Source organism: Procambarus clarkii, chromosome 27 (assembly GCF_040958095.1).
Source record: "Procambarus clarkii isolate CNS0578487 chromosome 27, FALCON_Pclarkii_2.0, whole genome shotgun sequence".
Lineage (NCBI taxonomy): Eukaryota > Metazoa > Arthropoda > Malacostraca > Decapoda > Cambaridae > Procambarus > Procambarus clarkii.
In genome coordinates, this window is record NC_091176.1 from 4723539 (window position 1) to 4849090 (window position 125552).

At 44.9% G+C, this 125552-nt stretch overlaps 2 protein-coding genes across 7 annotated transcripts in view; both read left to right on the top strand.

The window, feature by feature from the left end:
* LOC123762743 (REST corepressor 1) overlaps nucleotides 1-26059 on the top strand; it is a 177230-nt gene extending 151171 nt beyond the window's left edge. For all 6 annotated transcript variants that reach the window (XM_045749492.2, XM_045749496.2, XM_045749493.2 and 3 more), the window contains 2 exons: nucleotides 7952-8090; nucleotides 24163-26059. In XM_045749492.2, coding sequence (XP_045605448.1) covers nucleotides 7952-8090; nucleotides 24163-24335 — 312 coding nt within the window. In that variant the 3' untranslated portion in view covers nucleotides 24336-26059. The remainder of the gene's footprint in view (nucleotides 1-7951; nucleotides 8091-24162) is intronic.
* Nucleotides 26060-45174: 19115 nt separating this feature from the next.
* On the top strand, nucleotides 45175-121669 carry LOC123762744 ((Lyso)-N-acylphosphatidylethanolamine lipase). The gene is made up of 8 exons (XM_045749498.2): nucleotides 45175-45355; nucleotides 70758-70834; nucleotides 71019-71228; nucleotides 71496-71670; nucleotides 83176-83330; nucleotides 96306-96423; nucleotides 107630-107816; nucleotides 120523-121669. Exons 1-8 carry the CDS (start codon nucleotides 45312-45314, stop codon nucleotides 120778-120780), a joined length of 1224 nt encoding a protein of 407 aa, XP_045605454.1. The 5' UTR covers nucleotides 45175-45311; the 3' UTR covers nucleotides 120781-121669.
* The last annotated feature ends 3883 nt before the right edge of the window (nucleotides 121670-125552 follow it).

The following is a 125552-nucleotide window of genomic DNA, read 5'->3' on the forward strand; positions in this document are numbered from 1 at the left end:
CATTAAGCCGCGGTGTGCAAATTGGTGCTCATTCAAGGGTAACTTTAGGCTTTGCTGTGGGGAGTCACGCCGGGCTTTTGGACATACTATGCATGTACAGGGGTGCCTCGGTTTAAGAGTTTAATCCGTTCCTGGAGACAGCTCATATTCCGAAAATTCGTAAACCAAAGCTAGTTTCCCCATAAGAAATAATGGGAAATGAATTAATCCGTTCCTGAGTACCCAAAAACCTCACTTCAAACTAAATTTTATACCTATTTCATCTGAATAAACCTACTAAACTATGTTCAAGTTATTACTTACCCTTGCTGATGACTGCTGAAGGCATATGGAAGATGGTGAAGAGGGGAGAGGAGGAGAGGTATTACTGTTTGGAAGGGGAGTCCCCTTCCATTATAACATCAGGCAGTGAGGACCTCTCTGGGGTGCATTCTCTGGCACGTTTTACCTGCATACCACTAGGTCCTGGTTGTGGCTCACTGCTTGATTTTCTCACAACAAATCTGTCCACGGAAGATTGGTTTTTCCCTTCTTCGCAAGATGTCTCTGTAGTGAGGCATCACATTGTCATTGAAAAGATTAATGCAATGCCCTACTACAGCTTTCTCTGGGCGAGTCTTTTCAATAAAAGTTTGCATTTCTTCCCACATCTGACACCACTTCTTAATGGTTGCAGAAGGGACATTCTGTACCGCCTCATCCTCCTCCACTGCCTCATCCTCCTCCACTGGAGAAACATCCTCAGCTGGGTCTTCTTGCTGTTCCTTTTGAAGGGCTTGGAGTTCTTTGGTGGTCAGTTCTTCTTTGTGCTCCTCCACCAGCTCACAACACACAACACTCAGAACACTATGAATGCCACTTCTTTTTCTAATTTTCTCAAACCATCTCCTGCTCGCCTTAAACTCTTTTGCATTTGCATTCACTCGTTTCAGTTTTTTTTTTTAAAGATCTTCATGCAATTTCCTTGCTTTTACACAAATGATGGCCTCTGAAATGCAATCACTCGCTAACTCCTTGCTGTGTATCCAAATTTTAATAATAACTTCAACATCCTCAAGTGTGTGTGTTCTATGTTTCGTGATTATTGATACGCCTTTTGCCACTTTAGCACTCATAACGTCCTTTTTCTTAGCAAGTATGGTGGATATCGTTAACTGAGATTTGTTGTACTGCCTAACTGGATCAGCAACCCACACACCATCTTCATATTTTCGAATGATCTCTTGATTTTGCTCTATGGTCATCCTCACATGTGTTTTCATATGTTGAACCTTACCACTGACTTTCTTGGGACCCATGTGATATACAGTATAATAATCAGTTTTATGTTCAAAAAGCAAAAAATCACCAAAAAAAATAGAATTTCTTATAAGCGTGATCGTCACTAAGCGGGCGGCTCTGGTAAACTGAGGCAGGTCGGCTCGTGCAACCGGGAACCATGCGCTCGGTCGTCCCGAACGTGTACCAACAAGTATCATTAGTCAACGACACTATCCTAAGTCGAGTCGCATTTTCCGATTGATTTATATCGTAACTCGAAATTATCGTAAGTCGGGGCAATCTTAAGTCGAGGTGCCACTGTACTGAAATAAAGTGCTACATAACTACAGTATATGGAAAACACACCACTGACTTCAGATTTTACTTCATGTAAATCAAATGTGGTTTACTACAGATTTTGATATTTCTTGAAGTACTGTACAGTATAGGACATGGGTGACCTACGACCCATAACCCCCTCATGTATTGTCTTGAAAAGTTGGATAAGACTAGCTACAAACATCTGACTTCCAACCTCAGACATTCTTTTTCATAAAGTTAGATGATATAATGTTTATTTTTGGTGGGAGCTCTGTCTGCTCCCTGAAGCTAATTTACTGATTAAAGTCCCATGCTACTTGAATGTCATCAGTTGTGTTGTTCGTGTCGCCTACCAGGGACCACGAGCCAGAACCTGGCCCCCCTCTGGAGAGACGCAGAGAACGATGGCACATGATTACATTTAAAGTCTATCATTTCTGCCATTACCAGGGAAGGCACCCAGAAAGATAGGCATATGAAATCAAACCACTCCATGGTTTAAGACAAGACACAAACCCACAAAATATCAAAAGAACTGCTAAAAGTTAACAACCAAAACTTGATTGTTAACTCCCCTTCCCCACTAGTTACCTCCACCGTTCCCCTCATTGAGGGAAGGAGGGAGCTGGGCTGCCACCAGTCAGTTCTTGATTGATGTATGCAGTGTCGGTGTCGCTCTGGCTGTGTTGGTGTTGGTGTTTTCTGGCCTTTGAGGTAGTCTTCCTAAACAGAGGTGTACATGAGCCAGGAGTTTTTATACTACAGCTGTATGTGCTCGGGGTTTCCTCGCTTGTGGTCCTCATCCTTTGGGTAAACTAGGGGTCTTGCTCTGGGTTTAGGAATTTTTTTATCAGTGGGGGGCACGGCGGATGGCACTGCCTGCTGTTTAGCTTGCATTAGGCATGCTGCTGTTTCTCCCAGGCGTGCTTGTTTGTTACTGTTGAGCCTAGGGGATTTTTTGCTTCACTTCTTGTTTTGTTAGTATTTTATTCGCTTGCTTCTTGCATAGAAGTTCTGCCTTTTGTCTTATTAGGCGTACCTAGGGTGTGTGTGGTGTAACTCCCTTGCTGCCCCCTGGGTTTTCCTAGTGGGTTCTGGTGGGCTGGTTGCCTGCCTTGACAGGGTTTACTGGCATAGCTGGCTCCAGTGCCTGGGCTTCCTGTAGGACTCATTCACCCTGCAGGCCCTGGAAAATCCCTGCTGGCTCGGTTGTACAGTGTACCTCTTCCGACCCTACTCTCGCCTTGTGCGAATTTGAGGATTGTTCATTTTCTGTGCCACCAGGCATTGATCATACATTCTGCCTCCGTCTTGCTGCTTGTTGGGTTGGTGACACATACTACCCTAAGTCATGTGGTACAGTGGTATTGTTCTGAACCATAGTGGAAACTGACCCAACTATGGGATGGGTTAATCCATGTATCGCGGTTTCAAAATGGTCACCCATGTTGGAATAAACGAATGCGGAAAGAATATTGTTAAAAACATCTTGATAACTTGTTAAACCAAGATTATTTATTAGTCAAAGGAAAGACAGAAATGGGATCCACATGTAAAACCTCTACCAGACAAATATTTTAAGTAAAACCGAAGATATTTATAGTTTTATAGAAGTGGCAGTTTTCATCAGTCGTCGAGCTCGAAGCCCGCAGCATTCATCTCAGAACAATGCCTATTTCACGCAGATTCCTTAACCACCGTGCTGTGCCGAGTTTATTGTGAAATTCCCCCGGTGCGCATGAAATAAAGTTTTCCCAAACAATTTTTTTTCTTCATAAAATGATAAATTCCCTTCCCTGAACATGTCTATGTAAAAATAAATACCAAATTCCACTTACTTTGGCTGTGGGGACGTGGACAAGGTGCGCTGTGACGTCATCAGGGCCTAGTCGCCCATGCGTGAATCGCCCAGACACGGTCGCGCGGGCCATTCAAGCACCGGGTGTTGAACAAATATATTATCAATTACAGTATTTGTTTTATGTATTTCCAGTTCGGTTTTATTTTTTTTTTTTTTATCGTATATGATACATATTTGTGTCCTTTACAATATGTATACAGTAGAACGTTCATAATGTTCCATGGAACTGTGAAACATGTGTTAGTAATGTGTCCACAATAAATGTTTATTGTCGCAATATTACCTGTTAAAAATTCACTAAAATTATAATATGTACAGTTTCACACACTATTTACACAGTAACACTGTATTACACTCAGTACTTCGGAAGTGAGTAATAATCAACGAAGTAGTCCATGGTACACAGCGCGACTTCGCTCTCAGTACACCAGGTACAGATAAATTTTCGCTTCCTGTTTCTTCATTCTGTGTGCTTGCAAATAACGCACTCACGTACACCCTTGGCTTTAGTACTTGTAGGTTGTATGTAGCCAAGCTTGTAAAGTATAAGGTAGTATTGAAAAGATTATAGGAAAAGATCAATTTGTAAGGTAGTCTTGAAAAGATCAATTTGTAAGGTAGTCTTGAAAAGATCGCTTTGTATGGTCCCACACAGGAAGAGATTCAGCTTACCTCAAAGAGTGTTCGTCAGTCAGAAAGAGATTCAGATATTCTTGAAAATATCTATGGAAAACACCACCATGGAAGCCACTAACACTGTTCATCTATGCTACTTGTATCAGATGCATCATCACTGAATGCAGAAAACGATCCATCTATGTATCATCTAAATAAATTGGAGATAGCATAGGATTGCAAGGGTGACACTCAGAGCTACAACTGGATACGCTTGCTGTATCGTCCTCATAGGTTCTATATCACTTACATCCGACCTTTGTACTCACCTATTTGTGCTTGCAGGATCAAGCATTGGCTCTTGGATCCCGCCTTTCCAGCCATCGGTTGTTTACAGCAATGACTCCTGTCCCATTTCCCTATCATTTTGTGTTAGGTCCTTATTGTGCCTAGCTTCACCAATATTATGATCCTTATGATCTTCAAGCAATAAGGTTTGAATTTCACAGACAGAGCATTATCTTTCAACACCGCGTCGGACAGGTGTTTGGGAGCCAGAGGCGCATGCGTCACCCATGGTAGCTCATTCAGTACTAACCCAGCCAGCAGCCCTAGGGCATTCTGGGAATTTTTTCCATAATGGCTGCCTCTCACTGGAGATCCTAAAAGTCCTTTTCGTACACAACCAACCTCGTACACATTTAGAATTGGTACAGAAAAATAATAAATAGTTTTCTCGGTTGGCGCAGTTAAGTGGTTAATAAACGTAAGGGTTTTATATGTCGCAAGAAAGATAGAAATATAAGCTTCATTCTAAATATCTTATCATGGGCATATTTAAATTTAAAGTGAAGATACGTGTATTTTTATAATCGCCGATCTCCGACTCCTGACAGATCGATCGACCGAGCAACTCTCTCTCGGAACAATATTTATTTCACGTGAATTCGTTAATATACATACATGTTTTATATGTCTCGAGAAAGGTCATCTCTGGTTGGGTGGCTTCAGGTGTGGTCGGAATGGCTACGTCTCTTAAGTGGATTTTCGCCTTTCTTCTGATTCTGGAACAGGTTTCTCTGACTCTCTGGTTTATTCTGGACTTTTTGTGGTTGAACTAGTTAATTCCTTGTCCCTCTTTCCAGATGACTAAACTGTCCTAGGTCCATCTTACTCTCGAGCTGAACGCTGGGGACCTGGACCTCCGAGACGCTTGCTGGCACGTCCCTATTCATCGGAGGTTCAGAGATTGTTAGGGTTTGTTGTGGGGCATCAGGTTTACCGCTTCCAGGTCCTCCCGTTTGTACCTGGAAGCGGTAAGATGGATCCACTCATTTTTATGAACTTGGCTCTGGTTGTGGTGACCCAACGTCACCTCTTAGGTGTTTGGGTTTTAGCCTGCTCAATGGTGACTGATGTGTGCTTCCAGCCAGTTCATGTATCTGATAGCCAGGGGTCTGGTTCTTTCCCAGCTCGCCTGGTTTGAGTTCTGGTGGGTTGGTGGAGGTCACAGTTGGTTCCAACCCAGGTTCAATCTTGGTTGGGCCACATTTGGGACTCTTGGTCTGTGTCATGGTCCCTACCTCTGGCGGCCTTGTCTCGGTTGCAGTGCCGCTGTTTGTTGGTGTTGAGTCCACCCTGGGTGACTTGCCAGATACTTGAGTAGCTGTGTGGGAGCCTCAACTTTGCCTTTGGGATGGGCTTCACTTTGGTCCCCTGCCTATTTGGAGCTGGACATTGCATATAGTTCTTATTCTTGGTTCTCAGTGGGGTTTGGCTCTCTATGCTGTTCATGTTCTGGGAGTGTCCAACGTCCTTTTCGACAGTCTGTCCGAGTTTTGTCCCGGGGTGATGACAAAGTGTAAATGTCAAAAAAATAATGTTTTGTCTGAGTGATGACAGTCCACTCAGTTCACTGAGTGGACTGTCATCACTGCTTCCTTCCTCTTGTTTTGCAAGACTTTCAGGTCCTGGACATGGACTTTTTTATGTTGGCTTTGTCTTAGCATCTCCTCCTTTACACGGTGCCATTCCCTGACTGTAAGGTCCTCACAATGAATGCCTTTCAGTTGGACTGGTTGAGGTAGGGGTTTCTGTGCCTCTTCCACCCGGTCCAGTTGTTGCTCCAGGGGCTGGTGTGGTTGGAGTCCTACAACGGGATGGTGTTCCTTCTGACAACTTGGTAGCCAGTCAAGTCTTGGTTTCAGGCACTACTTGTTCAGCGTCCAATCCCAGGCCTTTATCCACAGCTCTGCCTCTTTCCAAGGCCTGGGCGAGTGACGTACCTCGCTGGTTCGACCTACTCCTCCATTCTTGCCATCTGATGTTTTTGACGTGTGTTTATCACCATCTTATGGTGATCAGGTGGCTAGTTAATGGTGTCCCACTGGAGACAGTTTGTCAGTGTTTAAAACCCGAACATCCTGATGACAGTTTGTCATGGCTTGTTGAGCCTTCCTCCACTTTGTTGTTTCATTGTTGCTTTTCAGTTTTTGATTGGTGGTTCCATCCTCTTTTTGGCTTTTCCTTGCTCTGTGTCTTCTTCCGTATACTGTCGCCTACTCTCTTCTTGCGGTGTTGCCAGGCTGGTCTAGCTTGCATTCTGGGTCATTTCCTCTGGCCCTGTTTCACATGCTTTCTTGTACTGTACATCGTTTCACCTGCACCAGCCTGCACCTGTGCTACCTGAGCCTGCCTGGTCCCTTGACTAAGTTCTTTCTGTTTCTTTCATCTATTCTGTTTCCAGTGGCCCCTTTGGACCTGGCCTGTTTCAGTAAGCATTCTTTTGCTTTCTCTGGCTTCTGGTTGCCAGGTGAGGGGTGCTTCTTGAGGACCTTCAGCACCGAGGCTTTTGTTTTGGCAATTGTGGGTGCTTTGTTGGGTTGCCGGTGGATCCTCTGGTGGTGAATGCTTGGTTGTTTCTGCTGGAGTTGTATCATTTATGGTGCCGGCTTTATGCTGCTGCCATTGTACCACCTGTTCTATTTTGGTGGTATCTTTGTGGTTCACTCTTGTTTCCCTAGTTCCCTGTTCCAGGGCTCATGTTTCTCAGGTCATCCGCAGTGTCTTATGCCCTCATGCCCTTGATGTGCTTCTGTTGGCCAATCTTTCTGCATTCTTTTCTCATATGTCTCTTGCCATTCTTTGGTCAGCGGTTGCAGCTAGTTGTCTCGACTTCAAGTTGAGGAGCGAGAGCCGATCGCCTCCTGGTCCCTCTTGTTTTTGTCTTTGGGCAAGTAGCTCCAGGGAGCCAAAGGGGCTCCCTCCCCCAGAAAACCAGTGTTGAATGTAATGAAACACGTGAGACCTTTAGACTTCCTGCCAACCCTCCCTTACTCCAGACGGCAGTTTTTCGCATGTTTTTGACATCCAGCCTCAGAATTGGGGTGTGGATAGCTGGTGAGAGAGGGTTTGGTGCTCACCCTTTCCACTCCTGGGAGGGGGAAGCTGCTCAGATAGCGGTATGGTGACATGGTGACATCATGCTTGTTTTCATTTAGGGAGTTCTGTCCACTAGTTCGGCTTTCAGTAGCAATTTCTTAACCAGAATAGGGGTTTGTTTTGGGGCGCATACCTTTCTGCGTGCCTGACTTGGTCGATGGCAGACATAGAATGGTTCCAACCACACGGGGGTTTCTATAAGCCATTGCTCCTCGTGCCTCTCTGTGGGGGCCAGGTTCTGGCTCGTGGTCCCCGGTAGGCCTAAGAACTCCATTCGCTTTAACTGATGCCAGGATCTAATATATTCATATCAGTCCAGATAGCTCTAGGGAGTCTCTGTGTCCCACCCAGAAAATGGCATTTCATTACATTCAACACTAGTTTTTTTTTATGAAATCAAGTTATGTATTTTATTCTTTTGAGGTATTCAATAATTGTATTGTGGCATTTTAGGTGCAGAGCAACAAGGCACAGATCAGTGGTCTACGAAGTAAAATAGCAGACGATGGTATAACTCCATATCGGCCGCCAGCACAGACTGGACCTCCCAAGGCTAAGTGGTCACAAGAGGAACTTCTTTTGGCTGTCCAAGGTAAACAGAATAGATAACATATTGTGGATCAACAGTGGAAAACACTGAAAGCTTCCCATATAGTTCAATTCATACTGTGATGGTTACTCCTGGGCCAATGAATGGGATAACTTTTAGCATACTAGAAAGGGGATTCCAGTTAGAGAACTAGACAAAGCACACCATTTGGTGAATACTATTGACAAATTAGCCAGGCTCCTGCTGAAAATTGTCAAACCAAAAAAATCATTACAATGTAGTGTATTCACCAAGCAGAATTCAGATACAGTGTAATCTAATTACGTATTGGGTAATTTGCACAAAATCGATGTACATACAGGTATACACTCTGCATACAATTCAGGCTACCCAGTATGATTATAGATCAGCATGTGCACATAGGAAGCTGCCAACTTGACTTTGGTTTTTGTCTTTTGATGAGAATTTCTGGGGGGAGCCCCTTTGGCTTCCCAGAGCTTACTAGGCTGATATGCTAATGTCAGACTTTGGCATCAGTCATGTGTATGGAGTTCTGTGGGCCTACCGAGGACCATGAGCCAGAACCTGGCCCCCTCAGAGAGGCCTGGGGAGCAATGGCCTATAGAAACCCCCGTGTGGTTGGAAGCATTCTGTCTGCTATCGACCAAGTCAGGCATCCAGAAAGGTAAGCGTCCCAAAACAAACTCATATTCTGGGGAAAATTGCTATCACAAGCCGAACAAGTGGATAGAACTCCCCCTGTGTTCCCTGGTAAGTGTGCCCCTTGTGTTTATTGGTCTGTCTTTATCTACCCTCTCATTTCTTCTGAGGGGTCTTGCTTGTGGTGGTGTTGTCCCCTCTGGTTCTTCTGTCTCCCAGTGACGTGCGGTTTAATTCCTGTTGTCTCTCATCTTAGCTCGTACCCCTCGGTTCGAGTGCTGGTCTGGGACCAGAGATCTTCCCGCGGCTCCGCCTCTTCCTCAGCTCATTTGGTCCATGGCAGGGCTGGTTCGGCTCTGCTTCAAGTCTTTCACGTTCTGTTGGTGATCAGGTGACTTCGTTGATGGTGTCCCACCTGTGTGCTTCTTTGCGGCAGTGTGGGTTTTTTTGGCGGTCCTTTCTTTTTCCTTCTGTCCCGTCTTAGGTGGCGTGTTTTGGTGGCGTGGTCTTGTCCTTCTCTTGTGGGGGTTCGGGGGCCGTCATTTTGCCACATACTGTTGCCTCGTATCGTGCGGCACTGGCGGAGCCACTTCTGCTTGCATTTGGTATTGATGTTACTTCTGTACCATTCCGCAAGCTGTCTCATGCATTTTTCACCTCAGGCTTGCTCATGTACCGCCTGAGCCGTCCTGGTCATTGGACAGAGTGCTCTTTTTTCTTTCTTCTCCTCTGTTTATTGTGGCCTCTTAGGTTCCGGTTTGTTTCTCAGGAGCTCTTTTCCTGCATTAGCCTCTGGGGTTTGGGTCGGGGAGCTGCATGCTCTCCTCTGGCGCGGGGGTTTCTGCTCCCTAAGTTGGGGCGATCGTTTTGTTCATCTGCAGCCATCCCCATCTTTTCTATCGACGAATGAGGCTGCTGCTTTCCGGAGTGGTCCTTGGGTTGGTGATGTTTAGTTGGTCGGGCCGGGGGTGCATCATGCTTTGTGTTCAGTTGCGGCCATCCGCCATTATGTGTGCGCCACGGCTTCTGTGTCCGGGGATGCACTTTGGGTTGATCCGGTTTCCCTTCTTCCCTGTACGTGGGTTCGGGTCTCCCAGGTCGTCTGCAGAGTTATTGCGTCCAGCCTGCCTGCAGTCTATCCTTGTGCCCGTGATGTCCATAAGTTCTCTGCCCTTGCTGTCGCTTTTGGTGACATGTCCTGGTCTGATGTTCGGGCTCGGGGCAGTTGGCGGTCGAACAGGGTCCTGGCTGCTCATTATCTCGTTGACGTTCCTGGGCCTATTCGCTCCTGTGTCGCTTTGGGTCGGCGATTGCAGCCAGTTGTCTCGACTTCGAGTTGTGGAGTGAGCAGCGACCGCTTCCCGGGTATGTCCCTCTATATTTTCCTCTGTAAGTAGTTAGCTCCGGGGAGCCAATGGGGCTCCCCCCCCAGAAAACCAGCGTTAAATGTAATGAAACGCCATTTTCTGGATGAGATCTGGAGGCTCCCCGGCCTCCCTCCCTCCGGTCGGCGTTTTTTTATGTTTTTTTTTTACATCCAGCCTCAGAACTGGTGGTGGATAGCCGGCGCGGTGGGTCTGGGGCTCCCCCTCCTCCCTCCCGGGAAGGGGGGAGCTGCGCAGACAGCGGCGGGGTGATGTGTGACGTCATGATCGTTTGCTCGTTTCTTTTAGGGTAGTTCTATCCACTTGTTCGGCTTGTGATAGCAATTTTCACTAGAATAGGTGTTTGTTTTGGGACGCTTACCTTTCTGGGTGCCTGACCTGGTCCATGGCAGACATAGAATGCTTCCAACCTCACTGGGGTTTCTATAACCCATTGCTCCTCAGGCCTCTCTGAGGGGGCCAGGTTCTGGCTCGTGGTACCCGGTAGGCCCACAGAACTCCATATACATGACTGATGCCAAAGTCTGACACTAGCATATCAGCCTAGTAAGCTCTGGGGAGCCGAAGGGGCTCTCCCCAGAAATACTCATCAAAAGACAAAAACCAAAGTCTAGTTGGCAGCTTCCTATGTGCACATGCTGATCTATAATCATACTGGGTAGCCTGAATTGCATGCAAAGTATATATCTGTATGTACATCGATTTTGTGCAAATTACCCAGTAATTAGATTATCTGAGTTCTATTTGGCGAGAATACACTTCATTGTAATGATTTTTTTGGTTTGACAATTTTGAGCAGGAGCCTGGCTAATTTGTCAGTAATAATGACAAATATTATTGTCATACACATGACTGATGCCAAAGTCTTACATTAGCATATCAGCCTAGTAAGCTCCGGTGACGACGGTGACGTCATACTAGTTTGCTCGTTTTTGTTTGGGGAGTTCTATCCACTCATTCGGCGCCTACCTATCTGGGTGCCTAACCCAGTCGAAGGCAGACATAGAATGCTTCCAATTCAGGGACGTCAAGCTTACCGCTTTCGTTGCCTTTGAATCTGGCGCCTCGCGTTTTCACACTCCTTATTCAGGTCATGGTGGCCCTCCTGCTTCTGTTAGGTGTTTCGGGTTCTGCCTACCTTGACGACTGGCTGGTTTGGGCTCCCAACCAGTCCGCGTGTCTGCTCATCAGGGATTTGGTTCTTTCTTAGCTCGCCAAGTTCGGGTGCCTGGTGAACTGGCAGAAGTCCCATCTGGTTCCCTATTAGGATCGGTCTTGGTTGGATCTTGTGTATGACGCTCGGACCACTTCTTTGTCTCTTCCTCTGGGGGCTTTGCTTCACCTGTGTTCTCGCCTTCGTCTGTACCTGAGGAGCTCTTGGGTCACGCGGCAGTTGCTCAAGGGTTTGTGCGGGAGCCTGAATTTTGCCATTATTGTCTACTCTGGGTTGGGTGTCTTTTCATCGGCTGTCAGGTTCCTTCGCTGATGTCCCTTCCGCCTCTCTCACGACCGCTGGGTTTAGCTTCCATGGGCTTTGCGTCGGTTGCTATGTCACTGGCTTCCTCTCTGGGTTCTTCAGGGTTCAATGCCTTGGCGCCTACCCGAGGCCTCGCTCGATGTGTTCACGGACGCGTCGTCTCTTAGCTGGGGCTTTGTGACCAGTACTCACCAGGGCGGCCAGGGATGGTTGGGTCCGTCCTTCAGTCGGGCTCACAGCACGGTGCGGGAGTTTGCGGCTGTGTTCATGTCACTCCGGAGGGTTCAGGTCTCTCACAGATCAACGATCCAGCTCCATTCGGACTGTTCTCCAGTGGTTCATTGCCTGAACCGAGGGCGGAGTTCCATGCTGTTCTTTGCTCTTTGGGGCTGGTCACTTCAGGTGATTCGTCTGCTGAGTTCTCTGGGTTTGGCTCTCCTGGCAGTTCACGTTCGGGGGGGGTTCCAATGTCATGTTGGACTGCCGTATGTTTACAGAGGTACCTCATGCTTACAGAAGTTCCGCCTCTGTGTGTCCATTTTACTGCTTGGTTTCTCGGCTGCCCTTTGGGTATTTGGTGTTTTGTCTCCCTAGTTTACCGTAGGGTAAGAGACAGTTTTAGCACTGGTAAGGGGCGCATGGTGCTGCACAGCTTGTTGTCATCTATCACAGCGGCCGGCTCTGTTCCTTGGGGTACATTGTTCTCTTACGGGGTTTTGTTTTTCTTTTTGTTTTTGTCTTGGTCGGGGGTTCTGCCCTATTTACCACTGGTGTTTGGTAGGTGTTCAGATGTTGGTCTACCTTGACGACTGGCTGGTTTAGGCTCCCAGCCAGTCCGCTTGTCTGCTAGCCAGGGATCTGATTTTTTCTCAGCTCGCCGGGTTCGGGTTCTTGGTGAACTGGAGGAAGTCCCATCTGGTTCCCTCCCAGGTTCGGACCTGGCTGGGCCTTGTGTGGGGCTCTCGGACCGCTTCCTTGTCTCTTCCTCCGGAGGCTTTTTCTGTGGCTGCAATCCCGCTTGTGCCTGTTTCTGGAGCTCCCGGGTCACCCGGCGGTTGCTCGAGGGTCTATGCGGGAGCCTGAGCTTCGCGATGCTGGTCTACCCGCCGGGTTGGGTTTGGCTTTGTCGGCTGTTCTGGTTCCTTTGGGGACTTCCCTTCCACTTCTCTTGCGATCACTGGGTTCGAACCCCGGGGGGCTTTGTGTCTGTTGCAGCGTCACCGGCTTCCTCTAAGGGTTTTTTGGGGTTCAGTGCCTTGGCCCCTACCCGAGCTTCGGGGGGTGTTCGATGCGGTCCTTGGCTCTTTGGCGCTGGTTGCTTCGGGTGACTCGTCTGCTGAGTTCTCGGGGTCTGGCTCTCCTGGCAGTTCACGTGCGGGGAGTGGGGCATTCACGGAAACTCATACGAAAGATTACATGGATAGTGAATTCTGGATTCTAAATTATAATTTATATAGATGTGATAGAGAAAATAGGTCAAATGGAGGAGTAGGTCTGTATATTAAAGAGAACCTGGTATGCACAGAGCTACTAAACTCAACTAATGAGGTGGTAAAGGTACTTGGAATTAAGGTAGAAAAAAAACTTAATTGTTATTCTAATATATTAACTGCCAGATACAACGGTTGAGGAATTCACAAAGCAGATGCACAAAATAGGGAACATCCCTGATAATCTAGCGAACCCAGCACCTATTATCTTCCTTGGAGATTTCAATTTACCAAGTCTAAGATGGACAAACATCCAGATGGATCATAGGATGGATTACGAGAACTTTCAAATCCAGAGATCCCATCACGATGGTTGTACTCTTTAAGTCACTGGTGTTGTCCCATCTCGAGTACTGCTAAGTACTCATTTCCCCCTTCAGAGCAGTAGAGATTGCTGAAATAGAGGGAATACAGAGAACATATTGTCACGTGGGGGTGGGCGGTCCGGGGCTCTGCTAACACTTAACTGCTAGGGGCTCAAAGGCCCAAATACTCAGCCCCTCCGACTCCCTGGATTCACCGGAGTCTCCTTGGTCACACAAGATAGGACCAACAATGCCCACCTCCGCAGGTCTTTGCTTCCACCACAAAGGGGTGCCACTGATTCACCCTGGAAGCCCTTCAGTCAAACACGGGGAAACTGCTGTTAACAGTTCCGGCCTAGACCCGTGGGGGAGTGAAGGAAGACTCAGGCTTACCTATAACCATAACCTCCCTGAGTCTTGCCTGCCAGACAAAAAAAAAGGTTGCAGGAACTCCTTTCCCGCCTGTCTTCTCTATCTTCCTCTTAGCAAGGTCGCCAGCTGGGTTATTATATCTGCACCCCAGCAATGCAGTTCAGTGGGTGTATCATATATCGTTTGTAGCCAGAAATGTATGCTCATAGAGAAATATCACAAATGGAGGCACACTCAAACACAGTAATAAAATGTGTGGATTTACTGACGCAAATTACATGAACACACACACACAATCACAAGTAATACATGAATATGAAATATGGATAATGAGTCTGGCGATCGTCAGCCTCTTCTTCCACGACCTCCAACACTCCTTCAACTGGGCAGAAGGACAGGAGTTTCACACTCTCACAGGAGGGCCTCTTCACCACGTCGGCACCTCTCCTTCACTGTCCTGTCATCCGTACACACTGTCCTCTCTGACAGTCCTGGACACAAGCTGCCTTGCAGCCTATTCTACTATTAAAGTAATAAAGTCTTGCTGCCACATACACAAGTAAATATTGTGGCCTAACTAGCCTACTCATACAAGGGGTAATGGGAGGGAAAAATGATCTACCTTACACTCCTGGCTCACGACGCCTGTCCCTCGATGGTGTGAGGTTCCCACGCTTCCTTGGGTCGATCCTCGACGATCCAGGGCGTTCCACAGGTCCTCAGGTGTCGTGAAGCCTTCGCGTCGTCGCCGTTCCAATCCCTGAGATTCAGCTGCCCCAATCCTGGTTCATCGACGGGCGCTGAGCTAATCACTATTTTTCCCCACACTCGCCTCTCCCACAGGGCGTCGCTCCTTGTCCTAGGCACGGTGTCGTCCTTCCAAGATTCTCAGTGGATGTGACCCCAGTCACAGCTAGCTTGCTCGCCCACCTTCCAGACCTCAACGTCCAGCCAGCGGCGCCGCCCAGCGTCGTCGCCGACTATTTTCCAAGTTTGGGCACTTCTCTGCTCACTGAACTTGGTTCCTCTTTTGCTTCCCAGAAGCGCAAGGTCTCCAATAACTGGGATGACTGCGACAGCCAGCTCAATCCACTGAACAAGGCTTGCAGAGCCTCCAATCCCTGAGAGCCGACCGAGGCGCGTCCTGTCGCTTCCACGGTCAGTACAACTCTGACGTTGGCGCCGCCCGGGGCACTCGGTGACGTCATGGCGGGCCCTGATTTGTCGCCCGCGACCACGTCGGCCAATCCGCGATCGGCTTGTCTCCCTTCCAAAAGGTCATATCTGCCGCAGGGGATACTGTTTCATTTTATAACAGGGCGCCAATTTTCCTTTATTTACAACTTATAATATAACCTCCTTCCATTAAATGGCAGCCGGTCTGGTCGCCACATATATCACTAGACTCCCTGAACCTCAGAGAATCAGTAGGGAGAGCTGATATGACTCTTTAAGCCGGCAAACGAAAGAAATAGGAGAGGGCACCGTAACATACCCCTCCCCTTAAAATAAGAGTCATATCGGAAGAGCAGCACTCAAGAGGGCAACCTATACTCTTGCTCCCTCCGTTCCTGAAGTGTCACTCCTCCAGTTGGTGACGTGGCTCATACCACTTTGCCAGTCACTTGCCTCATTGTATCTCCACCTCGCATAGTACCGGGTGTGACGGGTGTTCCCTGAACACCTACAAGAAATCCTCTCTCCGTGGCTACGAGTGTACTCCCACGGCTCGTTACCACTGTAAGATTCAGTGCATGCAGCGCCTCCACCGCGTCGTGCACTCCGAGATAGTCTTGCATTTCCACTGCGTCCTACAGGTACTCCATGTTTCCTCTCATGATCTCCTCTTCGCCAACCTTCTCTCTTCTCGGTTCCTCTTCTCCCGTAGGTGCGTTGTCTCCTCACGGTGGCACTTGTAACCTGTACTCCATCCAGCAGCTTCCTCTCTTCCACACTAGGCCTTTGCGATGGCCCAATGCCCCTCTGGTTAGGCTGGCGCCTACCCTGGGTGTACCTATTCCCTGCTTTCTTCGTATTGCCTTTCCTATACCACTCGCTCCTTCGTTCCCGACGAACATCTTCACTCCTCCAGGAGATTCTCTTCCCTGCAGACGTCTTCTTCGGTTCGTGGTTGGGCTCATCCACCTCCCTGTCGCTCACCTCACCACGGTGGTTCATCTTGCACCTACCACTATTCATCTGGCCGGCATAGGGTGCACTGCGTCGTGGTTCCTCCACTCTGCCCCTCACCGCCGTTCGCTCATCCACTGAGCTTACTCTATTCACGTTTCTGTATGGAGGGAGTGCGGTCTGCAGCCTCCTCACCGCCCCAGGCGTTTGTACAGCTGCTCCTCGCCACTCCTCCACACGCATCATCAGGCTTAGTCGGAGGTCCCCGTCGGGGTTTTCCACAACCTCCGACGACCTCTCTGCACTCTCGCCCTCGTTGTCGTCGTCTCTGGCGACGTTTTCCCTGTCGAAGTCGGCTTCCTCACTATTATTTGGAGCGACTGATACCTCACCTGGCAGGGTTGTACCGCTGCTTGAAACATAGGCACTCCTGGCCCAATCGGGTTGTATCCTGCCTCCTCCGAGGTCATTACCCAGCACCATCTGTACATGCTCTAGGGGTAACTTAGGGGCTACAGCTACTATAGCTCTCTCGACTCCGTAGTCGGCAATCAGCTGTACTTCGTGAAGTGGCAACCTGTATTCCTCCCCCACACTGCGTATCCTCACCACTCCCACAGGTGAATCATTAAATTCCTTGGGGAGAATACTCCTGGTCACCATACTTATGTCAGCACCCGTATCTCGAAGCACGGCAACCTCCACTGGGTCTGACTTTCCAAACTTCACGTTGGCCTCGAAAACGAAGGGATGTTCACCCAACTTCATTTCCCAACCATTCACGTTGGGTCCACTATAATATGGGGTGTGAACAAACACTCTCTCCTCTTCCAACATTAATCCTACATTCCTTTGGTGCTCCTCACACTTGCGGGCATAATGTCCTCTCACACCACAGTTGTAGCATCGGCCACCTCCCCTGGGCGGCCACTCGCCAGTCACTCTGGCGGTACCACTTGCAGACGTCCCCTGGGTCCTCCTTGGACTCCCCGTCGTCGTGTCCGGGACTGCAGCACTTGCTCCCGAGTTAGGTCCACTGCTCACAGCTTGGGGCTTCCTCCCCGCGTCTCTTGAGCTCTTGAACCACGTTACTTCATCGGGCACACTACTCTTGGGAGAGTCCCCACTCGTCCTCGCTCCTCCTGAACTCCTAAAGTTCCCTCCCGACCTTGGGTAAGGCGAGTGTCTGGGTGGCCCTTCCCCCCTGATATGTAGTGCCTCCTCCAGCATGTCGGCTCGATCCGCTGCAGCCTTCAGGTCCTTAATACCTGCTTCTCTCACCCTTACTCGCAACTCTGGATGGAGCACCGACATGAACTTCTCCATCACTATCAGTTGTTTGATATCATCCACCGACTCCGCTTCCTCCGCCTTCAACCATCGTAGGAATTTCCGTTCCATATCCCTGGCGGTCTCGGCGTAAGTCTTTCCCGACGCTCTTGTACACTCTCTGAACCGCTTCCGGTACATCTCCGGAGTCAGCCGGAATGAGTGGAGAACCGCATTCTTAATCGCGTCATAACTAGTACACTCCTCTAGGTCCAGCATGTTATAGGCTTCCCGGGCCTCACCAGTCAACCTGCCCTGGACCAGAGCAGCCCAATCATCTTCCGGCCACTCCTTCAGAGTCGCTATCCGTTCAAAGTGTTCGAAGAACGCCTCAGCTTCTTGTGGTTCGAACGTAGGTAAGTCACGTTCCCTTACCTTGAGGTCATCCCGCCGTGCAGGTAGTGAGGGCAGACCACGTTCAACGCGACGCAATTCGACTTCTTTCTTTGCCTTTATCTCCTCCAGTCGCAGTTGTCTCTCTCCTTCTTCTCGCTGCAGCTGCAGCCGTGCTTCTCGCTCACCTCGCTGCAGCTCAGCTGCACGTTCCTCTCGCTGCAGTTCAGCTGCACGTTCCTCTCGCTGCAGCTCAGCTGCACGTTCCTCTCGCTGCATTTGCGCTTCTCTTTCCTCTCGTCGCAGCTGGGCTTCCAGTTGCATCTTCATTATTTCCAGTTGCAGGCTCCTCTTACTACAGCTGGACCTTCCACTGCTCCCATGTTCACTGTGAATTCTCTCCACACTGGTAGGCGCTTGGGGTGGCCCTAGTCGGGACGGTTCACCTTGCGACGGCTCTCCTCGGGACGGCTCCTCTTGAGATGGCTCCTCTCCCGTCGCTTCCTCTCGAGCTGTGAGCTGTGCCATGATCTCTATCCTTCGCTCCGCTACCTTAGTCGTCCTCAACCTGATCCCAAAGTGGTTTGCCACTTGTTGGAGCTGGGCCTTGGTGCACTCTTCCAAAATTCCCTCGTCCCTTGTGTCAATAAATTTCTTTACTTTGTCTTCCTCCATCTCTATATCATTGAGCATACACGACAGCACAGACAAGTTAGTAGGCACTAATTTCACCGTTTCAGTCCCTTAGCTGGTTGAGTAACAGTACCACCGAATTCACTGGCCACACTGTATTAGTACCCTGGCAACACTTGTCTTGCAATTTGGTCCACACTGTAGCTTGATCCACGCTTCCTGGCGAAGTTCCCAGTTCTTGGCTACTGGGGTTCGAATCCTGGCAAGGTCGCCAGTTCTCTTGTCACGTGGGGGTGGGCGGTCCGGGGCTCTGCTAACACTTAACTGCTAGGGGCTCAAAGGCCCAAATACTCAGCCCCTCCGACTCCCTGGATTCACCGGAGTCTCCTTGGTCACACAAGATAGGACCAACAATGCCCACCTCCGCAGGTCTTTGCTTCCACCACAAAGGGGTACCACTGATTCACCCTGGAAGCCCTTCAGTCAAACACGGGGAAACTGCTGTTAACAGTTCCGGCCTAGACCCGTGGGGGAGTGAAGGAAGACTCAGGCTTACCTATAACCATAACCTCCCTGAGTCTTGCCTGCCAGACAAAAAAAAAGGTTGCAGGAACTCCTTTCCCGCCTGTCTTCTCTATCTTCCTCTTAGCAAGGTCGCCAGCTGGGTTATTATATCTGCACCCCAGCAATGCAGTTCAGTGGGTGTATCATATATCGTTTGTAGCCAGAAATGTATGCTCATAGAGAAATATCACAAATGGAGGCACACTCAAACACAGTAATAAAATGTGTGGATTTACTGACGCAAATTACATGAACACACACACACAATCACAAGTAATACATGAATATGAAATATGGATAATGAGTCTGGCGATCGTCAGCCTCTTCTTCCACGACCTCCAACACTCCTTCAACTGGGCAGAAGGACAGGAGTTTCACACTCTCACAGGAGGGCCTCTTCACCACGTCGGCACCTCTCCTTCACTGTCCTGTCATCCGTACACACTGTCCTCTCTGACAGTCCTGGACACAAGCTGCCTTGCAGCCTATTCTACTATTAAAGTAATAAAGTCTTGCTGCCACATACACAAGTAAATATTGTGGCCTAACTAGCCTACTCATACAAGGGGTAATGGGAGGGAAAAATGATCTACCTTACACTCCTGGCTCACGACGCCTGTCCCTCGATGGTGTGAGGTTCCCACGCTTCCTTGGGTCGATCCTCGACGATCCAGGGCGTTCCACAGGTCCTCAGGTGTCGTGAAGCCTTCGCGTCGTCGCCGTTCCAATCCCTGAGATTCAGCTGCCCCAATCCTGGTTCATCGACGGGCGCTGAGCTAATCACTATTTTTCCCCACACTCGCCTCTCCCACAGGGCGTCGCTCCTTGTCCTAGGCACGGTGTCGTCCTTCCAAGATTCTCAGTGGATGTGACCCCAGTCACAGCTAGCTTGCTCGCCCACCTTCCAGACCTCAACGTCCAGCCAGCGGCGCCGCCCAGCGTCGTCGCCGACTATTTTCCAAGTTTGGGCACTTCTCTGCTCACTGAACTTGGTTCCTCTTTTGCTTCCCAGAAGCGCAAGGTCTCCAATAACTGGGATGACTGCGACAGCCAGCTCAATCCACTGAACAAGGCTTGCAGAGCCTCCAATCCCTGAGAGCCGACCGAGGCGCGTCCTGTCGCTTCCACGGTCAGTACAACTCTGACGTTGGCGCCGCCCGGGGCACTCGGTGACGTCATGGCGGGCCCTGATTTGTCGCCCGCGACCACGTCGGCCAATCCGCGATCGGCTTGTCTCCCTTCCAAAAGGTCATATCTGCCGCAGGGGATACTGTTTCATTTTATAACAGGGCGCCAATTTTCCTTTATTTACAACTTATAATATAACCTCCTTCCATTAAATGGCAGCCGGTCTGGTCGCCACATATATCACTAGACTCCCTGAACCTCAGAGAATCAGTAGGGAGAGCTGATATGACTCTTTAAGCCGGCAAACGAAAGAAATAGGAGAGGGCACCGTAACAATATACAGCACGCATAGACGCGATAAAGCACCTAAATTATTGGGATCGTCTCAAAGCTCTCCAAATGTACTCACTAGAAAGGAGACGAGAGAGATAACAAATAATATACCCATGGAAAATACTGGAGGGCCAGGTCCCTAATCTACACAGTAAAATAACAACGCACTGGAGTGAACGATATGGAAGAAAATGCAGAATAGAACCAGTGAAGAGCAGGGATGCCATAGGCACAATCAGAGAACACTGTACAAACAGCAGAGGTTCGCAGCTGTTCAACATCCTCCCAGCGACTATGAGAAATATTACCGGAACAACCGTGGACATCTTCAAGAGAAAACTTGACTGTTTTCTAAAAGACGTTCCGGACCAACCAGGCTTTAGTGGGTATGTGGGCCTGCGGGCCGCTCCAAGCAACAGCCTGGTGGACCAAACTCTCACAAGTCAAGCCTGGCCTTGGGCCGGGCTTGGGGAGTAGAAGAACTCCCAGAATCCCATCAAGCAGGTAAGTGTCCAACGTCTTGGCCGATGGTCTGTCTCATTTTTCGTTCCCCTCTCCACGGAATGGATGGTCGACGCCGACTCCTTCCGTTGGCTTTGCCAGACGTTTGGACGCTCTGAGGTGGACCTCTTCGCATCGGCGTGGTCGCGGCGCCTTCCCCTGTATGTGGCGCCCTTTCCCAACTGCAAGGTCGTCGGGGTTGACGCCTTTCGGCAGGACTGGTCGAGGTGGGGGTTCCCGTACCTCTTTCCCCCGGTTCAGCTATTGCTCCAGGTCCTGACTCGCTTGGAGACTCACCAGGGGAGAATTATCCTCTTGGCCCCTTGGTGAGCAGCCCAGCTGTGGTTTGAGGCGCTGCTTGCTCGGTGTCCGAACCCGGAGGTTTTTCCTCGTTCCGCCTCTTCAGTAGATCGGACTGGTACGTCACGTGGATGGTTTGATCTTCTCCTCGAGTCTTTGCGTATGGTATTTTTGACTCGAGTTTATCATCATCTCTATGGTAATCAGGTGGCTTCCTTATTAGTATCCCACCTGCGGGCTTCGTCTCTGCAGCAGTATGAAGTTTCCTGGCGGTCCTCCGGTTCTTCTTACGTCTTCGTCGTTGTACTTCGCTTTCTGTTAGGGTGTTGTCCTTTCTCTCTTAGTTGTTCCAGGACCGTCTCCGTATGCCTAACACTGTCGCCTCGTATCGTGCGGAGCTGGTGGAGCCGCTTCAGCTTGCTTTCGGTATTGATGTCACGTCTGCACAGTTTCGCAAGCTGTCTCGGGCGTTACCTTATCTTACCTTGAGGTTACCTTGTGGTGCTTCCGGGGCTTAGCGTCCCCGCGGCCCTGTCGTCGACCAGGCCTCCTGGTTGCTGGACTGATCAACCAGGTGGTTGGACGCTGCTGCTCGCAGCCTGACGTATAAGTCACAGCCTGGTTGATCAGGTATTCTTTGGAGGTGCTTATCCAGTTCTCTCTTGAACACTGTGAGGGGTTTGCCAGTTATGCCCCTTATGTGTAGCGGAAGCGTGTTGAACAGTCTCGGGGCTCTGATGTTGATAGAGTTCTCTCTCAGAGTACCTGTTGCACCTCTGCTTTTCAACGGGGGTATTCTGCACATCCTGCCATGTCTTCTGGTCTCATGTGATGTTATTTCTGTGTGCAGGTTTGGGACCAGCCCTCTAATATTTTCCACGTGTAAATTATTATGTACCTCTCCCGCCTGCGCTCAAGGGAGTACAGATTTAGGCTCTTTAGTCCGTCCCAATAGTTTAGATTTTTACTGAGTGGATTCTAGCAGTAAGGGATCTCTGCACGCTCTCCAGGTCAGCAATTTCTCCAGCTTTGAAAGGGGCTGTCATTGTGCAGCAGTACTCCACTCTAGAGAGCACAAGCGTTTTTGAAAAGTATCATCATCGGTATAGCATCTCTAGTGTGAAAAGTTCTTGTTATCCAACCTGTCATTTTTCTTGCAGTTGTGACGGCTACTTTATTGTGTTCTTTAAAGGTAAGGTCTTCCGACATGAGTACACCCAGATCCTTTACATTGCATTGCGTTGTTTCACCTCCGGCCTGATCATGCGCCGCCTGAGCCGTCCTGGTCATTGAACAGAGTGCTCTCTTTTCATTCTTCTCCTCGTTTTGTTGTGGCCCTTTCGGTTCTGGATTGTTTTTCGAAGGCTCTTTTCCTGTTGGCATTGGCCTCTGGGGGTCGGATGGGTGAGCTTCATGCTCTCCTCCGGCGCAAAGGTTTCTGCTCCTTCGGTCGAGGTGATCGGTTTGTTCGTCTGCAGCCTTCTCCTTCTTTTCTGGTGAAGAATGAGACTGCTGCTTTCCGGAGGGGTCCCTGGGTAGTTGATGCTTGGTTGGTTCGGCTGGGGGTGCATCATGTTTTGTGTCCGGTTGCAGCTCTCTGCCGTTATTTGCGTGCCACGGCTTCTGTGTCCATGGACGCGCTTTGGGTTGACCCAGTTTTCCCCTTTCCTGTTCCCAGGCTCGGGTCTCTCAGATCGTCCACAGGATTATTAAGTCTAGCCAGCCTGCTGACTATCCCCGTGCCCAAGACGTTCGTAAGTTTTGTGCTTTGGCTGCCATCTTTGGCAACATGAATTGGGTTGACAGTCGGGCACAGGGTTTTTGGAGGTCGAGCAGGGTCCTGGCCGCTCGCTACCTTGTCAATGTCCCTGGACCTAGTAGGGCCTGCATTGCATTGGGTGGGTCAGCGGTTACAAGAAGTTGTCACGACTTCGCATTAAGGAGTGAGGACTGACCATCTCTCGGGTAAGTCCCTGTATTTTTCCTTGTCTTTGGGTAGTTAGCTCTGTGGCACTGATGGGGCTCCTTCCAGAAAACCAGCATTAAATGTAATGAAATGCCATTTTTCTGGTTGAGACCTGGAGGCTCCCCGGCATCCCTCCCTCCCTCCGGTCGGCAGTGTTTTTGCGTGTTTTTGACATCCAGCCTAAGAACTGCCAGTTGGATCAGTGCAAGGGTCTTTGGCTCCCCCTTCCCCCTCCTGGAGAGGAGGGGGGGGGGGGGGTGCACAGACAGCGGCGGCGTGGCAACATGATGACGTAATGCTCGTTTGCTAATTTTTGTTTGGGGAGTTCTGTCCACTTGTTCAGCTTTCGGTAGCAATATTTTCACCAGAATAGGGGTTTGTTTTGGGGTGCCTATCATTCTGGGAGCCATACCCGGTAAATGGAAGACATAGAATGCTTCCAATCACATGGGTTTTTTTATAGGCCATTGATTCTTGTGCCACTCCGAAGGGGGGGGGGGGGGCAGGTTCTGGCTCGTGGTCCCGGTAGGCAAGAACTCCATGCACATTGATGCCAGAAAGTTATACATATCCATATCAGCCTGGATAGCTCCGGGGAGCCTCCAGGTCTCACCCAGAAAATGGCTTCTCATTACATTCAGCGCTGGGTTTTTTAATGGGCTGTATAACCAGACACACACACATTTATTTTTAAACAGAGTTAGAATATAAGAGATTGATTGGCAGTAATAAACACTCAAACATCCATATCCCATCCACCATATTCCCTTACCAATCCCACACCTCTACCAACCATATCCCCACCCCACCCGACCCATCATGTGGCTACACTGCTCAATACAGTATGTCTTTGTATTTTAAAATATCAGATATAGCAGCACAAAAGCCTTCTTTAGTCATCTGCTATTGAAAAATATCTAGTTCTGCATAACATCCATTAACAAAATACTTCATGGATCACTTAAACCCAAGATATTTGAGACTGTAACCTACATAGAACAATGGGTGGAGTGTTTAAGAATGGTATTTACAAATCTTTTTCTGAAATTAACCTCTAGTAGTTGGAAAAGATAATCTGCTTAAATCTAGGTACTGAACTTTGTACTTAAGTATGTTTAGACTTGTAACATTGTTCCTACGTGTGCACAAGAAATTAGCTCAAAAAAAAAAGTTATAAAATGCATTTTAAATCATGTTTGTATTTTCAGCTGTTCGATATTTTGGGAAAGATTTCAAGGCAATTGCAGAAATAGTTGGCAACAAAACCGAGAATCATGTTCGCAGCTTCTTTGTAACATATCGAAAGCGCTACAACCTAGATGGTGTCCTGAGAGAGTGGGAAGAAGAGCATGGTCCAGTTCGTGCAAATACTGACGAGTAGCTGGTCTGTGAAAGTATATGTATATATTCACTAAACTATGTGTTTGGTTATTTAATGAAAAAAAAAAAGGAAAAAATAATGTTGTTTTGCACCTTGAACTTTGCATCATAATTTATGATTAGTCGAGGAAAAAATACCCTCATCCATACTCTTGACAGGTTTGATCAGTGGAAAGTATTGCCCAGAACAAGTGTATCTTGTAGGGGTACCTTTGACATTGAAGTAGCAGATTATAATTAAAAGTCAGGTGAAGAATTAGTGAAGACATTTGTATTGTTATCCTTATCTTCATTCAAATTCATCCTGTATTTCATTCTTAAAGATAGAAGCTTTTGAATACAGCTACTTCTTTCCTTCTCCCTTTCGCTCTCATGCCGCCTCATCCCCATCTTCATTAAAATTCTCATTCTCATTATTATTGTTACTGAATGAAAAATTTGTTTTAAGTTCTGTTTAAAAAGTCAGTTTTTGACAAAACCAATAAAATGTACCATTTAAAGGCAGCATATATAAAAATCACTCATACCTTCAACTGTGTATGCTTGTATATCTGTTAATGCTGTGTAATTTAAAGTTATGGATGCCTTTTCTACTTGGGGGAAAAACTCTTTCAGTGTTGTCATTCACGAGTATTTAAGAAATTCATGTACATTAAAATACTGTAGTTGTAAATAACCCAAAGAAAGAAGACAGAAAGCATGGTATTTGAAAATGTGAAACATAAATGTGTGATATTAATACTGTAGCATGTTACAAAAATAATTGTCACACAAGGGACCTACAGTTACGTAGGACAACACACATTTATGATGCTTGTCATAGATATGTTTTGTATTCATAAAAAAAAAAAGAGATTTTTAAATTATTTGCAAACTTCAGCATTTGTTGTGAGATAATGATGAATGACAATAGTTGCATAACCTGTACCGGTAATTGAGTGCTATTGTTGGGTTACAGCAGCAGCCCCAGGAGAACAGTCTCTAGCACCTAGAAGTATTATGATAAGTAATGATATTCAGCCCTTTATCATGGTATAATTATTACAAGTAGCTTATTTAAATTTTGCAGGTTTGTAAATAACTTGTAAAAAGAATTATTGGAATTGGAACTAAATTGTCCATTTGTAAACTGTACACAAGTGTAGAAAATTTTATATTTCCATGTATAGTAGGAAAAGAATAGCAACTTATATTTTTTAATGTTCAGACCATTTCTTACTGTCCATAACCATACACAAACATCATATTACTTTCTGTCTTACCATCTAAGGCATCCTCTGCTCCTTAGACAATGTCATAATATGTTTAGCCTTTATTGGTCAAGTAAGAGAGTGTACAGAGTACACTTGAATGGTTAATACCATGTTGTTTGTCATATTCTCACAAGTTAACACCATGTTATATATGACATTCAGAAATTAACATGATATTATCTGCCATGTATCCAGAAGTAATATTGTTTGTTACCTGTAAATTTGGATAGACTGCTCTGCCAAAGCATTTGGTGTCTCCTTCCAATTTCCCATTTATGTAGCTAATTTAGTTACCTTAATGTCGTTTGTACATCAAGAGTGAATAGAAGGAACGTTTTTAATTTATTTAATTTTTATTTGATTAATTTGTGTGTAAAGTGATGTTTAACCCCTTAAGTAGTATGTATACAAGAATCTCACTTTGTTCACTTTGTATCTAAGCTCATTAAACTGCCAGATCACCAACAAGAGAGATGTGGTGACCTTCTTACAGACAAAATAGCTCAAGTTGCATATTAGGGGATAATTCCATTTTGACAATTATGGGGCCCAGTGGTTCTTATATATACAACTGAGTCTTGATTATCTAAGTTACAGTACAGTAAATAGCTCCAGAGGCATCTCGGTACATTTTAATCTTGATTGTTCAAATGGTGCTTGTATTAAGAGGATAAATGTAAAGATATATATTTAATAGTATGCAAGAATAATCACACACACAAAAACCAAGTGTTTCACATGCATAAGTATCCATGAGGAAAATGAAACAAAAATTCCAAACGTTTTCGTGTTACAACACATTATCAAGGAAATATAGCAGAATTTCCTTTGTGTTGAAACATGAAAACTTTCAGAATTTTTTGTTTCATATTTGTAGTGGATACTTAAATTTAATAGTATGTGTGGGAAATTAGATTGCTTGGAAGCTTGTGCACTGTAGTGCATAGTCAACCAACATATTAATTTGTACCAGAACGAGTAATTTCTTTGTTCATATGCACTGTGAAGCAACACACACAGTACAGTAGCTGATCTATTATCCATCAGCCAAATATCCAGATAGATGACAATAAAATGGCCAAAAAAAAAAAAAATATTTGTATGGATTCTCCATGACGAAGACCAAGACGTGAAAAATGTGCTGGATAAACTATTAAAATACTGTACAGTAGTTGGAAAAAATAAATCTATTTTACATATGTATTTCACCAGTAAAAAATTAACTAATTTGTTTATTTACTTGAGACCCCAAAAATATCTATGCTTAGTCAAATGCTCAGAACCCAATGGGTCTGTGTGGTTCGAATTAGAGTTGTTGTATTTATTGTACACTTATTTGTGCACATCATGTATACTATATTACTATTACTGTACTGTACGCTCATACTGTGGCGAGGAACATAGCTTGTGTAAATATAAAACTAATCAAGATTCATTTCCTTTGCTTTATTTTCTCTGTAGATGGTATTATCGAGTTAATCGACGAGTACTCGAGTGGACATCACTATTTAAGCCTCTAGTTACTTGCAGCTAACTCTGTTAACTAATTCTTAGTTAATCACTGTCAGAGATAATCAAGACTTGAATGTATTGTTTTTTCTTGGAATGCCTGAACTTATTATTTCAGATGTGTGAACTGTGCCATTGCAGGCAACATCATCTTCGAGAAGTATGATGCTGCTTTTGAAAATTTCAAGAAACAACTTGTTTGCTAGAGTTTTACAGTATTAAGTTTTATTATGCAATTTGGTGCCTGAGGAGTGTGCATAACGGAAAATATTTTATTTTTTATTTCTTTGTTCTTAAAAGACATTTCTCCTATTCAAAGAACATAATGTTTCAGTTGATTATATCACTTTGCAGTTATATAAAAATCTTTATAATAGAATGAATTTCTCAGGCCTCATTTATCACCTGTATATAAAACATATTTCATGGCCACACTGATAAGCATTTGTATATATTTGCATCAAGCCTTTAGAATAACAGATAAGTTAATTATAGTCATAGTAGTTCCTTAATGAAGCCACTTTTCTTTGTTTTGCACTTTATGAAATACTTACCTATCAGTGACTGGGGGAGTGTAAGTTAGCTCTTTATGCCCCACCTTCTAATCGCTTATACATGATGCACTAATTGCCTCTCTCAGCATTAATATGTTCATTATATTTTTCCTGAAGATGTGGATCAAATTGGCTTTAGCAATTTTCCCATTCAATCCATTCCATTTGCCAGCTATTGTACATGTACAGGGAATGAGAATTTCTTAACATTTCTTTGACTCGATTGCATGTCCACCTTCCACTGATATCCTGTTGTCCTACCTCTTTTTATTTTAAATAGCCTTAATTTATCCAGTTTGTTTCTTCTCCTCCCTAAGGATGGGAGTGTGAGTTATCTCAACCTGTCTTCATAGTCGAGGTCTCTCAATTCTGATATTAATCTAGTTACAAACCTCTGAACTTTCTCAAATTTCTGCTTATGCTTCACAGTGTGTGGGTTCCATGCTGGTGCTGCATTCACAAGTAATGGCTTCACATAGGCAGTGTAGTTACAGGATGAGAGCTACGCTCGTGGTGTCTCGTCTTCCCAGTACAGTACTCTTTGTTATATAACGCTTTGAAACTACTGATGGTTTTGGCCTCCACCACCACCACCATTCTCACTTAGCTTGTTTTAACTGTGTACCACACTCACTGTTTGCAAAAGAAAACTTTCTGATGTTTTTTTGGCACCTTTGTTTCCTTCGCTTGAATCTGTGTTTTCTTTGTGATGTTGCTGGTTTCAGGAATTCCTCTTTGTCAATTTGGTCGATTCCTGTTAGTATTTTGTACGTAATGATCATATCGCCTCTTTTTCTTCTATCTTCTAGTTTTGGCATGTTTAACGTTTCTACTCTCTCCTCGTAACTCTTGTTTTACAGTTCCGGGAACCACTTTGTAGCATGCCTTTGCACCTTTTCCAGTTTCTTTGCGTTTATTGAGATTTGGGCACCATACAAATGCTGCATATTCCAATTTTGGTCTCACAAAAGTCATGAACAGTCAGTCTCTTTAGTATTTCACCATCTATATAATTAAAGGCAAGTCTGAAAGTTTAAAAGCGACGCATATGCTCCTCTCACAATATTCTTTGTGAGAGGAGCTCACAAAGAAAAGCTCAAAAGAGCTTTCTTACTATCCAAAACCACCCCCTAGGTCTCGTTCTTCATTGGAGTTCTGTAATTCCATTCCACATAATTTGTAAGATGCGTGTGGTCTATTTTCTCCGACTCCACATTCCATAACATGGCATTTATTCACACTGGATTTTATTTGCCACTTTATGCTCCAGTACTTATTTTATCTAGATTGATTTGAAGGGCATTACAATCGTCTCCTATCCTTCTAAGTGCCTCCCATCTTCCCTAGTATCTTAGCATGATCTGCAGACATGTTGAAATAATTCTTTATTCCTTCTGGTAGATCATTTATATAGACGACAAACATTACTGGTGCAAGAACTGAACACTGTGGTACTCCGCTAGTAAAACTCCTCCAGTCAGATACATTGTCTTTGATTACCAGCCTCATCTGTCTGTCAAAAATTTTCAACAAAGAAGTCTCCCTGTCAATCCTCCAGCATGTTCCAGTTTCCAGAACAGCCTCTTGTGTGGGACTCTGTCAAAAGTCTTTTTTATAGGTCCAGATAGACAGTGTCAACCCAACCATTTCTTTCATGTATTATCTCTGTGGCTTATCATAAAAACTTAGTAGTTCGATGACCGCTCGTAGTAGTTCGATGACCGAAATGTTCCGCTCGATGACGTTCTCTCTTTCCTCAGACAGAAGGTGTCAGAGGGTCTCCTTCCTCTCCCACTTCCCACTGACGTTTTCCTCGATCTCATTAGACTCTGTGTTGAATCTAACTCCTTCTCTTTCAACGGTAAATATTACACTCAAACTTTCGGTGTCGCTATGGGTTCCCCTCTCTTCCCTGTTCTTGCTAATTTCTACATGGAATACTTCGAAACTGTTCTTCTTCCTTCTATTGATACTCGTCCCTCTCTCTGGCTTCGCTATGTTGATGACATTTTTGCTTTATGGCCTAATGACCTTAATCTTTTCCAGCCTTTCCTCGCCTCTCTTAACAATCTGGCTCCTTCTATCCATTTCAAAGTTGAGTGGGAATCTAATTCCCTCCTTCCTTTTCTTGATGTTCATGTTCACAGCTCTGTGTCTGGGTTCTCTTTCTCTGTCTACCGTAAACCCATGCATAGTGGCATGTACATTCACTTCTTTTCCTACCATCCTCCTTCTGTTAAGAAAAGTGTCCTCGTCTCTCTCTTCCTCCGCGCTCTACGCATCAGCGACCCTCAGTTTCTTGATTCTGAAATTGCCTTTATCTACAAATCATTCTCTCGCCTTGGTTATCCTTTGCATTTCATCAACTGTGCCTACTCTCAAGCTAAATGAAATTTCTTTCATCCTAAACCTGCTTCCAACACTAATAGCACTGTACTATGCCTTCCCTTCATATCTGAACTCAAAACTTTTACCAATACCTTTCGTCCTCTTGACATTAAACTCGCCTTTCGACAAACTAACACACTTCGTAGCAATCTAGTTCACACTGCTCCTCCTGCTTCTAATGCTGCTGGTGTCTACTCTATTTCCTGTTCATCTTGTCCTCTCCAATACTTTGGCGAAACTGGCCGTACACTGAATGACAGACTTAAAGAACACAAGAGAAGTGTTATGTCTGCAGACACTAACAATGCTCTCTTCTGCCATGTGAGGGATTCTAATCATCCCATTGATTGGTCTTCCTCCAAAATAATCTTTCCTGCCTCTACTCTACACAGACGCCGTCTTGTAGAATCGGCTCTTATTAACAATGTACCCAACATGAACTTGAGTCCTGGCTTTGTTGCTGTGGACTCTTCCCTTTCACAGTATATACTCAAATGCTCTAATCTTTCTAACAAACGTGACTTAACATAAGCTTTCCCCCTTCCATTTCTTTCTTTCTCTTTCCCTTTCTTTCTCTCTTCTCCCTTTTTCTGTTCATTGTCTTCTACGCTCCCTTGCTATCCTCTTCTTATTCCTATTACTATCTTCTTCGGTGGTTATAATAGGAGCTGCCTCGTATGGGCCAATAGGCCTGCTGCAGTTCTCATTACTACTATCCCCTACACCTGACTTTCCTCCTCAGCTCTCTCTTGCCTATTTAATGCCTGTCCCTACCTGTCCTCATCACAATCGACTTGAGAATGGTCCAGGACGGACCGAAACGTCGTCGTCCCTTCAATTTCTAGTGTGTGGTCTGGTCAACATACTTCAGCCACGTTATTGTGACTCATCGCCTGCAAACTTAGTAGATTTGTTGCACAGTATCTTCTTGTTCGAAAACCATACTGTCTGTCCGTTATTATGTCATTAGTCTAGGAGTTCAACACATTTGTGTTTAACTATTGTTTTTAGTGTTGTGACTAACACACTTGCTAATGATACGGGTCTACAGTTTTAATGGATTTACAGAAAAGGCCTGGATCTGTTTTACATTTATCTGTTATACCTTTCTCAAAGTTTGCTTCTGCCTCTCTCCTCACTGTTATGTAATTGTAGTACTGGTATATTTGTGGGTTAGGCCTCTTCCTATATTGAACCCATTTTCTTGTCATTTCCGCTCTGGCCCTCTCACAATTTCTGTTGAACCAATCCTACTTTCTGGTCCTGCATCTCTGTTTTGGCATGAATGTTTGTGTGCCTTCATCATATATTTCGCAAAATTTGGCATACATCTCGTTTACTTCCTTGCCTAGCAACAAGTCTGTCCAATTAAACTCATTAAAAAAATTCTAAGTTCCCCATAGTGTCCTCTCTTAAAATCGAGTTTATCAACTGTTTCACTGTCCTCATTTTCTTCTAGATTATATCGCAAAGCATATTTCATTTCCAACAGGACATGATCACTCTTTCCTAAGGGAGGAAGGTACTGGATGTCAAATACCTCTTCTTCTTTCCTGGTGAATATTAGATCCAGTACTGACAGAACATTCCCCTTCCCTCATTCTTGTGACCTGCTTGATGTGTTGATACAAGAATCTCCAGAATGAGGTTTACAAATCTGCCTGTCCAAATGTCCTCCGTTCTTGCTTCGTAGGCCTCCTAGTATATTGCTTTAAAGAAGTCCCCCAGTACCAACAATAGTTATCTTTATCTGCTTTTACTAAAATCTCTCTCATGACCATTATGAGGCCCTCTCGTTTGTCATCCAGTTCTTCCTTTGTTCATGTGTTGCTTACGGGCTGTAGGCATTTATAATTTATCAGTTTATCATCCTGATTCCAAACCTGCATTGACATTTTGTCAACTTAACGAGGGTTTTGACTATTAACTCTTTCCTTTAGGTGTTCTTTCACCAGCACAGCCACTTTTTCCATCTTCCTAGTTTTCCTGTCACATCTCCAAACTGAGATTCCCTTGGAATACGATTCCCTTGGAATACGTATTCCCTTGGGTATACGACCTCATTTTAATATTTTCTATTATATATTTTCTATATTTTCTATTATTTTCTATTCTTTTCTCCTCAATATTTTCTTAATGTTTTGTCTGTTAGTGCGATAATATCTGGGACCTTAAGCTGAATTATATCTTTTAGTATTTTATTCCAATATTTTTTATCCACTCCATCTGTGTTGGTACTGTATATACAATTTTCAGGAACATGTTCCTTTTCCCTTTGTCCTTTATTTCCCCTTCTACTAATGATTTTGTTACTTTATTTTTATGTACTATTTCACTAGCTTTCCAGTCCCTAACACTGTATAGAAATTTTTTTCTTCATTTCTATTCCCATATAGACATTTCACTTCATCAATGTTTCTTCAGCTTTTCTCTGTCTTCCTTTGAGAGGTCTTGTCTTATTGACCAAAGTTTCCCATCCTCATCACACTGCAATTTCCTGGCATGTCTAAGCACTTCCACCATTTGTGTCACTGCATTAACCACTGACCTGCTCTGCTTCCAAATATGGCAACCCCCTGGTGTTTTGGAAATAAATTTTTTCCAAACAATTATTTTCTCTTCTTATGTTGTTAAAAGGCTATCTCTGATCACGGGAAACTAAAAAAAAAAAAAAAAATGTATGTGACATACATTAGCTGTGATGGAGCTGGGAAGTTCAGTAAATCATGGGTGCTGAGCAATGGAGCGCTCGGGGTCAGTCAGCCCCACCACCCCGTGGAGCTGCAGTTACCGCGAATATAATGTTTCACAATTATTTTGATGTTTCTCATTCGTTTCTAATCTGGTTTTTTGCTGTAATATTATTCAAAAGTGTGGAATTTATATAGTTCAAAGTGTGAAACATTGCTAGCTCAAAATTATGGAGCTCATATATGTGACATGCTACTATCAATCAAATAGTGTTTTTGCTGTTATTACACTATATATACACACATTGTATATACTCATCTACATATGTGTTCACTATAAAGAACCACTAAGTTGGTATGGTGAGCCCAAAAACTTGAGTGAGCTGCCACACCCAGCCAGCCCTCCCTCACTCCTCCAACACCTTACTTGCCAACATTCCTCCTCCCATCATACTATTATTGTTTTTATTACAATACACACGTTATGTATAAGTATCTTCCTTGTTTATTCACCATAACTATACAACTATGCTGGTATTGCGTCCAAACAGCACAGTGGCCATCATACACTGCATGACAAGTCACACAAGTAATTTTTCATTGTACCTCACCCTCTCTTCACTTCACCTCTTTCTCTCTCCTGCCTATATATATATCCAATACTTGACTTGTAACCACGTGTCTACAGACACACAACACCGCTCCTCTGCCAGGTAAGTCCTCTACGGGCTCACCATAGCCTGTGCCAGGTAAGTTACGAGCTCACCATAGCCCGTGCTACTTGGAACTTGTTCCGAGTAGCTGAATCTATAACAACAACAACATGACTTGTAAATCATTCATAAGAACAAGGTAACTGCAGAAGGCCTATTAGCCTATACAAGGCAGCTCCTATTTACACCCACTCATATACATGTTCAACCCATGTTTTGAAACACTCGAGGGACCCCACCTCCACAACGTTACGCTGTAATTGGTTCCACAAATCAGCAACCCTGTTACCGAGCCAGTATTTACCCACGTCTTTCCTAAATCTAAACTTATCCAATTTATACCCATTGTTTCTTGTTCTGTCTTGTGTTGATACTTTTAATACCCTATTAATATCCCCCCTTGTTATGTCCATTCATCCACTTGTAAACCTCTATCATGTTACCCCTAACTCTTCACCTTTCCATTGAATGCAATTTAAGCTTTGTTAATCTTTCATCATATGAAAGATTTCTAATTTGGGGAATTAACTTTGTCATCCTACGCTGGACACGTTCAAGTGAATTTATATCCATTCTATAGTACAGCGACCAAAACTGAACTACATAATCTAAATAGCCTAACCAGAGCAAGATACAGCTGAAGAACAACACCAGGTGTCTTGTTACTAACGCTTCGATTAATAAATCCTAGTGTCCTATTTGCCTTATTACGAACATTCATGCATTGATCCTTTGGTTTTAAATTCTTACTAATCATAACTCCCAGATCCCTTTTGCAATCTCAACACCATCTAGCTTGTATATTGTAACTCTAATCATCATTACCTAGCCTCAGAACTTTACATTTATCAGCATTAAACTGCATCTGCCAATCTTTTGACTATTTCAAAACCCTATTTTATATTGTTATTTTTATTACAAGTCTTCTTCCGTGTTAATTTCTTGACCGATTTTTGTATCGTCGGCAAATTAGTAAATGTTGCTACTCAAACCTGAATCTAAATCATTTATATATATTATAACCAACAGAGGTCCGAAGACAGAGCCTTGAGGCATTCCACTTACAACATTTTCCCACATTTAACCCCATTTATACTAACTCTGTTTCCTTTGGTATAGCCATGCCCTAATCCAACTTAATATAGCACCCCCAATACCATGAGCCTCTATCTTTTTAATCAGTCTTTCATGCGGCACTGTATCAAAACCTTTGCTAAAGTTAAGGTACACAACATGGCAAACCTTACCACTATCAACTGCCTGAACTATGCTGGAATAAAAAGATAGCAAATTTGTTAAACATGAACAGTCATTTGTAAAACCATGTTTTGACTTGTTTATTAATTTATGTTTTTCAAGATGAAGACGAATGGTATTTGCAATTATTGATTCAAGTAACTTTCCCACAAAAGACGTTAGGCTAATTGGCCGATAGTTTGATGCAAGTGATCTATCTCCTTTCTTAAAAACTGGTACCACATTCGCAACCTTCCACGACTCTGGCACTCTGCCTGACTCTAATGATTTATTAAATATGGTATACAATGGATCGCAAAGCTCCTCTTTGTATTCTTTAAGCACCCTGGCAAACACTTCATCCGGCCCTGGGGATTTGTTTGGTTTTAGTTTTACTATTTGTTTAAATTAATAATATCATCCTTGGCAACTGTTAGACTAGTCAACCTGTCCTCGTCCCCACCCACAGACTTGTTCGGCTGAAGGCATAGAGTTAAGTTCTTCTTTAGTAAATACAGACAAAATATTTATTAAAAATACTACTCATCTCTTCATCATTGTCCGTTATCTGACCTGTCTCGGTTTTTAATGGACCTATCCTTTCCCTAACCTTTGTTTGATATAACTGAGAAAAAACTTTAGGATTTGCCATTGCTTGGCCTGCTATACAAACTTCATAGTTTCTTTTTGCTCTTCTTAAATTTTTTTAACATTTGTAACCAGTAGTGCGAATTCTTGTTCTAAATTGACTTCCCATTCTTAATCCTTTTGTGCCAAGCTCTCTTTCTACCTATAAGGTTTTTCAGATCCTTTATTTTCCATTTCGGGTCATTTGTATTTGATCTATTCAATTTGTAAGATATACTACTTTCCTGTGCTTTGCTTAGAATATTTATAAATAAGTTATATTTTGAATCCAAATCGAAATCCTCTTTTACATCACACATCGCTGGGTTCACATCCTGCTCCAAGACCGGCCCACCCATTATGTCCAAGACTTTCCAATCTATTTGACCCCAACAATTTCTTAGGATATTAAAATTAGCTTTATGAAAATCTGGCACTTTAACAGAATTTTCTCCTACAGGTCTATTCCATTCTATGCTAAATCTGATTTCTTTGTGATCACTGTTCCCTAGCTCACTCCCTATTTCGATGTCATTAATCTGTGTTTCCCTGTTAGTTAACACTAAATCTAAAATATTATTTTCCCACGTTGGTTCCGCGTGTGTTGCGTAAGAAAGCAATCGTCAATTCATTTTATAAAATCTTCTGCTTCGTTATTTCCTGTTCTGTTAATCCAGTTTATTCCACTAAAATTAAAGTCATCTATGACACAAATACTTTTAGATCTAGATGCACTAGATATTTCATCCCATAGATGCTATGCTTCTATTCTGTCTAAATTTGGTGGCCTATACTGTATATAACTCCTATTATAAGATTATTTGCTTTTTCGTTTAATTCTATCCAAATAGTTTGTGTGTGTGGCTCAGTTTTGAATCCCTCTGAAACTACATTTCAAATTTTCCCTAGCATATATGGTTACTCCCCCTCCTTGTCTAATATATCTATCTGTGTGAAATAGTTTAAGTCAATTTATCTGATATTCAGCTAATAGTTCTTTATTTTCTACATTCATCCACGTTTCGGTAAGTGCAATAATATCATTTTTTTCTGTAGAGACAAGAGCATCTAATTTGTTTATTTTGTTTCTTAGATTTCTATTGTTAGTGTAATAAACCCTAAGTGCATTGTTATTTTGAGGCCCTTCTCTCTCCCTGACCATTTTGCCAATTTTTTTCTCCCACAAACACATACTTTTAATACCTCCTTCCTCCATATCAATTCCCATACCACTATCTTCACCAGTCTCCGTGGTGTAGTGGTAAGACACTCGCCTGGCGTTCCGCGAGCGCTTTGTCATGGGTTCGTATCCTGGCCGGGGAGGATTTACTGGGCGCAAATCCTTAACTGTAGCCTCTGTTTAACGCAACAGTAAAATGTGTACTTGGTTGTAACAACGATTCTTCGCGGCGGGGGTCGTATTCCAGGGACCTGCCCGAAACGCTACGCGTACTAGTGGCTGTACAAGAATGTAACAACTCGTGTATATATTTAAAAAAAAAAAAAATCTACTAACAGTGTAAACCCAAACAACGCCTCCAACCGCTGGTTCAAGTTCAAGTATGTTTATTGAGATAAGAAAGGGACATCTCAAAGGGATAGAGTAGCTTAGGCTATTTCTACCCCCCTCTACTTCAAGTCCCTCAAGGGGCGCACAAATTCAGTGAGTACAAATAGACATATAACAGTACAAGAATCCTATTTAACATTGTAGGTTAATATAGTAAGCACAGCATATAATTGTTACACTCTTGGGGCAAAATTCTTCTAGCTCCTAAGTATACTGTCTATCATACCATTATCACACATCCAAACAATTTGATGTGGTACACTACATATTTCCTTATTTCTATTGTTATCAATAAGTTGACACTCTAATACATAATGTTCTAAGGTGTGGGCGTACAGCATACTACATAATTTACACTCCTTATCTTTTTCACTGACATCAACACCGTATTGCCAGATAAATTTGTATCCTAATCTTAATCTCATGTAAATTGAATCCTTCCAAGTAGACTGGTCTTTATCGTAGATGAAGGACGAGTTTGTATTTATTGCTGAATAATTCTTAAGTGTTACTAATGTCCACCATTGCCATTCTCTTTATCATTTCTTCACCCTCTTGGATCATCTTAAATTTTTTAAATTTTGCCCCGAGGGGCGAGTTTATTGGGCAGCGCCACTCATCCTGTGAGTGGACACACCGCCATAGCAGCATGTACAACACTCCCCAATAGGAAGAAAACCCGCTGGGTTGTTCATCCTGTCACTTGTACCCAGACACAGCTGGGACTTGCTTAACTGTCTCAAGTGAACAGCTCCTCAAACAAGAAGATTAACATCTATCAACCCTTAAAAGCTTACGTTATCTTGCGGGTGCAAAATGGGGAAATCTTTTAAGAACAGTATCAATATTTGACAAATAGTGTTTTCCTAACTCAAACAATGTGGGGTTTATTATTCTACACATATTTCTAATGTCTCTCAGGTGTTCACATTCACGTAGATAGTGGTCAAGGCGGTGTCCATCACTCTCATCACAGATTCTGCAACTTCGCTGATCAACTGTTGTTTCCATTCCATATCTCCAAGGATATTTGTATCCAAGACGGATTCTCGCTATTACTGATTCTCTCCCTCGTCCTCCTCTTCGGCCATAACGATTGGGATTGCCAGTACAACCATGTTGTACCATCGTATAGATTCACTGGTTTGTGCTTCTATCCTCCTTTCCTCAGTTACCTTGTCACGGTGATGTTGCCTGACAATACCTCTAATTTGTAGTAGAGTCTTGGGTATGAAGTATTCAATATGGTCTCCTTCAGCGCCTTCAGCAGCCAGCACATCTGCTCGTTCATTCCCACATATTCCAACATGGGAGGGGATCCACAGAAACTTGATGACTCTTCCCTGATTGGTAAATACTCTCACAGCTCTCTTAATTTCAGCGACTATTGCAAGATTTTTTGCCCGATTTTTACTTAGGCTTTGCAGTGCTGCTTTTGAATCTGTGCAAATCACTGCACCATTAGTGTTCCGTTCAAGAAACCTTAACGCCATAACAATAGCAGTTAGCTCTGCTTGCGTTGAAGAGGCATAGTTCTCAATACGTGCTTTTTCTTCATTTCTGCGTTGGAAAGTATTATCCTTGATTACCGTGTATGCTGCACCAGCCCTGCCATTGACAGGATTAGATGACCCGTCAGTGTAGATTTGATCTAGTTCATCTCCGGCTTCTTTATAAATTTCCTCGAGATACTTGTGCCTCATTTCTTGTGGTATCATGTTGGATTTTTTCGTTGCCATTTCATTGATGATGATCTTGCATGAGTCATCCTCCCAGAGAGGTAACCTCTCTACAGGCAGGAGCTCACGGGCTTGCTCAAGCAGGTGAAGCTCTTCGAGGTAGCAGACTGATCTGTGATGCCATTTTTTGCTTCTCCTGTTTCCCCCTGAAAGTAGCACAGAGCTCAGTTTTTTCTTAGCAATATCATTGTAATGGGGATCTCTGGCTATCCTAATTGCAAGCTTAGCATTCAGCTCCTGAATTCTGCTTTTAACACTGGGAAGGGACAACTCTCGTAGATTAGACGTTTTGGCAGTCCTTGGGACTCCAAGAATGATTGTCATGGCTTCATTTTGAATGCTTGCAAGCCTTTTTATATCGCTTTGGGAGTAGGTGCACAGAACTGGTGCGGCATAGTCTATGACGGAGCGCACATAGGCTGTGTACATCATTTTAAGCACGGCAATAGAGGCTCCATGTCTATTCCAGGTCATAGCTTTCAGTGCCCTGAGTCGACTTTTGCATGTTCCTATGAGTTGATTGAGCTCCTCTTTCTTTCCCTTGTTAGAGCCGACAGTGACGCCAAGGTACCGATCGTGGTCATCCCATTCAAGTGTTACACCATTAATTTGCAGTTCTTCATTTGCTCTCCGCTTGCGATGGGAGTATGCCTTCGTCTTGTTTGTGGAGAGAGTGAAACCGAGCTCAATACATTTCCTTCCAAGGAGTTCAATGGACTGTTCAATTTTTCCCAAGGTGGGAGCTTGTATTAGGACATCATCTGCATATCCCACTTGTTGTGTTCCTTCCGGAAAATCAATATTTGCAATGGCGTTCATAAGTACATTGAATAGTGTAGGGCTTAAGACTCCGCCTTGGGGGGGTCCCGAGTTCCATATTCATTGTTCTGGAGACTGCTCCATTGAAGCAAACCTTGGCTTTCCTTCCTGTGAGGTAGTCTTCAACCCATTTCATGAGTCTCCCCTTGACACCCATGCATGCAAGCTCGTCCAGGATCGCAATCCCCTGTGCTTTGTCAAAGGCTCCTTTGATGTCAACAAATACAGAGTACCTAGCCGTGTCATTAGCCAAGTAATTAACTATACAATTTGCTGTGCTCCGTCCTTTAACAAATCCATTGACCCCCTCCCCTAACCTGCCTATTTTGTGCAACAGTCGGTTTAGGATGATCCTTTCAAGCATCTTGCAAGTGCATGACACGAGACTGATAGGTCCGTAATTACCAGGGTCATTAGGCTTCGGTATGGGAACAATTATTGCGTGTTTCCATTGTGTGGGCAACACTCCACTTAGGAATGACTTGTTAAACAGGTGGAGTAGTGGATTCCCAGACACTTCACACAGTGCATTGAGTATGTCGTAGGTGACGCCATCTTCACCAGGTCCTGTACTTTTACCCTTTTTCATAGCGCCCCTTACTTCTTGGGCTGTGATTGGTTCCCCATATTCGTCATCACTAGAGTGCTCTTGTTATCCTAATTCTTCTGTCATCATGTCGCAGGTGCTGTTCCCTGCTGATTTCTGCAGGGAGGGAGGAGGAGGATGCTGCATCACTCCACTTGTGAATTAGTTCCTCAGCCTTACCCTGGGGGTCTTTGTGAGCCGCAGGCCGGGCTCTGCCACCCTTAGCTATCTGAATTTTTTCCCACACGTGTCTTGCAGATGTTTCCCGTCCAATAGAACTAGTGAACTCAAGCCATTGTCTTTCCGCTCTTTAATCTTCTCTTCCCTGGCTACTTGACACACAGTTTTAAACAACTCTTGGTTACTTTCAGTGGGATGTCTCCGGTACTCTCTACTCATGTCTCGCACATTTGCGTTAAGCATCTTTATGTAATCATTCTCATACCATTTTATTTTCTTCCTCTGAGGGTTACTTCGCCCAGGTGTACGGCGCGGAACTCTTAGACAGCTCTCAATTTGGTGATTAAGGTCATCAACAAATGTGTCAATGTCTTCTGGGATTTAGTATTCCGTGAACCAGTCACTCATCCTGTTTATGAAGAGCGGCCTCATATCTGGTCCGTGTGATAACCTTTTTCTTTTATTTGTCTCTTTCTTTCTCTTGCTCATGTCGACGGTGGTAATTAGTGCCCAGTGGTCACTACATAAACTGTGCACAATGTGTGTACTGGCATCCGTGTCCTGTGCATTCAGCAGGAGAGCATAGTCTAGTCTTCCTCCTCTGAGGTGAGTTGGCTGTTCATCACCCAGGACTCTAAGGTTTTCACTTCCCCTGACAAAGAGTGACAGTTTCCGTCCATTGACATTGGGCTGATGACAGTTGGCACCAAAGTGTGGGTGTCTGGCATTCAGGTCACCGACCAGCAGGGTAGGTTCTTCATTAACAAATTCAGGCAGTGTGTCAAGGTCAAGTTTACTCTGTGGCACATATAGGCTGATTATATGTAAGGCATTATTGTTTAAGTAAAGGGTTACTCCCAGTGATTCAAACTCATCCCCCATGTGCAGGTCATCAATAATCTGTGCGGGAATGTTGTTATTTACAAAAGTGATGAGACCCCGTTTTCTTTTCCCATGGGGCAGGGAGAACTTAACACTTTCGCACTCTCGGCGTTCAAAAAAAAACAATACCCTAGATGCTTTTGGCGCTCCGCGCGCCTATGCGGTAAGACCGAAAAAGTGTACACTCTTTTTACTGTCCTGGCAATAATTGAAGGCGCACGTATTTAAATTTGGTATCACTGTGTTCGCAATGAAATTGTCTATAAGAGCATACCTATAAAATGCCGCCCAAGCATAAGGACTGTCAACACTAAATAAAAAACTATTCAGATCACTCGCCAAGAGCGCCAAACAGCAACAAAATGTTTGCACTCTCTTAACGGTTGCGAAGCCTACAGTTGTCCTACATCGCTAATTGTGGTATCATTGGAATCGCAATAAAATTCTCTACACGGACATATGCATATAAATATAGATTCAATGTTGTAGCCCACCCAAAACAATGTGGGAAGTGGCCGAAGTGTTACCCGCGGCAGCATATCGGCGAAACTCGCTTTGAAAAGTGTATATTCAATTCACTGTCCTGACATTATTTGTCGATGTATGTATTTCATTTTTGTACCAATGTGCTCGCAATAGAATGTTCTATAAGAACATAAGTATTAAAGGTCACATAAGGATGCGTTCGACCGGCAACATATATAAAAACTACGTCGATTACACTCGTCGTGTCAATAATACAATTGTTTTACCACGATGATTCACTGCCACACCGTTTTCTTTTATAAGCTGTTCGGCTATTAGAGAAAACGTAAATTTCATGGCAAACATTTGTATACTATTCCCAAGTTGATCGGATAATAAATGGATTTTATACAAATATTTTTTCGATGGACTACAGGCGTCGTCTGTTATGCGGTGACGTATAAAAAACGGTGACGACTCATGGATAATCCTAAGCGCGAAAGTGTTAACATTCTCTCTACACTCTTATCACAATATTCTGGTATACTGGGCGTCTGCTATTTAAAGACTCTAACGCTCCTCTGCTGTCAATAAAGTAAGTTATTATCAAAAAGAAGGCACCAAACCGGGAAGGTTATGTAGCACCATCAAATGTGCGGTGGAGGGCGCTATCAAATCTATTATATAAGTTATGTAGCACCATCAAATCAGAGGGCGCTAAATATCATCAAGGACGCCAATACGAGAACAGAAACGCATACGGCGAACGATATCAAAAGTATCCGAGTCACCGAGAATACTATCAAGAGACAAGTGACTGCGAGGGACGGTCGGAAAACAAGACACACGCTCGTCCCGAAAGTCAGGACACTCACCAAGGATATGCACGACCGTAAGAGGGACAATGCAATTAGGACAATAAGGAGCAGGGCGGCGCTCCATCAAGTGACCATGAGTTAAGCGAGTATAGGCAATACACAACCTCGCCAGAGCCGTTTCCCATCGCCGGTTACGGTGAAAGGAGGACGGCCATGAGGACACACACAACCTTTAAGAGAACGTAGTTTGTTACCAGTAACAGACGACCAACAAGCCTGCCAACGGGTAAGGATGGAGGAATGGATAACCGGGTAAAAGTCGGAATAAGGAATGCCTTTACGAGAGATGGGACAAGAGCGGACAGCTTCCCTAGCGGCAGCATCCGCACGCTCATTTAAAGAGACACCAATATGGCTGGGAACCCATGTTGTCAATAAAGAAGCAGGCATTCTTTATTGAGAGTGGTAATAAACTCTCATCTTATTTTTTCTTGCAATGTATTTGTTATCATTTTATTAATTCTGATAGAATTTACCTACTTAAAATTATCTGTTAGATTCAGGGCCTGCCCGAAACGCTGCGCGTACTAGTGGCTTTACAAGATTGTAAGCATCATGCTATGTATTCTCACAAACCCAATGCACCTTCTTGTATATAAATAAATAAATAAATAAATATTGAACAATTTGGAGTATGTTGATCCGGACATATCCTTCAAGATGTAACGTAGACAAGGAGTAACGGTTTCAAGCTCAACAAGCCAAGATGTAGGACTGAAAACATTATATGCTTTTACCTTCAGACTCTTCAAACAGAATTGGTTGCCATAATTGCCATAATTGCCATAATTGCCTTGCACTCGAGCGCGTATATGAATCCAAAGTTGACATGCTAATTGCAGTGACTCCTTGTCATCCTTGACTGCCCTCAGCTCCCCAAGGCATAACTGGGACGTGCTTATCTCTGAAGCTAGACTCAGATATAATGAAATAATCAATGATGAAGTCAGAGTCTGTCTCCTGTGGATTCCTTCCCATATTGGTCTCCGAATACATGATAGAACTAATGAGTTGGCCAAGACTTTTGCTCGTAAAGAGGGAATTGATTACCAACTTGGACTGCCTTTGAGCAGCCTGAGGGCAGCAATATCCTAGGAACATCAACTAAATTTCGGAGACTTGAGGCAAAGTGAAATTCACACCAGTTACTCTTTCTATCATTATTCTATTGTGCAGGAAGAACGGCACGTCTATGGGTCATCCAATAATGTTAGCAGACTTCTAGATGTTACCACTGCTAGGCTTAGGCTCGGCTACAAGTACCTCTGGGAATTTGTAACATCTGTTGATGTAGATTTGACTAAATGTAAACTCTGTCAGCAGAACTATTCGCATACTTTGCGTCATTGTATAATGGAATGTGAAAAAATCGCGGAATTTAGAGATAACACCATCAATAGTGTCCAAGAAATGTGTAATAAGTACTTCATCCATAATGATGTGCTGCCCGAAATCTTAGCGAAGTATCCAAAATTTGCTTACTGTAAGTAATGCATGCACATGACTGTAAAGCTGCCGTCCAGTTGGGTGGGTGTGGAGCACATGACTGTAAAGCTGCCGCCCAGTTGGGTGGGTGTGGAGCACATGACTGTAAAGCTGCCGCCCAGTTGGGTGGGTGTGCAGCACATGACTGTAAAGCTGCCGCCCAGTTGGGTGGGTGTGGAGCACATGACTGTAAAGCTGCCACCCAGTTGGGTGGATGTGGAGCACATGACTGTAAAGCTGCCGCCCAGTTGGGTGGGTGTGGAGCACATGACTGTAAAGCTGCCACCCAGTTGGGTGGGTGTGGAGCACATGACTGTAAAGCTGCCGCCCAGTTGGGTGGGTGTGGAGCACATGACTGTAAAGCTGCCACCCAGTTGGGTGGGTGTGGAGCACATGACTGTAAAGCTGCCGCCCAGTTGGGTGGGTGTGGAGCACATGACTGTAAAGCTGCCGCCCAGTTGGGTGGGTGTGGAGCAAGACTAATAACTGTGTGACTCACCATAGATGTAAAGTGCCTTGTATAGTGACTGTTGTGAACCTCTTGTTGATCACTTGTGACACAAAAGATTACTGATGTGTGTATTTGTGTGGGTGATTAAATATATGTGTATGTATATATGTATACGTATGTATGTACATGTATGCATGAGTATGTGTACATGTATATATATAACATTAATAATTTTGTAACTAGCGTCAAAAGATTGTTATTTGCTTAGCTAAATGAACTAGAGGATTCAGTTCCTGAACCGATTATGTGCCTCTGTAACCCTTTACACCACCGCCCACGGCATGGGTATGGGGTGCATAATAAAGAAAAACATTGAATTACCCTCAGGGTTATAAACCCATGGAACTGGCTCCCTGCCGAATCCGTAAATGTCAAACTCTGGAAAGTGGAAAAGATTGCCAAGGCAAATAGGGAGACCTTTGACAAGCCGTCGGCTTCCTGTCCTCGCCGAGGCTACTAGTGTTAGTGGCTTTCAGGTAAATCAGGTAAAATCAGAACAATGAAATTCTAATGTCACAGTTATTTGCGATTTTGTATGATTATGTCATCGGCTTTATGAACATGCTTTTGAATATATTTTATTTAGTTTACTTTATCCAAAATAAAACAATATGTTAATTAGCAAATAAAATAATTGATAATTATTGTATCAGGAAATTCTTTATAATATATTGTATTAATTAATGATAAGTGTGAGAGAAAGAGAGAGAGAGAGAGAGTAGAGAGAGAGAAGGTAAAGGGACGGCGAGCGCGGCCAGCTACACGAACGGTGCCGGGCTGCCAGGCTGACCAGGCTCCTCTACACACATTACTCACGGGTTCAGGAGGCTGCAGGGGTACATGTCCACCTAAGGAACTACAAGACTTGGTGACACCACAGTAGCACTCCAACATGACGGAAGAAATTGGTTTTGAATTAGAACGGCAGCAAGAGAGGTGAGCGAAAGACCTGCTACCTGAACTATAACAAACTGTCTTCAGACAACACAATGCCCCTCTGGTTAAGTCCCTTAACATGCTAAACATACACTCACTCCACACATTCTCATGTGCTATCTACATGCACAAAACCTTGTTCCTAAATGCTAATCTTGATCTGAAACATTTCCATGATAGATGTAATAGAACCCATGAGCACCACCAGAAATAAATCTCTCTTTGATATCCCCAGAGTCAGACTTAATCTGTGCAAACACTCCATGTAAATAAAAGGGCCCGGTCTTTGGAACTCACTCCCTAATGAATTAAAAATTTGTCCAACCCCTCCCCTTTTTAAAAGTAAAATAAAAAAGTACCTAATTTTAGCCTCATAGAATACAAAATACAAATACAAATATTAATTCAGGTAAAGTACATACATACAATGTAAGATACAAAACAAACATTCATACCAAAACAGAGAGGCAGGGCCAGAAAACAGGATTGGTTTAAGAGAATTTGTGAGAGGGCCAGAGACCAAAAGACACAAAAATGGAATCAGTATAGGAAGAGGCCAAACCCCCAAACATACCAGCGATACAAAGATGCGAGAAACAACTATACGGCAGTAAGGAGAGAGGCAGAAAGAAATTTTGAAAAAGGGATAGCGGATAAATGTAAAACAGAACCGGGCCTATTCTACAAATTCATAAACAAAAAATTGCAGGTAAAAGATAACATCCAGAGGTTGAAGATGGGAAACAGATTCACGGAAAATGAAAAGGAAATGTGTGAAACATTAAATGAAAAGTTCCAAAGTGTGTTTGTACAAAATAAAATCTTCAGAGAACCAGACACAATAAGAATTCCAGAGAACGACATAGAGCGTATAGAGGTGTCTAGAGAGGAAGTGGAAAATATGCTAAAGGAGCTCAGTAAGAACAAAGCAGCTGGCCCAGATGGCGTTTCACCATGGGTTCTGAGAGACTGTGCACCTGAGCTCAGCATTCCACATCACCAGATCTTTCAGGCATCCTTGTGTACAGGAGTCGTAGCAGACGTGTAGAAACAGGCTTACATAGTTCCAATCTACAAAAGTGGCAGCAGGGAAGACCCCCTCAATTATAGACCTGTATCATTGACAAGTGTAATAGTGAAAGTATTGGAAAACTAATCAAAACTAAATGGGTAGAACACCTGGAGAGAAATGATATAATATCAGACAGACAGTATGGTTTTCGATCTGGAAGATCCTGTGTATCGAATTTACTCAGTTTCTATGATCGAGCCACAGAGATATTACAGGAAAGAGATGGTTGGGTTGACTGCATCTATCTGGACCTAAAAAAGGCTTTTCGAGTTCCACATAAGAGGATGTTCTGGAAACTGGAAAATATTGGAGGGGTGACAGGTAAGCTTCTAACATGGATGAAAAATTTTCTGACTGCTAGAAAAATGAGGGCAGTAATCAGAGGCAATGTATTGGACTGGAGAAATGTCACAAGTGGAGTACCACAGGGTTCAGTTCTTGCACCAGTGATGTTTATTGTCTACATAAATGATCTACCAGTTGGTATACAGAATTATATGAACATGTTTGCTGATGATGCTAAGATAATGGGAAGGATAAGAAATTTAGATGATTGTCATGCCCTTCAAGAAGACCTGGACAAAATAAGTATATGGAGCACCACTTGGCAAATGGAATTTAATGTTAATAAATGCCATGCTATGGAATGTGGAATAGGAGAACATAGACCCCACACAACCTATATATTATGTGAGAAATCATTAAAGAATTCTGATTAAGAAAAAGATCTAGGGGTGGTTCTAGATAGAAAACTATCATCGAGGACCACATTAAGAACATTGTGTGAGGAGCTTATGCCACGCTTTCTAACTTCAGATTTGCTTTTAAATACATGGATGGCGATATACTAAAGAAATTGTTCACAACTTTTGTTAGGCCAAAGCTAGAATATGCAGCGGTTGTGTGGTGCCCATATCTTAAGAAGCACATCAACAAACTGGAAAAGGTGCGAAGACATGCTACTAAGTGGCTCCCAGAACTGAAGGGCAAGAGCTACGAGGAGAGGTTAGAGGCATTAAATATGCCAGAACTGGAAGACGGAAGAAAAAGAGGTGATATGATCACTACATACAAAATAGTAACAAGAATTGATAAAATTGATAGGGAAGATTTCCTGAGACCTGGAACTTTAAGAACAAGAGGTCATAGATTTAAACTAGCTAAACACAGATGCCGAAAAAATGTAAGAAAATTCACTTTCGCAAACAGAGTGGTAGACAGTTGGAACAAGTTAGGTGAGAAGGGGGTGGAGGCCAAGACCGTCAGTAGTTTCAAAGCATTATATGACAAAGAGTGTTGGGAAGATGGGACACCACGAGCGTAGCTCTCATCCTGTAACTACAATTAGGTAATTACACACACACATACATACATACATACATACACACACAGTAGTACCTCGAATAACGATCGCCTCAAATAACGAACATTTTGGATAACGACCGGCCTGATTGCCGACAATTCATCTCGTATGGCAACTGCTAGTTTGAATAACGACGACACCACATGGTAGGGTCGCACTGCTTCTTTCACATTCTCTGACGTCTCCGATTATGTAAATACAGCTGTACAGTCTGCACTCAATTTAACGGCCTCTTTTATACCGATCTGCCGGTAATAACGACTGGTTTGGGAGACCGGTATTTAGAGCCTCGTATAACGGTCTGGCTGTCGATATTACTGAAGGTCGGTATTGGGTTTGTTTTGGCATCAGGGGGTCTTCACATGGCAAGCAGGCCACCTACCTCTATCGTCTCCTCCCTCACCCTCACTGAACCTCTCCCCCACTCCCTCACTCCTGCTCTCCCCCACAGCCTCACTTCCTGCCTCACCCCTTCCCCCCTTTCCCTGACCGTTCTGGGAAATGGCTCAGTAGACTGCCAGCCAGCCACAAACAGCCTGGAGAAGCTCCATCTAATACAATAAAGCATTCCTGAAACAAGTATTTTATAACTTTTTATTTTCCTAATAATATTACTAAACAAAATCTGCAACCAAAAATATAAATGATGATGTATATCCAGAATTTATTTAAGAAACATCTGGTTAACTGGGTCAAGTGTTAGGCTTATCAGTGAGCCGGTCTCTACCGCACCACCGACACACCTTCCCCCCGCCCCCCCTACACCCATACATTCACTCTCTGCTCAACTCAACACCCATCCCTCCCTCCCTCCCTCCCTCCCTCCCTCCCTCCCTCCCTCCCTCCCTCCCTCCCTCCCTCCCTCCCTCCCTCCCTCCCTCCCTCCCTCCCTCCCTCCCTCCCTCCCTCCCTCCCTCCCTTCCTCCCTTCCTTCCTTCCTTCCTTCCTTCCTTCCTTCCTTCCTTCCTTCCTTCCTTCCTTCCTTCCTTCCTTCCTTCCTTCCTTCCTTCCTTCCTTCCTTCCTTCCTTCCTTCCTTCCCTCCTTCCCTCCCTCCCTCCCTCCCTCCCTCCCTCCCTCCCTCCCTCCCTCCCTCCCTCCCTCCCTTCCTTCCCTCCTTCCCTCCCTTCCTTCCCTCCTTCCCTCCCTCCCTCCCTCCCTCCCTCCCTCCCTCCATCTCTCGCTCCCTCCCTCCCTCCTTCCTTCCATCCCTCTCTCCCTCCTTCCTTCCTTCCATCCCTCCCTCCTTCCTTCCTTCCATCCCTCCCTCCTTCCTTCCTTCCTTCCATCCCTCCCTCCTTCCTTCCTTCCATCCCTCTCTCCCTCCTTCCTTCCTTCCATCCCTCCCTCCTTCCTTCCTTCCATCCCTCTCTCCCTCCTTCCTTCCTTCCATCCCTCCCTCCTTCCTTCCTTCCATCCCTCCCTCCTTCCTTCCTTCCTTCCATCCCTCCCTCCTTCCTTCCTTCCATCCCTCCCTCCTTCCTTCCATCAATCCATCTTCCCTCCCTCCATCCTCTCTCCCTCCCTCCCTCCATCCTCTCTCCCTCCCTCCCTCCATCCTTCCATCAATCCATCCATCCCTCCATCCCTCCATCTATCTCCATTCTCTCCCTCCCTGCCTCTGCCTGCCTGCCTCCCTCCCATGCTCTGCCTGCCTGCCTCTCCCTCCCTGCCTACCTGCCTCTCCCTCCCTGCCTACCACCCAGCCTCTGCCTGCCTGCCTCCCTCCCTCCCTGCCTCCCTCCCATGCTCTGCCTGCCTGCCTCTCCCTCCCTGCCTACCTCCCAGCCTCTCCCTGCCTACATTTCAGCCTCTCCATCCTTGCCTGCCTGCCCATCCACCCACCAGTCAGCCATCACTGACACAATGAGTGCATTTGGAGCCAACATGGTGCACGGATGTTCCTTGATTGTGCAGATGTGTACAACAAAGTCACGGAATGAACACTCCAGCCTCTTGACAAATCAAAACAATGTGCCGTGAATCTGTGACATCACAGGGTAGAAGGCACTAGAGTTGTGGACCAAGTGGCAGTCTGTACAAAATATATCTTACCGGAATGTTACTTGAAAAAAAAAAGACACTTTGGAAATACCGGAGCTCTGGAAATAATGACCAGAGTACAGCCCCATATAGGCCGTTAAATCGAGTGGATACTTTTTTGTTTAAAGATGCTAATGATGCTGGGATATAAAGGGGTAACTGCTGAGATGTTGGAAAGCATTGACTTTTTTGTAGAAAAAAAATATATTTTGAAATACAACAAATGTCAAAAAGGTTTGTTCGGTGTTCGGCAAGTAAGCTGCTCCATGTTTCTTAAATAAAAAAAAAGAAAATAAAAAAAAATGGAAAATTTTGAAAAACAACAAATGTCAAAAAGGTTCGTTCGGTTGTCGGCAGGTAGGCTGTTCCATGTTTCTTAAATAAAAAATAAAAACAAAAAATAACCAAAAAACAGTTAAAATAATTGGATAGACAAATGCCATAAAGGTTCGTTCAGTGTTTGTCGGGTAGGCTGCTCCATTATTGAGACGTAAATGAAAAATACGAAACAAATGGAACACATTTGAAACAAAGAAAGATTGCTATAATGGAGCAGCCTTCCTGACAAACACTGAATGAACCTTTATGGCATTTGTCCATTTTTCAAATTATTTCAACGGTTTTTTTTATTTTTTGTTTTTTTTTATTTAAGAAACATGGGGCAGCCTACCTGCCGACCACCGAATGAACCTCTTTGACATTTGCTCTGTTTTTTAAATTTTTCATTTGTTTTTTATTTTCGTTTTATTTAAAAAACATGGAGCAGCCTACCTGACGAACACTGAACGAACCTTTTGCTATAAGACAAATGAAAGAAAATATTGAAGAAATTTGTAGACAGAAAAATGTCATAAAGGTTTGTTCAGTGTATGTAAGGTAGGCTGTTCCATTATTTAAAACATCGAATATCATATTGATGTTTTTCAGGGGTAGAAGGGATTAATTTGATTTCCATTATTGTCAATGAGGACATTCGTTTTGTATGACGTCCGTTTCACATGACGATCACTTTAGCGCTCCTGGGTCGTAAATAAACTGCGTAAATAGCCTTATTTTGTCCAGTAGTTCCCAGAGCGTCGTAAAGTTACGCGCGATTAAAAAATATTTGTATAAAATCCAATTCTTATTCGATCGACTTGGGGTTAGTATGAAAATGTTTGCCATTAAATTTCCGTTTTCTCTAATAGGCATATGGCCTATTTGGGAGAACGGCATTGTATTGTAACTTAGTGGAAAGACTATTGTATTGTTGACACGGCGAGGGTAATCACCCACTTCACACACTCTTGGTGTGGACCACAATCATGATTCTACATTTATATGCATATGTCCTTGTAGGGAATTTAATTGCGATCACAGTGATACCAAATTTAACGCTGTAGGACAAGTGTGGAGTTGACAACCCTGAAAAGAATAGAAACAATTCGTCGCTGTTTGGAGCTCACGGCTAGTGATCGATGTAGTTCTTTAGCTTTTTGTGTGATTTAACTCATGCTTTGGTGACATATACATATGTTCTTATATGTTCTTATAGATCATTCTATTGCGAACACTTTGGTAAAAAAATGAAATCAGTACATCGAAAATTAAGGTCAGGACAGCGAAAAGAGTATGCACTTTTTAGTGTTGCCGCTCAGTCACCCGAAAACGCCAGGCGCATGAGGGGGTATGTCCAGTCCATATCGCCGCGCGCGTCAAAGTGTTAACTTCATTATTCGAGGTTCCACTGTGTGTGTATGTATGTATGTATGTATGTATGTATGTATGTATGTATGTATGTATGTATGTATGTATGTATGTGTATGTGTATGTGAATATGTATGTGTATGTGTATGTGCATGTGTATATGTATGTGTATATGTGTGTATATGTGTGTGTATATATGTGTGTATATGTAATTACCTAAGTGTAATTACCTAAGTGTAGTTACAGGATGAGAGCTACGCTCGTGGTGTCCCGTCTTCCCAGCACTCTTTGTCATATAACGCTTTGAAACTACTGACGGTCTTGGCCTCCACCACCTTCTCACTTAACTTGTTCCAACCGTCTACCACTCTATTTGCGAAGGTGAATTTTCTTATATTTCTTTGGCATCTGTGTTTAGCTAGTTTAAATCTATGACCTCTTGTTCTTGAAATTCCAGGTCTCAGGAAGTCTTCCCTGTCGATTTTATCAATTCCTGTAACTATTTTGTATGTAGTGATCATATCACCTCTTTTTCTTCTGTCTTCTAGTTTTGGCATATTTAATGCTTCTAACCTCTCCTCGTAGCTCTTGCCCTTCAGTTCTGGGAGCCACTTAGTAGCATGTCTTTGCACCTTTTCCAGTTTGTTGATGTGCTTCTTAAGATATGGGCACCACACAACAGCTGCATATTCTAGCTTTGGCCTAACAAAAGTCATGAACAATTTCTTTAGTATATCGCCATCCATGTATTTAAATGCAATTCTGAAGTTAGAAAGCATAGCATAGGCTCCTTGCACAATATTCTTTATGTGGTCCTCAGGTGATAGTTTTCTATCTAGAACCACTCCTAGATCTCTTTCTTTATCAGAATTCTTTAAAGATTTCTCACATAATATATAGGTTGTGTGGGGTCTATGTTCTCCTATTCCACATTCCATAACATGACATTTATTAACATTAAATTCCATTTGCCAAGTGGTGCTCCATATACTTATTTTGTCCAGGTCTTCTTGAAGGGCATGACAGTCATCTAAATTCCTTATCCTTCCTATTATCTTAGCATCATCAGCAAACATGTTCATATAATTCTGTATACCAACTGGTAGATCATTTATGTACACAATAAACATCACTGGTGCAAGAACTGAACCCTGTGGTACTCCACTTGTGACATTTCTTCATTCCGATACATTGCCTCTGATTACTGCCCTCATTTTTCTATCAGTCAGAAAATTTTTCATCCATGATAGAAGCTTACCTGTCACCCCTCCAATATTTTCCAGTTTCCAGAACAACCTCTTATGTGGAACTCTGTCGAAAGCCTTTTTTAGGTCCAGATAGATGCAGTCAACCCAACCATCTCTTTCCTGTAATATCTCTGTGGCTCGATCATATAAACTGAGTAAATTCGATACACAGGATCTTCCAGATCGAAAACCATACTGTCTGTCTGATATTATATCATTTCTCTCTAGGTGTTCTACCCATTTAGTTTTGATTAGTTTTTCCAATACTTTCACTATTACACTTGACAATGATACAGGTCTATAATTGAGGGGGTCTTCCCTGCTGCCACTTTTGTAGATTGGAACTATGTTAGCCTGTTTCCACCCGTCTGCTACGATTCCTGTACACAGGGATGCCTGAAAGATCAGGTGAAGTGGAATACTGAGCTCAGATGCACATTCTCTCAGAACCCATGGTGAAACGCCATCTGGGCCAGCTGCTTTGTTCTTACCGAGCTCCTTGAGCATTTTTTCCACTTCGTCTCTAGACACCTCTATGTGTTCTATGTTGTTCTCTGGAATTCTTATTGTATCTGGTTCCCTAAAGATTTCATTTTGTACAAACACACTTTGGAACTTTTCGTTTAGTGTTTCACACATTTCCTTTTCATCTTCCGTGAATCTATTTCCCATTTTCAACCTCTGAATATTATCCTTTACCTGCAATTTGTTGTTTATGAATTTATAGAATAGACCTGGTTCTGTTTTACATTTGTCCGCAATCCCTTTTTCAAAATCTCTTTCTGCCTCTCTCCTCACTGCCGTGTAGTTGTTTCTCGCATCTTTGTATCGCTGGTATGTTTGGGGGTTCGGCCTCTTCCTGTATTGATTCCATTTTTGTGTCTTTCGGTCTCTAGCCCTCTCGCAATTTCTATTGAACCAATCCTGTTTCCTAGTTCTGCATCTCTGTTTTGGTATAAATTTTTTTGTGCCTTTATCATATATTTCACAAAACTTGCCATACATCTCATTCACTTCCTTGCCTAGCATCAAGTCTGTCCAATTATACTCACTAAAAAAATTTCTAAGGTCACCATAATGTCCTCTCCTGAAGTCTGGTTTTTCAACTGCTTCAACCTCCTTATTTTCTTCCAGCTTATAACGCATTGCATACTTTATTCCCAAAAAGACATGGTCACTTTTACCCAAGGGAGGAAGGTACTGAATGTCAAATATCTCTTCCTCGTGTGTATATGTGTGTGTATATGTGTGTGTGTGTGTGTGTGTGTGTGTGTGTGTGTGTATGTATGTATGTATGTATGTATGTATGTATGTATGTATGTATGTATATATATATATATATATATTGGTGTATACTGGCAGCAGGTTTTCTTTCAAACATGTTTCATTGAATATGACCGCATATTCTGTATTTATTATTTTCTGGTTTAGGGCTTCTATCCCTCTAACTATTTTCTTAGCATCAGGGCTTAATTGAAATAGGAGTTCTCCAAAACTCATTTTCGTACTTTTAAGGTGAAGAAAAGAAGTGATTTACTATAGAGTGTATTACACTTATTTGTATAATTTGCACGACATTTCGAACCTCCATGGTTCATTCTCAAGTGAACAGATCTTACAATACTAGTTGATTTTATACCCGCATTAGGTCAGGTGATAATACAATGAAGGTGAAAACATGGGGGGATACATAAGGGATAAACATAGGGGCTGCAGAAGGCTTATTGGCCCATACGAGGCATCTCCTATCTAAACACAAAGATTAATCCAGTGTAATTGGCCTGTTATGTTGGACATTGTCTTCTGTGTTGGCATCGATATGTTCTTGTCTTGTCCTTACTCTCATGGTGGGTAGAGTAAATAGTTCCGTGATTTGGGTGTTCATGGTAGGTCGCTCTATTCTTATGTGAATTGCCTCAAGAATTTGTAATCTTCTTGAATCTTGGGTTTTGTCTATTATGCAAGTATTCTTGTTCAACATTTCTCTTGTTAGAGTAATGTCATGGGCTTGTCTCATGTGATTCCTAGGGGCACCAGATTGAAGATGGCATGTCAAACGCCTCGTCAGCTTGGTCGACGTCATACCTATGTACTTACATTGAAGGTTACATCCTTCGTGGGGGCAAGTGTACATGTATACAACGCTTGACTGCTGTAGAGGGTTCTCCGTCGGCTTCGGGCTGTTTTTGATAAGGAGTTCGGAAGTCTTCTTGGTTTTGTAGAATATTATCAGAATATGTAGAATATAACTTCTTTTCTTCACCTTAAAAGTACGAAAATGAGTTTTGGAGAACTCCTATTTCAATTAAGCCCTGATGCTAAGAAAATAGTTAGAGGGATAGAAGCCCTAAACCAGAAAATAATAAATACAGAATATGCGGTCATATTCAATGAAACACATATATATATACACACACATATATATATATATATATATATATATATATATATATATATATATATATATATATATATATATATATATATATATATATATATATATATATATATATATATATATATATCGTACCTAGTAGCCAGAACGCACTTCTCAGCCTCCTATGCATGGCCCGATTTGCCTAATAAGCCAAGTTTTCGTGAATTAATGTTTTTTCGACTACCTAACCTACCGAACCTAAAATAACCTAACTTTTTCGGCTACCTAACCAAACCTAACCTATAGAGATAGGTTAGGTTAGGTTAGGTAGGATTGGTTAGGTTCGGTCATATATCTACGTTAATTTTAACTCCAATAAAATTTTTTTTACCTCATACATAATGAAATGGGTAGCTTTATCATTTTATAAGAAAAAAATTTGAGAAAATATATTAATTCAGGAAAACTTGGCTTATTAGGCAAATCGGGCCTTGCATAGTAGGCTGAGAAGTGCATTCTGACTACTATATATATATATATATATATATATATATATATATATATATATATATATATATATATATATATATATATATATATATATATATATATATATATATATAATATAATGTGGTGCAAGTGTAGGGGACCCATAGCCTCGGAGAAGAAAATAAAGAGTACTCAGAGAAGACCCTGTGGATCCTCACTGAACACTTTGATATTTTCTTCTCCTACCACCCCTATTCTTTTGGTATGTGTGTATATTTATCTAACTTTATTTGAAAATGTCATTGCACAAAAAAAGTTACAATATTGATTACATGCAGGGTACAAGGCTGCTTGTCACAAGTTGTATAGCACTTCCAGCTCCTCAGATGGCGGGCAGGAACCATGGATGCAGTGAGCATTTCCTCTCTGGATTGCCACACTAAGGCACTGAAAAAGAAAACTAGCATATATATATATATATATATATATATATATATATATATATATATATATATATATATATATATATATATATATATATATATATTAGTATATATATATTAGTATATTAGTATATTTTGGTAGCAATCTTTCTTGTAAACATATGTTGTTAAATATGACCAAAAAAAGTAATTCTAACACAAATTTTCTCAATATTTCATATGTTTCTTTTTACTGTCGATGGTAATTGAAAAATTAATTCTCCAAAATTAATTTTTATTTCTAGTCTGACGTGACGCTTGAACGCGTTTCATAATAACTTATTACATTTTCAAAGACTGCATGTACGCCCACTTTGCCACTGTTCCACTTTGGTGTTGAATTATATTGTTTAGATTGATTTGGAGTACCTTTGGTACTCTGTGGTTTACTATTATTGGTTTCTGAAGGTTTACTTGGTGGTTTTAATTTGTCATGTGTTCGTAATTGATGAATTACTGAACGTAAACCCTCAGATATTCCATTCATGCATAAGATACTTTCATTGTAATGAGCACTCATTTGTCTCAATACGTCCCTAGGTATTTTCTCCTGGACAATTATTTTCAAGACCCACTCAGCCCCGTTTGTATCTGCTGTCAGGCTGAGGGCCTTGATCATTGATTCTACCTCCAGCTTGAAGACTTTGAGTGAATCAGCTGTAGCCTTCAGTGGGGGTAAATGCAATAGCTCATGAACTAAATGTGATGTTCTTAGTTCTGGATCAGCATAATTATCCTTGAGGAGTTTTACTGCCAGATCATAGCTGTCATTAGTTAATCTCAGATGGGATACTACTGTTTTAGCCTCACCTGATAACTGGCCTTGAAGATAAGAGAATTTACTACTCTTAGGTAAAGATTGTTTTGAGTCCACAAGGTCAACGAATTTGTTCCAAAATTCGTCCCAATCTTCCTCGTCTTTTCCTGAGAAAGTGGGTAAATTAATTGGAGGGAGTCGAGCCTCTGCTTGACTCGTATTAGATGCAACTGTTGTTGCATCTAATACGTTGTTGTTGCCTTGTTCTGGGCAATTAATTTGACATAAGGCTGTAACGTGGCCTGAGTGTGATCTTCATAACTCGCTAGATCAACCATAATGTCGTCTATTTGTTTCTGATAAATTGGTGTTGGCAAGTTCAGCCACATATGTTGCTATTTGGCATGTGATTTGCTCAAATTTACCTGCAGCTGCTTGATAAAAGCTTTCCAGGTCAGCATAATCAACTGGAGATTGTTGTGACAAATCCTCACATTTCTTGATCTGTCTTGTTAAGTGGCCTTTAAGACCTGCAAAGGTTCTTTTCATTCTCCCTGTATTATCCATACTGGCTAGTTGGTAAAGCCTTGTGGGGCTTGTACTTGGTTGATGTTTATTTGGGGTAGTTGTTTTACCCTTTAATTGACTACAGTATTTTCTATTTCTGAAGGCTCGCAAGAGGCTTTGACTTCCTCATTTGCTCGTCATTTGTTAATGGTGGAACGCAAACCTTCAATGATGTCCTGTACTGTCAGGATGGTGTTATGTTGATGTGTGTATAATTCATCTAGTATACCGTTGGACAATTTTTGTTGAAGGACTACTTTGGTCATCCACACACTAGTGGTTATATCAACCTTAAGACTGAATGTTCTTAGTGGTGACTTAAACTCCATGCTGAAGGATTGTAATGAGTCAGCAGTCTGATCAGGTTGAGGTAAGTCCAGCAACTGAAGTACTGGAGCCGGTCGGCCGAGCGGACAGCACGCTGGACTTGTGATCCTGTGGTCCTGGGTTCGATCCCAGGCGCCGGCGAGAAACAATGGGCAGAGTTTCTTTCACCCTATGCCCCTGTTACCTAGCAGTAAAATAGGTACCTGGGTGTTAGTCAGCTGTCACAGGCTGCTTCCTGGGGGTGGAGGCCTGGTCGAGGATCAGGCCGCGGGGACTGGGAAATTAGTGCTGTCACTATCTTCATTTACATTTTCTACTTCTGGTTCAGCTTCACCTTTAATTTCAGTTTGGAGGCATGTTAACTTAGTAACCTCAGGTATTGGGTTTTCAGAATCCACAGAGACTGTGGATAAATTGTCTGAGAACTGTTTAATTTCTGGTGGTATATTATTAGGTGAAGCTTTATCTTCGTTGATTAAAGAATCTAATCTGGCTTGACATTTATTTTCAAAAGAATCCAGATCATCCATATTATTATCTACTTTATTTGATGTACTGGCTATTTGTTCTGATTCAATAATCCTGTGTAAGTGCTTCCAACCTGGCTTGAATTTCTTCTTCATATTGTGCTAGGTCAGACAGGAATGGTTCCACATCTTTAACTATTATGTCGTCGTCGCCGTGGACCTGATTTTGGTAAGATTTCCTATTTGCTTTCAATAGATGCAATTGGGTTTGAATATGTAATAGTGGTATTTTCAACCGACGGTAATTAATTATAGGCTCATATAACAACTGTTCATATTGGTCGAGATCTATTGTCAGTTGACGTTTACGTGCTATTAAAGCACGCTTTGCTTTCTGTGGATTAGTCATGGTGACTTGTTAATTGGATAGTACTGGCTCATAAATTGTGAGCTAGTACTGATGGTAGCCTTGGGTAAAATTCTGCTCTCACTAGGCTATAATCCTACCTCTTCTAGAGGTTAGCACCTAAAATTAATACACATTATATATATATACAATCATACACACTAATGATTTGAGTGATAAAATAGTGTCACTGGAAGTACCTTTAGGTTAGCTCTTCAATTATCACCCTAGGATGGTAAAGACACTAATTAATCACTCAAAGGTGTAATGATCATAAGTAAATTATTATATATACACAACTCAACTCGAGTTGATAAAAATTACACCCAAAATAGGATTTGCACCATTCATTAAAGGTGCTAGGTTGTTCAATATAGTACAACTAGACTATGGTAATAATGGGACTAGTATGAACAATAAAAAGTTCAACTAGTCAATGGTAATATCCTACCCTGTTGTGGGTTGGCAATTAGTAAATATTATATTGAGAACACTAGTGCAATATATATTAAATAATTCTCTATTTAAGAGAAATAATATACACAATTGTTAATGATAGCCTCTATGAAACTTCTAATATTATCTAGAAGTATTAAATATTATTAGTAACCTCGCGAAATTAACTCCACAAAATTCGTAGAAAATCTCTTGCGAAATTAACACCACAAAATTCATAGAAAATCTCTCGCAAAATTAACACCACAAAATTCGTGAATAATCTTGCGAGGGCACAGCCACTAATTTGGCTAGCTTCAAAATAAGCGCTGTCACTTCACAGAATAACATGCCACCAATTGGTGGGTGACCATGAAACCACTGAGTGAGGCTGGACTGGGCTGAGGGGCTCGTGAGCTTGCTCGAGGCTACGCTGCCGGTCTTTGACTGGCGATGTATTGTTATTGTATAAATCGCACTAGTACCAGTGTATTTAATGAATCCACTGGTTAACTCTGATTCATCTGGTACAAAGATGACCAAAGAGTCATCATCCGGCTTGAAGATGACCATATAATGTGGGAACCGACCTGTGAGATTTATATTTATTTAATTTATATGAATTTATATTTACGTTAATTTATATATTTCGATAGCAATTAGTATGATGTTAAGTGGACTGTATTTCTGTAATAATTCTCACAAATCGATCCTTACACATTAGGGGGGTTTATATTAAATTTATATATATGCAGCCAATCAAACTACAGTATTAAACTACATATATTAGTATAAAATTGGAGGTGCCTTATTGTATGGTAGGCTTAGTCCACCAGGTATAACTAGGATGTAGACACCAAATTATCCTTGTGAGAGGCTAGCTTCCATCACCCAAGTAACTGATGTACCAAGATTAATTCTTGCTTCCTCTTCTATGTCAAAGGGCACTGAATTTATAGTACAATGTGGCAATGATATCCTGTTTTCTATTGATGGAAAATTCCACTACAAGCTACATTTTCTAAGGGTTAACTTGTGTATACAACAGAAGCAATATTATCTGCATATTGCATGTAATATTATTAAATGGTGTCGGGTTTTCCGACAGGAGGCGGCAGGCTGGCTGGCAAGCAGGGAGGCAGGGATAGTCACGTGGTTGAACCGCGTGACCTTTAAGAGAGAGTATGGAATGTAGGGGGGTGGGTTTGTCGGTGGTGGTGGGGGTGGTGGGGGAGAGACCGGCTCACTCCCAAATTTTAAGCCTAACACACTCGACCCGTTAGCAGGATGGCAGGGAGGGAGGCTGGCAGGATATTCCTGCAGGCTGGCAGGGAGGGAGGCTGGCAGGCTGGCTGGCATGCAGGCTGGCAGGAAACATCCAGAGGATGTTTGCTAGACGTCTTAATAATAAGCTAGGAACAATTAAGGACTTTTATAAAGCGGATCAGGACTTCACTTATTGGTGAATACAAACAAAATACGGTTGCATTTACGGTATGAACATGTCGATTTTTTCCCTAGAGTTTTTTTTTTCATAAATTTTTTGTAAGTTTTTTTTTTTACATTTCTAGTTTATTTTTTCCCTTTATTTCTCGTTTACGAACTTACATGTTACCCGACGGGTCTCGTCCCCAAGGGGTTCTGAAACTAAGTGGTGCTCTGTAGTATAAAACGATTTATATTAAATTTCTTAATGCAGTCTTAATAAGCTGACTTGCATTGTGTAAAAATATATTGCACCTTAATACATTTAATAGTGACATAAACACTTGTCACCATTCCTTACCTCCCTGATTAATTATAAGTAAAATAAAATACTTTGAGTGGGCTGCGCATGCGTATCACAGCCAGGGAAGAAGGAGAGGCCATTCCTACCAGGGAGCGTCGCTAGCCACCACGCGACTCTGACACCATTAGAAACTTGCAACAGAGAGTAATGTCTCGATCTTGTTAAGTGTCTTTAATTTTCGCTCCTACAACCACGGGAGTGGTGCCACGTCATTTGGCACATCACGGCAATGTCCATGGAACTAATCATTACTCCAACCCACAATCGACGTCTTATCACGGCAATTGAGGACGAGGGATCTGGAATCGTTGTTACATCAATGGACACTTGGCCCGGCAACTATTAGTCACCTATATTATAACAATGTGCACATGTTTATATTTAGGCTAGTTGTCGTTAGGCTGTTTAATTACCATCAAAATTCAGTACGTTCAATCTCTATTCTCTTCCATATTTTATTGGAACATAAATTGCATGGATATCTGCAGAGATAGTCATATCCTTTAGAAAGAAATCCTTAATATAGGATGTACTTGTAGTTACCTAATTAGTAGATTTCTATAATGTAATTGCCTTCCAGCTCCCGGGACCACATCAACCAAGGTGTTAGGCTTCCCCACGTACACGTGCAACAATTTGCCCGATGCAACATGTCGTTAGTGGAGCGTGGCAACCGATTACACCTCTCTAGATATACAGCTAAGCTGTTAATGTTTATTTGTAGAAATAACCATGTAGTTATATTTATGATCTAATGAGATCAATTAGACTAACCCATTGATTTACCATATACAATTTCATATTATTGTAGTATATTGAGGTACATTTACCTCTAATTATTATTACAGTATATGATCTATTTTATTTACATTCATATTATGATTACTCTGGTGAAGAACCAGCGCCAGAATAATGCTAGGGATGTATTAATCTTTTAGCATGTAACCGCCCAATTTGGGTGAGTGAATTTGACTTATAATACAGTCCCTTTAACCCCCCCTTAACTGCGCGGCCTCCAAATATGACACCCCCCAGGGCGCTAGAAATAAATTCTCAAGGGAAAATTCTTTGTTGTTCTGAAAGTGTCAAAAACCCCTCCCTCTACATGGGCGCAGCAACAGAATGTCGAAATTGTAATTTGGCTGCTATGGGATCTGTAAGGTGGCGCATGACGTCATCATTCCCTGTGCTCCTGGGGCCGGTGGGGCGCCCCGGGGCGGAATGCGTATGCTGCCATGAATATATTTTTGTTCATTTTTTGTGCACAGTTCCAAATACAATTTATTAGATTTTACGTGCCGATCCAATGTATGGTGAACACGTACACCATATTATGGCAGTAGAACATCCGTACTGTCCGTAGACACTGTGTTACGTGCATCACAAACAAGTACACTTATCCTGCACTTATTTCCAATTTATCACGCTGATATATTTATATTTACATAATATATACACACTGTACAGTATCACACGCTATATAGACACACTATACACACACTCAGTACTCAGCGAGTGTGTGATATGCTGCGAAACAGCCAACAGGGCAGAGTGGTACCTTGCACTCCACGCACCAGGTGCTGATGCATCTTCGATTTTGTGCTGTGTGTGTAGTGTTCCTGCATACTATGCACACACGTTTACCCTTCTCCCGTGATGCTTTGCCTGGCATATACTCCAGCATGTGAACCCCGAAGTTCTCATTACCCCGCAGTCTGTCTCGAGCTGCGTGTGGCATTGTTGCTTGTACCCCGCGCAGTACTACGGAGCTCTCCCTGCCATACTTTACCAGCAGCTGTGACACAAAGCTGGCACTGAAGGTACGTATAGACGGTTTCCTGCCGGACTTTACTAGATATATATTGAAGCAGTTGAGCACTGCAACATCCATGAAGTGGAAGAAGAACTTTTTCGTCCACTTCACAGACCTGCGCACGCACTCCACACCACCAAGCATCATGTCACATTTATCGACGAGGTGTATGTTCATGTTATAGTCTATGACACAGGCTTATATGTGGGGTTGCGTGTCTGAAAGTGGACCTTCCCACTGTCCAACATGGCACCAGTGTGAATCGTCGTCAGCATATTCCCCTCGCGTCTGTTCTTCCACCACACTGACAGCATATTGTTACACTTGCGCAGCTGGCACTCACCCATGGATATACCTATACTGAACACTGGCATTTCTTTCCTGAGGACCTTCACAGTGCCACATACGCCGGTGTTGTGGGCAAAGAGGTATCTGGTCAACAGGGAGCTGGTGTAATAGTTGTTGGTGAACAGTATATGCCCCTTGTTCAGAAACGGTTCCATCAGGGTTTTTACGACACTGCCGGAGAACCCGTGTTCATCTTGAGCTGGTATGCCGACGTCTGTACCAGAATGCAAGATCATGTCCAGGACGATACCAATCTCACAGTTGTACAGCACGAAAAACTTCAGTCCAAAACGGTGCCGCTTTGAAGGGATGTACTGCTCGAATGCCAGTCTGCCCTTGAACAGTACAAGCGACTCGTCGATGACGACATTCTGTCTAGGTACAAAGTAATCCCTGATCTTCCCTCGTAGGTCGCTGAATACCTTGCGTACCTTCCACAGTCTGTCGTGTCTGTCCTCATTTGCATTATTCTCGAAATGCAGGCACCTGAGAATCAATAGGAACCTATCCCACGACATATACCGGTTGAACACGGGCGATGGAACAAGGCTGTGTTTGTTCCAATAGTCCTGGACGACAGCTTTATTGGAGTGCTTCATCATCATCATCATGCATAGTGCCAGAAACACGTACATCTTGTTTGGTTGTCGTATCCTTAAATGGCGTGAGGCAGGTAATATGTTGCCGTCTATGAGGGTGTGGGCATACGTGTTTGTCTTGGTCACAAGATGCGTCATGAAGACGTTGTCAAAATATGCCTGGAAATATTCTGTGTCCGCCATATCATCACCGGTATACGGGAATAAAGCTGTAACACCAACATCGGTATCATCAAACGTTGGTATTTGAGGGAAAAATGTGGTGCAATCCTCCCACACAAGTACACCAGGGGGGTTTGGTGTTGGCGCCAACACCACGGCCAACACCACCACAAGCACCAAAACCACGGCTACGTCGTCTGCTGCTGCTGGAGCTGCATGAGGGTATGCTAGGTGCTGAGGCAGATTTACGTACCGTAGGCCTACCACGAACACCTGATGTTGAGGGTCCACTGTTGTCATGCTGTGAGACATGTTGCCGCCTGCCTCGATGTGTTGCTGAGGCAGCAAAACCCTGCCTGGTAACACCCCCGCTGCTAGTACTCGGGTCGTCCACACTATTCGTATTGGAGCCTATGTCACTGAAGCCCTAGAAAGATTTGTCACTTGTACCGTCACTGAATAAACTAGCATCTGGGAACATACCTGATGGTGGTGGTGATAACGGTGTTGACCCAGGGCGGCGAGACAGGCCGGGCGAGGAACGTGTACCGTACACGCTCGCCACATCATCCACTTCCGTCTCTCCCTCATTCGTATCAGACCTCTGTGTCAGGTCTTTCTCGGGATCATAGTCCTGGTCATCATCCATAGCACCATCGTCATACAAAATATCGCGAATCTCCTCCTCAGAGAGTCGTTTTCCATGACCACGGGTAACCGTGGAGTGGGAGCTCGTTGATGATGCGTCAGACATGGTTGCTGCTTGGGAACTGGGGCTCCCCAAGGCCGCGGGGCATGCTGGCAATTTTTTTCAAGATGGCGGACAATCACGTGGGCTCCCAGCCATCCATTCCATACCCGCGTCACCGCGCGCCACTTTTAAATGGAACGTGAAAAATACAAATACCCGGAGGCGTGTAGCTCACCCCAAGCATGGGCCTGCAGGCGCGTTGCGCAGTTAAGGGGTTAATATTTAATGTAATATTAATTTAAACATCCATAGGACACTAGTTCATGGAATAAAATATTTATGTTTTCCACTTTTTCTCAAAAAGTGGTGGTCCTTCGTAGCTTTCGAGATAATATAAATTTATGATTTACATGAGTCAAGTTTTCCCACAATTTCCAACTATTTTTATACTACAAACAACATAATTTGAATTGCCTTGCCACATATAATTATTAAGTATTCAACTAGAAACATCAACTTACCTTGTTGTTGTTTGTCTTCTTGATTGATGCCACACATCTTGAAGTTAAGAATTCTTGACAATTTACATAACCTATACTAACACAACACTAAAATTAACACTTAAAATTACTGTACAGTTCATTAAGCAAAGTTAGTTTTGACTGCCAGCTGCAGAAGCCTCACTGGTTGAAGGCACTTGGCTTGCCTGTGACGCCTCACTTGGCTTGCCTGTGACGCCTCACTTGGCTTGCCTGTGACGCCTCACTTGGCTTGCCTGTGACGCCTCACTTGGCTTGCCTGTGACGCCTCACTTGGCTTGCCTGTGATGCCTCACTTGGCTTGCCTGTGACGCCTCACTTGGCTTGCCTGTGATGCCTCACTTGGCTTGCCTGTGATACCTCACTTGGCTTGCCTGTGATGCCTCATTTGGCTTGCCTGTGATGCCTCACTTGGCTTGCCTGTGATGCCTCACTTGGCTTGCCTGTGATGCCTCACTTGGCTTGCCTGTGATGCCTCACTTGGCTTGCCTGTGACGTTTCCCTTGGCTTGCCTGTGATGCCTCACTTGGCTTGCCTGTGATGCCTCACTTGGCTTGCCTGTGATGCCTCACTTGGCTTGCCTGTGACGCTTCACTTGGCTTGCCTGTGACGCCTCACTTGGCTTGCCTGTGATGCCTTTCTTGGCTTGCCTGTAATGCCTTTCTTGGCTTGCCTGTGACGACTCACTTGGCTTGCCTGTGATGCCTCACTTGGCTTGCCTGTGATGCCTCACTTGGCTTGCCTGTGATGCCTCACTTAGCTTGCCTGTGATGCCTCACTTAGCTTGCCTGTGAGGCCTCACTTGGCTTGCCTGTGACGACTCACTTGGCTTGCCTGTGACGACTCAATTGGCTTGCCTGTGACGACTCACTTGTTGAAGGCGCTTGGCTTGCCTGTGATGCCTCACTTAGCTTGCCTGTGATGCCTAACTGGTTGAAGGCGCTTGGCTTGATTTTCTTACCATATAAGAATCAAGTTTAGCTTACCTTCTGTGTTCATTGGCCTGTTGTATGATCAGCTCTTTGGTTCACCTCAGGCTTCACTTCACTTGAAGTCGACCGGCCAGTTTCACAAAGTTGTATAACACGTAACTTGTCTTTAATTGTTAGGACAACCTTCTTCCTCTTAACACCTCCAGAATGATTGATGCTGCTACCAGACAGTCTTGGCCAAAAATGTTCATAGTTATTATAAAAATAAAAAAGTTATTTAAAAAAATATTTCACTAATGACGCAGCACTGTGGTATAACACGAGGGACGGGAGCACATGGGTTGACTAGGATTGGACACATCCATTTGGGGCAGCTATAACACGTTACGTAGGCCTCCAGGAGGAAAACTCACAATATTTTTTAAGGAAACTTCAGCCTGTGCAAATTGTTTTTAGGAAACTTGTATATTTGTTATTACATAATTACTAGTATTTCTTTTGTTTTTGGCTATGATGAATTGTTCTAAAGTTAATGGTAATTCCTGTACTGTAGTGTATAGGCCCCTCCACATCTCCCCAGGGGGTCCCACCCAATGCTCCCCTTTCTCCCGACACCACCCACCCACCCCACCCCCTCCTCCCCTTTCTCCCGACACCACCCACCCACCCCACCCCCTCCTCCCCTTTCTCCCGACACCACCCACCCATCCCACCCCCTCCTCCCCTTTCTCCCGACACCACCCACCCACCCCCTCCTCCCCTTTCTCCCGACACCACCCACCCACCCCACCCCCTCCTCCACCATGTACCTCGAGCCACAGGCACATAGGATTAATACAGTACAGCCCGCCCCATGGCTTTCATATCTGGACATTTCAATGATTATCCAGCTGACTGTCCGGATAGTGTAACATCGGCAGCAAGTTAACCGGCTCCGATTTTTTATCAGGCTAAACTAGCTTTTATCCGGCTCCCATGAGCATTTTGGCCGGATATTGAGATAACTTTATCCGGTCACGATTTTGGCCGTATAAAGGCGTTTTCCGTATGTTCGAATCCCAGGTAATTGAGTGGTTACAGTGTATATATATATATATATACAGTATATATATATTATAATATTATTCACACACACACACACACACACACACACACACACACACACACACACACACACACACACACACACACACACACACACACACACACACACACACACACACGGAAGTCAAACACTGCAGCAACCAAGATAAAACAAACATTAGGCTAGAAGTGAGGAAAGAATTGGCATCTAACCCGAAGTTGGTGCAAAACACAGTTGATCGGAGTAAGTCCCTGATCATTTTTGGCTGCAAAGAAAAGGCGATAACATCTAGGTCAGAAAGAGCTGTAGAAGAAGCTAAAGTAGTAGATAAAATTGTTGGCCTCGTGGAAGGTCTTACAAACAGAGAGAATGTGTGCGACTACAGGAGAATAGGCAGGTACGTAAAAGGGAAAGATCGACCTTTGAGGATCACCCTAAACGGTGCCAAACAGATGGAAGAAGTACTAAGGAATGCTAGAAAATTGCAAAGGGATGAGGATGGGAAAGGGTGGTCGTTAAGACGAGATCTTTCAAAAGAAGATAGAGAGAAGCTGAAACTGAACCTCGCCGAGGCAAAACATTTAAATGAGAGCAGGAATGAAGAAGAAATAAATTCTTTTTTCTACAAAGTGATAGGGGTAGGCAAACCAGTAAAGTGGTACATAAAGGCAAACCAACAAAATCAATAGAGAGAGGGGGAGTGAAGAATAAGGAGAGGGGGAACAAGTTCCTGAAGATTGCATACACCAACATAGATGGAGTGAGATCGAAGATACTGGAGTTAAGTGATGTAATACAGCTGCAGACACCAGACATTGTTGCACTCACGGAGACAAAACTTGAAGATGTAATTTTAAATGAGGTCATATTCCCAAGGGGCTACTCAATTTGGAGACGGGACAGAAAAATTAGGAAAGGCGGTGGCGTTGCTGTGCTGGTAAAAGAACACCTAAAGGTGAAGGAAATAATGACTGCCAATCCACAAGAAGTTGACATAATAGCACTAGAGATCTGCTATGAGGATGATAAACTAATGATGATAAATGCATATAGTCCACCGCCAAGCAGCACATGGTCAAAGGAGGAGCTAGATAGTAAACGTGAAGGTCTTATAACAATAATGAGAGAGATTATAGCGAGAGCGGATAACGATAGATCACGACTGTTGATAGTCGGTGACTTCAACTTGAAATCCATAGACTGGGAAGCATATGAAGCTAAAACAGAAGATTTTTGGACCTGTAAATTTGTAGACCTCATCCTGGAAACATTCTTGTATCAACATGTTAAACAAGCTACGAGGATGAGGGAAGGGGACGTTCCCTCCATGCTAGATTTGATATTTACCAGGAAGGAGGAAGAGATATTTGACATTCAGTACCTTCCTCCCTTGGGTAAAAGTGACCATGTCTTTTTGGGAATAAAGTATGCAATGCGTTATAAGCTGGAAGAAAATAAGGAGGTTGAAGCAGTTGAAAAACCAGACTTCAGGAGAGGACATTATGGTGACCTTAGAAATTTTTTTAGTGAGTATAATTGGACAGACTTGATGCTAGGCAAGGAAGTGAATGAGATGTATGGCAAGTTTTGTGAAATATATGATAAAGGCACAAAAAAATTTATACCAAAACAGAGAAGCAGAACTAGGAAACAGGATTGGTTCAATAGAAATTGCGAGAGGGCTAGAGACCGAAAGACACAAAAATGGAATCAATACAGGAAGAGGCCGAACCCCCAAACATACCAGCGATACAAAGATGCGAGAAACAACTACACGGCAGTGAGGAGAGAGGCAGAAAGAAATTTTGAAAAAGGGATTGCGGACAAATGTAAAACAGAACCAGGTCTATTCTATAAATTCATAAACAACAAATTGCAGGTAAAGGATAATATTCAGAGGTTGAAAATGGGAAATAGATTCACGGAAGATGAAAAGGAAATGTGTGAAACACTAAACGAAAAGTTCCAAAGTGTGTTTGTACAAAATGAAATCTTTAGGGAACCAGATACAATAAGAATTCCAGAGAACAACATAGAACACATAGAGGTGTCTAGAGACGAAGTGGAAAAAATGCTCAAGGAGCTCGGTAAGAACAAAGCAGCTGGCCCAGATGGCGTTTCACCATGGGTTCTGAGAGAATGTGCATCTGAGCTCAGCATTCCACTTCACCTGATCTTTCAGGCATCCCTGTGTACAGGAATCGTAGCAGACGGGTGGAAACAGGCTAACATAGTTCCAATCTACAAAAGTGGCAGCAGGGAAGACCCCCTCAATTATAGACCTGTATCATTGACAAGTGTAATAGTGAAAGTATTGGAAAAACTAATCAAAACTAAATGGGTAGAACACCTAGAGAGAAATGATATAATATCAGACAGACAGTATGGTTTTCGATCTGGAAGATCCTGTGTATCGAATTTACTCAGTTTCTATGATCGAGCCACAGAGATATTACAGGAAAGAGATGGTTGGGTTGACTGCATCTATCTGGACCTAAAAAAGGCTTTCGACAGAGTTCCACATAAGAGGTTGTTCTGGAAACTGGAAAATATTGGAGGGGTGACAGGTAAGCTTCTATCATGGATGAAAAATTTTCTGACTGATAGAAAAATGAGGGTAGTAATCAGAGGCAATGTATCAGAATGGAGAAATGTCACAAGTGGAGTACCACAGGGTTCAGTTCTTGCACCAGTGATGTTTATTGTGTACATAAATGATCTACCAGTTGGTATACAGAATTATATGAACATGTTTGCTGATGATGCTAAGATAATAGGAAGGATAAGAAATTTAGATGCTGTCATGCCCTTCAAGAAGACCTGGACAAAATAAGTATATGGAGCACCACTTGGCAAATGGAATTTAATGTTAATAAATGTCATGTTATGGAATGTGGAATAGGAGAACATAGACCCCACACAACCTATATATTATGTGAGAAATCTTTAAAGAATTCTGATAAAGAAAGAGATCTAGGAGTGGTTCTAGATAGAAAACTATCACCTGAGGACCACATAAAGAATATTGTGCAAGGAGCCTATGCTATGCTTTCTAACTTCAGAATTGCATTTAAATACATGGATGGCGATATACTAAAGAAATTGTTCATGACTTTTGTTAGGCCAAAGCTAGAATATGCAGCTGTTGTGTGGTGCCCATATCTTAAGAAGCACATCAACAAACTGGAAAAGGTGCAAAGACATGCTACTAAGTGGCTCCCAGAACTGAAGGGCAAGAGCTACGAGGAGAGGTTAGAAGCATTAAATATGCCAAAACTAGAAGACAGAAGAAAAAGAGGTGATATGATCACTACATACAAAATAGTTACAGGAATTGATAAAATCGACAGGGAAGACTTCCTGAGACCTGGAATTTCAAGAACAAGAGGTCATAGATTTAAACTAGCTAAACACAGATGCCGAAGAAATATAAGAAAATTCACCTTCGCAAATAGAGTGGTAGACGGTTGGAACAAGTTAAGTGAGAAGGTGGTGGAGGCCAAGACCGTCAGTAGTTTCAAAGCGTTATATGACAAAGAGTGCTGGGAAGACGGGACACCACGAGCGTAGCTCTCATCCTGTAACTACACTTAGGTAATTACACTTAGGTAATTACACACACACACACACATTTACACACGTGTAAAAGTGCATTTTACAATACTTTTGTTAATTTCTTACTGTACAGTATTTATAATGCCACTTTTCACACATTACTTGCTCTGATAGCTGGTTTGGTAGCTGGTTGAGATGGTGTCCAACTTCACTGAGTCTTCTTCGTGAAGCAGAAAAAACTCTTCTCTCCAGTAGGTATTTTTTGAGGGAAATTGTGTTCAGATTATATTTCATTACTCTATTCACTTGTTATAAATGAATTTCAGGCTTAATTTTGTGTTATGAAAGCATACTATATGAAAGTTTGTAAGCATATTATATATAAGTACAAATATTACAATAGAATTATGTGACAATATTTTTTCCCCCTCACAGACTTAAAGAACTCTTATAGAGGGCAATATGTTAATATTGGGTGTGCAGTAGGCAAGAAAGAGTCTCACATTTGGACAATAAGCTTCAATGAAGAATCTAAAAATGTTCCACTTGTTCTTCTGCATGGCTTTGGGTCTGGTGTGGGATTGTGGTGTCTTAATTTTGATTCACTATCAGGAGACAGACCAGTTTATGCAATGGATGTTCTTGGTGAGTGTCCTTACAGGTGGACTGATGAGCAATCTTGATTTAGATGAAATAGCTTGCATTATTTTCTCCTAATTGTGATAAAAACTATATTATGGCAGTAATATTAAAAATCAGGATAATAAATCTAAATAAAAAAGTGGGTTTAACAACACAATCACTTGGAATAACTACATACTGTATATTCCTTGAAGATCTATATTGAAATATTATAGTTTTGTAACCTTGATCTTTTTTTTTTTGGATTTTTAATCCTTTTGTTTTCTAAAGGATTTGGCCGCAGTTCCCGACCATCCTTCACAAAAGACCCACTGGAGGCTGAGCGTGAATTCATTACATCAATTGAATTATGGCAACAGAAGCTGGGTCTGGAGAAGTTTATTCTCCTTGGGCATTCTTTTGGGGGCTTTCTTGCAGCTTCTTATGCCATTAAGCATCCAGAAAGGTGAGTAAATTAACACATTAAATTAATTTAATTAGGCACATAAGCCTAAAATACTCAAGGCATATACTTTATAAATTCCTAATATTCTGAGACAACATAGTCGAGTAAAAATGGCATGCAAACAAATGACACCGTAATACCATAAATGAAATATAATGTGGCTTCAGGCTTGGGCCTAGTATTGGTTAGGGTGCTGCTATTCTAGTCATGATAGTCATGAGCATTGGCTAGGAGAGAACTGGTAATTTAGCAAGTGCTGTTTGGCAGCTCCTGTGATGTCAGCAGTCCCAGTAGCGCAGTGGTAACAGACTTGCCCCACGCTTTGAAAGGGATTTAGCCTAGGTTCTTATCCAGGCCCGGGATGATTAAACGGGCACCTCTCCTTAACTGTACCCCTCTGTTTACCAAGCAGTGAATGGGTATCTGGTTGTTAAATGATTTGGCGGGTCGTATTCCGGGGAAATATATTCTTTCTTTAATAATAATCGTATTCTTTTCTCGTGTGTGACCCGGTTCTGCCTTCTGAGGTCGCCATAATGTCCTCTCCTGAAGTCAGGTTTTTTCAACTGCTTCAACCTGCTTATTTTCTTCCAGATTATAACGCTTTGCATACTTTATTCCCAAAAAGACATGGTCACTTTTACCCAAGGGAGGAAGGTACTGAATGTCAAATATCTCTTTCTCCTTCCTGGTAAATATCAAATCTAGCATAGAGGGAACGTCCCCTTTCCTCATCCTCATAGCTTGTTTGACAGGGTTTAGTTGGGGCCGAGACCCGGGCGGTTTCGGGGGCTGCCCCGTTCGGGTTGGGGACGGAGGTTTTCGAGCTTGTTCCTCCTGCCAAGGTTTCTCTTCCTTTTCTTTAAGGGCGGAGGGCTTGGAGGACGGCTCTGTTGTGGGTTCCCATGGCTGTGGGGGATGCCTGCTAGCAGTTCTGGGGCAGTTTGCCCCTGCCTGGATTTTCTGCTTCTGGGCAGAGTTTTTTTGCCCATCCAGTCTGCTTGCTTCCTACTTTTGCTGGCGTGTTTTCGTATCTTTTGTGTCGGTCACAGCCCTCTGTTCTGGTGGCCATTTTCTTCTGCTGGTTTCCCGGCGTGGCCACCAGGGCAGCGTTGTGATTTGTTTACATGCGCCTGGGTGTGCGAGCGAGCGTCATGGGTGAGTTTTTTCACCATTTTTCAGGGGTTTTATTCTCCTGTTGTCGTTTCTTTGCTTTTCTTGTGTTTTCTGCCCGTTTTCTGTTTCTCTAGGAACGTTTGAGTGTTGATTTTACTCCGGGTTTTCCGTTTTGTCTGTTTTGGGTCTGGGCCCTAGAGTTTGGGCTCAGTGTCCCTGTCTGTTATGCTTGCTCCCACACCTTGTCCCTCGGTTTTCGGTCTGTTTTGACCGTCTCCCTGGGGGTTCTGTCTGGGGGACTGTGCGTTCTGTGGTGCATCTCCGCTGGCAAATGTGGTGGTTTGGGCTCCAACTGGTTCGATTCCGGTGTTTCTTTGGGTTCTTTGGTTTCGTTCCGAAGGTTTCTTCCTCTTGGGCCCTCTTTGTGGGTTCAGGGGGCTTTGTTTCCTTGTGTGTGACCCAGTTCTGCCTTCTGAGGTTCCGGGGTCTTCCTGGCTTGCAGACTGATCTTTTTGGGTCTTGGCACGTGTTGTGGTCTTGCTGGGACTTTGGGGTTTTGTTGTATAGGTGGGCCTTTTGATGCAGTTTTGTGCCTTCTTCACCTGGCTGGCGTAGTGCTCTCTGCCCATTGGTCGACGGCTTGTAATTTTCTTTTTACGTGTATGTGTGTGTACACATGTACATGTGTACACTGTGTGTACATGTGTATGTGCTAATGCACGTGTGTGTAATACACCTTGTGGGTCCATGTATTTATATATGTCTGTGTATATGTATATATGTATGTATGTGTATATACATAATATATATGTGTATATGTGTATTATGTGTATGTATACTTTTTCTTTTCGAAGGAGCTCTGTTCCCTTCACTGTTGACAGGGCACTGGGGGAGCAGCTTGCTCTGTTGACTCTTGCATGGTCCCACATTCTCAGGAATCTGTACACCAGTTGATTGACAGTTGAGAGGCGGGACCAAAGAGCCAAAGCTCAACCCCCGCAAGCACAATTAGGTGAGTACAATTAGGTGAGTACAGTTAGTGGGTGCTTTTGGTTGTCTTCCGGCCTCTGGTGGCAGCGGCGGACGGCTTCTCCCCCTTTGGGGGGGGGTTCAGGGCTGGCGGGGTAGGCTTCTTCCCCTGCGCTTCGTCATGTCATCTTAGTGGGTACATTGGACATGGTCGATCCGCCCCATCCTTCTGGGGTTCCCATCTGCTCTATGCAGACATGGGCCTGGCGAATCTGCAGTTCTTCTGGACTTCTTCAGTCTGCGCCCTGGATTCTATGACCTCATCGGAGGACTGTTTGTCTCCTATCCGGCTTCTGTTGGGGCCGGGTGCCTGGATGGTGGCCCTGGACCTCCAGGTCAATTCTTGGCACGTTCCTCTCCAGTTCTCCAGGACTGACACAGTTGATGGTGAGGCTTCAGGCTTCCCGCTTTTGTTGCCTTCCCTATTTTGTAATTGGCACTTGGTGTATTTACGCATCTTTACTGGATCTTGGTGCCCTGTCTGAGTCTGCTTGGGATTCGGTGTCTGGCCTACCTCGAAGACTGGCTGGTGTGGGCTCCCAGTTGGTCCGCTTGTCTCCTTGCCAGGAGTGTAGTTCTTTCCAGATCGCCGGGTTCGGTTTCCTGATGATCTGGGGGCTGTTCCATCTGTTTGCGTCCCGGGTTCGGACCTGGCTGAGTCTTGTTTAGGGCTCTTGGGCCGCTCCCTGTCTTTCCCTCCAGAAGTGTTGCTGCGGCTGTGGTCCCACCTTCGGCTGTTCATGAGGGGTTCCCGGGTTGCTCGGCGGTTGCTTGAGCAGTTGTGCGGGAGTCTGAACTTTGATGTGCTGGTCTGCCCACAGGGTCGGGTTTGACTTCGGTGTCTGTTTGGTTCCTTCGGAGACTCCCCTTCCGCCTCTCTTGCAATCGTTGGGTTCGTTCTTCTGGGGATCTTGTGTTGGTGCTGCGTCACCAGCTTCCTCTTTGGGGTTTTCGGGGTTCTGTGCCTTGGCACCTCCCCGATCCTTCGCTTGATGTGTTCACGGACGGGTCATCTCTCGGCTGGGGCTTTGTGACCAGTGCTCACCAGGTCGGCCATGGATGGTGGGGTTTGTCCGTCCGTTGGGCTTACAGCACGGTTCGGGAGTTTGTGGCTGTCTGGTGTGCGCTTCGGAGGGTTCGGGTCACTCGGTGCTTTACCATTCAGCTCCATTCAGACTGTTCTCTCGCAGTTCTTTGCTGGAACCACAGGGTTTCTCTTAGGTGTTTGACCTTTGGGGTTGGTCCCTTAGAGTGGCTCGTTTGCTGGATTCTCTGGGTTTGGCTAACCGTGAGGTTCATGTCTGGGTTGTGTCCTACGTCCTGGCGGACAGCTGTCTCCGTTCATTCCTCTGTTCGCGGTTTGGCCAGTCGTCGCCGACTCGTTTCGTTGGCTTTGCCAGACGTACGGACTCCTGGCCATGGACGTCTTCGAGTCTGCGTGGTCTAGGCGTCGCCCATTCTATGTGGCGCCCTTACCCACCTGCGAGGCGTTCACGGTGGATGCCTTTCGGCAGGACTGGTCGAGGTGGGGGTACCTGTTCCTCTTCCCGATCCAGCTGTTGCTTCGGGTTCAGGCTCAGTTAGAGCCCATTCCCACGAGAGTAGTCCTTATGGTCCCTTGGTGGCCGGCCCAGCTTTATTTTTGGACGCTGCTTGATAGGTGTCCGAACGTGGGGCGTTTTCCCGCTCCGCCTCTTTCGGCAGGTCGGACCAGTCCTGTACGTGACTGGTTCGGCCTTCTCCTCGGCTCTTCGCGTCTGGTATTTTGACGCAGGTATCACCATCTCTGTGGTGATCAGGTGACTTTGTTGAGGGTGTCCCACCTGCGAGCTTCGTCTTGGGGACAGTATGACGTTCCTGGTGTTTCTATGCACTTTTTTCTTGCTCTTCGTAGGTTGTCTTCTCTTTTGCATCGGGTTGTCTTGTCCTTTCTTGGGTTTTCAGGACTACAGTTATTTGATGTTTCTTACTGTCGCCTCGTTTTGTGCGGCGCTGGCGGAGCCGCTCTGGCTTGCGTTCGGAGTAGACGTCACATCTGCCCCATTCCGTACACTCTCTCATGTTTCGTTTCACCTCTGGCCTGCTCATGCGTCGCCTGAGCTGTCCTGGTCCTAGATCAGGGTGCCCTCTTTTCTTCTCCTCAGTTTGTGGTAACCCCTTCGGTTCACGCTTCTGCTCTTTGGTACTGGTGGTAGGTTTGTACGTTTGCAGCCTTTCTCCGTCCTGGCGACGGTTGAGACGGATGCTTTCCGGAGAGATCCTTGGGTTATTGATGCTTGATTGGTTCGGCCGGGGGTGCGTCCTGTGTTGTCCGGTTGAGCTTTTTTGTCGTTACCTGCGTACCGTGTCTGGGGATGCGCTTTGGGTTGATCCGGTTCCCTGTTTCAGGGCTCGGGTCTCCCAGGTCGTCCGCAGAGTTTTTAAGTCTTCCAGCCTGCGGTTTGTCCGTGCTGTTTGAATGTTTGCAGCTTTCGCTGCTGTGTTGGTGACGTCCAGGGCTCATTTCGGGCGGTCCTTTGAGGGTCGCACAGGTTCTTGGCCGCCCATTCTTTATGTGCGTGTCTGCTCCTGTGCGTTCTTGTTGCCTTGGGTCGCAGGTTGCATCCTGTTGTCTCGGCCTTGCATTGCGGAGTTTGTGGCGGCCGCCTCGCGGGTCCGCCCTTTCTTTTCCTTCTCTTTGGGTATGAAGCTCCAGGGAGCCGTAGGGGCTCTCCACAGAAAACCAGCGTTGAATGTAATGAAACGCCATTTTCTGGGTGAGCCCCGGAGGCTCCCTGGCAACCTTCTCTCCCACAACGTTTTCTTCGCGTTGGTTGAAGCTTAGCTTCCGAACTGATGCTAGGCAGCCGGCGTGGTGAGGTCTGGGGCTCCCCCCTCCCCCTGTCGGGGCAGGGAGGGCTGCGCGGACGATCGGCGCAGCAGTAAAGTGTGATGTTTGCTTGTTTCCTTGGGATTGTAGGGAGTTTCTACCTCTCTGTTCGGTTTTTTGTTTTAGTTTTTTACCATGTGGGGTTTGTTTTGTTATGCCTGCCTTTCTGGGTGCCTAACCCCGGTTGGTGGCAGATAAGGAAAGCCCCAACCACAAGGGGGTTTTCCAGGGCCATTGCTCCCTGAAACCTCTCTGAAGGGGCCAGATTCTGGCGCTGGTCCCTGGTAGGTCTGAACGCCTTAGCTTATGTCCCAGTCTAATATAACATACATTAGCCCGATTAGCTCCAGGGAGCCTCCGGGGCTCACCCAGAAAATGGCGTTTTATTACATTCAACGCTGGTTTTTTGTCCCTGTGGTGCTTGGCGGTGAACTATATGTATTTTTGATCATTAGTTTATCATCCTCATGGCAGATCTCTAGTGCTATTATGTCAACTTCTTGTGGATTGGCAATCATTATTTCGTTTACTTTTAGGTGTTCTTTCACCAGCACAGCAACGCCACCGCCTTAACTAATTTTTCTGTCCTGTCTTCAAATTGAGTAGCCCCTTGGGAATATGACCTCATTTAAAATAACATCTTTAAGTTTTGTCTCTGTGAGTGCAACAATGTCTGGTGTCTGCAGCTGTATTACATCACTTAACTCCAGTATCTTTGATCTCACTCCATCTATGTTGGTGTATGCAGTCTTCAGGAACTTGTTTCCCCTCTCCTTATTCTTCACTACCCCTCTCTCTCTAGCCATTTTGTTTGTTTGCCTTTTTCCTGTACCATTTTACTGGCCTACCTACCCCTATCACTTTGTAGAATAAAAGGATTGATTTCTTCTTCGTTTCTGCTCTCATTTAGACTTTTGCCTCAACGATGTTTAGTTTCAGCTTCTCTCTATCTTCTCTTGAAAGATCTCGTCTTAACGACCACCCTTTCCCATCCTCATCACTTTGCAATTTTCTAGCATTCCTTAGTACTTCTTCCATCTGTTTGGCACCGTTTAGGGTGATCCTCAAAGGTCGATCTTTCCCTTTTCCATACCTGCCTATTCTCCTGTAGTTGCACACGTTTTCTATGGTAGTAAGACCTTCCATGAGGCCAATAATTTTATCTACTACTTTCGCTTCGTCTACAGGTCTTTCTGACCTAGATGTTATCTCCTTTTCTTTGCAACCAAAAATGATCAGGGACTCACTCCGATCAACTGTGTTTTGCAACAACTTTGGGTTAGATGCCAATTCCTTTCTCACTTCCAGCCTAATGTTTGTTTTATCCTGGTTGCTGCAGTGTTTGGCTTCATTTACAGCTTCTTCAATTTTTTCCTTCTCCTTGGCCACTTGTGCATAGGTAAGTTGCATATCCTTCTTGCACTGTTCTATTCCCTGTGTAACTTCCTCCGTCTGTGCTGACAAAAACTGTTCTCCTGTTGAATTTCCTTTCCTATTGTAGTCATTTATGTTTAAATTTGCTTTAACTTCTTCCAAAGCTATTTTTAGGAGTTTTTCTGGGTGCAGCCCCTTCAGCTCCCCGGTACTTATCCACGCTTATATGCTAATGTCAGACTTTGGCATCAGTCATGTGTATGGAGTTCTATGGGCCTACTGGGGACCTCGAGCCAGAACCTGGCCCCTTCAGAGAGGCAAGGGGAGCAATGGCCTATAGAAACCTCTGTGCGGTTGGAAGCATTCTATGTTTGCCATCAACTGGGTCAGGCACCCAGAAAGGTAAGCGTCCCAAAACAAACCCCTATTCTGGTGAAAATTGCTATCACAAGCCGAACAAGTGGATAGAACTTCCCTAAAAGAAACGCACAAACGATTATGATGTCACACGTTGCCGCGTCGCTGTCTGCGCAGCTCCCCCCCTCCCCGGGAGGGGGAAGGGGAAGCCCTTGGAAGCAGCTTGTTTTCACCAATCATGGCGGCCAGCTCTGTTCAGCCTGGGTACGCTGTCCTCTTGTGAGGTTTTCTTTTTTCTTTTTGTTTGTCTGCCTGGTTGGGGGGGTCTGCCTTCGTTCTTGCCCCATGTGTCCCCTGTGTACTGAGTACTCTTCCTTCTTCCGGTGGTTCCCCCTGCTAGGTCCCCATGAGTGTACACATCCCGGGGCTAGTTCTTAGAAGGTTGTTTGGTAGACTTGGGCACCGGTTAGCAGTACCCTGCCAGGGATTACCTGAGCACGAGACCTATTATAGTAAACGCTCAGGACCCTGGGAAACCCCTGGGGGCGCATGGGTCCGATGGATGTGACCCCAGAGTCCCCCTTCACTTTCAGTGAGTTTGAGGGTTGCTCTGTCCCCTTGTCTCTGGGTGACTGTCTTTGCCTCTGTCTGCTGCCTGTGGGGTCGTTGACGCCTTCAGCCCGGAGTCCTGCTAGTTTTGTTGCTTGTTTGTGACTTGGTTACCCATGAGAAACCACAAGGTCTTCTCTGAATACTTTTTATTTTCTTCTCCGAGGAGGCTATGGGTCTCCACATTGGCACCAGAGGTGGTATATATATATATATATATATATATATATATATATATATATATATATATATATATATATATATATATATATATATATATATATATATATATATATATATATATATATATATATATATATATATATATATATATATATATATATATATATATATATATATATATATATATATATATATATATATATATATATATATATATATATATATATATATATATATATATATATATATATATATATATATATATATATATATATATATATATATATATATATATATATATATATATATATATATATATATATATATATATATATATATATATATATATATATATATATATATATATATATATATATATATATATATATATATATATATATATATATATATATATATATATATATATATATATATATATATATATATATATATATATATATATATATATATATATATATATATATATATATATATATATATATATATATATATATATATATATATATATATATATATATATATATATATATATATATATATATATATATATATATATATATATATATATATATATATATATATATATATATATATATATATATATATATATATATATATATATATATATATATATATATATATATATATATATATATATATATATATATATATATATATATATATATATATATATATATATATATATATATACCCAGTCTTATGCTGACTATGCGGGTGCAGGCAGCACGGGCGTTGGACGTTGAGCTTCGATGGTGGCAGGTTGTTTGCTCCCAGGAAGTCCCGAGGCTGCCCCGTTTTGGTTGGTGTTGGTTGTTTTGGTTCCTTCCACGCCCCCTTGTCTTTCCCCTGTTGTGGTCTAGTCTGGTCCCCTTCCTACCTGCATCCGGATCCTTACCACTGTGGGTTCGGGGTCAGGGCGGAGCTTCTTTGGTTTTGAGACTGGCGATCTCGGGGAATTCCCCTTCCGGGGTAGCGACGGGGGCATTCAAGCCTGTTCCTCCAGCTGTGTTGTACGAGTCTGCCAGTGGGCTCGCTCCCTTAGTATTTTCGCGGCTACCCCGTTTTTTCTTGTGAGGCCGGGGCTTTGGGGGGACAGCTCGGCCTGGGGGCTGGTGAGGGGCTGACTTGGGGTACCTAGGGCCCCGTTGGACCTCTCCAGGGTTTTTCTACCCTCTGAGCGGGGCTTGCGGGTTACGCAGAGTGGAATTTTTTTCCTCCCCCCTCTCCGTATGAGTTGTTGGGCGTCGGCCCCGCCCTTGGCTCGGTTCCTTGTCCCTTGAGTCAGTTGGTTCCGTTCTGTTGGTGGGTGTTGTTCTCCGTTATTCCCCCCTTTTTCGTGGGATGGTACTTCTCCGTCATGTTCCCCTCTTTTTGGGGTTCTACATGACTTTTGGTCTCGGGTGCGACTGTGCCTTTATGAGCCTTCGTGATTTGTGCTTCTTTCTGTGTGTTCTTGAAGGTTCAGGAAGGTTTTTCGCTACTTTTCGTATTATTGGAATGTCTGTTGTCTTTCAGTGTGGCTTTCCTCCGGTCCTTTCTAGGGCTTGTTGGTCCTCTTCTGTGCTTATTCTTGGTTTTCGACCCTGTTGCATTCTTTTGTTGTGGTCTCTTCTCTCCGTGCTCTCTCTTGGCACTGCTTGTTTTCTTTCCATAGTCCTGGTCCTGGATGACAGATTGGGCTACTTGTAGCCCAATTGGGTTCCCGATCAAGTTTATTGTCTTCATTTCATAAGCCGGCTATGTATGTAGCTGTTTACTCCTTTTTTGGCTCCTGTCCCATGAGCTGGGCTGTTTCTTCTATTTAGCGGTTCACTCGGGTCACGAACTGTTTGGCTACTTTTCTTGTGAAGTAGTCCTAGTTGGCGCCTTCCCGCCAAGCGAGTTGTGCGGTTTGGACATCGTGTTCTGCGCATGCGCCGTGGGAGTTTGTTTTGGTCTGAGCGGTGTGCACCAGTGCTAGTGTTTTGCGTCCTTTTCTTTCGGGTGTTTCGCCTCTCGCACATGTGCATTAGTGACATGTGGTACTTGTTACTGTGTCAGGATGTTGGGGTGACATTTTGCTGCAGTTTTGTGCCTGGGGTTGCGTGTTGGGGAATGATTGTGGCATTTTTCGTGGTCTTCTCTGGGGTCCCTCATTCCTTTCCCGTCTTGGAGTGCCTGGCTTGGCCCTTCCATGTACATTGGTTTCTCTGTCCTCACCTGGTTGTCCCTGGTTGTGCTTCCTGGGGTTGAGCTTGGCTTTTTCGTCCTGCCTCTCCCTTGTTGCTTCCCTGACATCTACTGGGCTCTGTCTTGTCTGCACTTGCAGCTGTGTGTGGGGTCAGCCTCCACCACTTCCCTTCCTCATGCATTCCATTTGTTTACTACTCTGCCAATTGGAATGTTTCTTTCTTGCGTTTCTTTGGCTCCTTTGGATGCTCCTTCCGCCTGTGTCGCATGTTACGTGTACACTTGTGTTCATTAGTGTTTTCGTTGCTCGTACCCCTCGGTTCGGGTACTAGTCTGGTGGCAAACCTTTGCACCTTCTTCAGTTTGATTTGTTGCGACAGGGCCTGCGACTCTGTGTTGTTGGCATGACTTGTTGGGACATGGTCTGCAGCTCTGTGGGTTGGTTGTGTCCCTTTCGTTCCAGATTTGCTGCATGCCTTCTTCGTTTGTCATCTTCCTGCTTCACTCTTGTCCCTGGCCGTTGGGGCTGTTCTCTTGGTCTTTTTCTCGTTTTCTCCTATACACTGTTGTGTGTTTGTGCCTTTTGGCCCTCATGTTGCCAGGTTTGGGTTTCTGTTTTTCTGGCTTGCCCTGCCTGTTGGCATTTTCAGGGTCTCGCGGTGTCCCTTCTCTGGAGTCTTGCATTGGACCCGTAGTCTCCAATCTCCTGGCTCGCTCGCTCGCATTGGGGAGTTTTTATGTTCGGCAGACGTTCCATATCCTTCTTTGCCTGCTTGGGTTCCGGCTCTGCTTGGTTGGTGGTCGCACCCGAGATCTTCCCGCAGCTCCGCCTCTTTTTAGGCTCGAATGAACTTTGAAAGAGCTGGTTAGGTCTGCCTCGAGTCATTCACCTTTGGTTGATGGTCAAATGGCTTCATTGTTGGTGTTCTACTTGCGTGCTTCTTTTTGGCAGCAGTATGGGTTTTTTTGGCGGTCCTTCCTTTTCCTTCTGTCCCTTCTTAGGTGGCTGCATTTGTTGGTGGAAGTTCGGGGCCGTCATCTTGCCCCATACTGTCGCCTCGTTTTGTGCGGTGCTGGCAGAGCCGCTTCAGCTTGCTTTCGGTCTTGGTGTTACATCTGCACTCTTGTGTAAGCTATCTCGTGCGTTGTTTCACCTCTGGCCTTCTCCTGGTCTTTGGACAGCGCGCTCTTTCTTCTTCTCCTCAGTTTAGAGTGGACAGCACACTGGACTTGTGATCCTGTAGTCCCGGGATCGATCCCGGGCGCCGGCGAGAAACAATGGACAGAGTTTCTTTCACCCTATGCCCCTGTTACCTAGCATTAAAATAGGTACCTGGGTGTTAGTCAGCTGTCACGGGCTGCTTCCTGGGGTGGAGGCCTGGTCGAGGACTGGGCCTCGGGGACACTAAATAAAAAGCCCTGAAATCATCTCAAGATAACCTCAAGAACCCATATCAATTTCTACCACTGGTTTTCTACTGGCTGTCTTTGCAAGCATATCAACATTGTCATGTCTTGAGATGCCATCATGTGATAGTATCCATAGGAATTTAATTTTGAATCTGTTTTCTTTAGCATCTGAAACATATTTTAGTGTATAGTAATTTAAATGAATTTTCAAATTGATTTTGTTTATTGCATATGATTTATAACAGCAAGAATACTGTAGTTTTAAGACATTGGGAAAAGGCATTTGTAATTTTTAGATTTTTATGCTCTCAGTGGAAAATTTAATATAAGATGAATATTCCATGCAGGATTCATCACCTCATCTTGGCTGATCCATGGGGCTTCCCAGAACGTCCGTTGGATGTGGCCGAGCGCTATAAATTTCCCTTCTGGGTCAAAGTCATTGGTGCCGTGCTCCAACCCTTCAACCCTCTCTTTGTTGTGAGAACAGCTGGGCCATGGGGTAAGTGGATTTAATTACACATAGAAATCACAGTTGCGTGATACATCAAATGAACAAATCCACAAGGGCTGTGACAAGGATTCGAACCTGCGTCCGAGAGCATCCCAGACGCTTCCTTAATCGACTAAGCTACGACATGGTCAAAAGGAGTTGAAACCGAAGTTCTACTGAACTCACTGGATCCTGCAACCTCTCCGAGGCACAAACCAGGGTTTTACACAACTCCCCCATGCACTCAAGCTATGCCAATAGGCCGTTCTCCCTCTTCGCCCTTACTTCATTACACACAGAAATCACAATTGCATGATACATCAAATGAACACATCCTCGTCACGGCCCTTGTTGATTTGTTCATATGATGCATCACGCAATTGTGATTTCTGTGTGTAATGAAGTAAGGGCGAAGAGGGAGAATGGCCTATTGACATTGCTCGAGTGCATGGGGGGAGTTATGTAAAAACCCTAGTTTGTGCCTCGGAGAGGTTGCAGGATCCAGTGAGTTCAGTAGAACTTCGGTTTCAACTCCTTTTGACCATGTCGTAGCTCAGTCGATTAACCACTTAAATGCGCCAACCGAGTATTCTCTTTTTGAATTTTCGATACCAATTCTAAATGTGTACGAGGTTGGTTGTGTACGAAATGGACTCTTAGTACCTCCAGTGAGAGGCAGCCATCTTGGAAAAAATTCCCAGAATGCCCTAGGGCTGCTGGCTGGATTAGTACTGAATGAGCAACCATGGGTGGCACACGCGCCTCTGGCTCCCAAACACCTGTCCGACGCGGTGTTGAAAGATAACTCTCTGTTGGTGAAATTCAAACCTTATTGTTTGAAGAACATAAGGGTCACAATATTGGTGAAGCTAGGCACAATAAGGACCTAACACAAAGGTCGGATGCAAGGGATACAGCACCTATGAGGACGATACAGCAAGCATATCCAGTTGTAGCTCTGAGTGTCACCCTTGCAATCCTATGCTATCTCCAATTTATTTAGATGATACATAGATGAATCGTTTTCTGGGTTCAATGATGATGCATCTGATACAAGTAGCATAGATGAACAGTGTTAGTGGCTTCCATGGTGGTGTTTTCCATAGATATTTTCAAGAATACCTGAATCTCTTCCTAACTGATGGACACTCTTTGAGGCAAGCTGAATCTCTTTCTGACTGGCGGACACTCTTTGAGGTAAGCTGAATCTCTTCCTGTGTGGGACCATACAAAATGATCTTTTCAAGACTACCTTACAAATTGATCTTTTCCTATAATCTTTTCAATGCTACCTTATGCTTTACAAGCTTGGCTACATACAACCTACAAGTTCTAAAGCCAAGGGTGTATGTGAGTGCGTTATTTACAAGCACACAGAATGAAGAAACAGGAAGTGAAAATTTATCTGTACCTGGTGCACTGAGAGCGAAGTCGCGCTGTGTACCATGGGCTACTTCGTTGATTATTACTCACTTCCGAAGTACTGAGTGTGTAATACAGTGTGTTACTGTGTAAATAGTGTGTGAAACTGTACATATTGTAATTTTAGTGAATTTTTAACAGGTAATATTGCGACAATAAACATTTATTGTGGACACATTACTGACACATGTATCGCAGTTCCATGGAACATTATGAACTTTCTACTGTATACATTTTGTAAAGGACACAAATATGCATCATATACAATAAAAAAACAAATAAAACTGCATTGGAAATACATAAAACAAATAATTGAAAATATATTTGTTGCCACACCCGTTGCTCGAATGGCCCGCGCGATCATGTCTGGGCGATTCACGCACGGGCGACCAGGCCCTGATGACGTCACAGCGCACCTTGTCCATGTCTCCACAGCCAAAGTAAGTGGAATTTGGTATTTATTTTTACATAGACATGTTTAGGGAAGGGAATTTATCACTTTACGAAGAAAAAAGAATTTTTTGGGAACACTTTATTTCATGCGCACCGGGGGAGTTTCCTAATAAACTCGGCGCAGCACGGTGGTTAAGGCAGCGTCTGGGATGCTCTCGGACGCTGGATACTGGATAGGATGCTAGATACTCAATTTCCTGTCGAACAGAACACAAAGAGTAACAGTCAATCAAGTGAAATCGAGTCCAAGCGCAGTTAAAAGCTCTGTACCTCAAGGTACAGTCCTTGCACTGCTACTGTTCCTTATTCTCATATCAGATATAGAAAAGAATACACGTCGCAGCTTCGTGTCATCATTTGCAGACGACACAAAAATCAGCATGAAAATTACCTCTGCTGAAGACATTGAAAAATTACAAGCAGATATCAACAAAGTTTTCGATTGGGCAGCAGAAAATAACGTGATGTTTAACAGTGATAAATTTCAGGTATAGAGCACCACTTGGTTTCCGAACCCCTTGGGGACGAGACCTGTCGGTTATCGTGTAAGTTCGTAAATGAGAATGGAGGAAAATGGACAGAGAATTTTTTTTTAATTTAACAAAAAATTCTAAGGGAAAAAATCGCAGATTCATAGCATAAATGCAACAAATGAAATAAAGTTCATTGTGTAATTGCATTCACTCACCCCTACCCTTCCTTCTCTCACTGCTTCTATCTCTCACTGCATCTCTCCCTCACTGCCTCCCCCCTCACTGCCTCTCCCCCCTCACTGCCTCTCCCCCCTCACTGCCTCTCCCCCTCAATGCCTCACTGCCTCTCCCCCTCAATGCCTGCCATCCCTCCCTCACTGCCTTCCTCATAACATGAGAACAGCAGGCTATGGAGGAGGGGGAGCTACTAACGGGGTGGAGGCGGTGTAGAGGCGGACATGTCTGTCAGCGCCTGGTCACAGATGCCAACTGTGCATAATTCGTAAATAAAACTATATTTGTTTAATTAATAAATAGGAAATCATATAACATGTTAATGATTAATAATGTATATTAATATATGAAAATTAACATTTTGGCATAAATATTTTACAACTAAGATTAAAATTTGTAATACAATATTGGCGATAAGTTTGGCAACCATCGCCTGGTCAGCAAATCCTTCCTTACTGCCTCCCTCACCACTCCACCAACAAAGAGAATGGGGGGGGGAGAATTAGTGAGAGAGAAGAAATAGTGGGAGGGGGGAGAATTAGTGAGAGAGGGAGGGAGGGGAAGGTAGGGAGAGATGCTAGGAGGGAGAATGGGAGAATTAGGGAGGGAGGGAAAGGCAGTCAGGCACCCAGCCTGCCTGCCTGCCTGCCTGCCTGCCTGCCTGCCTGCCTGCCTGCCTGCCTGCCTGCCTGCCTGCCTGCCTGCCTGCCTGCCTGCCTGCCTGCCTGCCTGCCTGCCAGCCAGCCAGCCAGCCAGCCAGCCAGCCAGCCAGCCAGCCAGCCAGCCAGCCAGCCAGCCAGCCAGCCAGCCAGCCAGCCAGCCAGCCAGCCAGCCAGCCAGCCAGCCAGCCAGCCAGCCAGCCAGCCAGCCAGCCAGCCAGCCAGCCAGCCAGCCAGCCAGCCAGCCAGCCTCTCTGCCTGCCTGTGCCAATCCCTGCCAGCCTGTCAGCCTGCTTGCCTGCCTTTCCCTCCCTCCCTAATTCTCCCATCCCCCCCCCCCCTCACTACTTCCTTCATGCCTACCTCCCCCTCCCTTTCTCTCTAATTCTCCCTTTCTCACTAACTCCCCCTCTCTCTCATACTGTCTTCCATCTAAGCTCCCCCATCCACCCACCAGTCAGCAATCACTGGCGCAATGTGTGCATTTGGAGCCGACATGGTGCACAGATGTTTCTTGATTGTGCAGATATGTAAAACAAAATTACAGAATGAACTCTCCAGCCTCGTGACAAATCAAAATAATAGGAATAATAGGCCGTGAATCTGTGAAATCACAGGGTAGAAGGCGGCAAACTGGACCATCTCCCACCCATCACCATGGGCCGGCGCGATGCTTGGCGGACCGCTTCCTACCCGAACTTTGTTCGTGTAGCATGACTCCCCAACCCCAATCGGGAAACTGGAAGTTTCAGATAACTAAAGTTCGGAAACCAAGTGGTGCTCTGTACTCAGGTACAGCAAAAATGAGGATCTGATACATAATGCAGGGTACAAAACACAATCGAATATGCCCATAGTAGGAAAACAGCATGTCAAGGATTTGGGAACAATGATGTCCGACGATCTAACGTTTAGGGAGCATAACCAAGCAAATATTGCGTCAGCCAGAAAAATGATAGGATGGATTACGAGAACTTTCAAATCCCGGGATCCCATCACAATGGTAGTACAGGCATACCTCAGAATACGATTTTAATCCGTTCCTGGAGACGCCTCGCCTTCCGAAAACTCGCATTCCGAAGTTAATTTCCCCATAAGAAATAAAGGGAAATGAATTAATCCGTTCCTGACTACCCCAAAAACCCCACATCAAACTAAATTTTTATACCTAATTCATCTAAATAAACCTACAAAAGTATGTTCCAGTTATTACTTACCTTACTGTCGAGTGCTGTAGGCGTATGGAAGATGGTGAGGAGGGGGGAGGAGGAGAGGAGTTAGTGTTTGGAAGGGGAGTCCCCTTCCATAATCACATCAGGCAGTGAGGACCTTTCTGGTGTGCTCTCCCTGGGACGTTTAACCTGAGTGCCACTAGGTCCTGGTTGAGGTTCACTGCTCGATTTCTTCACCAAATATTTGTCCATGAAAGCTTGCTTTTCCCTTCTTCGCAAGCTCTCTCTGTAGTAAGGCATCACAGTGTCATTGAAAAGATTAAGACAACGGCCTACTACAGTTTTGTCTGGGTGAGTGTGTTCAATAGTTGTTTGAATCTCTTCCCACATCTGACACACCTTCCTCATTACTGCAGAAGGGACATTCGCTGGTGCTGTTGCCACCACCTCCTCCTCCACTGCAGAATCATTCGCTGCTGTGTTGGCTTCCTGTTCCTGTTGAAGGGCTAGGAGTTCTTCGGTGGTCAGTTCTTCGTTGTGTTCTTCCACCAACTCCTCCACATCATCACCATCCAATTCCAAGCCCATTTTCTGGCCTAGACTAACAATTTCCTCAACAATAGGCGCATCATTTATAGGCTCAAACCCCTCAAAGTCTAGTTCTCTCACACCTTCAGGCCACAATTTTCTCCAGCCAGAGATCAGGGTTCTTTGAGTCACTTCTTGCCAGGCTTTGTCAATGAGTTTTAAAGCACTAAAAATGTTAAAATGCTCTCTCCAGAACTCTTTGAGGGTGAGGTTTGTGGCTTCAGTCACTTCAAAACATTTCCGGAAAAGTGCCCTTTCATACAGTTTCTTAAAATTCGCTATGATTTTCTGGTCCATAGGCTGAATTAGAGGAGTGGTGTTAGGAGGAAGGAATTTAACTGTGAGGAATTTATTGCATTGAGGCATCAAATCATCTTCCAAGCCTGGAGGATGAGCAGGAGCATTGTCAAGGAGAAGCACGGCTTTGAGTGGCAATTGTTTCTCCTGCAGATATTTTTCTATGGCAGGGCACAGCACTTCATTCACCCACTCCGAAAAAATAAGCCTAGTCACCCATGCTTTTTTATTAGACTTCCACATCACAGACAAACGGGTTTTCTGCACATTATACTGTTTGAAAACCCTTGGATTTTCAGAATGATACACTAGCAAGGGTTTAATTTTTAAATCGCCACTCGCATTTGAACACAGCACAAGCGTAAACCTATCTTTCATAGGCTTGTGTCCAGGCAAGGATTTTTCCTCCTTGGTAATATATGTCCTCTTAGGCATTCTTTTCCAAAACAGTCCTGTTTCGTCACAATTAAACACTTGTTGCGGTAGGTATCCCTCAGCCTCTGCAAACTCTTTAAATTCGTCAATAAATCGTCCAGCGGCTGGTTTGTCTGAGCTGGCTGCCTCCCCATGCCTTGTAACACTATGGATACCACTTCTCTTTCTAAATTTTTCAAACCAGCCCCTGCTTGCCTTAAACTCTTTCTTTTCTGCATCACTCGTTGCAGGGGTCTTCTTTAGAAGGTCTTCGTGCAACACCCTGGCTTTCTCAGAAATAATGGCCTCCGAAACACTATCACCCCTCAACTCCTTGTCGTGTATCCAAATTAATAACAACTTTTCCACTTCTTCAAGTATTTGTGGTCTTTGTGTCGTTAATGTTCTTACTCCTTTTGCCACATTAGCACTCATAATCTTATCTTTCTTCTTAAGTATAGTGCATATTGTTGATGTCGCTTTGTTGTACTGCCTACAAAGATCAACAACACGTGTACCGTTCTCATGCTTTCGAATGATCTCTTGTTTCTGCTCTATTGTCATCCTCACATGAGCTTTCTGGCCTTTATCCTTACCACTGGCTTTCTTGGGACTCATGGTGAGATATATAATAACAAATTGTATAGACAAATCACCAAAAATCCAACAAAACACTGAAAATTCACGACAAGAATTGATGTGGGGGTAGTCACTGCGCGCGAGACAATGGTGAACTGAGGGGCAGCGGGGCAGAGGGGCGACGATCGCCGAACGACCACGCGCTAGGTCGGCTGTACGCGTATCAACAAACTCGCGTTCAAACTCGACTCCCGAAGTAACCATCGCCTTCCGAGACAAATTTTTGGAGTAAATACACCTCGCCTTCCGAAAATCTCGCATACAGGGACAATCGTATTCCGAGGTACCACTGTACTCCTCAAGTCACTTGTGTTGTCCTGTTGTCCTGTCTTGAGTACTGCTCAGTACTCACTTCCCCCTTCAGAGCAGGAGAGGTTGCTGAAATAGAGGGAATACAGAGAACATATACGGCACGCATAGATGAGATAAAACACCTAAATTATTGGGATCGTCTCAGAGCTCTCCAAATGTACTCTCTAAAAAGGAGACAAGAGAGATACCAAATAATATACACATGGAAAATACTGGAGGGCCAGGTTCCTAATCTACACAGTAAAATAACAATGTACTGGAGTGAACGATAAAATGCAGAATAGAACCAGTGAAGAGCAGAGGTGCCATGGGCACAATCAGAGAATACTGTATAAACATCAGAGGTCCGTGGTTGTTCAACGTCCTACCAGCGACTATAAGAAATATTGCCGGAACAACCGTGGACATTTTCAAGAGGAAACTAGATTGTTTCCTCAAAGGAAACAATCTACAGTGGTACCTCGCATAACGAATTTAATCCGTTCCATGTTCGTCATGTGAAACGGATGTCATACAAAACGAGTGTCCCCCATGTAACCAGTGTGATGCACTGTGTTTATTGTGAAATTTCCCCAGTGTGCATGACATCAAATGTTTCCCAAAATATAATTTTTCTTTGTAAAATGATAAATTACCGTCCCTGAACATGTCTATGTAAAAATAATTACCAAATTCCACTTACTTTGGCTGTGAGGGCGTGGACAAGGTGCGCTGTGACGTCATCAGGGGCTGGTCGCCCGTGTGTGAAGCTCCCAGACAGGTCGCGCAGGCCATTCAAGCACCGCGTGTTGCCACAAATATATTTTCAAATATTTTTTCTATGCATTTCCAATGCGGTTTTATTTGTTTCTTTTATCGTATATGATGCATATTTGTGACCTTTACAATATGTATACAGTAGAATGTTCATAATTTTCCATGAAACTGTGATACATGTGTTAGTAATGTGTCCACAATAAATGTTTATTGTCACAATATTACGTGGTAAAAATTCACTAAAATTACAATATGTACAGTTTCACATACTATTTACACAGTAACACACTGTATTACACACTCAGTACTTTGGAGGTGCATAATAGTCAACGAAGTAGTCCATGGTACACACAGTGCGACTTTGCTCTTCTTGCACCAGCTACAGATAGATTTTTGTTTCCTGTTTCATCGTTCTGTGTGCTTGCAAATAACGCACTCGCGTGCACCCTTGGCTTTAGTACTTGTAGGTTGTATGTAGCCAAGCTTGTAAAGTATAAAGTAGTATTGAAACGATTATAGGAAAAGCTCAATTTGTAAGGTAGTCTTGAAAAGATCGCTTTGTAAGGTCCCACACAGGAAGAGATTCAGCTAGCCTCAAAGAGTGTCCATCAGTCAGGAAGAGATTCAGCTAGCCTCAAAGAGTGTCCATCAGTCAGGAAGAGATTCAGGTATTCTTGAAAATATCAATGAACACCACCACCATGGAAGCCGCTAACACTGTTCATCTATGCGCCTTGTATCAGATGCATCATCACTGAACCCAGAAAACGATTCATCTATGTATCATCTATATACATTAGAGATGGCAAGGGTGGGGCTCAGCTATACCTGGATACGCTCGCTGTATCATCCTCATAGGTGCTGTATCACTGGCATCCGACCGTTGTGTTAAGCCCTTATTGCACCTAGCTTCACCAATGTTATGACCCTTATGTACTTCAAACAATAGGGTCTGAATTGCACCGACTGAGCACAGTCTTTCAACACCGTGTGGGACAGGTGTTTGAGAGCCAGAGGCACGTGTGCCACGAATGGTTGCTCACGCACTACTAACCCAGCCAGCAGCCCTTGTCTTTCATATTCGTTATAGCAAAAGGTTCGTTCAGTGTTTGTTCGGTAGGCTGCTCCATTATGACAATCTTTCTTTGTTTCAAATGTGTTCCATTTGTTTTGTATTTGTCACTTACATCTCAATAATGGAGCAACCTACCCGACAAACACTGAACGAACCTTTATGCCATTTGTCCATTTTTCAGATTGTTTCAACAGTTCTTTTATTTTATTTTTTTTTTTTTTTTTTTTTTTTTTAAGAAACATGGAGCAGCCGACCTGTAGACCACCGAACGAACCTTTTTGACATTTGTACTGGTTTTCAAAATTCTTCATTTTTTTATTATTTACGTTTTTTGTATGTAAGAAACATGGAGCAGCCTATCTGCCGACCACCGAACGAACCTTTTGCTATAAGACAAATGAAAAATAAATATTGAACACATTTGAAGAAAGGAAAATGTTATAATGGTTTATTCAGTGTATGTAAGGTAGGCTTCTCCATTATTGAGACGTAAATGACAAATAAAAAACAAATGGAACACATTTGAAACAAAGAAAGATTGATTGTTATAATGGAGCAGCCAACCTGCCGAACACCGAACGAACTTTTTTGACATTTGTTGTATATCGGACATTTCATTTCTTTTTTCCTACAAAAACGTCAATGCTTTGCAACATCTCAGCAGTCACCCTTTTATATCCCAGCATCATTAGCATCTTTAAACAAGAACAACATAATTTATGTGCATCGTCGGAGGCGTCTAAGAATGTGCAAGAAGCAGCGCGGCGACCCCACCATGCGGTGTTGACGTTACTCAAACCAGCGTTCGTCATACGGGACGATTTGACGCCGATCGGGCCGTTCGTTACCCAAAATAATAGTCTTTTGGGGCAATCGTTATGCGAGGTACCCCTGTAGTTTCCTTTATGTGGGCCTGCGTATGTGGGCCTGTGGGCCGCTCCAAGCAACAGCCTGGTGGGCCGCTCCAAGCAACAGCCTGGTGGGCCAAACTCTCACAAGTCAAGCCTGTCCTTGGGCCGGGCTTGGGGAGTAGAAGAACTCCCAGAACCCCATCAAGCAGGTATCTCTCCTCCGACGCAGGGGTTTCTGCTCTTTCGGTCCTGGTGGACGTTTTGTTTGTTTGCAGCTATCTCATTTTTTTCTGGCAAAGCATGAGACGGCGGGGTTCCGAAGGGGTCCGTGGATTATTGATGGTTGGCTGGTCAGGCCGAGGGTGCATCATGTTTTGTGTCCGGTTGTGGCTTTACGCCATTATCTGCGCTCCTCGAGTTCTGTGCTCAGGGATGCACATTAGATTGATCCGATATCCCTCGTTCCCTGTTCTGGGGTTCGGATCTCTCAGGTCGTTCACCAGGCTTAAAGAACATCAACCATGATGTTCGGAAGTTTGCAGCTCTCGCTGCTGTTTTTGGGAACATACCTTGGGTCACACCCATTTATATCTCGGTGGTCCTCCACTAAGCCGGGTGCAGCTTTAGCAGTTTGTTTGGTAACTAGGGTGCCGGTTAGCAGTACCCTACCTGGGCTTCCCTTAGCGAGTTTCGTGACTAAGCACCCTGGGAAACCCTGCAAGGGCTCTTTGGTTTGATGGATGCAATCCCTGGGGTCCCCCTCTCACTTTGTACGAGTTTGAAGGTTGCTCTGTCCCCTTGTGTCAGAGTGACACTCACTGGTTGTGCCCCTGTCATGCTGCCAGTTGGGTCGGTGACACCTTCGACCCGGAGTCCTGTGAGTTTTGTTCCTTGTTTGTACTGCAATTCACCCAGTCCACTGATCATGATCTTTGGGTGCAGGCAGCTTCGGCGTTACATGCTCGATTTAGGTTGCTGCAGGGCGCTAGGTTAGTTGCTACCCCGGATGCCCCAAGACTGCTCCGTTTTTGTTATAGGGACCCGGATTTGGGGGGTGTTAGTTTCTTCGACTTTGGTTCGGTCTGCGCTCCCTTGTTCTTCCCCTTCTGTTGTTTGTCGTAGTTCTCCCTTCCCTTCCCCTGCTTCCTTCCAGATGCTCCGAAGCATCTGAGGGTTTCGGAGTTGGGACAGGGTTTAGTTGGTGTTGAGACTTTAGCAGTTTTGGGGATGCTCCTTCCAGTGTGGCGCTGGAGGCATTCGAGCATATTCCTCCAGCCGGAGCTTCTGGGTCTGACCAGTGGGCACCCTTCGTTCCTGCTTTTTCAGCTGCTCCTGCCAATTCTTTTGAGGTAAGGGAACTTGGAGGACGGCTCGACCCCTGGTCCTTTTGGGGAGGTTCCAAGGGCGGGGGAGGGGGTTGACTTTGAGGGCCTTGGACCCCGCTGGACCAAGCTTGGGTTTTTGTAATTACCCAAGTTGAACTTTGGACTGCGAGACCGTGGAGGACGCTCCCACAGCTGGGCTACAACGGCTTATGAAAAAAAAAAAAAGCCAGCCAGCCAGCCAGCTATGCGATTATCTTGAGATGACTTCGGGGCTTAGCGTCCCTTGTGGCCCAGTCCTCGACCAGGCCTCCTTCTAGTTACACATCCCCAGGAAGCAGCCTGTAGCAGCTGTCTAACTCCCAGGTACCTATTTACTGCTAGATGAACAGGGGCATCAGGATGAAAGAAACATTTTGCCCATTTGCCTCCACCTCCACTGGGGATCAAACCTGGAACCTCAGGACTACGAATCCGAAGCGTTGTTCACTCAGCTGTCAAAGATGCTCGCACTCTTTACTCACGCCTGGCCCCACAATTTGTGGGCCGTTTAGTTTGTTTTGTGCGGCCTGCAGTGGCATTGGGTAGCCCCTCCTCCTTCGAGGGGTTTGGCAGGGCAGGCCTCCTCGCCTGCGCTCTGACAGGTCATCTCAGAGTGGGTTTACTTGGGAGTGGTCGAAACAACCTCATCCCTCTGGTGGGTTTCCAGCCTGTTTCCGGTTCAGAAACGGGACTGCGCAGACCTCAGGTTTATTCCGGACTTGTCCCATCTGAACCCTGTGGGTTTATTGCCCTTCTTCTTGGATGACTACTGTCCCTGGTCCATCTGTTGGAGCTGGGCACTTGGATAGTGTCCCTGGACCTCTGGGACGTGTATTGGCATGTCCTGATTCATCTGGGGTTCAGGGACTGGCTCGGTTTTGTTGTGGAGGCGTCAGGGTTACCGCTTTCGTTGCCTTCCAAGCAGCTTGAATCTGGCACCTTGCATTTTCACACGCCTTACCCAGGTCGTGGTGGCTCGTCTGCGTCTTTTAGGAGTTTGGGTTCTGGACTACCTCGACGACTGGCTGGTTTGGGCTCCCAGCCAGTCCGCATGTCTGCTTGCCAGGGATTTGGTTCTTTCCCAGGTCGTCATCTCTTGGCTGGGGTTATGTGACCATAATTCACCAACCCGGCCAGAGGCAGTGGGGTCCATCCTTCCGCCGGGCACACTGCACGGTACGGGAGTTTGCGGCGGTGTGGATGTCGCTTCGAAGGGTTCGGGTCGCTCACGGATTGATGATCAGGCTCTATTTAGACTGCGACCCGGTGGTTCATTGCCTGAACTGCGGGGATTCGATTCGGTCCTTGGCTCTTTGGGGCTGGTTGCTTTGGGTGACTCATCTGTTGAGTTCTTGGGGTTTGGCTCTCCTGACCGTTCACGTTTGGGGGATGTCCAACGTCCTGGCGGATGGCCGGTCTTGCACATGTCCTCAACCACTATTGAGGACATATGCAAGACCCATCTATGTTCATTCCCGTTCACGGAATGAACAGTCAACGCCAACTCGTTAAGTTTGCTCTGCCGGATGTACGGGGCTCCTGGAGATGGACCTTTGGTGTGGTCTCCCGGTATATGTGGAGCCTTTTCCCAACTACAAGGCCATCAGGGTTGATGCCTTCAGGCAGGACTGGTCTGGGTAGGGGTTACATGTACCTCTGCCCCCCGGTTCCACTGTTACTCCAGGTCCTAGCTTGCTTTTGGACTTACCAAGGTAGAGTAGCCTTCTTGGCCATTTGATGGCTAGCCCAGCCTTGGTTTCAGGCGCTGCTTGCACGGTGTCTGAACCCGAGGGTTTTCCCGTGGCTCTGCCTCTTTCAGCAGATTGGCCCATTCTGTTACGTGGCTGGTTTGCTCTTCTCGAGTCTTCGCGTCTGGTCCTTCTAACTCGAGTCTATCACCACTTGTATGGTGAGCAGATGGCTTCGTTGCTGGTGTCCCACCTGTGTGTTTCACACAGGTGGGACACCAGCAACTTCTTGGGCTTCTCCGAGGCCGGATCACCTTCTTTAGGCTTCTCCGAGGCCGGATCACAAATGAATAGATGGAATAAACGAATGATTTAGGTCCGATAGCAAAGCTGGGGAGTGTACTGTATATGGATAATCTTATTTGCTTTATGAGCTATCGACATTGTTGTCAACATTTTGTGTTCTCTTCGTTCAGTCAAAATTAATTAAATCATTGTGTAATTATTACTCTTAGTATTTGTACCTTTCAAATTCTTGATGATATGTGGTGGAATTTGTAGGATATTATAAGTTGTTTCTTCTACAGGTCCAAAATTGCTTCAGAAAGCTAGACCAGACTTGATTCGCAAGTTCTCTGGTATAGTAAAAAGTGCCGAAGAAGTGATCCCCAATTACTTATACCACTGTAATGCTCAAGATCCATCGTAAGTTAATTAAACAATTTAGTGTACAGTATTTGGCATCATTGATGCATATTAATTGAATGTTATATGTATAGTATATTGAATTTTTTTTTACCAGTGCTTAGTTTATCATGTACATAATATAGCTAACATTTGTCATGATGCTTTACCACCATGTTGTGCTGCCTTAAAATATGACATTCCCATGTAAGTTTGTAAATGAGAAATGTAGGAAAATGGAGAAAAAAAAACATCTAGGGGCAAAATCGACAGGTTCATAGCATAAATGCGACAGTACTTTGTTTGCACTCACCAATAAGAGTAGTCCTGATCGTTGACCGGACCACACACTAGAAAGTGAAGGGACGACGACGTTTCGGTCCGTCCTGGACCATTCTCAAGACGATCGTAAGAATGGTCCAGGACGGACCGAAACGTCGTCGTCCCTTCACTTAATAGTGTGTGGTCTGGTCAACATACCTCAGCCACGTTATTGTGACTCATCGCCTGCAGTAGTCCTGATCCACTTCTCCCTCACACCCTCACTGCTGCTCTTCCACCCTCACTACTGCTGGTCTCCCTCCCTCCCCCCAGGTGGCTAGCTTAGTAGATTGCCAGCCACAGATAGCCTGGAGAATCTTCATTTAATTCAATAAAGCATTCATGAAACAAGTATATTTATAACTTTTTATTTTCCTAATAATATTACTAAACAAAATTTGTAGCCAAAAATATATATGATGATGTGCATCTAGAATTTAAGAAACAAATCTGGCTAACGCAGTTAAGTGTGATAGGCTTATCGGATTGAGCCCGCCCCTCCCCAAACACCGACAGACCTCCCTCCCATCCCCCTACATCCCATACACACGCTTTGCTTCAAGGTCACGTAGTTCAACTGTCCATAATTCATAAGTAAAAATGTATTTGTTTAATTAATAAACAGGAATCAATAAAACATGTTAATGATTATTAATGTATCGTAATACTGTACACTTAAAACAAAAATCAACATAGCTGTACAATATTTATGCCATTCTAAGATATAAGTTTTAATATGGGTGGAAGGCTTTGGTCACCTGGTGCTTTGTCAACGAATTAACACGCTGACTTCGCTAACTCGCTCCTTCACTGCCTTTCCGTTTGCCTCCCTCCCTCCCTGCTTGCCTGCATGCAAACTAGGTCATCTTCCACCCACCTTCCCACCACCCCGGGCCGGCGTGAGGCCTGGCGGACCTCTTCCTCACTACCCGAACTTAGTTCGTGAAGAGTAAAACCTCAACCCCAATCGGGAAATGAACTTTCGGATAACTTAAGTTCGCAAACCAAGTTCAGTGTGTGGAAAATTGCTATGATCAAAATTATGGGGCTCATATATGTGACATACTGTATTAGCGTGCTAATCCAGACTATATGGGAAGTACACCTAGCCGGATTAACACTTTTCCGGATTAACGTACCTTTTCACCGGGAAGTCCAAAAGTGACCATTTCCAACAATTTTTATACCACAAACAAAATAATTTGTAATACTGAACCTTTCTTTACCCCACACGCTATAATTAGTGTGTGGGGCTGGGTGGGTGGTTAGTTGCTTGGTTGATAGGTGGGTGAGTGGGCGGGCAGATCATGTATGTCAGACACCCACCACACCCACCCCTGACACCCACCCCTGACACCCACCCCTGACACCCACCCCTGACACCCACTCCTGACACCCACTCCTAACACCCACTCCTAACACCTACCCCATACCTTCAATCCTGACATCCACCCTTGACACCCACCCCTGACACTCCTGCCACTCACCCCTGACACCCACCCTTGACACCCACTCCTGACACCCACCCTTGACACCCACTCCTGACACCCACCCTTGACACCCACTCCTAACACACTCCCCTGACACCCACCACACCCATCCACCCCTGACACCCACCCCTGACATCCGCCCTTGACACCCACCCCTGACACTCCTGCCACTCACCCCTGACACCCACCCTTGACACCCACTCCTGACACACTCCCCTGACACCCACCACACTCATCCACCCCTGACACCCACCCCTGACATCCACCCTTGACACCCACCCCTGACACTCCTGCCACTCACCCCTGACACCCACCCCTGACACCCACCACACCCATCCACCCCTGACACCCACCCCTGACATCCACCCTTGACATCCACCCTTGACACCCACCCCTGACACTCCTGCCACTCACCCCTGACACCCACCCTTGACACCCACTCCTGACACACTCCCCTGACACCCACCACACCCATCCACCCTTGACACCCATCCCTGACATCCACCCTTGACACCCACCCCTGACACCCACCCCTGACACCCACCCCTGACACTCCTGCCACTCACCCCTGACACCCACCCTTGACACCCACTCCTGACACACTCCCCTGACACCCACCACACCCATCCACCCCTGACACCCACCCCTGACATCCACCCCTGACATCCACCCTTGACACCCACCCTTGACACTCCTGCCACTCACCCCTGACACTCCTGCCACTCACCCCTGACACCCACCCCTGACACCCACTCCTGACACCGACCCACTCCCGACACTCACCCCTGACACTCCTGCCACTCACCCCTGACACCCACCCCTGACACCCACTCCTGACACCGACCCACTCCCGACACACACCCCTGACACAGACCCACTCCCGACACCCACCCCTGACACCCACCCACTCCCGACACACACCCCTGATACCCACCCACTCCCGACACACACCCCTGATACCCACCACACTCATACCCACTCCTGATACCCACACCCACTCCAGCCTCCCTGCTTGACTGAAGCCTCCCAGCTTGCCTGAACCCTGCCTGACTCTCTCCTTTTCTGATGGTGGTGTACATTGAGTGCTAGGCTCAGCATTTCGCTTGTCTTTCTCTCAGTGGTAAAGGTTCATATGTTATATTCTGCAGCAAGTTGACCCTTGGTTTTGGAGAGAATTTTAGACTTCAAACTCTTTATCAGTATACGCTAATCCGGCTAAATATCCCCTAGTCCGGCTTTTATGGACATTTTGGCCGGGTAGGGAGATAATTTTATCCGGCCACGATTTTTGCCAGATTGAGTGTTTTCCGGATTGGCGGATTCCGGATTAGGTGTTTCTACAGTATCTATTATATTCTACGATCAATCAAACAGTGCTTTTGCTGATATTACACTATATACACAGGTTGTATAAGTGTGTCCTCACTTGAGCAAACTATATGGGGCGAAGCAGATTCGTTCCAGTGCGGAATTCATTCCATCCGTCCAGCCCCTTCAAAAAAAAAAAACCTCCAACCCCAAACCCCACTTTTTTTTCACCTGACTCACAAAGGGAGTCCTTGCTAGTGCTGGTCCTGTAGGCCTACTGTGAAACCGTACCAAAAACTTTTGAATTTTAGTTTGTTTCTTAGTTGTGTGCGGCTTCATTATAATATCTTTCATGCCCTTTAGGTGTCGATAAGCATTCCACGTCACCTGATTTTTCAGGCATCCCTGTTTACAGGAGTTGTAGCTGATGTGTGGAAAAAGGCTAACATAGTTCCAATCTACAAAAGTGGAAGCAGGGAAGACCCCCTTAATTATAGACCTGTATCATTGACAAGTGTAATAGTCAAAATATTGGAAAAAATAATTAAAACTAAATGGGTAGAACACCTGGAGGAAAACGATATAATATCAGACAGACAGTATGGTTTTCGATCTGGAAGATCCTGTGTAACAAACTTACTCAGTTTTTATGATTGAGCCACAGAGATTTTACAGGAAAGAGATGGTTGGGTTGACTGCATGTATCTGGACCTAAAAAAAGGCTTTCGACAGAGTTCCCCATAAGAGGTTTTTCTGGAAACTGGAACATATTAGAGGGGTGACAGGTAAGCTTCTAACACGGATGATAAATTTTCTAACTGACAGAAAAATGAGGGCCTTAATCAGAGGCAATGTATCGGATTGGAGGAATGTCACGAGAGGAGTACCACAGGGTTCAGTTCTTGCACCGGTAATGTTCATTGTCTACATAAATGATCTACTAATGGGAATACAGAATTATATGAACATATTTGCTGATGATGCTAAGATAATAGGGAAGATAAGAAACCTTGATGATTGTCATGCCCTTCAAGAAGACCTGGACAAAATAAGTATATGGAGCAACACTTGGCAAATGGAATTTAATGTGAATAAATGCCATGTTATGGAATGTGGAATTGGAGAACATAGACCCCACACAACCTATAAATTATGTGAGAAATCTTTCAAGAATTCTGACAAAGAAAGGGATCTAGGGGTGGTTCTAGATAGAAAACTGTCACCTGAGGACCACATTAAGAACATTGTGCTTGGAGCTTATGCTACACTTTCTAACTTCAGAATTGCTTTTAAATACATGGGTGGAGAAATACTAAAGAAATTGTTCACGACTATTGTCAGACCAAAGCTGGAATATGCAGTGGTTGTGTATTGGCCATATCTTAAGAAGCACATCAACAAACTGGAAAAGGTGCAACGACATGCCACTAAGTGGCTCCCAGAACTGAAGGACAAGAGCTACGAGGAGAGGTTAGAGGTATTAAATATGCAAAAACTAGAAGATAGAAGAAAAAGAGGCGATATAATCACTACGTTCAAAATATTAACAGGAATCGATAAAATTGATAGGGAAGAATTCCTGAGACCCGGAACTTTAAGAACAAGAGGTCATAGATTTAAACGAGACATAGATTTAACGAAAGAAAGCTGCCGGAGAAATATAAGAAAATTCACTTTTGTAAACAGAGTGGTAGACGGTTGGAACAAGTTTGGTGAGAAGGTGGTGGAGGCCAAGACCGTCAGTAGTTTCAAAGCGTTATATGACAAAGAGTGCTGGGAAGATGGGACACCACGAGCGTAGCTCTCATCCTGTAACTACACTTAGGTAATTACACCATTCACACCATCCCCCACACCACTCACACCATCCCCCACACCACTCACACCATCCCCCCGCACCACTCACACCATCCCCCACACCACTCACACCATCCCCCACACCACTCACACCATCCCCCACACCACTCACACCATCCCCCACACCACTCACACCATCCCCCACACCACTCACACCATCCCCCACACCACTCACACCATCCCTCACCATCCCCTACACCACTCACACCATCCCCCACACCACTCACACCATCCCCCGCACCACTCACACCATCCCCCACACCACTCACACCATCCCCCACACCACTCACACCATCCCCCACACCACTCACACCATCCCCCACACCACTCACACCATCCCCCACACCACTCACACCATCCCCCACACCACTCACACCATCCCCCACGCCACTCACACCATCCCCCACACCACTCACACCATCCCCCACACCACTCACACCATCCCCCACACCACTCACACCATCCCCCACACCACTCACACCATCCCCCACACCACTCACACCATCCCCCACACCACTCACACCATCCCCCACACCACTCACACCATCCCCCACCATCCCCCACACCACTCACACCATCCCCCACACCACTCACACCATCCCCCACACCACTCACACCATCCCCCACACCACTCACACCATCCCCCACACCATTCAAACCATCCCCCACACCACTCACACCATCCCCCACACCACCGACACCATCCCCCACACCACTCACACCATCCATGGGGTGTATTGAGGCAGCAGGCTTGGTAGCGTCTCATTCAACACGCCCGACAAAAAAAAAAATAGAGGCTAGCAGACTTCCTAACCCCCTAATACATCCCCCTCACTACTGACACACACGCCCATTTATTATGCATTCTTCATTTTGAATAAGGAATATGATAGAGGGATGTGTTACAAGCCACTGAAATGGTAAAATTTTCGCTCTTAATTTTGTGAAAAGCATCGAGTGTAGTATCGAGGTGGCCATGTGGTGTGAAGTCAGCAGTCACCATAATTGATGATTGGTTAACAGGTTTTCGCTCACACGATCCTGGACCCCTCTTCCCCCCAATGACTCCAGTAGCGACACCCCAATTGTCTTAAAAATTCTGTGAAAAGGAAATGTGTTCCAACTGTTTAAAATACTGTATATATCACAATTTTCACCATTATTATTGCTTCAATATGAATTTTTCTAATAAAAAGGCTATTTTCAGTGTAGATAATGTGGTAATTAACATCATTAAATTGACTCGTGGCATCTGACGACGAGAGGAGAGGAGAGTGAGTAGTCGCTGGTCTCTGGTGGTCAGGTGCAGGAGGGAGGGGGTGGGGGCTGGAGGGGGAGAATTGAGGCGCCAGTCACATGTTACCTTTACAGCCTCTACTACCACCACTATTACTCCAGCTTCCCTTGACAACCAGCCTTTATTGACACCACAAGGTGTGGGGGAAGGTATGAGTGGTGTGGGGGATGGTGTGAGTGGTGTAGGGGATGGTGTGAGTGCTTCCCTTGACAACTTCTACCACTGACAACCAGCCTCCCATGAAAATACATAACTTACACCACTTTCCCCTTAACAATAAACCCTAACTATTGACACCACTTGCCCCCTGACAACAACAACTCTCACCAATGCTCCCCCTGACACCATTTTATCACCATTTCTCCCTAGAAATAATGGGTAAGGGTAATAAAACACTGTATAACTGTTTACACATTGGTGAATCATAGTTAATGACAACAAGCTCCGACGCTTGGCCTCGGTGACCACTTAGATGAACATTTCTCGCTTAATTGAACATTTGTATGTTCCACTGAACATTTGGTACCGAATTCAGTTTGTTTGGCTCTTCCGAGAATTTGATAGAGCGGGGTTCGTTAGACTGAGGAAGCACTGCCCTTGTGTGTCAGGGTTATCATCTCTGGGGCGTTCAGGAACCGCTCCCGTAGTTCTTGCTGCTCGGCATTTGCCTCGCCATTGGGGCCAGCTGGGGCTTGGGGCCCTTGTTTGGCCTTGGGTAAGGAGTGGTATTGTGCTGGTTAGGGCGTCAAGGTGTTACGCAGCCTGCCACCTAAGCGGCGACCGGTTCCTGTTGCCTCTGGGGATGGTGTACTTTTGCGGGGTTTTTCTTTTGTTTTGTCTTTGTTTGCCTGGTGGAGGTTCTGCCTCGTGGGTCTATAGTTCACCTGGTATTGTTTTGGTGGCCCTCTGCTAGGCCCCCGTGCTTGTACACGTCCCAGGGGTTTTCAATATTATCATTTACCCCTTGTTTTGTTTGGGTTTCTTAACTGGTTAGCAACACCTTGCCCGGACTTCCCATAGTTGCTAACCTACGGGCCCTGGAAACCCCTGTTGGGGCTCGGGGACCCATGGATGCGTCTCTCGAGTTCCAACCTGCCTTATGCGGGTTTGAAGGCTGCAGTGTGCCCTTGTCTCAGGGTGACAGTCACCTGTTTTGCCTCCGTCATGCTGCCTATTGGGTCAATGACACCTTTGACCCGGAGTCTTGCGAGTCATGTTCTCTGCTTGTGCTCCAGTTTTACTCTGAGGATGTTCCTGTTAGGGTACAGGCAGCATCAGCGTTGCATGATAGGTTTAGGTTATTGCAACGCGCTAGGTTGGTTTCCCACTCGGATGCCCCAAGGCTGCCCCATTTTGGTTTTAGGGACCCTGATCTGGGGGGTGTTAGTCGCTCTGGCTTTGGCTCCTGCCGTGCCCCCTGGTCCTTTCCCTGTGGTTCTTCCTGCACCTTCCCCCCCCCCCCCCCCCTGTGTCCAACTTCAAAACATCTGAGGGTTTCGGCCTCGGCACAGGGTTTAGTTGGTAATGAGACTCGGGCTGCCTCGCGGGCTGCCCCATCCGGGTCGGGGACGGAGGCATTTGAGCCGGTTCCTCCTGCCGAGGCTTCTGGGTCCCACCAGCAGACCCCCTTCTCGTCTGTCTTTTCCCTGGACTCTGCCTTTTCTTCAAGGGGTAGAGGGTTTGGAGGACGGCTCTGCCCCGGGTCCCAACGTGGGGAATACTGGGGCTGGGGAGGAGTCAACCTGGGGCCCTTGGGCCCCCTTTGACCCCGCTTGGGTGCTTTTGCCTTCCTCGTGGGGCTTACTGTTGCAGGGAGAGGGATTTTTTTATCCCTCCCCTTCCCTGTATGAGTATGATTTGGGTTCGGCTCCTCCCCGGGTTCGGTTCCGGGCGCCTTTGGGTACCTCGGATCCATCTTTCCAGAGGTTTTCTACTTCCCGTATCTTTGCGAAGGTGGCTCGGGAAGCTCTTGCTGCATACCTCTTGCGAGACCCGGGTAATGCCTCTGCAATGGATCCGTCCTCGTTTGAGTTCGGTTCTTCTTCCCATTTTTGGGTGTGTTTGGAGGTTCTGGAGTCTTCCTGGCTGGAAGACTGCCCTTTCTTTTCGTTGGGGGCGTGGCATGGGTTCTGTTGGACCCACACGCTTGATTGGCGGGAAACTTCTACATTTATGCAGGTTTACCTGGGGGGCGAGTTTGAGCACCTTAATGCGTGCTTGTTCGCTCCCGTGCTTTCTCGAGATGTTGGCCTTTTCCAGCTTCACGTGCAGGTTCCTCAACTTTCGGCTTCGTTGGTTGCAGAGGAGTCGCGCACCCGTGGGCATTTGGCTTTGGTCCTGCGTTTCTTTTCCCTTCTAGAGCTGTCTTCTGCTTGGCTTGAGGAGGATGTAGGAGCGTTGAGTGAAGGGCCTTTGCCTGGGGCACTGACTTCTGCAGCTAGGGCGTCGGCTGCACTGTTGAAGTTCTTTGCGCCCATCCTGAAGGAAGCGGTGTCTCTGTTTTTTGCTTCTCGCCTCGTATGCTGTCAGGCAGTGCTCGCCCCCTCATTGGAATCCGCTTGGGCCCTGGCTCTTAGGTTTTTGTCTCCGTTTTGTCCGTTGCTGTTTGCAGAGGCTGCGGTCTCTCAGTTTGGGGTCGCTCGGGGATTGACCATTCACCTCCATTCGGACTGTTCTCCAGTGGTTCATTGCCTGAACCGCGGGGGTTCTCTTCGGTCCTTGGCTCTTTGGGGTTGGTCCCTTCGAGTGGTTCGTCTGCTGGATTCTCGGGGTTTGGCTCTCCGTGCGGTTCATGTCCGAGGAGTGTCCAACGTTCTGGCGGACGGTCTGTCTCACTTCCATTTCCTGTCCACGGAGTGAATGGTCGACGATGACTCGTTTTGTTGGATCTGCCAGACGTACGGTCTCCCAGATGTGGACCTCTTCGCGTCAGCGTGGTCTCGGCGTTTCCCAATATATGTGCCGCCCTTTCCCGACTGTGAAGCGTTTGCGGTGGATGCCTTTCGGCAGGACTGGTCGAGGTGGGGTTACCTGTACCTCTTCCCCCCGATCCAGCTGTTGCTTCGGGTTCTGGTTCGGCTGGAAACATTCCCAGGGAGAGTAGTCCTTGTAGCCCCTTGGTGGCTGGCCCAGCCTTGGTTTCCGGTGCTATTGGCTTGGTGCCTGAACCTGGGACGTTTCCCGCAGCTCCGCCTCTTTCAGCAGGTCGGTCCTATCTGGTACGGGGCTGGTTCAACCTTCTCCTCTGCTCTTCGCGTCTGGTCTTTTTGACGAGGGTGTATCGCCATTTCTATGGTGATCAGGTGGCTTCGTTGATGGTGTCCCACCTGAGAGCTTCGTCTCGGCGACAGTATGAAGTTTCCTGGCATTCTTTTTGCCATTTTCTTGCTCTTCATAGGTTGTCTTGGACTTTCTTGGCTTTTTCAGAACCGTCATTTGATGCCTAATACTGTCGCCTCGTATCGTGCGGTGCTGGCGGAGCCACTCAAGCTAGCATTCGGGGTGGTCATCACATCCACCTCGTTCCATAAGCTTTCTCGTGCTATGTTTCACCTCCGGCCTGTTCATGTGCTGCCTGAGCCGTCCTGGTCCTTGGACAGGGTGCTCTCCTATCTTTCCTCTCCTCGGTTTGTGGTGGCCCCTTCGGCTCCAGATTGTTTTTGTTGGCATTGGCCTCTGGGGGTTGGGTAGGGGAGCTTCATGTTCTCCTCCGGTGCAGGGGTTTCTGCTCTTTTGGTCCTGGGGGTAGGTTTGTCCATTTGCATTCTACTCCATCTTTTCTGGCATAGAACGAGACAGCTGCTTTCTGGATGGGTCCGTGGGTCATTGATGCTTGGTTGGTTCGGCCGGGGGTACATCATGTGTTGTATCCAGTTGTGGCTCTTCGCCGTTACCTGCGCGCTTCAGCTGGGGTGGCTGGGGATGCGCTTTGGGTTAATCCGGTTTCCCTCGTTCCCTGTTCCAGTGCTCGGGTCTCCCAGGTTGTCCACAGGGTTATTAAGTCTAGCCAGCCTGCGGTCTATGCTTGCGCCCATGTCTTTCGTTAGTTTGCAGCTATGGCTGCAGTATTCGGTAATATGTCTTGGGCTCATATTCGTGGATTTTGGAAGTCGAACAGGGTCCTGGCTGCCCGTTATTTGGTGAATGTACCTGCTCCTTGGTGTTCTTGTGTTGCTTTGAGTCGCAGGTGGCAGCCAGTTGTCTCGATTTCGCGTTGAGGAGTTTGTGGTCGCCGCCTCCTAGGTAAGTCCCTATTTTCCTTCTCTTTGGGTATGTAGCTCCAGGGAGTCGTAGGGGCTCCCCACAGAAAACCAGCGTTGAATGTAATGAAACGCCATTTTCTGGGTGAGTCCCGGAGGCTCCCTGGCTATCCTCTCTCCCATCCGGTCGGCGGGTTTTTTTTCGCATTAGTTGAAGCCTAGTTTCCGAACTGAAGGCAGCCGGCGCTGTGAGGTCGGGGCGCCCCCTCCCCCTCTCGGGACAGGGAGAGCTGCGCGGACGACCGGCGTAGCAGTAAATTATGATAATTGCTTGTTTGCTTCTTTCCTTGGGATTGTAGGGAGTTTCTACCTCTGTTTTTTTTTTTTTTTAGTTTCTTACCATGTGGGGTTTGTTTTGTTATGCCTACCTTTCTGGGTGCCTAACCCCGGTCGTTGGCAGATAAGGAAAAACCCCAACCACAATGGGGTTTTCTAGGGCCATTGCTCCCTTAAACCTCTCTGAAGGGGCCAGGTTCTGGCGCTGGTCCCTGGTAGGTCTGAACTCCTTAGCTTATGTCTCAGTCTAACATAACATACATTAGCCCGATAAGCTCCATGGAGCCTCCGGGGCTCACCCAGAAAATGGCATTTCATTACATTCAACACTGGTTTATTATTATTTATTATTATTATTATTATTATTATTATTATTATTATTATTATTATTATTATTATTATTGGCTTTGCATTTTCAGTGGGGAATCTGCCTTTCATACCCTAATGGCTGGGTTTGGTTGGGCCAAGTATCCCATGATCCAGCGCATGGACTCTCTTAGGAAAGGAATGCCCATGACGTTGATTTATGGATCGAGATCGTGGGTGGATCATGATCCAGGTTTTCAAATCAAATATATGAGGAAGGATTCATATGTAGATGTGCAGGTAAATTACTAATTCTCTCCTTTTTGTTTGCACCCTCACCACTAACAAGAATATCACTGTCACCAATGTTTATCTAAGATTCACTAAATCCAGAGAATCATGTATTTTCATCTGATATAAACTTTTGTTCAATGTCCTGGTCAATATCTTCCTCCAAATCAGTCAGAAGTGTGGGAGGTGCTACACCTCTCATTCCTTCATCCAAACTGCTATGGTGTGCACATTGTTTCTTACTGCCACTGTCCCTTTCTTGGGGGAGCCATTTCGGCTCCCTGGAGCTATCCAGGCTGTTATGTATATCATTAGACTTTGGCATCACTCATTGTAAATAGGGTTCTAGGCCTACCAGGGACCACGAGCCAGAACCTGGCCCCCTCAGAGAGGCACGAGGAGCAATGGCCTATAGAAATACACGTGGGATTTGGAACATTTTATATCTGCCATCAACTAGGGCTTGGGGTTATATTCCACAAGTCATCTTGGGGTCTACCTCTGTTGGTCTTTTGCTGCTCGATGATTGACCACCCTGAGTGTGTTGGGGGGGTTTCCTCCCTAGTTTACCTTGGGGTAAGTGGTAGTTATTGCACTGGTAGGAGCGCGGGGTACTGCGTAGCTAGTTTTCACCTATAACAGTGGCCGGCTCTGTTCCTCCTGCATACATTGTCCTCTTGCGGGGGTTTTCTTTTTCCTTTTTTTTTTTTTTTTGCTTGGTGGGGGGTCCTGCCTGTGTGTCCCTACCCCCAGTTATATTAGGGTTTGACCTTCTGATTTTGGTGGTACCCCCTGCTTCGCCCCCGTAAGTAGACACGTCCCGATGGGGTTCAGCTTTAGTAGTTTGTTTGGTAGTATTGGGCGCCAGTTAGCAATACCCTGCCTGGGCCTAACTTTAGCGAAAAAGTCCAAGTGCCCTGGGAAACCCCGCGGAGGCACACGAGGTCCGATGGATGCGACCTCTGGGTCCCCTCTCACCTTGTGCGAGTCTGAGGGTTGCTCTGTCCCCTTGTCTCGGGGCGATGCTCATGGTTTTTAGGGAATGCTCCTACAGCTCCCCGGGGCTATCCAGGCCGATATGGATATCCCTAGCTTTGGCACCAGTCTATGTAGGTGGAGTTCTAGGCCTACTGGGGACCACGAGCCAGAACCTGGCCCCCCCTTAGAGAGGCAAGAGGAGCAATGGCCTATAGAAGCCCCCATGTGGTTGGAAGCATTCTATGTCTGCCATCGACCGGGTCAGGCACCCAGAAAGGTAAACATTCCAAAACTAACCCCTATTCTGCTGAAAATATTGCTACCAAAAGCCAAACAAGTGGATAGAACTCCCCAAACAAAAACGAGCAAACTAGTGTGACGTCACCCGTTGCCGCGCCGCCGTCTGCACAGCTTCCCCTTCTCTGGGAGGGGGAAGGGGAAGTCCCTGACATACTGTGCTGACAATCCACACCCCAGTTCTTGAGGCTGATGCTATAGGCAGCGGTTGTGTGTTCTATTACTATGGAACTAGTTTTAAAACTAGTCCCATAGTTTTAAAACAATAAATGGAATTTTAGCAAATATTTTAAAATTTGGACCACAAAAGTATTTATTATTTTTCCAGTGTTCTGACACTGGATCAATTTTCGCATCACATCTTTCATTTTGGTATAAAATTGTTCGCAATATAAAAGAACGTATTTTAAAACTAGTCCCATAATAATAGAACAATAAATGGAATTTTAACAAATATTTTAACTTCTGGACACTTTTGAACGCTCATCAGCACAAAATTATTTATATCTTAACAGAATTCTGACATCAATTTTCGTGTTACACTTTTATTTTGGTATCAAATTGTGCGCAATCTAAAGGCGCTCATTTTGAAACCACTCCCATATTGATCGGAGAAAATTTAAATTTTTAACAAATATTTTGACCCTTGGGCCGCTAAGGGTCATGATGGCTTAAACACCCACAGGCACAACAAAAAAAAATTCCAAAAAAATCTTTCGTCTTATAAAAGTGTTCATTTCTGTTCCTTGATCACGGAAAAAATAACAAAAAAATCGTAGGTAGCATATTTTAGTCACAATAGGGTAGGAAAGTCTGGCAAAAAAACGGTGTTGACAGAGCCTTCACCAGATGAGGTCTACTCTGCCCGAGCTGTCAGGCAGCAGTTGCCACAAATATATTACTGTATTACCTAATTATTTCAATGTCGCTGATTTTTTTCTTCGTTTTTTTTTTTTGCAGTAAAATTATTCAATAGTGTGTATTGTGATATATTTATATAACAAAATGTGTAAACCATCACTATACTCAAAATTATGGTGTGCATATTAGTGATTCAATTATTATGTTCATTAAACAATAAACAAATAGTTTTGCTGCTATTACACTATATACATAGGTTATATAGAAGTATCTGCATGTTTTGCTCACCATAACGAACCACTAAGTTGGTATTGTGAGTCAAAATGCAACAAGGAGTGCACACACCAGCCAGCCACTCGCTGCCACTCATTCCCTCCCTCAACAACACCTCACTCGCCCTCATTCTCATCCCACAATACTGGTTTTGCATTTATTCACTATACACAGACCTTATATATGCATATTTACATGTTTTGTTCACCATAACTGTACATCTAAGCTTGTATGATGAGTAAAGGCAATAAGACGTGGCTACTCACCCAGTCAGCTGGTGGCGGCTGCCCTCATGGCCAGACGCACTAAAATTTCTCCTCCAACAATATTGTTTGTGGTGTTATTACGCTATATGCACACATTATATATAGGTATCCTGCTTGATGGGGTTCTTAGATTTCTACTACTCCCCAGTTCTGGCCCGAGGCCAGACTTGACTTGTGAGAGTTTGGTCCACCAGGCTGTTGCTTGGAGCAACCCGCAGGCCCCACTTACCCATCACAACTCGGTTGGTCCAGCACTCCTTGAAGAAAACAATCTAGTTTCCTCTTGAAGATGTCCACGGTTGTTCCAGCAATATTTCTGATGCTCACTGGTAGGACGTTGAACAACCATGGACCTCTGATGTTCATACAGTGTTCTCTGATTGTGCCTATGGCACACCTGCTCTTCACTGGTTCTATTTTGCATTTTCTTCCATATAGTTCACTCCAGTATGTTGTTATTTTACTGTGCAGATTTGGGACCTGTCCCTCCAGTATTTTCCATGTGTATATTATTTGGTATCTCTCTCATCTCCTTTCTAGTGAGTACATTTGGAGAGCTTTGAGACGATCCCAATAATTTAGGTGCTTTATCTCGTCTATGATGCCGTATATGTTCTCTGTATTCCCTCAATTTTAGCAATCTCTCCTGCTCTGAAGAGGGAAGTGAGTAATGAGCAGTACATGTACTCAAGACGAGGCCAACACAAGTGATTTGAAGAGTACAACCATTGTGATGGGATCTCTGGACTTGAAGGTTCTCGTAATCCATCCTATCACTTTTCTGGCTGACGCAATACTTGCTTGGTTATGCTCCCTAAAAGTTAGGTCGTCGGACATCATTATTCCCAAATCCTTGACTTGCTGTTTTCCTACTATGGGCAGATTCGATTGTGTTTTGTACCCTGTATTATGTTTCAGATCCTCATTTTTGCCGTATCTGAGTACCTGGAATTTATCACCGTTAAACATCATGTTATTTTCTGCTGCCCAATCGAAAACTTTGATAAACTACAAACAACTATTAACAATGTCTTAAGCAGAGGTAATTTTCATGCTAATATTTGTATCATCTGCAAAGGATGACACAAATCTACCTGTTTTATTCACCATTCCTGTACAAATAAGCTGGTATGGTGCCCAAAGGCCATAGTGGCCACCAGTAAACAATATGACAAGTCATGCAGACGACGCACCTCCCCCCTTCCAAAATGGTGGCTCCCAACCTAATCCTATTGCTCTTATTACACTCTATACACACGTTATATATAAGTATCTACGTTTGTGTTTACCATAGCGAACCACTAAGCTGGTATGCTGAGTGCATTCAATAAAAGGTGGCCACACACAATCAGAAGGCGACACCACCACCCTCCCTCCTACAGCATTACTCCTCCCGCCATGGAGCACAGCGCTAAATATCACCACAGTCCTGCTATTATCAGAATCCTGGTCAGTTTTATCACAGTCAGGGGTCTTCTGTAATACTATCATCGCTAAATAATAGCATGAACATATATATTTTGACATTTTTAGGCAATGCTGTGGTCACAAACTGAACAGCAGTGCTGTGTGCTCATGGTGTGTGTGTCAGCCTTGGTGGCTCGCTCAATACTGAAGCTCTCGCACCCAGGAATGTTGGCCACAATTTTTATTCTAGGTGGCGTCTGTCAACTATCGGTCGTGGCTGCACTACAGCTGCCCCTCACCTAATTGTGCTTGCGGGGGTTGAGCTCTGGCTCTTTGGTCCCGCCTCTCAACCATCAATCAACAGGTGTACAGGTTCCTGAGCCTTCCTATCATATCTATCCCATATCTATCCATATCTTCCTTCCATATAAACCCATATCTTCCCATATCTATCCATATCTATCCATATCTTCCTATCATATCTATCATACACAAGTTCCTATCATATCTATCATACACAAGTTCCTACCATATCTATCATACACAAGTTCCTATCATATCTATCATACACAAGTTCCTATCATATCTATCATACACAAGTTCCTATCATATCTATCATACACAAGTTCCTATCATATCTACACTTGAAACTGTGTATGGAGTCAGCCTCCACCACTTCACTTTCTAATGCATTCCATTTGTCAACCACTCTGACACTAAAAAAGTTCTTCTAATATCTCTGTGGCTCATTTGGGTACTCAATTTCCACCTGTGTAATTACCTAAGTGTAATTACCTAAGTGTAGTTACAGGATGAGAGATACGCTCGTGGTGTCCCGTCTTCCCAGCACTTTGTCATATAATGAGACGAGAGAGATACCAAATAATATACACATGGAAAATACTGGAGGGTCAGGTCCCAAATCTACCCAGTAAAATAACAACATACTGGAGTGAACGATATGGAAGAAAATGCAAGATTCAACCAGTGAAGAGCAGAGGTGCCATAGGCACAATCAGAGAGCACTGTATAAACATCAGAGGTCCGCAGTTTTTCAACGTCCTCCCAGCGACTATAAGAAATATTGCCGGAACAACCGTGAACTTAAAGAGAAAACTGGACGGTTTTCTAAGAGAAGTTCCGGATCAGCCGGGCTGTGGTGGGTATGTGGCCCTGCGGGCCGCTCCAAGCAACAGCCTGGTGGACCAAACTCACAAGTCAAGCCTGGCCTCGGGCCGGGCTTGGGGAGTAGAAGAACTCCCAGAACCCCATCAACCAGGTATCAACCAGGTAACGTTTTGAAACTACTGACGGTCTTGGCCTCCACCACCTTCTCACCTAACTTGTTCCAACCGTCTACCACTCTGTTTGCAAAAGTGAATTTTCTTATATTTCTTCGGCATCTGTGTTTATGCCGTGTCCCCTAGTGCATGTGCCCCTTGTGTTAAATAGCCTGTCTTTATCTACCCTATCAATTCCCTTGAGAATCTTGAATGTGGTGATCATGTCCCCCTAACTCTTCTGTCTTCCAGCAAAGTGAGGTTTAATTCCCGTAGCCTCTCCTCGTAGCTCATAACTCTCAGCTCGGGTACTAGTCTGGTGGCAAACCTTTGAACCTTTTCCAGTTTGGTCTTATCTTTGACTAGATATGGACTCTATGCTGGGGCTGCATTCTTCAGGATTGGCCTGACATATGTGGTATACAAAGTTCTGAATGATTCCTTACACAAGTTTCTGAATGCCGTTCTTATGTTGGCCAGCCTGGCATGTGCCGCTGATGTTATCCTCTTTACTGTTCTCGGTGTTTTTCTTTCGGTATTTTCTGTTGGTGGTTCTCCCTGCTTGGCCCCCGTGAGTGGACACGTCCCAGGGGTTCAGCTTTTAGAAGTTTGTTTGGTAGACTTGGGAGCCGGTTCGCAGTACCCTGCCTGGGCTTCCCTTATCGTGTACCCAAGGCTAAGGGCCCTGGGAAACCCCATAGGACTCCATGGTCCTATGGGTGTGTCCCCGGAGTCCCGCCTCGCGTCCTGCGAGTTTGACGGTTGTTCTGTCCCCTTGTCTCAGGGTGACACTCACCCGTTGTGCCTCCGCCATGCTGCCTGTTGGGTCATTGTTTCTTATGACCCGGAGTCGTGCGACGGGTGTTGTCGGTACGTACTCTCATTCACCCTGGCCACTGGTCATGATAATCGGGTGCAGGCAGCTGCGGCGTTGCTTGCTAGATGTAGGTTGCTGCAACGCTCTTGGTTGTTTGCGGCCCCAGATGCCCCGAGGCTGCCCCGTTTTGGTTGTTGGGGTCGCTTCGGCTCTGGCCCCTTCCGCTCCTCGTCCTTCCCCTTCTGTTCTGCACACTTCCTCTCTTGCTTCCAGCTCCGAACTGTAGGGTTTCGGGGTTGGAGTGGGGTCTGGTTAAATTGAGACTCGGGGGATTTCCTCTTCCGGGGTGGCAGCGGAGGCTTTCGAGTCGGTTCCTCCAGCCGTGCTGTATGGGTCTGACCAGTGGGCTCCCTTCCTTAGTGTTTGTATGGCTGCCCCGGCTTTTCCTTGTTAAGCTGGGGCTTTAACGGTGCGACTCGGCCCCGGGTCATGCAGTAGAGGTTTCCGGGGTTGGGGAGGGGTTGCCTGTGGGGCCTCGGCCCCGGTTGCCCCTCTTGAGTTTTTGTACCCTTGGTGAGGGGCTGGCAGTTCCTGAGAGTGGGGTTGTTCCTTTCATCTCCTGTGTTTCTGTTGGTTTCGGGTATACCCCTCCCTGGGTTCGGTTCCGTGTCCCTTCGGGTTCGTCGGTCCCGTCGTTCCTGGGGGGGGTGTTTCGCCCCCTTTTCCTTACCCTTTTCGTGCTTATGTCGCGATACTGTTCCCTTCGTATCGGGGTCCCTGTGTGTCTCTTGATCAGGGGTTTATTTTTGTCCATATGTACCTCCGTGTGTTTGTGCTTGCTTCTCGTGGTTCCTGTTGGTTCACGCGTCTCTTCGTACCTTCCAATATTATTAGAACGTCTGTTGACTTCAGATGTGGTTTCCCTCTGATCTTTTGTCAGCCTCGTTGGTTACCTTCCGTCCTCTGTCTTTCGCTTCGGTTTCGCCTTGCTTTGTTTTCGCGTCGTCTCTACATCCAGTTTCAGCGTTCCTCATCTTCATTCCGTACGCCTTCCTGGTGTTTGTATGATGTGTCTATATGATGTGTGTGTACGTACTGTGTATGTACAATGTGTGTCCGCCTGGTGTACGAGCCATGCCACCCAGAGGACAGGTGGTGCGTTTCGTACCTCACGTGCTGGGGCCGGGGGGAGAGTTTTGTTTATGGGCGGCATGCTCGTGTGTTCGTGTCGTTTCTTGCGGTTTTCTACGGCTTCTTGCTCATTTTCTCTCTCCAGTTATAGCCCTCTGGATGCTGGGGGTGTTCTGGATTTTATTTATGGGGGCGTCACTTCATTCTTCCTCTGCTTCCTGGTGTGGGATGGCGCGGAGTGGCGCCTCCTTCTCCCCCTTTGTACTGCTCCACGTTTTCTGCTGGGCACGCACCTCTGGACATATTTCACCTTAGACTTTCAACTTTTATTCAGGTAACGGTACATACAATGCCTACTGCCTCTAGTATGCATGGCGTTCGAGCGACCACTATCGATGCTCTTGGTATGTTACTTGGCTTGCCTATGTTGTGGCACAGTCGTGGGTCCTGTCTCTAGGTGTGATTGTCATGTCTGGCGCCTCTGTCGGCCAGGTGCTGGTTCTCGACTTTTGGTGGGGTGCTAGCCTAGTTGTGCTTGCGGGGGTTGAGCTCTGCCTCTTTGGCCCCGCCTCTCTCCTGTCGGTCGACGGTTATGCTGTTTCTTGAGCCTCCTAGGCTCTGTCTTATCTACGTTTGCTCCTGTGGGTGAAGTCTGCCTCCACCACATAGCTTCCGAGTGCTTTCCACTTCCTATCTCCTCAGACATTGATCAGGTTCTTTTTCATGTCTGTGGCTCCTTTGGGTACTTGGCTTTCTCCTGTGTCCCCTTGTGCATGCAAACATTAGGACATACGAATAGAGAAACTGCAGAGGGCCAATTGGCCCATTCGAGGCATCTCCTATTTATTACCACCCAATCCCACTCATATACATGTCCAACCCACGCTTGACACGATCGTGGGATCCCACCTCCACCACATTGCGTGGTAATTGGTTCCACAAATCAACGGACCGGTTACCGTACCAGTATTTCCTAAATCTACACTTCTCCAATTTATATCCCTTGTTTCGTGTACAAAACGTGCCACAAGGGCGGCGTGTGCCACCCTTGGTCACTGCTCCATCCTTGTTTACTCTCTTCTTGCGTTGATGGCTCCTAACAGGGCTGTTTGGTGTGGTGTTGCGTTTGGTCACCTTGCATGTGTTTCAGTGACTTTCCTTTGTCCATGTACCTTGTTCTTTGTTGTCCTGTGGGGCTCTGCCTCGCATTTCGGTGCTTTTGGTTTCGTTGTCAGCACCGGGGTTTTTTCCCTATCTGGACACTCATTCCTTGCCTATCTTTGGTGCCTGGCTGCACCCTGCTGTCCATGAGGTCCCTCAGGTATGTATGCCCTCCACTGCACATTTTGTGGTTGGTCGTATGCATTACTTCCCGGCCGCTCCTTGGTTCGTATTCGGGGTTTTCCTTGCCTCTTTCCGTTTTTCCTTCTCCTATGCTACACTTGTCTGTGTCTCTGGATCAGTGCTTCTTGACTATCCTGATGTTGGGTGCTCGGGTGGGCCTCTGTCCATGTTCAGTTCCCTGCTTTTGGACTTCTCCGGTGTTCCGTTTTGGTACTGAGTTCCTACGATTTTTCTTTGTGACTTACTGCAGGCTTCGGTGTTGCACTGTCTGTGGGGGTTATGGACTTTCGGACCACGTCTCCTGCCTTACTGGTTCCTTTTCTTGGAACCGATAGCTGGGTTCCGGTTCTGGCTCCGGTTTTTCTTTGTTCCTTTTCCGGAACGGGTGTGTTTGCTTTCCTGTGGTTCACGTCCTGCATAGTTCTCCTTGGATGCCTCAGGGGCACGTGCGTCATTCTTCCCTGCTGGAGCTGGTTATGTTGCTCCTTTGGGTTGCGGGGTCACTGTTTTTTTATTCGCATTTTGCGCTTTCATCCATGGTGCTCGTTTCTTGTTGTGTCGGCATTGGTGGGTTTGTTGTTGGTCTTTCACCTGCGTGTTTTGTCTCAGGGGCGGTGTGTGGTTTTCCTGGCGGTCCTTCCGGTTTTCCTATCACTGCGAAGGGTCCTTCGATCTCTGATAGGGTTGGCTTGTCTTCCCTTTGGGGTTGTTCCGGGTCCGTCGTCTGCGACCGTGTCCTGTCACCTCGTATTGGGTGGTGCTGGCGGAGCCGCTCCTGCTTGCATTCGGTGTTGCGGTTTCTTCTGCTCCGTTCCGCTTGCTGTCCTGGGCGTTGTTTCACCTCCGGCCTGCTCTTGAGTTCTGGTGCCGTCCTGGTCGTTGGCCTAGGTGGTCTATTTTCTTCTCGTTTTGGTCTATGGGCTGCTGCTTGGTTGGTCGGGGCGGGGGGGTGCTTCCTTTGTTGTTCAGTTGCTTTTTTTTCCCGCTGTTCTCTGCATGTCTTGGCGTCTGGGGACGTGGACGCATTTTGGTTGTTCGCATTCCCGTCTGCAGGGTCTTTGTTTCGTCTGTGGTCTTGGTTTTTTAGGTTAGGGCATGCGACGTCCGCCTCCCGGATCCTTCCCTATTTTCCTTATCTGTGGTGAGGTAGCTCCAGGGAGCCAACGAGGCTCCCCCCAGAAAACCAGCGTTGAATGTAATGAAATGCCATTTTTTGGGTGAGTCTTGGAGGCTCCCCGGCGTCCCTCCCTCCCTCCGGTCAGTGGTTTTTCACGTATTTTGACATCCAGTCTAAGAACTGCCAGTTGGATTGCCGGCGTGGAGGGTCTGGGGCTTCCCCTTCACCCTCCCAAAGAGGGGAGGGGGTGGCACGGCGACATGATGACGTCATGCTAGTTTGATAATTTTGTTTGGGGAGTTCTGTCCACTCGTTCGGCTTTTGGTAGCAATATTTTCACCAGAATAGGGGTTTGTTTGGGGGACCTACCTTTCTGGGTGCCTATTCCTGGTGATGGCAGACATAGAATGCTCCCAACCACAAGGGGGATTTCTATAGGCTATTGCTCCTCATGCCTCTCTGAGGGGGGGGCCAGGTTCTGGGTCGTGGTCCCCGGTAGGCAAGAACTCCTAGCACTTTGATGAAAGAAAGTTATATATATCCATTCAGCCTAGATAGCTCCGGCTAGCCTCCGGGACTTGCCCAGATAATGGCGTTTCATTACATTCAACGCTGGTTTTTTCTTTCCTTTTTTCTTCTTCTTCTATCATCTAGCTTTGGTTTTTTTAACGCCTTTAGCCCTCTCATCATAGCACTTGTTTCTCAGTTCCGGAAGCCAATTCATAGCATTTTGAAAAGAGAAGGAAAGAAAATAGGTGTTAGTTTGCCTAAAGTAAATAATGATTGCAGCAGTACCAGAACGTGCCACCAGGTGGCATGTTTGGTCATCCAGGGAACCAGATGGTGGTATGTTTAGTCAGCCAGGGGTCCAGATGGTGGCATGTTTGATCAGCCAGGGGTCCAGATGGTGGCATGTTTGGTCAGCCAGGGCTCCAGATGGTGGCATGTTTGGTCAGCCAGGGGTCCAGATGGTGGCATGTTTGGTCAGCCAGGGGTCCAGATGGTGGCATGTTTGGTCAGCCAGGGGTCCAGATGGTGGCATGTTTGGTCAGCCAGGGGTCCAGATGGTGGCATGTTTGGTCATCCAGGGGACCAGATGGTGGCATGTTTGGTCAGCCAGGGGTCCAGATGGTGGCATGTTTGGTCAGCCAGGGGTCCAGATGGTGGCATGTTTGGTCAGCCAGGGGTCCAGATGGTGGCATGTTTGGTCAGCCAGGGCTCCAGATGGTGGCATGTTTGGTCAGCCAGGGGTCCAGATGGTGGCATGTTTGGTCAGCCAGGGGTCCAGATGGTGGCATGTTTGGTCAGCCAGGGATCCAGATGGTGGCATGTTTGGACATCCAGGGGTCCAGATGGTGGCACCCTTGGGTCAGCCAGGGGCCCAGATGGTGGCACCCTTGGGTCAGCCAGGGGTCCAGATGGTGGCACCCTTGAGTCAGCCAGGGGTCCAGATGGTGGCACCCTTGGGTCAGCCAGGGGTCCAGATGGAGGCACCCTTGGGTCAGCCAGGGCTCCAGATGGTGGCATGTTTGGTCAGCCAGGGGTCCAGATGGTGGCACCCTTGGGTCAGCCAGGGGTCCAGATGGTGGCACCCTTGGGCCAGCCAGGGGTCCAGTTGGAGGCTCCCTTGGGTCAGCCAGGGGTCCAGATGGTGGCACCCTTGGGTCAGCCAGGGGTCCAGATGGAGGCTCCCTTGGGTCAGCCAGGGGTCCAGATGGTGGCACCCTGGGTCAGCCAGGGGTCCAGATGGTGGCACCCTTGGGTCAGCCAGGGGTCCAGATGGTGGCACCCTGGGTCAGCCAGGGGTCCAGATGGAGGCTCCCTTGGGTCAGCCAGGGGTCCAGATGGAGGCTTCCTTGGGTCAGCCAGGGGTCCAGATGGTGGCACCCTTGGGTCAGCCAGGGGTCCAGATGGAGGCACCCTTGGGTCAGCCAGGGGTCCAGATGGTGGCACCCTGGGTCAGCCAGGGGTCCAGATGGAGGCTCCCTAGGGTCAGCCAGGGGTCCAGATGGAGGCTCCCTTGGGTCAGCCAGGGGTCCAGATGGTGGCACCCTTGGGTCAGCCAGGGGTCCAGATGGTGGCACCCTTGGGTCAGCCAGGGGTCCAGATGGAGGCTCCCTTGGGTCAGCCAGGGGTCCAGATGGAGGCTCCCTTGGGTCAGCCAGGGGTCCAGATGGAGGCTCCCTTGGGTCAGCCAGGGGTCCAGATGGTGGCACCCTTGGGTCAGCCAGGGGTCCAGATGGAGGCACCCTTGGGTCAGCCAGGGGTCCAGATGGTGGCACCCTGGGTCAGCCAGGGGTCCAGATGGAGGCTCCCTAGGGTCAGCCAGGGGTCCAGATGGAGGCTCCCTTGGGTCAGCCAGGGGTCCAGATGGTGGCACCCTTGGGTCAGCCAGGGGTCCAGATGGAGGCTCCCTTGGGTCAGCCAGGGGTCCAGATGGAGGCTCCCTTGGGTCAGCCAGGGGTCCAGATGGTGGCACCCTTGGGTACTGGTTTAATGATTGTTAACCTCCAGAAAACTGTTGCTTGCCTTGTTTCTTTTCTCGATTTAATCAAGTTGTGAGCAGTTTTTTATTTTTCTTTGCCTGTACTTTCTGGCCACTTTTACTTGATCCCCTATGGTTTCCTGACCTTTATGCACATACCAGAGTCTGATTCTGGTGTTTGGTAGCCTTGTGCAAGTTGAAAGCCTTTAGCTTTATTAGTGTGTGTGTGTGTGTGTGTGTGTGTGTGTGTGTGTGTGTGTGTGTGTGTGTGTGTGTGGGGTACCACAGTCAATGCACACACAACTACTGAGATCACCCAGAAAAGGGAGCTTCCCTGCATCTAGTGCTTGATTTCTTTAACAAATGCTAGAAGAATGAGATTTCTGTACCTGTATATTTAACCCAAATATCTAGTATATCTAGTGGCCAGAGATGATTTTAAAAACTATTTATTTGCAGGTTATACAGGGAGCAGGCCATCACGTATATGCAGACAGAGCCGAGGTCTTCAATAATCTGATAAATACTATTGGAAAGCATACAGATAATGGTACACTACCCAAACTTGCCCCTGAGAATCCAAGATCAAATAGTGAGGAAAGTCATGGGGAGGTTGGTGTGACACTCTCCAAAATGTTAAATGTACGTAATGATGACACTCGTGATGATGCCACAGTTCAAGCCAGTGTTGATGTATCGTCAGATGAGTTTGATTAATGCTGTGTGTAGTGATAGCTCGGCAGATATTGTTGTCGGCACAAAGATAATGAGACATTAATAGATTTTTATTGTACAGATTAACACTAATCACAAAATATATTTTTCATATCAACATAAAAGTCCTTAGAGGTTATTGCATTCATTTTACAGGGAACATTGTTACAATACTTAGAAAGGACGACGATGATGGATGTTTTACGTATTTCTTGTTACTCATTGTATTACTTCAGCCGTTGTAATGAAGTACTGTAGCCATTTTGTGGATTAGTCTGTTGATTAAGTGCAGTTCAGTAATCTTCTCAGTGGCTGAATTTATACCAGAGAGGAAATTATAACACAAAATGACAAGGAGAAGCACTAAGATTAATAAGTTTATTTTGTTTATTGTGCAGATTTTGTTTACCCCACCTCCCTCTATCATTTTACCGCTGTATTTTAACCAATGTGCTGTGCCTCATTTATTGTGACATTCTGGCTGTGCACCAAAAATCAAGTGTTTTCCCCAAAAACAAATTTATTTGTAAAATATTAAAATCTCTTTCCTGAACATGTACCTGTAAAATAAAATGCTAAAGTCCACTTACTGTGGGGACATAGACAAAGTGATGTGTGACATCATTACGGGCTGGTCGCCCATGTGTGGTGCTCCCAAAGGTGGTCACATGGGCCATTCAAGCCTCGCGAGTTGCCACCAATATATTTACAAATAGTTTTTTCTATGTATGTTCAATGCTTTATATATATATTTTTTTTCATCATATATGATGCACATACAGTATGTGTCCTTTACAATACGTATGTATACAGAAGAATGTTCATAATGTTCCATGGAACTGTGATAAATGTGTCAGTAATGTGTCCACAATAAATGTTTATTGTTGCAATATTATTTGTTCACTATTCATTATAACTAACTATATATATATATATATATATATATATATATATATATATATATATATATGTCGTACCTAGTAGCCAGAACGCACTTCTCGGCCTACTATGCAAGGCCCGATTTGCCTAATAAGCCAAGTTTTCATGAATTAGTTGTTTTTCGACTACCTAACCTACCTAACCTAACCTAACCTAACTTTTCTGGTTCCCTAACCTAACCTAACCTATAAAGATAGGTTAGGTTAGGTTAGGTAGGGTTGGTTAGGTTCGGTCATATATCTACGTTAATTTTAACTCCAATAAAAAAAAATTGATCTCATACATAATGAAATGGGTAGCTTTATCATTTCATAAGAAAAAAATTAGAGAAAATATATTAATTCAGGAAAACTTGGCTTATTAGGCAAATCGGGCCTTGATTAGTAGGCCGAGAAGTGAGTTCTGGCTACTAGGTACGACATATATATATATATATATATATATATATATATATATATATATATATATATATATATATACATATGTATACATATGTATACATATATACATATATACATATATATATATATATATATATATATATATATATATATATATATATATATATATATATATATATATATATATATATATATATATATATATATATATATATATATATATATTTTGGTGTATACTGGCAGCAGGTTTTCTTTCAAACATGTTTCATTGAATATGACCGCATATTCTGTATTTATTATTTTCTGGTTTAGGGCTTCTATCCCTCTAACTATTTTCTTAGCATCAATTAAGCCCTGATGCTAAGAAAATAGTTAGAGGGATAGAAGCCCTAAACCAGAAAATAATAAATACAGAATATGCGGTCATATTCAATGAAACATATATATATATATATATATGTATATGTATTTGTGTCGTACCTAATAGCCAGAACGCACTTTTCAGCCTACAATGCAAGGCCCGATTTGCCTAATAAGCCAAGTTTTCCTGAAATAATATATTTTCTCTAATTTCTTTCTTATGAAATGATAAAGGTACCAATTTCATTATGTATGATGTCAATTTTTTTTTATTGGAGTTAAAATTAACGTAGATATATGACCGAACCTAACCAACCCTGTTAGGTTAGGTTAGGTAGCCAAAAAAGTTAGGTTAGGTTCGGTTAGGTAGTCGGAAAAACATTATTTCATGAAAACTCGGCTTATGAGGCAAATTGGGCCTTGCATAGTGGGCTGAGAAGTGCGTTCTGGCTACTAGGTACGACATATATATATATATACATACATACATATATATACATATTTATATATATATATAATGAATATGATAAAAAAACACTGATCTAAGTATGCGGAAAAACCACATGTGAAAAATAGAGAATGCCTAACGCGTTTTCGGCTACATCGCCTTCATCAGAGCAAAGTAGAAGGGAATCTGTTCCATTCTACTTTGCTCTGCTTTGCTCTGTCCATGAAATAGAGTGCGACTTTGCACTCAATGCATGTGATACACCCAGATTTATGCTCCTGGGTTTACGTTCTGTGTGCTTGCACACAGTGCACTCACGTACCACTTTGGCTTTAGTTCCTGTAGGTGGTATGTAGGCAGACTTGTGAATTGTAAAGTTGTCTTTACTAGCCAGTCTGTTGGAAACTATATGTGGTGCTGTTAGCACATGTACAACTGTCCTGACACTATTTTCCAGGCCATACTTGACGAGTAATTGTGACATGAGAGCCTGACTAAAAACACGAATTGATGGTTTCTGACCTGTTTTCACCAAAAACATGTTGAAACAGTTGAGCACTCTTAGGTCCACAAAATAAAAGAAGAATTTTTTTGTCAACTTTACACTTTACACCAACCATCATGTCACATTTATCTACCAGTCTCATATTGATATTGTAGTCTATGATACTATCTGGCTTATACAATGTTCCATCAGCTCGATACCTCACTTTTCCACTGTTGAGCATTTCACCAGTGTGAATAGCTATCATCATATTGACTTCACGTCTGTCTTTCCAGCGCTCTGATAAAATCTTGTCACATTTTCTAAGTACATATACAATCACCTATGCCAATATTATTGTAAAAAACTGGCATTTCTTTCCTATGTGTCTTTACAGTGCCACACACGCCCGTGTTATGTTCAAGCAGGAACTTTGATAGGAAGGGGCTCATATAATAATTGTCAGTGTACAAAATGTGCCCCTTGTTCAGCAATGGTTCCATAAGTGTCTTTACCACACTGCCAGAAAACCCGTGAGCATCTTGTGCGGGTATATCTTTATGTGAACTGGAATACAATATTATATCGATCACTATTCCAATTTCACAGTCATACAGTACAAAGAATTTGAGACCAAAATAGGGCCGTTTCAATGGGATGTACTCGTTTGTAGAGCAGACGTCCCTTGAAAAGAACTAGGGATTCATCAATAACAACATTCTGTCCTGGTACAAAGTAATCATGAAATTTCCCTCTAATATCACTGAACACCTTTTGCACTCTCCAAAGTCTATCATTTCGATCAACATTTGCAAGGTCTTCAAAGTGTAGGCACCATAATAGTATGAGGAACCTGGCTCATGACATGTACTTGTTGAACACCGTGATTGGAACAGCGCATTCTTTGTTCCAATAATCTCTTCTACCGTGTATACAGAGTGAGCAGGGAAAGCAGATGTAGATGTATATGTGACACAAATCAGTGTCGTCATGAAGGAAGACGTGGTGGTGCTTGGCAGGGCGTGCTATTGACACTGCAAATCTCCGCCTAGTAACACCATGCCAGTAGTCGCTACCAATGGGTTCATCTATGCTAATTGTATCAGATGCAGTTTCACTGAACCCAGAAAATGATTCAACAGTATCACTTATACCAAAGATGGGAGATGGCACAGGTGGTGGTGATAACATGGGCGATGACCTATGGGCTCCCACCATGCGTGGCGCTCGCCCAGAACAAGACACGCTCAATGTATTGTGCTCATCTGTGTCTGTATCATTTGCATTGGTCCCTTGTGTTAGGCCTTATCCTGCCCTGGGTCATCAATACCACTTTTCTCTTCGGTAATAATGTCCGAATTTCTCCTTCAGAAAGCGATCGCTCACTACCACGTCCCACAGGCGATCGATAGCTGGGAGTGCATGCGTCAGCCATGGTTGCTCGATCAGAAATGAGAGTACTCGCGGCCCTGGGGGCCTAATGGGATTTTTTGTCAAAAAGGCCTCCACCTACTAGAGGCCTCAGGCCTTCATTTCATACCCAACCTCCGGCGCGCGCATTTTGAATGTTACAAAATCTTAAAATAGTCTTTTCTCGGCTTGCTCTTGGCCTGCCACGAGTTTTGTCGGGTGGCTCAGCACAGTGGTTAAAGTGTTCTATGTATTTTAAAGTAAAAAGTCCCGTTTCTTCCAATAATATACATTTTTGAGGAATGTTATATGTATTGTAATTTGTTTTATAATGTAGACAAAGCATGAAGGAAATTGACAATCCTGTAGTAATTTATCATTCCTATAGGTTTGTCAACAAATCTTTTGTATCAAGACTTTCCATACCTATCTGACACTATGTAGTTAATACAGTGGCACCTCGACATACGATTGCCCCTACTTACGATAATTTCGAGCTACGATATAAATTTCATCGAAAAATGCGACTCGACATCCGATATTTGTTGGTACACGTTCGGGTCGGCCGAGCGCGTGGTTCCCGGTCACGCGGTCCGACCTGCCTCAGTTTACTACAGCTACCCGCTTAGTGACGATCGCGCCTATAAGAAATTCCGCTCGTGGTGATTTTTTGCATTTTGAACATTAAAGTAATTATTATATAATACGCCATGAGTCCCGGGAAAGTCAATGG

What these genes read in the sequence shown, in the direction of transcription:
- LOC123762744 (XM_045749498.2), top strand. Translation starts at nt 45,312, where the DNA reads ATGACGGAAGAAATTGGTTTTGAATTAGAACGGCAGCAAGAGAG. An exon ending in TTAGAACGGCAGCAAGAGAG is followed by an intron (nt 45,356 to 70,757) that starts GTGAGCGAAAGA and finishes TTGCTCTGATAG; the next exon opens with CTGGTTTGGTAGCTGGTTGA. An exon ending in ATTCATATGTAGATGTGCAG is followed by an intron (nt 107,817 to 120,522) that starts GTAAATTACTAA and finishes ATTTATTTGCAG; the next exon opens with GTTATACAGGGAGCAGGCCA.